This window comes from Sinohyriopsis cumingii, chromosome 12, assembly GCF_028554795.1.
Source record: "Sinohyriopsis cumingii isolate HCF-2022 chromosome 12, ASM2855479v2, whole genome shotgun sequence".
Lineage (NCBI taxonomy): Eukaryota > Metazoa > Mollusca > Bivalvia > Unionida > Unionidae > Sinohyriopsis > Sinohyriopsis cumingii.
The window spans coordinates 55,986,717-56,130,895 of record NC_142972.1 but is presented as its reverse complement, the minus strand read 5'-3'; the positions used below and the strand labels follow the sequence as shown (position 1 = coordinate 56,130,895).

The following is a 144,179-nucleotide window of genomic DNA, read 5'->3' as shown; positions in this document are numbered from 1 at the left end:
CAAACAAATCTCAGCCAAGATTAAAGTCAGAGGTCATGAACTGGAAACAATGAACCAGTTCAAATATCTTGGTTACATAATCACTGAAGAGGGATCAAGAGCATAAAATTTGTCAAGAGCAGCACAAACAATGGCAGCCATGGCAAAGCTACGACCCATCTGGAGAGACAAGAATATATGTCTGAAAACTAAAATCAGACTATTGCGAGCTCTAGTCATCTCAGTCTTTTTGTACTCATATGAGGCATGGACCCTGACAGCAGAATTACAACGAAGAATCCAGTCACTTGAAATGAGATGCTACAGAACCATCTTTAGCATCTCTTACATGGATGACATCACAAATGAAGAAGTGCGTAACACCATCAGGCGCGAAATAGGCCAATATGAGGACCTCCTCACCACCGTCAAAAAGAGAAAGCTGAAAAGGTATGGCCATGACACTAGAGCCAACAGTCTATCCACAACACTCCTGCAGGGCAGCGTCCAGGGTGGCAGAAGAAGAGGTAGACAGACAAAAAAGTGGACTGACAACATCACAGAATGGACCAGGAAACGTTTTGCGGAGACACAGGCATTGGCACATGATCGAGAAAAGTGGAGGGAACTGGTCAGATGTTCAGCAGCACAGTGCCTCAACGACCACACTAGGTCATGAGACTGATGATGATGATGATGATGATGATGATGATGATTGTTTTAATATATATTGTGCATTCTATTTATGTATTATTATATTCATCATCTTTTAGAGACGAATATGTTGTGAAGAGAACATTGAGGGACAGGAACAACACACACACATACACACACACACACACACATAGACATAGCTAATACAGATCCTTATTTTGTTAAATGATACGCTGTATGGAATGCTGTGTTTGTATCTTTGTATACATATTGCCTGATTCCTAGAAGTATTGTCAACGACATAGCTGAGAATACGGTGGCTGGTAGATATCTGTCTAGTTCCCTGTATCCGTTTTGACTCATGCCTTGCATATTTTTTGGATGAGAGTTTCATGCTAATCATTTTGAGAATCTCTTCTATATCTAATGTAACAAATTTGAGAGCGGGTTGCGGTTATGGGCTTCTAGAACGCGTTAACACACACCACGTCACAAAGAATTTTTTTTTCTTCAATGTGTTCTACTGTCGTTGTAATTCCATGTTGAAATTGATTTACATTATGGATTGCTTCACTTCAGCATGCATTTCGTGGTCAGATGGAGTATTGCCTTTGCCTTTCAGTTCGAAAGCTTGATACTACCGTGAGCTGCAATACCTGCTCTGGTGATCTGTTGCAATGATTTCCACATTTATTCCAAATTGATTCATTTACTGGTGTTGGGCGAGTCTGATATTTCTATAATAATACTAATTGGTATCGATGATATGATGTCCGATCAAATAAATAATTTCGAACATGCTCCAATATGACACAATTTCAGTATGAAGCAATGTTCAAAGTATATCCTTCACATCTAAAGAAAAACAACACTTACTTCCCCAATGCCTTCTTATCTTTATACCCCTTTCGCTCAGAGATATGAGCACTTCAGTAAATATATTACATCTTTCAATCTTCTTCATGACTATCTTCTTTTTCTTTGCTTTTAGTAGCAGATAAAGAATTTGATCCTCGATTGTGTCTTGGCTATCTTGGCTTCTTTCTCTCAGGGGCAATCATAAGTGCGGAGCAAAGATTAATGAGTGAAATCAAATAAATCTTATTCTAACATCTTACTTAAAACTCTGTTAAATAACCTAGCAATAATTGTGCTCAAAATATCTTTTAAATGTGTAAGTTTAGGAATGGACCGTATGTTGAGTAATTACAATATGCGAAAACTTGTGAAATATTTGGATATAATCAATTACTTTTTAACAAATTTTCCTATCAATGAAGTAAGGAGATCAATTACTGATTGTGTGTTTACCTTTAGAAAGCAATTCGTTGATTCTTATCACTTGTCCTCGGTTCTGTTTTTATTGCTGAAATAAACAATAATGTGTCACATGACATTTTGTAGAGGAACTATTAGGTTTGCAAAATCCAACAAATACAACGAAATTTAGCCAAGAGCACACAATGATCAAATGTAGTCATCATTTATTTCATCATTAGTTTAGTCTTAATTTCCATTCTCTCTCTCTCTCTCTCTGTCTCTCTCTCTCTCTCTGTCTCTCTCTCTCTCTCTCTCTCTCTCTCTCTCTCTCTCTCTCTCTCTCTCTCTCTATATATATATATATATATATATATATATATATATATATATATATATATATATATACATACATACATACATCTATATATCTATCTATATAAATCTATCTATCGATCTATATCTATATCTATATATCTATCTATCTATCTATCTATATATATATATATATATATATATATATATATATATATATATATATATATATATATATATATATATATATGTATATATATATATATATATATATATATATATATATATATATATATATATATATATATATATATATATATATATATATATATATATATATATATATATATATATATATATATACATATACATATACAAAGATTTCGGAACAGAAATTTGAATATCAACTCCTTTTTAATGAAGATTGCTAAATTATCTTTATCAAAATTGAAGACAAGTCCACATAGCTGATGTTGCCACTGGAGTTATTGTCTGAAGCGTTGAGTGCATTTCTGCATTTTCTTCCTTTAAAATAATCATGTTTATAGGTACAGAATCCAGACTATTTTTTCTTGTCATAGACACACATATTATTATTATTATTATTATTATTATTATTATTATTATTATTATTATGTTGTTGTTGTTGTTGTTGCTGCTGCTGCTGCTGTTTGATGATGAAATATAAGGCAATACTTCGCGATTAAGTGAACAGATTGTATTGTCACGAGTTGCGAAGGAGTAAGTGACAGTAAAATGTTACCACTTCACGTCTGAAATATTTCCTTCTAACTACTAATAACTAATCATATTCTATTTTTTATACAGGTTTAAAGTCACAAGCCTTCGATTTGCATGGATTTGTTTCCCAAATATGTGTTCATATAATTAACACCCGCTGCATTGACAGCAATGGTATTACGTTTTGAATTGTGTACTTGTCAAAGTAATGACTGTGTTTGTATGAAAATTTATATATTCGTTAACACCGTTACTGCATAACATAATTAAAGTACGATTTTAATTAATTTTGAGTTTACTTTGAATGTATTTTGGTTTGTATATTTTTCATGTTTGTATTCACATATAAAATTTGTTGTGTTGGCAAGTTGGCAATCTCGTTCGGTAACAGAAGCTGCAATCGAAGTTTGATAACGTTTGATAGTGGTTAGCAAAAAAAAAAAACTCTAATCAGTGATAGATGTTTTCATCATTTTCAGACATAATTATAATAGCGCTCGAAACAACTAAGAAATTATTTTCTATACTTTATAAATCAAGCATATTTCATAATAAATATTATTTGAATGTATGGCCAACCATACTGTAAAGGTGACAGAATATCGAATACCACAAGCCTTTTGATTTATGGGCAAAAAGTAATTATACAAAGCTTAATATTCGAAACCTACGTTTTATTTATGTGGTTTTTATTTAGAGACATTTCAGCTGGTCTTCTTTCATTGATTACATAGAAGTATACTGAAGGGTCATAACTCTTCACACATCTTAAGATCTGTTTATTCTGATGGAGAGATAACTGGGACAGGAGTAAGAAAGAGAACGGATAGGGGAAGTAAAATTGAAATTTGCTCAATCTGGCAATACAAATCTGAGTAGCATACATATATACTGCCTAAAAAGAAAAGGAAAGAAATTCCCACAGTGAGATAATCAGCGATAAAAATAGCATCGTCAGAATCCCAAAATTATTTGTCTTCCACTGATATATATCTATATCTCAGACAGAGAGATACCTAATGTTTTGTGTTGTAATTTGTTTGATACCTCAATAAAAAATCAATCATAATAATGCTTTTCATACCAGGAAAAGTCTTTGGCAAAATTAGTTTCAAGCTTGTTGCATGTGACGATACAATACATATTCAATAATTAAGTGGTGCACATTTCATCACTAGTTATTGTTTGCAACATACGAAGAGTATAACAATAACCTCAACCATATTTATATTTAGATAAGTATATGTCTCTTATATGCATACAAGCATGCAACGTATGAATGTATATATAGGTATACCTTTACTACATTTTATTCCAGATCAATCGGCAAAATATGGAGATTAACATCGCAATGCCCTTTCAAAATTTATGTACAAAAGAAAACAAAGACGAGCTTCTTATACCCCATTTGAATCTTCTCTTAATCTCCTTACACGGGTAACAAATTCTTGCCGTTTGACACTTTTCATAAATGGACATTTTTGGAAACAACGTGCATGCTCAATCGAAGGCCCAATCTCTCTATCCCAATTTTTCAATTCTCTATCAATGCGAAACAGCGGAAAATATATTGTAAACCTAGTTTAAAAAACAATAGTCAGAAACATTTTGAAGATTGAGTAATACTTTTAATTTATTTCATCTTACCTTTGGACGTTTCGGTTTAAAATTAAATTCCGTTTTGGACAAACTATTTCACAAAGTTATAAATGATGACACGGTTGATTCATGTTTATTTCTGATGAAACCAGTATAAGAATTTCCCACCCCACCCAAACCTCCCAACCCCCCCAAAAACTAAACAACAAAAAAAAATCACTAGTAAAAACGAACAAAACAAAACAAAAATAACAAAACAACCAAACATATTACAAATGCAAACTAGAAATGCCGAAAATTATATTGGCGTCAATTTAACATTAATACCAAGAATAATAATCATTATAATTCATTTCGTAATAAACGTGTTACGCTTAAAGACTTAAGAATCAAGACCGAGATCTTCAGAAATTCAAATAGATTTTTCTCCACTATATACCATGAACCAGTATAATAAAACGATAATGGCTTGATTACAGAGCCCATGTATATTCAGACTGAAATCATTATCCTATATTCAGAAAACTGTCGATGACGATGAGGCAACAATCATCAGACAATTCTACACTTTGTCCCTTCTTGTTCTACTAACGTTCGCAGAGTAGGAAAAAATAATCAAACCTATTATAAAGGCAGATTACTTAGCCTCTTTAGGAAATGAAAAACGTTGATTTCATCAGTTTTACTGGTTGATCTGAAAAGTTCATATGATTTTTTCAAAGCAGCCAGTCTTTTCAGAATACATTTTTAGAAACCTCAATAAAATAATTTTGATGGATTTAAAGAATTTGTAATGTATTATTAACATAAGAACATGGATGTGAGTTATTATGATTGTTGTGGAGGTAAATTATACAAGAAACTTTCCATATGTACTGTTCATACTTTTAGCACGCGTCATGCTCCTAATTGTTTTGGTTTCTTACCAAGTTATTGTTTCAACCCTTGCTAATCTTCAAGCGCAATATAATTTCAGAGGCTCTGAACATGGTTGGTATACGCATGCACGCAAAACTCAATCCGCACACATCAGCATGTTTCTATTCCTTCCGGAAAAGGTATAAAACCTCACTTTTTCCTTCCTTATAATTAGCTGCGGTAGATACAAAATGGCTCAAGCAAAATGTACAGACAGAGACCTCGCAATCCACAAAAACGTACTTTCGAAGGTTTCGACAATACAGCATGCTGAAGGAGTGGTCCTTTTGAAAGGATGCATATACATCATTTCAATTTTCCGACTCCTTTGTCTTACTAAGAATTATATCATCTTCACTCATTTAGACGCTTTTGATATGCACATGCATGTCTCGCCTGCACCTACCCCAACATTGATGAAGCTTTATGCTACGTGCAGCTATTGTGTGTTATAGAAATATTGATGTATAGTTTCCGTTGAGGTTCGATAAGTACAGGTATTTTTTCTATATATAGTCTAGATATAGCGTCCACTTTTTAAGCAGTTTATGCGAAACTCTAATGATTTTACCTGTATTGGCAGTAAATTTCCCTTTCCTAGAGATAACCTTTATTAATAAGATATATTAGCGTTCACTTCGTAAGTATTATTAGCGATTCTACAACACCCTACCTGTATCGGCTGTCACGTAGGCAAAATTGATACTATGTTAGAATTATCGGAACTATACGCAGTGCTCTCCACTTTCACCTTACTTAAAAGTCATCATAACCCCAAGTTACGCGCGCTTCCCGTTTGGTCTAATATTCTATTCAATGGTCAGGTTGAGACAATCCGAAACCAGACTAATGTTTCCACGAATAAAACTGGACAAGAGGTGGGCTTCCCGTTACAAAAATGACATCATCATCACACTGCCCTTGTCTGACATCCAGATGAGGGCAAAGCTCACGAATGGAAACGTATTTGCAACGTCTATCAATGTACCTGGTAAGTGGTATCAGAGAGACCGGTCGATCACGTTCATCACACCCCATCTACTATCCAGGGCCTTTGTAGCTACCAACATTCCTTTCGAACATATCAATCAACAACAATAAATCAATAACTTTATGAAGAAAATTGTCGGTCGAAATGGTTCAGAAGATAACTTCACTGGAGTCCAAACGCTCTGAATCAATTCATCCGTTCCCCATCTTTTAATATGTAATCGTCAAAATTGGTTTTAAATGCTACTCAAGAGGGAGACCGTCGCAATTAGCATTGACGTACAAGTTGTTTATCCATACGTCCCCATCCAGAACGGATCCAGGAAATTCACAAAGTACATTTTCACAACCGTTATTACCAGTTAATGGTACTTCGGTTCAAACTCGACATCAATACTCTGGTATGCACACGTCTGATGGATATATTATTGATGCATGTAAGGACTGCTTTTAGAGCAACAACATCAAACTACCTGAACGAGTTTCCGGGACAAAATCAGATGAATTATGTTGTAGGGCAAAATATCTTATCCTTTGTTACTCTCTTTTAAAGCCTTGGATTAATTTCTGACAAGGACATTTATGGCATCATATTATTATGTATGTCTATATTATGTGTTTTATGTTTACGTCATTCGTATTGATAAAACGTGTTATTTTTGTCAATACGTTACATAGCTTCAGGATAGTGTACTGCATTTTTAATTTAAGAAAACACATTATCTGTCCTTTTGACCAAGGTGTAGAAGTGATTTTATTGACGAATTCGACGGGATTTGAGTTTAGCTCACTGGTTTCTCCATTGGAAATTCTGGTCACCTAATTTCTCATTGGTTGGCTGTTCAATGACTAGACCTTGCTTGCAACTTGGAATATTCTGAAAATGGACGCATGATCCTTATTCTGGTTCTGAATTTGTGACTAAGATATTTATATAGGGCAGTGAGTAACACGATTAACGTTTACTGTCTAAAAATTTGTAGCATAGTCAGTTATTTAAGTTGTGTTAATTATTATTTGAGAGGATTTAGTTATTTCCAAGTGATCATAAACATTAGGACTAAATATCTATTTTAAAAGACTACATTCATTTAAATACATTTTGATTATATCATTGTGATACATCAAGACATTTAGCATATCATGACTATTGAAGGCTATCGGCAGATGAACACAATAGACTGGACTTTATTCGTGACACCACTGGAGCTCATTATTTTTTAATAATCTTTACTTTTATTTAGTTCAGATTTCCTTTTTAATACTGTAAGTTCTTTTCAGTTTTTTTTACCTTGCATTCTAAGGCCATTCCGTTGTTGAATTTTACAAAACCTATTAATTCTCGCTCTTTGCTGTTGTTTAGTTTAAGACCATGGTATCAATACCAATTCAACATTTACTCCATGTCGTCATGGAGATCAAAATACGGGAAACATATTAATTCTCTTCAATAATGGGCATTTAAAACCAGTTATTTCAGGAGGCCATTGGAGTATGATCTGCATTCTATTTGTTGTTAGGCTCTTTCCATAGATTGGATAGTTTGGATGCCTACGGTTACCATCCAAAAGCTCTGCTTCCGAAGGTGATGCGGATGGCACTAGAATCGGGGTTTAACCTAATCAAGGTCAAATATCCTAACGACATTATATAGCTTTTCTTATCTACTCAAACAAGCACGACAGTTAGCAGTTGTTCTCAGTCCAGAGATGATTAACTTGCACGTTAAGATCATATCAAAACACGCAACTAAAATAAAATATTTCCCTTACCAAATCGTGAAGCGATTCGCTCATACGCGACTGTCCTCTACTTTGAAAGCACTAGTGACTACGAGCAGATTAAACGTGATACTTGATTTATCAGTCGACCAAATCAAATTAAATTTTCGACAAGATGCGACAGTGACACTCCTGACTTTTTTCATGTCACACAAGAGACTCCTGCTCATGGAAATTCAACAGTTATGGTCCGAACCCGGTCTACTGTATACACTTGCTTAAGGTCTTAAACAGGCCCCAGTAGAAATTCTCTTGCCTATTCCTACCTCTCACCGATGGCAATGACGACATTGCAGCTCTTGAACTCTCGTCTTAGGAAACTGGGTTATCCGCTCTGCATATAGAGAATCAACTATATACCAAATGAGCTTGCCACTCATTTTGGCTCATGATGTTAGCTCAGGTGCAACAAGCACTGCATTTGAGAGACACTGATCCCGAACTGATATTATACAAACCGTAAAATAGGAGTCAATGACAACGTTCTGCAACTTTTCCATTTGTGATCTTTCGTTCCAAATCGGAGCAGCAAAACTTGGTTATCTCTGTCGGTACTTAGCAATAGTTTACATTTCCGTGAAGTTCTGCAACTTCATAACGACGATGCTTCTATTGGTGAACATCGTATTTACAAAATTAATCAAATTTAAACCAGGAGTCTTTCATGGTAAAATTTGTCCATGAATGGTGACACAAATTAATTGTCATAACCATATCAGATATATCATTAGGATAGGAAACTGGAGCATTTTATCTTCATATGATACATATGGTTTGACCTGGACTCTTTATCTGGTAATTCAGGATTCAATCTTCACAAGACTAAGGCTCAACATTTTAATGTAAGAATATAACAAAAGATTATCGCCTCAGCTTTGACACCGTGTGAAGATTAACATTAAATATTCTAGAGAGAAGAAGAAAACAGTAGCGAATGCTCCAAATAATGTTTGCGATACTGGTAAATGTAAGTTTGACGGTATTGTTGTTTCCATTCTTTAATCACTGATAACGGTGCAATTTATGATTCATTATTGAAAGGTAGAGATATAAGAAATTGGGTTTGCTTTATGTTGGAGAAAGGAAGGCCAATATGTCCTTACTATGGTTGAGCAGAACATTATTAAAACATGCGCGACATGATGTAGTACCTGTATAACAAAATCCAGAAGCTGCTACTTGTTCTGGCCTTTGCCTGACATCACTCGGTCCTCGGGCAAACGAAGACAATCTAATGTGGTAGGCCTGATATTGTCTGACTCACTCCACCGTACAGGATTACTGGAGTTCGAGCGTGCATTGATGCCAGAAATTTATTAATTATAGTATTATTCAAACTTACAGAATCTATTTGATATAAAATCATCGACTTCAAAGACACCATAATATACTTTGTAATATGGAAATTAATGCGAAGTGGGTCAACTATGATTTTAACTTATGACTATGATATAAATATCTATAATACATTTTCAAACCTTTCAAACATATTTGGCACTGAATATAAATTTTCGTTAAGAATAAGTGAAGTCCACTGAATTTGTCATACATATTCAACAAGGATAATTAATTAGAATTATAGATTGTATTGAATCTTCTGTGTCCGAATGAAAGCGTAGATAACGCAACTTGCGATTCTTGTCCTGTTTGTCGAATTTAATCCTAATTGAACTAACGGAATAAAAACCATACGAAGATGTCGAACATTGATAAATATACTGCAATCCAATATCAATTTCATTTAACATTTTTCTACTTCAAATTCTACTTTTTTAACCGACATTCGGGGCTAATGCTAATTTTACAGTTCAAGATGGTATATACTGATAATGACAGGAAGTGTACATCTTAATGTCTGCATCTACGAACGAAAATATAAAGATAATGATTATTCACTTCTGTTCGGTACTTTTAAAAGTACCAAGAATTATAAACGTTTATTAACACCACAAGCTTTTATAACTTAAAGAAACCCAACCTTTGTTTTCCTGTTGCATGAAATGATCCACCAGTTCACGTAACGCATCTTTCAAAACGTAGCTGTGTTAGTTTTAGAGCATTCCTAGCTTCGATGCCAATTCACTTTCGTAAGATTATCATTATGTATATTATTTATATGTCTGGTTATTGTCTTTTATAGGTTAATGCATTTGTATGGGAACATAGGAACGATGTTTTTTGAGTTATACTGTATACTATGCTAAAAAAGGGCAAAATGACTCAACATACATTCATACGTGTCTGTTCATATCTCTCTCTATGTCTCTCTAATGTTATGTATATTTTGTTTGCATTGTTTGTCAGTAATTTAATTTTTTTATTATATACTTTTGTAATGCAGCATTGTATTTTGGACTACTTGGTCCAAAATCAATGTTATTTTCTATTTGACCTACATTACTGATTGTTTAAATTCCAAACAACCAACTAATACATAACTAAAATATTATATATGTGTATGGGTTTAATATTATTGCCATCAATAATAGAAGTAAACAAGTTTAATTAGGTCTCGGTCTAGATTATTGTTTTAGAGGTCACGTAGAGGACTATATACTCTTGTCACTTAAAAAAAATGTATTCATTCGTGCTTTAACATCTAACCGAATCAGCTCTTATTATTGTTGTATCCAGTATTATATTTATGCTGAAATTTGTTTCGTCAAATTATCCGATTCAAGTAAAATTTCTCTGCAAATACCAAGTGCTCATAAAATAGTATTCTTGGACAGTGACATTCACTGGTATTTATACTAAATTCAAACCTGGAATTATATTACTGTGTTTCAAGAAAATTCTGTTGGTACAGCAACACAATACATACTACCACAGGCAAATCAACACCTTCAGTGTTGAACTTAATTTGGAGTGCCAACATTATTTTACAAAAGTGACATACCACTTTTGTGTTAATTGGTTTACAAACAAAGCTCTGTAATTTAAACATCTCAGTGTCGAAGATGGATGATTTTCAAATTCGATATGTTGTTTCTGTAAAACAGAAAGCTTCACATTTCAAAAGAATTTGACTGATGTCCCCGTGTAAAAGAATATTTTTGAATATCATATTTAGAAAGAAGAGACTTTTAACATGGATCGTTTTCTGTCTCCCTAAAAATTGCATGATGAACCATTAATCCGTTAAAAAACTGAAGATATACTGGCCGAACATGATTTCCATGAATCCAAGATGAGGCCACATTTTGCTCTTGATAGTTGCTGAGTTTTGATGAAACGGTCGCTGATAACACGATTTTTAGAACCAACTTTGCTTGATGTTCTTAAGATTATTCTTTCAGTGGGAGCAGACACCAATATTTGTCAAGTTGACCGTATTTTAGAGGCCATTTTGAAGATTGGAGAGGCACTATTTAAATTTAGATTTAAGACATGATAAGAAGACGAAAGCCTACATATACGACTTGTCGTGCAGGATAACGACAACTTGATTTTCAAAATGGCCGTCATTGCGATATTATTAGATGTTATATTGGTCTCATTTTAACTAAATATACATCATCACATTTTAACTAAATATACATCATCACATTTTAACTAAATATACATCATCACATTTTAACTAAATATACATCATCACATTTTCACTAAATATACATCATCACATTTTAACTAAATATACATCATCTCATTTTCACTAAATATACATCATCACATTTTCACTAAATATACATCATTACATTTTAACTAAATATACATCATCACATTTTAACTAAATATACATCATCACATTTTCACTAAATATACATCATCACATTTTCACTAAATATACATCATCACAAAATGTTGGTGACAACACCAGATAGATCTGACCATCATGTCCGTAAGAATAGTACTAATACGAATTCAAAGAAGGAGAAGGTGGAGGTAATATTTTACTGGCAGCTTTATTTTATATATAACTGACTTGGTCTACTTGAGATAAATATGTGTGGAAAGTAACATTGCAATCTTCCAGTAGTGTAAGAGTATCGGTGATCAAAACACTGTCGTAATCGGACGGACGGACGAAGAAATATTGGTCATTATGTGTTTCTTATATATGACCAATATATCTGGAAATATATAGATATATGAACAGAGGATTTGTCTGAATTTACCAGTAGTGTTTTTGTTGTTGTCTATCCAGGTGCGTTTGTAATTTTGAATGATCAAACTGCTACGATTAAAAATAAGTCGGCCATGTGCTAATTGTTTTCGTTATAAGAGGGATAGTTTAGTTCTTCTCCTTCTTCGACTAATATTCGTGTAATATTGCTCCATGAAGTCACTACATGTGATGTTGAGGGTATAATGTCTTCTTGCAATATCCCCAGTATTGGCATAGTCCTTGATAAACGCGACCGACACGCCTCTGTCACAGATTTCACCATTTTCAGTGTCCACATCCAGATCTTTTGCGACAACGCCGTTCAACTTGACAATAATGTCTTAGATGTTCACGTTTTGATGTTTTCAGTTTGATCATCAAAAATTGCAAACGCACCTAGATCGACAATAACAAAAACACTACTGGTAAATTCAGACAAATCCTCTTTGGTGGCAAATCGGATCAGATCCACATCAGCACCATATCGCGGAGCTGAGTGACGTCTGTAAAGTTAATAGACATGGTTGTATTCTAATATCACACATACTTTAATTTCAAATCAATAAGTGTTTGCTGGGTCGGTGAGGACTGCAGAGCAAGCAACGTTTCTAACTCATATGGCCGCATATGGGACCATCCTTCCGTGTTTGTACTGGTATAGTCGAATGAAACAACGATTGGATAAATAATTAACAACTTCGGTAAGTCCATACGGGTCAATATACAATCTATGCTGAAGTGAGTGCCAGGGCCTGTTGATGAATCCAGATTGACGATGCCAGTTTATCGTGTGTGTGGCACCATAGCTGCAAGTACATCTAACATGAAAACACCACGAGGATGTATCATCGATTTTGAAATCGCCAGTAAATTAAGACTGGTCAATGGACGCTTTGCTTCCATCAATAGCTTGATATTCTGCGATCAAGTAATCGAACACCTTTTCCATGACGATATTCGACGACTCGTGTCTGGTAATCGAACGCTTCTCCCTATTTTATGCGTTACCCTAACGGCTTTTATCAAAGCCATACCAGGTACAGTTCCAACAGTCGTTAACAATGCAGCTTTGGCCACCACTGTGTCCATTGCTGTCAACAATACTGGAATGGCTGCATGGAATGGAAATGTTCTACTATATTTTTGTATGTGTGCCACCTCTGACTTGCATAATGTTAATATTACTGAGAGGTTTCTGTATTTAGCCGCATTACATTGAGCGAGCAGTGGGTAGGTCAACCAAACGAGACATTTATAGTTAATTTTTGCAGGAGAAAGTTTCAGTGCCACCGCACTATTGTGTTTCACAGCTTTGTTTATTTTCGCAAGTTGATGTAGAGTAAGACTGACCTTCACTTAGTGATAGGACATTAATATTCAAATATGTAACATATTTAAATGTGATATTCTGCGAATTTTGCACAGGTGGATCGATGACCCTCATTCAACGACCATTACCCTTCAACAATAGTGTCTTTTCAGAAAGTATCACAGCTTAGCATCTGTGTCACCAGCGGAACCAACACGTCCATGAAAATACATGCCAACGACGGACTGCCTAAATACTCCATATGTTCTCATGAAAAGTAATAAACTGGGTACAATGTGCACAAGTCTTGTTGCGAAATTTGTAGGCCTGTGTAGATGATTTGATGCAGATCTAAATACGATAACAGATTATGATATCCACGTTCAAAACGAGAAGTGTCGGCTGCATAGCCAAGCCGAATTTTTTCCGAAAATTCCTGATAAGCGTTTAACCTCAAAGATACATCAATCACTTCTCACGAGTCAAAAACCATCTTACTCTGTGTTTGGTGATTGGCACGATTTGCAATGTGAAATGCCACAACACATGCAAGTCCATGCTTGGGACTATTTGACAAGTAAATGTTCCCGCCACATCAGTTGGTTTGGGAGGGTCCGAGGTATTCATTCAGTCGAAGATACTGTAACTGGAGCTGTCTTTGTTGCTCATGCTACTGTTCACCATATTCGATATCGAAGCGAGAGCAGTTATTTAAATCGATCAACAACACCACTTTCAACGCTTTCCACAACCTGCATGGCCACTTGTTAAGTGATGGGAACATCGACACCGATCCCATTTCTGTAATAGGTCTTTGGTGATATATGTATTAAATGACAGGCCGGTCTATATTGTTCAGTTATATCGTCAACGTTTCACCGCTCAGATCCATCACGTTTTGTTTCTATACACAAATATGACGGCTCTTCATATTAACTTACTTCAATAGAGAGATTGTTTACTTCTATTGAGAGACATTTAAAAAAAGGGATACACACATTCACTTTGCAATAGGGAATTTCCTAAACCAGGACAGAGACTGAAAGCCTAAACATGAGCTTGAATTAAACCATACGGATCAAAGGACACAGCATTTCATCAGTCACAGCGTACGGCTCTAAACTAAGCGTAATGGAGCAGAAGAAATATTCTTCAATCCTGACGCACGCTACTGTACCAAATCTACCTTCCATAAGTACTTCTTCCGCCATGACAGCACCATCTAAACACGATCAAGTTGCCTACAAAAACCATATTCGAGGATTTTTGTTGAGGCGCATCTTTTTATTATTGTATTTTCATTGATGTATTAAGTGTTTTATCATATACATATTTTTTTAATCAATATTTCGTTTCCCTTCTTGGTCACATAGCATTTCGTTCTCTTTAGCAAGCTAAATTTTGTTTACTGCTTTCGCAGTAGTAAAATTGTCTATATTAATGCTCCGTTCTCTTGTTTCACTTATAAATAGAACAACTTATCATCTATTGATTTTTTAGCAAGCTAAATTTTGTTTACTGCTTTCGCAGTAGTAAAATTGTCTATATTAATGCTCTGTTCTCTTGTTTCACTTATAAACTGAACAACTTATCATCTATTGATTAGTACAAAGAAAATGTTATTATGCATTTAATATAACATAATGATTTATATGCTACTTATTAAGTATATAAGAAAACGTTAATGACTGAGTATGGAAACATGTTGGGCCTTTTTTCATGTGGCAAGATTGGGAATCATTTGCCACATGCAATTGTCATTAATAGTTTTCAATATTCAATCAGTAAGATATTTGAGAAAATTGTTTGGTTAGTTCATGCCGAAATTGACAATAATGATCCATATGAATGTCGACTTTCACATCATTGTTCAGTGAGAGTACACGAATTTCTCAAGCTCAAGGAGTAGCAATGAAGGTAAGCTTACTTCTGTGTATTCGACTGCTCAATAGTATATTAAAACGTGCCACAATATATGTGATTCTGCCAAAGCGCTTGATTCATCACTTACATTGAGCTCTAGAGATCACCGACTAAAAACAAATTTATGTGAATGTGTATTTATTAAATATCCCATGTTCAATCTCGCATTTATTTAATTTTATTTTAATATATACTTGGGAGATTTCGTCTAATTCTCAAATGCGGGCTGAATTTTAAATATTTATTTGTATATATTTTAACAAGAAAATTCTACAATATTGCCATAGTGTTCTGTGTTTTTCCTCTGCATGTCTACTTGAAGAGTCGTAAGAAGTTAAAATGTAAACATATAGTTACCTATATGTGCCCGGTGTTTAAAATTCCAACCTTCATTTTAACAAGATGTATTTATCCTAAATTTGCATCACAATCAAAACAGCTGCTCGATACGTCTACCTTTATGCTGCAAATATGTGTCAGCGTTATCCTCCGTTGAACTAAACACATTTGATTTTAAAGTAATTTTAATAGACAAGTTCTAAGTCACCCACTTAAACATAGTATTTCTTTGTGTAGAATTTTAAATTATCAATACAAGTTTCCAGTTTCAAATTACTTGTTCTTTCTCTCTCTCTCTCGGTTGATATCATTTTGCATTCCAACTTCGTCTACGATCTCATTGTTAGGCAGTGTGTTCTTGTCACATAAACAATCTATAATGTCTTGGACTAAATACCATAGAAAGTACACAAACCGCTCTTCGCTACTTTCGGTACTATCCCATCATCCACAGCAGCAAAAGCGACTGTTTTACCCATTATGACAGTATTACGTGGCATACTGGTTAATGAAGAGTGCATTAACTAACACAATGATTCTTCGTATGGTAAACACTATAAAGGGGATAAATAGCAATCTTAGTTGATTAAGTTCCTCTGTGATAATGGTTATATTCTCACTCAGTAGTTTACTGAAACTACGTTGAATAATATACATATCATACATATTAACCATCTTGTTACTCGAGTAGTGACATCAACGCGAATCATAATGGTGGTAACATTTTATACAAGAGCCAACAATGCTGATTATTAGTCTGTTTGCAATCAATTGCTTTTAGACATCCTTGCTTACACTGTCTTCCAGAATGACCATTGTGCATTTAACGCACAGTATATTTCAAGTTTAATACAATAAGCTTCTGGATAGAAAGACAACTGAACCAGAAACAACATATCGTACCCAGGATTGCACAGTGTTATGAATAGTAGACATTTATTCAGTTCGCGGTCTATAGTTTGAATTTTGGTATAATGTTGCTTTGTCTTACCAGACACACGCAAAACATGAATAGGACATTCAACACGTGAAGTGTCCACAGGGTCAGAATCTTGACTCCACCACTAGTCTTGTACTTGATTGCCGCTTATTTAGAACATATTTGGCTGACTTTCATAATAAAGAGTCAGATTTTTGTCTCACTCAGTTCATTGTAAACTGTAACATGAATATCCATTTCATTACAAATACATATTTTTTTACGGCACAAGTGACAACAATATGCATGAATTACAAATTTTCTTGGACCGGTGTCAAAATGATGTAAGTTTTAAGCCTACTATATTGTTATGTATAAATAATTTATGTTTTTTTCTAGTTGATTCTCCTTGATTATATTTTATTTATATTTGTATTTTGGACGTTGTGCAAAATCAAGTTCATGTTGTACCTGACCAGTAATATCTGTTTGGTGGACAAAAGAATACATATCTAATATTTTTCCTATACTTATAAATTAATATTTAAATTTTCACTTTGTATTCTAGGCTCTTGTCTGTTACTTAGGTTAAGACCATAGAGTTGTAACAATATATATCCTTTGATTTTGATATTTGTCATGACGAAGTGCGTATTGAGTTCGAGTCCCACTGTACTGACATGCACAACTAAATGGATAATGCATCGTTTGCTTAGATGCAATATTTGATGTACTTACACGAATGAGTCTGGGTCAGAGAGCAAATGTCTAAATTCCTTCATGAATATTTCAATAAATCTTTGAACCTGGTAGACATTGCATGAGTGCTTTAATATACAATTTGCCTGTATTAATAAAAGGGAAAATCAAGCAAAAGAAGCTGACCATAATCAGCATGTCATGGCAGCCACTGAACTTGCATGTTGAGAATATTATTTAGTACTGATAAAGATAAGTGCTTAGTGAAGCTATATTCCAAAATCTTATGTGGCTCAGAGAAAATGGCACTGAACCAAAACGAAGAAAATCCGTTTATCGTTGAAGGTAAGTTATAACATGGATAACAATGGACGGTAACACAAACAAAAACGTCTACTCGTTGTCTACTTGATTTTAGATCAACACAAGCTTACAAAAGATTGAAAACCAGTGTGGGTGTGCGAAAAATATCAATGTAGTATTCACTAAAGATCCATCAAAAGGAAACGACATTTACTCATTCAGCTACAAATCCGTGTAAAATAGCCCCTCCACAACACAAACAACAACAGTACTGGCACAGAAGACAAATCTCAATTAATATTGTTATTATTATTATTATTATTATTATCATCATCATCACAATAAGATTATGCTGATGTTGATTTATTGAATGCCTGATCGCAATATGGAATGACATTGTTGCGAAAAGAAAACAAACGATGTTTCAAATTTGACCCATAACATGACATCCTTTAGTTTTTGTCGTAGCATTTAGACTGCTTTTCGATTGTACTTCAGTCATCCTGCATTGTAAAAGCATTATCAAGAGTGTCTTATTTAGTACCTTTTTTTGAATAACATTGCTGCGTTTTGGCGTTCTCCGATATGCATTTTCACATTGAACTTGGAGAAAGAATAACAAGCGCGGTATATAGTTGTATCTTACAAACGGTGTGGGAGTGTATCGTGATTAAAATAGTACATTGTATTTATCCGTTGGCTCTATGTTGCTAAAACAAATATTAACAATACAAAATTAAGCGACGATTAAAATATCATTATTTTGGGCGGTAACGGATTGACTATTTCGTCATAATTAAACGCCTATGGTAACTCTCTCTCTCTCTCTGTCTTTCTCTCTCTCTCTCTCTCTCTCTCTCTCTCTCTCTCTGGGCACGCGTTCTTTTATGAGTAGTAGAGGAGATTGGGGGGCTCTAGACCAAACGTAATGACTTTGGACCATCTGAATCATTATTTGATGCATCTGGGTTCTGAATGCATGGTATTTTTGAAAAGGTAAAGCAAATATGGGTTCTGTACCAAATGTATTCTAATGAGAAAACCATGGTCATTCTGGACCACTGTGTGGTGATCGGATCGATGTTGGTTATATACTAATATGTATATTAGACGTTTGTTATCAGTTTAATCAATGGATCAGGCACCTTTGATTGCCTTTGGTTGAGGAAACTTCGTTTCCAGAGGCGTCAGAGCCACCGCCGTTGCAGCAGTAGCCATTGGCATCAGCGTTAATTGAGCTGGATGCAAGCACTAAAGACTCCATCGACGATATTTTGAAACGTTTTGATAAGACTGTGGCGATATCTAATTAAGATCTGGGTTATATTCCGGAGATGATAATTTTGGAGGAAAAAGATGAGGGAGACCAAGATAAAAGTGGAGGAGATGTTACAGCCACCAGAGACCCAGGCAGCGATACAAGCAGCAATATCATATCAGAAATAAGCTCAAGCCTTTTACCTTGACTGCGGCACAAAAAGATCAACTTTGTCATTTGATCGACCTGGTCACAGGAGCTCCAGTTCCAGTTCGCATGAAATCCATCAAGTTTGATTACATTTTCAGGTCTATTTTTTAGTTGATGGGATTACCTGAGCAGGCTGCGAAATGTAAACCCGTTTCGTTCCGAAACGAGTCAGCAGGATACTATAAGATTATTTCGGAGAAACTGGCACTGGCGACAAGGTCTGAGACGTCAGTGGCGTCAACGCCGTCGACGGGATCCACGAGTTAAATTTGTTTGGATAACCAAAACATTTGACAAGATTCTTTTATACTTTTTTGTCGAAATGAAAAATAAGTCACTTTCTGTTTTCATTCTACCTCAGACGCTTCCTTGGGCGTCATTTTGATACTTGATTCTTTGCTTATACTGATAACAAACGTCTAATATACATATTGGTATAGAACCAACATCGATCTGATCACCACACAGTGGTCCAGAACTACCATGGTTTTCTTATTAGAACACATTTGGTACAGAACCCATATTTATTTTACATTATACAAGAAAAAATGGGTCCACAACCCACATGCAACGCCTCATAGTCCAGGGCCCTTATTGGATAATATGAAAGGACCCTCGTAACCGCTTCAGTGGTCAAGTTTTTAGAGCGTCTGCCTCGGATGCGGGGGTTCGAGGGTTAGATCCCAGGCCGAGCTATGACAAAGACTTACGAAAATGGTACTAACAGACGCCTCGCTTGGCGCTCAACATTAAGAGGTTAGTGTTATGACAGGTCGTCCTGATGTCAGGATAATGTGAATGGGCGGGACATCACACTACATGTCTGCGACATGATCACCAAGTGCTAGGCATCAGTATAATCTGCCACAAATCAGACATCATAGCGATATGACTAAAAAATTGTTAAAGCTACGTTAAAAATCCAAATCACACACACACACACTCGTACGTTTGGTCTGGTACCCCCAATCTCATATCCTACTCATTAAAAATATCGCTTGCCCATAGATAAAGAGAGAGAGAGAGAGAGAGAGAGAGTTACTGTATGCGTTTTATTATGATGAAATAATCAACCCGATAATGCCCAAAATAGTGATAATGTACTCTTCTCTTATTTCTTTATTGTTAATGTTTGTGTTGGAAACCTAAAGCCAAACGGATGAATACAATGTACTATTTTAATCACGAATCACTCCCACACTGTTCGTAAGATAAAACTATATATCACGCTTGTAATTCTTTCTCCAGGTTCAATGTGAAAATGCATATGGGAGAACGCCAAAAACACAGAAATGTTATTCAACAAAAGGCAGTAAATAAGACACTCTTGATAATGCTTTTACAATGCAGGGTAACTGAAGTACAGTCGGAAAACAGTGTAAATGCTACGTCCAAAACTAATGATGTCATGGTATGGGTCAAATCAGAAACAAATTACCTTAAATTGGTCGGATGATAAGAGCTTTTTGAGACGCACACATACCAAATGGAAATTGAATTCAAATTGATTTTTAAAAAATAACATTACTGCATTTTTGATCATTCATTGAATTAACTGAAGATTATATACAAGGACACCAGTATTATAAACACATAGAAACAAGCGATATGGTGCATGCAATAATTGTTATGTTCTTCACTGTCAATGACCATCGTTTGTTTACTTTTAGCAACAGTGACATTCCATATTAAAATCAGGCATTCAATAAATCAACATCAGCATAATCTTATTGTGATAATGATAATAATAATAATAATAATAATAATAATACAATTTTCAGTGCTGTTGTTGTTGTGGAGGGGATATTCTATACGGATTCGGTCCTGCCACTTGATCCAAACGATGGATTTCAGGGAGCGCTGGTGGAAATGTTCCAACTGATTGATATAACTTAGACAGTCCACGTTTCACAGCCATGCAAGAGATACGTGAGGATCACCGCATTGTACACCTTCATCTTTTGTGTCAATCGTATGTCCTCGTGCTGCAATGCCTTGGTTCGGAGTCGTCTGAGTGCTTGACTGGCTTTTTTGGATCCTTGCAGTGATCTCTTTGTCCAGGGATCAATCACTGATATTGTACTGCCTAGGTATTTGAAACTGTCCACATTATGTTACTGCGTATCGCCAATGCCGATGCAAGGTTATGAAGGGTCAGTGTGTGGGGTGGGCTGGAAGAGGACCTTTGTCTTTCCTAGGCTAATTGTGAATCCAAATAAATTGGAGGCTTAAGAGAATCTGTCCACCATTGCCTGAAGATGAGTCTCTCCATGGTTCATGAGGACACAATCATCTGCAAAGAGTACTTCATTAATGCGAATTTCTAGCGTCTTGGGTTTTGCAGTTAGGTGACGAAGATCAAACACTGGACATCAGGCGATATCTAATGTAGATACCAAGGTCACGGTCACGGATTTCGTGGAGCAGTACTTGTGTGAAGAAGATGTTGAAGAGTACCGGAGCGAGTACACATCCCTGTTTGGCACCGTTAGATATGGGGAATTTCTCAGAGGGTTCACTGTCTGAGAGAATCTCTCCAGTCATGTCATCGTGAAAGACCCGGAAGAGGTTGGTAAACTGATGTGGACAACCAAACGTCTTGAGTACTACCCTCAGTGCGTATATGTTGACTGTATCGAAAGACTTTGTCAGGTCCACGAAGACGGCATAAATATTAATGTTTATTTCAAGGCACTTCTCTGGACTTCGAAGATAAAGTCCACGGTGCTGAAGTCTGGCCGAAAACCACACTGAGAATTGCGGAGGCTATCTTCTGAATCTGCCGCAATAAGCCTGTTGAGAATGATGCGATCAAATATTTTGCCAGCTATGGAGAGCAAAGATAAGCCTTTGTAGTTACGTGTGCCTTCATTCTTGTAGAGGGTCACAACTGGTTTGTCGCGGAGGTTGTCTGGCATCTTCTTTTCCATCCAGATGCTGATTAGCATATAGTGGAATGTTTCCAGGGTCTGTTTACTGAGAGCCATGTACACCTACGCTGGGAAAGATATCATCCATTCCAGATGCCCTGACAAAGCTCATTTGTTTAATGGCCTTTTCCAACTCCTCTCTCGTTGGCGGAACATCCAGTTTGTAATGCATTGGCTGTTAGGTTATTTTGTCAAAACAATTTGGTTGATATATGGAACAGGTTTAGGAGCTGACTTAAGTGTTCTTTCCATCTGTCCTTAGTACCAGCCTTGTCCTGTCTTAGTGTACTGCCATCTGATCTCACATTGGAAATCACTTTCAATTTCCAATTAGGAAGTATGTATGTATGTATGTATGTATTACCAGATTGAGGCAAATTTCAATATGACTTCCCCATTTCCTTCTCTTTCTAATTCCTGTACCAATTCTATCTCCATCAGAATAATACGTTTTTAAGATAAGTTAAGGGTGTTGACCCTTCAGTAAAATTATATGTAATCAATGAAAGAAGACCATCTAAAATGTCTCTAAATAAAGCCACATAAATAAAAAGCAGGCTTCGAGTATTAACCTTTGTATAATTACTTTCTTCCCATGAATCAAGAGACTTGTGCTATTCAATATTATGTCACCCATACAGTATATTTGACCATACACTCAACGATAAAGCATATTTATTATGAAATAAGCTTGATTTATACAGTATAGAAAATAATTTCGTAGCGGGTTATAGCGCCATCATAATCATGTCTGAAAACGATGAAAACAAATCAAGCACTGATTAATGTTTTTTGCATACCACAGTCAAACGATATCAAACTTCGGTTACAGGACTCACGGTACTTATTCAACTCCAATGGTAAACATATGAAAACACTATCATATTCAAAATTCAATAACTTAACATTTCTGAGTGCTGATAATGACACCTATAATTCTTCATGCACATCTAACCTTGGTGCAAGCTTATATGTGGAGAACACCATATGACCCGCTGCACTTTGTTTACATACATGTCAATATTTTTTTTACATTGGATATAGGATAAGCTCTCAAAAGATATTTTTCCTAAAATTTTAGTTTTCATTATTAACCAATTATGGACCACCAAACCTGTAAACACTCTATTATTTCTAGACTGGTTCACAGTTCTTCCGTATAATTAGTACTGTGTGTCCTATAACCAGATTTAAATTTTTTAGAAAAAGTTGTGTTTTACTCCTTGATATTAGAGCATAATTGTAAGAAAGAATTGGCCATGTTTGTGCATGGATAATAGTGCAATAGCATTTTATGTGATACAAATATGTATAGTTAAATTGCATCCGCATTACATGTTGCTGTGTTGCATTGTACTTATTAGTGGATTATTCTTGTCATTAAAATAATTGTTTTCTGCCTTTGTATCCTCATGTTATCTTTCTATTGCATGCATGCTACACAAAAGAAACACAAGCATGCTGACATCAACAAGTATGAAATCACAGGGTATCAAATAACATGACGCATTGTATTTTCATCTCTCACTTGCTATATGACAAGTTTTAAATGTTTTAGATTTCAAAATTGCATTTCTTTTCTTGCTGACTCTCACAGAAATAAGCTGCAGTGCATCCCTATTCACATCAATCAAACAAAACAAATAAGTGTGCCACATGACAGGTCAAAATGATAAGAGGCCATTGCCCTTTTGTGACTAAAACAAATACACACACCCATGAAGCATCAATAGATGCTGCCATTCCAAACTTATTTTAACTATCATCACATGTGATTCATGACCCCCAAATGTTAATAAAAAGGTATAAAAGCCAAGGAAAAGTTCCAAAAGCTTTATTATACTGAATAATTGAATAACATCGTGCTACTTTTTAGTATAAAACTATAGGGAAGGGTGAGGAAGCAAAGAATAGACAGAGTAGTTTCTTCAAGCCTGGTAATGTTCCCCACAACGGGGGGGGGGGGAATGTGTATCAACCCAAATAACACATCAACATGAGGTATATTACATAAGGACAACAAGAGACAAATTTGAAAAAGCTATCCAAAGTTCCTATAATGCTGACATTGATGTTGGAGACAGAAAGTGTATGCACAAACTGTTATGACTCAAGCTATTAAGTATGCTGGAGGTGGAGAAATGTGTGAAAAACTTTGCTATGTCAAGACAAGTTCACGTCTCTATGCAATGTGCAGACATTGATAAAACTTGTCACTGCATAAACTACTTGTTAAATTTAAGAAATAGACTTGAATTGCATATTGAAGTTGTCTAATACAAAAATATATACCTACATTTACCCAAAGCTCATAAAAAGTTAAGAAAAAGTCTCAAAATCATTACTGTGGCTACTTTCCACTATAAGCAGTGTTAAATTATTTACTTTTTAATATAAAGCTGAAAAAAATGCATACATTCTTAAATAAAAGAGAAACAAAGCAAACATTGCAATCACTCAATTACAGTCAAAGGGGAGGTAATACATCTTGATTTGACAAACCAAATAGCAAGCTCTAATTTACAGCTAAACGATTCCTTACTATTACTTGATAGTAAGAACAGAGCAATGTAGGTTTTATAAATAGCTTTTGTTTCAAATATGAAACCATATTTCTGACATGAAGCTTGTTTTCATTTATTCACAACAACATATATGGTCAACAAAACACATATCGCTTAGTGCACACAGTAAAGAAATGCTGAGATTTGGAATAATGTGTTCTAAAAGCACCAGTTGCAAAACGCTGACTATAAAGGTTTTATATCATGGGACTTGGTACATGAAGAAGAAAGAGATCTGGTTTGGTGGGAGAGAGCAGTATGTTCACCATGCAGTTATACATCAAGAATGTTTCAACTGTATGAAGAAAGGTTGGGGAAGAAAAACTGCCAGTGCAAATAATAAGAAGAAGAAGAAGAAGAAGAGGAAGAAGAAGAAGAAGAAGAAGAAAGTTCTGCATATGTATCTGCCCTGGTGGCGTGAGGGTTCGATACTCCCGTGGACAATGTTCTTTAGTGATGCATCTACTTTGCCACTGGGAACAATATATTTTACTTTCTAACCTCCATATACATATAAGATTTGCGACGAATTACCCCATTACAGTAAAAGGACAAGAAATACAATGACAGTTTCAGCTACAAAACATAGCTCCCAGCCCCTCACCCCTCAACTGGTCCCAGGGGACAATTCCCCACCTTACACCCCCAGTTATCCTCGCGCAGCACTAGTGTATTTGAATTCAGTGAAGAGTCCACGTTTAAGACTGTACAAAACTTCATTGGATAGTGTACTGAATACATCTTAAATGAAATGCTTGGTTTTGAATTTTGTATTTAGAAATCCTTAGAAAACTCACTTGGCTGGCTAATCAATAAAGATACGGGTTAATGAAAAGTGAGCAAACACAGGTGTTAAAGAAACGGTATCAAGACATACTCAGACATCTTTTAATTACGGTTTCTTGCATGTGTGGCTAAAAAAAGGTCTTTTGTCTTCGGAAATCTTGTACACCTATAAACTCTGCATTCAGCTAATACTAGCACCACAACGTTTATCCCAGAGGTTTCAGACAGAAGTCATTTTAAATGTTAACGAAAACATTTTCTTCAGTAAATAGTATGTTATACATCAGCGATGGATCCATGAATATCGATGGTGATGGTGGGGGTGAGGTTCAAAACAATTATTCAAAGGGGCTGTGGAATGGAACCCTTCGTCTGGTCCTTGGAGCGGGGGTGAAGAGCCCGGAATCGCCTGCATTTTCAGCATATTCGGGCTAAAATGTTAATCATCTTACTACAAAGGAAAAAAAAACTATTCTACGAAATGTTTCGGTTGTTTCGCGCCCATCTTTGTAGGGTATCGCGTGGGCTGACAGCCCACTACCCACTCCAGTACCTTGTTTCAAATATCGTGAAAACGTATTTCAACATGGAATGTATACATGATGCACAGACTATAATTGATTTTACTCAGTAATTAAATTGCACAATTTAAGGTGCCTCTAATATTTATCCTTTAATTGTTTTGAATTTATCGTGTTTTGGCATTTCGGTGCGTGATCCAAAGACTCATATGACGTTCGATGGCAGACACAAGACAAAAACAGGGCGAATATAAATGAAACATGTGACAAGATTGAGCCTGTCACAAAATATGAATATATATTGTGTCGTCGGCTGTGAAGACGGATCAATCTCAAAATATGGAAATGACCGTTATCTGATGTAAATCAAATCGACAGGATCAGTTATTACTTTGTGCATTTGTCTAAGGTCATACACCGTTTTACTTTCACCACTGTATTGTTTTGCCCTAAAGTGAAGCATGCATATAAAGGACACGTAATTGAACAGCAACTGTATCCTCTGAATAGGTGATCTCAAGATAAAAGTAAAATTTGCATGCTAAAATGATAATGCTCATAAAATGTTGTCCTATTTGAGCATGTGTCCTCTATATGACGGCGTCCTTTAATTCGTGTCTCAATGCATTTATTACACCACAAGTTGCGTGAAAAATCAATATATCAGAGTATATAACTTTCCATCCACACAAACATATGTGCGGAAGAGATACAAGAAATATCACACCTGAGAAGAATGATAAACAAGGTTCTTAAATACTTGACTGATACCTAAGTTTTATGGCGTTGTTTTGCTAAATTCTGCTAGTGTTTGAATTACTGTTTATATTTCAATAGATCGCGTAACTTTTAAAAGTACATGCAGACTGGGGTATAATGCTCTGGGAAACGTGGGAACAGTGTTCTCTCACTTCTTTATCGCGTTTTCTCACTTCCTTGTTTAGCACTGCATCACTGCAGAATGGATGTTGTTGAGGTTATTTGTCGTGACATCCACATTATCTTCCGTCTCCGACAAGCACAAAAACTCAATATATTCGAAGACTCAAAAACTGAGCCCGAAGCACGTCATTATTTAAAGTTGCATTGTACGTTTGTCCATTTCCATACGTCTGAGAACATAACTGCATTTTCTACTCCGTGTGCGTAAGAAATTCGTGTAGTTTTCCTGAAAAGGGAAGAGAAAGCAGTCTTACAATTTTGTCGTATCTTGCCTTGGCCTTTATTGTTCTACAAAAGGTGTGATGTAACTAACTGAATAAATCTGTCAAATATTCCAAGATCACGAATCTCAATAACACAATAATCACTACTTTGTATCAACTCCACTTAACGCTTTATATTTAAGTTCGCATCGTCGATTTAGGTGATTAGCTTTCGGAAGGTCTGTAAGTAACTTGATATAAACTAATGTTGTGACCTTCAATGCCCTCACACTTATTTAGCAATATCCACTGGCTTTAGGATGTGATATTTTGATTCTCTATGTCATTCCGTTTCTTCGTAACTCAATTGCTTCATAAATGGTTTGGTTATAGGTCACTTGTAATGTTAATTTGTATTGTTTGTAGTCTTTTCTGCATGATTATATATTATTTATAAATGTAAAGAACATAACATAGCAAACATTTATCTTGGTGTACTTGATGTATGCCTAATTCTTTGTTACAATTTTATTATTATAACTTGTCTTGTTGACAACTTGGAATATTCTAGAAATGAATATTTCGCATCATACTGGTGTCCTATTTTATATAATGCTGTTTACTTGACTATTTACTCCTTCTGGTCATACCATCTGAAACATAATCCTTCTTATTGTTGTGTTCATTTTTTTTCTTCGAATTTATTCAAATTATTATTCGTTGGAATAACCAAGTGCACAATAATAATCTTGGACAAGAAAATTAATTTGGAATTACACTGAATCCAGACAAACACATCTTTCATTATATTATTATGATACATCAAAAAACTGTTTGACCATCGCCACACTCCAGACCAGTGACACGGTAGCACATCTGAGACTGCTGGCACATGAACGCATTCAATATGGAATATGTTTGGAATACGACTGACATTCAATTGGAAAATTATTCATTTGGACGGGTGTTAGAATTTCTAGGAGCATTTGTGATCTAATTTACAAAACTGTAAGTTGGTTTTGAATTTCATGGGAAATAATGTATTTGTTGAATTTTACAAATGTGTTGGTTTTAGCTCTTTTCTGTCACTTTGTTTCGGCTGATAGGGTCGTAACACATGCTTTACCAGAGTAGTACTATTGTTGGGAATGGTCAAAATTTGAATGTAAAATATGATATCAAATATTCTTTTATTCATACTAGGATCAAAAACCAAAGTAATAACCTGAACAAATATTTGTATGCAAGTTAAATGATTGACAATCCCTTATTCTACAGCAGAGTAGAAGCAGAAAATGCATGTCATATTTTCATTTGCGCTTAACACACTGTTCAAAAGTAAACTATAATACAGGCATGTGCACTTTCTTCCAGAGCTCGGGCCGGATGACCGATCTTTAAAGTTACAACCTATGACGACAAATAAGCGCATACAATCAGATTGCGATCTGTATCCGCACTTCAGAAAGTAGATTACACATACATGATCTAATACGCATTTGTAACGAAATTTAAATGTCTTTTAAGCTTTTGTCTTACAAATAATTAAACGATATAAAGCATCTTATCTAATCCTTTTGCTATATTCTAAATATAAATGGAATTTTTGTTCGAAAGAGAAGGGATCGAAAAGATAAATCGTCCTAAGATGTGGAGCCGCAGAAAAATCCGATCCGATATCTTGTCTCTCGTCAGATTGTATGTTTCGTCCGAATGAATTAAAAATAATTAATTAATTATTCCCAAGAATGTACGTGCACATTTGTTTTGAGGTGAATCAAATAATACACTATGTTAATACTAGAAGATACATGTTGTTTTTATCTGACTTTCTTTTTGTTTCCTCCGTTTTACTTTTCATCACATCTTTTTGTAATAATATATATTTTGGGAGAATGGCTCATCTAATCTTTTGACAACTTGTAGCCCATCCCTGTATAAATAATTTAGCAAATTAAATATGTTTGAACTAAATTCACATGGCATTGCAATTACAGTCACACACACACACACAAACACACACACACACACATATATATATATATATAAACTGCATACATACAGTAAAAATATGCTACCGTACTACTACTACTACTACTACTGCTACTACTACTACTACTACTAATAATAATAATAATAAGAAGAAGAAGAATTACAATAACTATACAAGAATATAAGATTTGCGGTGCCTTTTAGACTTCTGACTAACAAATGAACATTGACAAATGATGCTTTTTATGGATTACAATCGTGGCAATTAAATTTCTTGCGATTATCAAAACATAGCAATTTGTTACGTCGTTTTGTTTAGGAAGAAACTAATTTTTGTTTGAATTTGTCTCTTACAATCAACAATAATATCATTAAATTTCAACGTCTTGAGATGGTTTTCTTCGGTAAAGGCGCGCACTTTAGACCACTCGATCACACGGGCCTTCTTTCTGTAAAGTAATTTACGTGTAAATGCATTTCGTACTCGATGAAAATTGAATATCTGATTCGTCCTCATTTCTACAGTTCCACGTTAAAATGCATTGACAGGTACAAGATAATATTTTGCTGTACTGCTAGATTGAATAGGTATTATAACAAAATTTATGGCATATTTTTAACAACTAAAAAATTTGTTTCTATTAGAATTCAAACATCTGAAATCAAGATATTCATATTTTAAACTTAATCGCCAGAAACATTTATTTGTGTTCCGTCACTGAGATACGGTTCACACTCCAAAATAATGCTATATAAATATCGGACTTAGAGTTTTTAAAGTTTTAAAATTGTTTGTTGTTCCATTTATAAGTATGCAATGTTTCTTAATACATCGTGGTTACCGGGAAAATCATGAACCATCATTACATGTAAGTTATTGACAGTAATCCTTATATTTTCAGAAAATATTTAGTCCAGTCTGGCCAGTATGAAACAGCATTTCTTTTGTCAAAACAGTTTAAATCATTTTTTCTTAAATCTCTACCTTATCAGACTGGAAATGGAAACCATTATTCATGTTAAATAGGACCACGATTATATGATCAGTGTAGATAGAGCTCAGGTTTCAAGGAAAACAAAAACAGACGAATGGATGGATGGAGGCACAGAAATTTTGGACACACGAATTTACAAGAGATCTGCAAATTATAATTAGAGATTAACTGCTCCCGCTACGTTTATCATCATTTTAAAATCCTTCATTTGTTTGATCAGTTTTGTCCCGGCGTTAAATTAGGAGTTGTATCTCTTTGACTATATGTGCTACCTCAGATCAGCTTAGTCATGTACTTCCGAGTCAAACCTTTCATAATGGAAAAAAGAAATCCGGTGGTTTTAAACCAATATCAAGATGGTTGTCATACCGACCTTATATAAAATCGTATCCTTATAATACGGATTTTTTTTAAAGTTCAGTTGCGGGCATGCGGACGGATACTCAAAGTATGTATTTTTGTGTTTATGAGTGATACATTTGTCAGACTTTGTTATTTTCAACATCCTGAATTATTTATTTGTTTATTTCTCTAATGGATTAAAATATTGCAGACCGAATACGTTTGAGGAAATATACTATATTATCTTTTTGTTTGATTACTATATACTAACATCCCCACTGTTTTCCTGTAAAGACTGATTGTGTTTCCTTACTGTAGACAAAACTAAGCATATTGTATAAGTCTGTGTTGTATTCACCTTGATATCTTTATTCAAATCCGTATATTCACCTTGTAATCTGTATTATAGATTGGACTATTTTCAAAATCTTAAGAAAAATCGTATCTTATTCATAAAAAATTCAAACGTATGGTGGAAAGTAAGGTGAATTGTTTACGTTTGAATAGTAGTACATATATGTGCAGTTTTATCGTTCCATTGGTTATGATTTCTTTCAGTGAAACATGCAGCGGCAAACTTGCCTATATTATATAATTTATTACTGTTTGTTACTGTTTGTTTTTGGATAAGGGTTTTTATGGAAGAATGTTGTCTTGAGAACTACATGGCATTATAAATACATATTTATTGAACAAATATAACTAAATAACATGTCTAGATTAGAGAAAACATTGTTGCATCTGAAGCACAAGACATTATAAAGTACATCGCACTAAAACACAACTATTTCAGTATTTCTCATGTAATGTTTTGTAATGTAAAAACATATATAACATTAATGAGGAAATTGTTTGTGTATAAATGTATGTCTGTTTGTTTTAGGTAAGTGATGTAAGAAAAAAAAACTAAACAAAACAAAGAAAAAGAAATGTAGGGAAACAATGCGAGAAGAAATTGTGCCCAAAATATACATGTAAGTGTTACGGATAATTTTCAATACTTTGCTTTAAGTCTTCCGATTTTGCGACCTTCAACGTTGGGCATTTGTTCATATATGTTCTTAAAATTGTCGCTGGAATAAATTAGATGCACAATCATATACTAATGACAAAAATCAGTACTCGGAAATATGCAGGATAAAACACAAAACTGTTGTAAGCGTTGAAGAGAACTATGCTTATTATATGCATCATTTTGCAACTTAGCATTGCGCACTTCAAAGCGCACGCTGCTTCGAAGCACGATTCAGCTGCAGGTTATTATAAGAGTCAGGTAGGAATATCTTTCAGTTTATCTACCTATATCTCCCCTAAGACATTTTGTTTTCAGTGAGAGAAGAATTTCATCGCTCATTCGCTTTCTTGTTAATCTAATATCTTTATAAAGAAGCAATTGAGTTTATTGCGTTTCAATATATTTTTCATTTTTTGCAAATTGACATGCTCACTTCATGTGCACTTCAAAGCGTCTGCGCGATACACCTCCAAGTCATTAGTCAGTGCCAGATAGGAATATCTATGAGTTTATCTACCTTTACCTTTCCTTGACATTTTGCTTTTATTGAAACAAATATTTCATTGCGTATTTTTTTTTTTTTTTTTGTGGGTTTTCTTTTCTTTTTGTTTTTGTTTTTGTTTGTTTTGGTTTTGTATTTCATTATCCTTGTAAAACAGCCATTTTGTTTATTGCGTTTAAATCATCATCACCTTGTTTCGCAGGCACTGGCCACTTAATCTTTTGAAATATGACACGTTCCAGTCACTTCCCTGCTGGAATACATTTATCATCCTGTGTATCTCAGCGTGGTTGTTATTCAGTTAAACGGATGCTATAATTGGATACAAACCTAGACACACATACACACAGCCATTTAGGCCAATCCCCCCCCCAATCAACAACCCCTATCGTTTGTCGGATCATAAGATTTTAAAGTCAAACTATTCCATGCCAAGAGACTTCTGTGCCATTACTGACATATGTTTAACAGCTATAGACAAGTTAATGTAGTGGACTTTTACTGAGGATAATTATAATTACTTGGTGGGTTTTATTTGTCTACCGTCGAAAAGCATTTGACAAGACACTCTTTCATTCCTCATTAATTTTTAACATTGAAATCACTAGGTACACTTGAAATTTGCTAACTTGGACATAGTTAAAATGTTCAATATCCTGTGTTATTTGTAATGAGATTATGGATCTATGCATGTATATATAAATAATTAATATTTTTACAAAATACGCGTGTAGATAAGTGGATTACTGATGCATTGATGACGAAGTTATTCTTGCTCAAGCGTTTATGGTATGCTCTATTTTTACACTAAATATATCATTTTTGTCTCCAAAAAAAAAAACTGTTTCAATACATTCATTATCATCATAGGTTATCTTAGTCTTTAAAAAAAAAGGAAATTGTCACAACAAATATCCCCGTACTTCATTGTCTATATATGGCCTAAACACACGAATAACAGAGAAAAATGTGCTACGTAACACTTTCATGAAGTCATAGCCTCTGAAGATTATATGATCAAGCATGTACCCAATTTTGACATCAAAGGTGCATCTTATGCCTCAGTTGAAGCAAATCTGCATTGATTAGTTTAATAAACTTTCAGGCGCTAGTGCCGCAGTTAACTAATACAAGTATCTGTCATTTTATCCCCACAACAAATAATCGAGAGCACATAAGATTATTCTAAGGCTTTGCGGCATGGTGGAAAATAAGGTACCTTTTTATGCCAATCATGTTTTAAGCGAAACTGCCTTGCACTAGTTGCGGATACCAAAAGGCGCATGCGTCTGATCCTCAGTTTAAGCTTCATCTAATTTACAAAGTTTTCTCATATGAATTAATAAAATCGTCTTATACAAATTTCGGTATCCATTTTGATCAATTGTCGCTCAAATATCACGAGACAAATGATAATAATGTCCCAAACATATCCCATAAAGTTACATCTCACTTGTTTAGTATGAAAAGAATGTTCCTGACTTAAAACAGATTCTTCTGCAGCAGCCATTCTTCAATCAACGAAATAAATATATAGGGCTGTCAACTGTTTGAGAAATCTAATACTATTTATCTTTTTCAGACTTGAAAAACCTATAAATTGTTTATACAATATTGTAATGCAAGGATATCCGGTTCGATATCCGACAAGTACAGCCTGGGTCAGCTTCATTTATGTGTCCCCGATAAAAGCACTTACGACATGACCTAGCAAAATAATGTGTTAAAAGTGTCGTTAACTCCCTTAGCCACCCAACCCCCAAACCCGACTATCACACCACAAAGGTAATGAAACCAAATGGAAGTGTATATGCACTGACTAAACTGTCAGTAATCGGTGTTGGCAGTACTTGACTTTGACATTACATTAGTGGGTTTCCCAACAAGGAAGTCATGGACCGTGCGCGTGATTGGCTAAATGCCTTAAAGTTTAAATTTAGTAACATAACTTGTTTTATTTATAGATCCCTGTAATTGTTACTATTTTGCGAGAATTCTTTAGATTGCAAGTCATAGTTATTCGTAGCATCTTTAGAGCTCGCTGAAGTGAAGTACTAAGAAATAAGCTGACAAAACAAAGGGAAACAAAATATACCAAATCATGAACCCTCCTTTTCCACTCGATAAATAGTGCTCTAGCTTTTAAAACAAATCCAAAAGTCATTTCAAAAACTCACTTCTCTTTGAAACTCTATCACTGCAATAGACAATATCCGAATAGCAATGTAAAAGCGAGCAAATTAAATCATACAAAGGGAAATATAAAAATGGATGGCTACCAATCATATTTCTTTGTTGGTGTTGTGCAAAATATAAATTACTATTGTTTTCGATGCAATTCAAAATAGTTCTAAACATGCCATAAAACCTAAAAGAGTGAATACCAAAATACCGTCTGACATGGCATAATACTTGCATGGACGAGCTTTCCTTGGTAACCAGGAGAAATCACTGTGCATGGAAGGAAATTTTAGGATAAGACAATTTTCAAGGTCAAGGTCTTATGTGAACATTGCGAGTGTTTAAATCCGAAAGATTTTTTCAATAATTAAAAATAGCGTAGTATGTCTTTATCTGCAAATCACATGTAAACTGCTTGTTTCATTTGATGCATAGTTCTGAAAATGATTCGTGCCTAAGTTTTACTCAGTCATCTTCTTTCGCGCCGTCCTTGATGATCAAAGAAGGCAGAAAAAACATGGGAATATTCAGCATGATATGCACGATACCTTGACCTTGGAAATGGTCTAAACCAGATTAGTTTTAATGTTCGATTCGCAGTGATTTCGTCTGGATTAGTTTTGATCTGTTGTCCTTACAATCGTGCTACCATGGTGGAAGGATGACTAGAATTAATTCAGCTAGGCAAGGTATGATATTAGAAAAATATCGATTTACATAAAATGGTGAAATAAATGACTGCTATTATGATGCGTATGCCGTTAATTATGACAGGACTTACGTTATAAGACATGTTTTGCTTGAATATATTTGCAAGTTTCAGGATAATATCCATAGTATTGTAGTGTTTCTGTTTTTTCATATTTACATAGTAGTACATGATAAAATCGATAATAGGACCAGACGTACTGCATGGACATGTGCATGGGATGCTTTTGTAAGAACTTGAAAAAAAAAAACGGTACTTCTTAAAAGGAAAATGTTAATAATGATATGTTTCGTTAGGAACCATGTTTTTAACGCAAATATTGGAGTTTAAAGAAATATTTAGTTGTATTATCAGTAATGTCAAAGATAGCAATGTGCTCCGTAACATGTTGTCGTCAAATCTGATTTTGACTCGTGATGCCAAATTCAGTGTGAAAATGATAAATACTTTTAGAAATCAATTTGCATCAAAATCCTAATAAAGAATCGCCTTAAATAAAGATGTGGTAACATATCATTTAATCGGAACGGGTATTACCTGCTGCAATGAAAATACGTTGAACTCTAGTAATCGTTTTATACAATATCATCATTCAAGGGTCGCGGGTTCGACACCCGCCAAGTCCAGCATGGGTCGGTTATTTCGGTGTGTTTTTGTGAAAAGCACTTAGCCTTACTTATATGTTGTGGTCTAGCCAATAATGTGTTAAAAGCGCTGTCCAAAAAAGCAACAACAGTAAAGCAACAAACAAACAACATCATTGGTAATGTTTAATTACTGACTTTACGAAAGGATATTTTATTCGGTCTCACCAGTACATTGGCCTCTTGAAACAGGTTTTTGCTCTGATATAGTATTTGTGGGTTCCCCACCTGGGTCATTATTTGACTGTGCGCGTGACTAGCATACATGTGTTGAACTTTCAATTTAGCAACATGTTTTATTTACAGGTCATGTAATGATTACGTTTCTTACGAGAATTCGTCCAAGTTTCAAGTCATAATCTGTTCAATCAACCTTTAGAGCTAGTTGAAAAGAATCAGTACTTGAAAAAGACAATGATGAAACGATACAAATATGACGTAGAATGTGAACGTGTTTATGTATTACTCTGTGTGTGTATGTGCGTGTGTGTGTGTGTGTGCGTTTGTGTGTGTGTGTGTGTGTGAGAGAGAGAGAGAATAATTTTTCTTTATTAAACGTATCCTTCCACATTCGACTGGATCAACATTGTTAGTTCGGTAACTGCACGGTAGGTTTTAGAACATATTCAATGTTTATAACAAAAATGTAACTTTTAAAGTTGCTGTGACCTTACTCTCCTTTGTCTGCTTTGGCTAATAGAATCCCCTCTCACTGTGTTGACTTGGACGTTTCCATTGATCACCTTCGTATACTTCCTGTCATATGTTCGAGTAAGTTTAATAAATGAAATTAAGTCATAATTCAACTTTAATATCAACTATATCAACTCTCTTAATTCTAAAAACTAGCTTGATCTACATATATAATATTATATATTAAATAGTTAGGTTCAAAAATTCCAGTTCAACTTTCCCTCGACTCAAAATCTGCTCTTGGGAAGAACTTTAGAAACTGAACTGTAATCTTGCGAAGAACATTAGAGATCGACAATTTAATTTATTTGGGGGGAAGGGAGGTTAATTATTGTTTTACAACCAGAATATTTTTCAATTTTTTCATAAAATTTAAAGACATTGTTTTTGCTTCTAGCTAATTTGATATATAGAACGAATTATTTTGTAATAGAATCTAAGCCAAAATAGTAATTTTTCAATCTATTTCTGAGTCGCAATTTATTTATTTATTGTTTTTAAAAATCCTAGCAAGAAAACAACAACAGAAAATTAAATATTGGTTCGCTCGCTGATTGAAGATATTCGTTTTATATTTCCAGTTGAGGCAGATCCTCTCATCAGCTTTACAATATGTACAGGAGATTTTTGAGTGGTTGGGACGAGAATTGCCACGACGAAAACGTAGACGTGGTCATGAGAGGCAGTGGGACCAAATTCATCGCCAAGAAAACAATGGATTGTAAGGTAAGATTCATTTTTCGTTAGAAGTGAATAGTGTTTACAGTAGAGTTAAGTGTCATAATAGTTTTGATCTGTGAGGATAGAAGTGATGAATATAAAGAGATCGGATGTATGTTTATCGTACTCATGTTTATATTTCACATTTTACAATGAAATTCCAAATAAGGATTTACTGGCATAAATGTATCCTAGGTAACCGCATAGATTTCAAGTTCAGAAACACGTGGACCGTAAAAGAAAGATAATACATATGCACGAAAACAATTTGAAAATTAGAGTTCACACAAAGCGTTTGATTTGAGATACCGTCCTGTTTTTATGCAGTGCAAAAGGACGTATTGGACAAACTAGAGTGTCCACAGTTCACGTTGGTCAGTTGCCCTATTGTATGAAAGACAAGCATATGAAAATCTTAATCTGAATAGTTTCTAGTATGTACAGCTGCCTTGTATCACAGCAAGTTTTAGTGCATTCTTAATGAACATGGCTGACACTCTGATCGTTTATCTTTACACTAAATTTTTTTGCTTTGGTACCCTTGATATTCTGTCAAAATTTGTCCGCACTTCCTTTGGATTGAAACATATTTTCCTACGGCCTTTTCATGATAACAAAAGATTTCTCCCCAGTAACTGAACTAAGCTGTAACTGAGAACAAATGCCAAATCTATTTTTAGCGTCGTGTAGTGACTGCTCCTACTGCGCCTGTAATAAGGAATTATTTGTAGGCTATATCTATGTGTAACAGCAACTTTTCCAGGGGAATATCCAGTTCTAAATTTAGAAATTATCTCGTGCGTTTATATATGCAGCGGAACTTGCTAAATATTTTACGCTTCTTAGTATCAGTGACATAATGTTATATCAATTCTTTACTTACTTATTACGTCGGATTAACTTACTCCTAATGTCGGATGGAGATCTCATACATTATTCCAGCATTCCGTTGGCACACACACACACACACACACAAACACACACACACACACACACACACACACACACACACACATATATTCATGATTAAATAGAGATAAACAGTTTATCAATATTTTTATTATGTATAACGCACACTTATTAAAGATATAGAAAATAAATAAATACATAAATAAATAAATTTTAAAAAAGTTCTTTATATATTCTTGACAAATGTATAAAAGTTCATCAGAACTCAATTTATATAATAAAGAATTATGGCTTGCATAATGCTTACTATCAAGTATTTTATTAATAATTAATCATATTATATTGATAATTCATTTAAAAATGCACTTTTATTTTTAAAGAATTAGTAAACTTATTTTTATGATATTAGTTTATATTTTACCAATAAAGTTAATCCTTATTTGATATGCTCTTTTCATGTTGTGTTTGATGTAATGCAGTACTCGGCCTGGCATTTACGAATATATTTTATTTAATAGCGTAACTGACTTACATATTTTACAATGGCACATCTTTATTCTAAACTGAATATTGGAACGTCTTTTAAACATAACATCTTGAGCATTTCAAACAGCGATAAATGTCACATACACGTTTTCTTTAAAATCATTTTTTTCCTTCCCACTTTAGGTCAATTGAAAAATGGTGAAATGCATGCACAGTGTGGGCATTGTAACTTTAAAATGGAATGCACGCATACACTTTTTGCTGTAGATCACATCATGTGGCTTCATTTTTTGTTCTCTACCTTTTCTGGAATTTGAAAAGATCATACGTCAGAAACTGCACCCTGGACTTCAGAGCTATTATGAGCGTTTTGCCTTTTCTGCCCGAATTAATTGTGAGTGGGTATTCGGCCTCAAGGGATAATTATATAGGCGTCAAGAGGTTAACAAATGCGGACAACCGGGCCTTGCACGGGAAATTCTATGTTACAATGGCCTTAATTGGGGATACGTGATAACATTAATAGAGTTAATTCTCTGTGAATCATTCTGGGTACGTACGGGAAATTGTATGCCCCAATTGTCAGTAAGTCTGTGATTTGTGATTTGTGATTTTGATTTTTAACGTAGCTTTAACAATGTTTCAGTCATATCGCTACGATGTCTGCAATGTGGCAGTTTATAGTGATGTCTAGCACTGGGGCATCATGCCGCAGACATGTAGCATGATGTCCCACCCAGTCACATTATCCTGACACCAGGCCGACCAGTCCTAACACTAACCTCTTAATGCTGAACGCCAAGCGAGGCAGCTGTTAGTACCATTTTTAAAGTCTCTGGTATGACTCGGCCGGGGATCGAACCCACGACCTCCCGCATCCAAGGCGGACGCTCTAACCACTAGGCCACCGGAGCGGTCGTCAGTAGGTTTAATATGGGGATAATAGTATAGCCTCAGAATGTGTAGCCTGAAAAGGGAAATTAACAATACATCGTAGATTTGAAGCTATAGTGACACGACATGTAAACGAATGGCTCAAACGATTTTATGGCCTCAAACAAGAATGTTAATGTTAATAGGTTCAGATACAATCGAAACAGACCATATATGCAATCCAGAAGTCGCTTTCCAGCACCCACAGTTTGATTACTATCCAGTCCCTGCATACTAACCACACACTCTACAATCCAGGACCCTCTTTTTGATTTATATCAAAATACACCTCCTGCACTCCACACTCCTGTACCCTCATAAAACCAAAATATACAATCACACAGGTAAGCACGGGTAGAAGTATTTATAGACACGCTACTATACCTTCGAACAAATATACTATACAGCTATACAGCTGTACAGTCAAGCATATCAGAGGGGTGAGGAGTTTTAAGCTTTAGTTCAAGACACAGACATACTTAGACAGGGTCCTGTGTGATACAGTGGTCCAAAATTCCCGCCTTTACTGATCACTGCCATCTCACCTCAATCCGCCAGGGTTCGTGTCTCGGGCTCTGCCAGTGTCGGTATGTGGGAAAGTTTGCCACGAGCGTCCCGTGAGTCGGTGGAACTTGCCGAGGTTTACCCCGAGTTCTTAATCCTCCAGTGATACTGGCTGCCATGCATAGCTGAAAAATAGCGCTAAGTCCAAAATGACAAGAACAACAACAAATACATATACATTTTGGCATTAATTCAAGATTAATAATATTGTATCTTAAGACTTCACGTCCAATCCTTTAGCACAGAGTTCTGCTACCACTGATGCACACTAAATTTCTGAGCTAATTTAATAATAACCATAATGTTTGACAAAACCAATTTTGTAATAACCTTTATCCAGAAACTACTACCACCACCACTACTACTACCACCATCACAACCACTACTACTACCACTAGTACTACTACTACTACTATTAATAATAATAATGATAATGTTTGTAATTCCTATAAGAAACGTCTATCAGTTGAAGTTCTGTCACTTTTACAAGTTTATGATGGCTAGAATTTCACAATTTACATGGCTAAACCAGTGGATCTTTGGCCTGCGCTACAGAAAAGATAATAGGAAAATGTCAAGGATTAATGATTAACGTTTTACTGTATTGATATGTAATGCAAACAGGATGCTTAATTATCAAAATAATGGACGTTTGTTCACTGTATGACAATACTACAGCAAAAGTCATACAGGTGATGTACGTTCGTTTACTCATCCTAAATTAAATATAAATTGATGTTTTAAAATGTAATAGTAATGTTGTTGAAGGAAGGTCTATTCAATCCTGAGTATATAATGCTCTGCAACTTAACTATCATAAAGAAACTTACAAACTAGTAGTATCGATTGCTATGGACCGTTACAGTGGTGGTAAGGTACTAAACTGGGTCAAGAAAATAGCATATCAAGTCTAATCGTCCCAAACTGGGTTGGTAAAATTTGTTTATCAACATGCGTAACTTTCGTTGTGACAACTCATCAAGCGACATTCAGCCCGGATTATCATATCATACTTTGAGTTTGATCTCGTCCAAAAACGTCAACGTACTTTAACATTGCTTTTGGCTTATGTGCTGCTCGGGGTGTGGATATAATGACATTCCAGAGGAATATGGATGCGTGAGGGTCCAAATAAAGTTAATATTCGCCATTTAAAGATATGTAACATAAAATTCTAAACAATGACACCTATTACTGAAATAGCCGGTTGTGAACGCTTACATGACCTGTATGACTTTTACTATTATTAAGTTCCTTATATATTTCTTTCAGTTTTCCATATTAGTGACGAAATCCAGCTTATTGGATATAATTTAAAATGTTCCTCGACTATGTTACTAATGTAATGCACTAACTTGGACATAATCAAGAATCCGTTAACAGTTGCATCTGAACTGGGCATGGAGTGCGAGTGATCTTTCCGAAATCGATCCAATGACACTTGTTTGATTTGCAATCTTACTATAAAACCCAAAGGCGGAGCTACCAAAATATTTTTTTAGGCTATAACGCCGCTGCTACTTTCTGTTGAAACTATATAACATTAGTCACTGCATATCAAATCGGAAAGAAAAGATCAGGGTACAAATATTAATGCTTTTCTCATGGACTACAGTTTAACGCAGTAACAGCTGATTTATACATTTAAGTGTAGTTATGCCATTAACGATCGAGTCTTGTAATTGTCTTTTATACACAGTTGTTTTGTCCTGTTTCAATATGCATTAAATTCTACTAGCCAACCAGGCAACTAAGTTACCTGCACACATACTTACCTACACGTCTATTCACCTACACAGAGCAAAGGGAACTGTATCTTAGACAACAGACTAAAGAAAAAAGAAGGAAAACCAATCTCAGATTGACATAATTAATTTATGACAACACGTTTATCTGACAGTTTGCTTCAAAACCAGTATGCAGATGGTAAATATCGTCGTCCATCATGATTTTATCAGCAATATAAGTCAATATATCATAAAATGACTCTGACAAATTTCTCGCGTTTTTATTGGTCAAAAGGAGACAAGCATGAGTGTACCCAGCCAGTAGGATATAAGCCCGACCTATTGTTTATAAAAAATGTATTCCAGTATAACGTTTAACTCAAAATTCTAGTTGAAGTTGTTGGTTTCTCTTCTTTCTCATACTCCTCACATTAGGCTACAGTGGGTTACCTTCCCGTCCTTGGATAAAAACACCGCTACAGTGTGCAAATCAAGTTGTAAAATAGAGACCGAAGAAAACCTTAGCTAATTTTATGACAATTTAATTTTGATTGTATTATCACATTTGTGTCTTTGGTACTGTAAGGGAGATGTTGAATAATTTCCGGGAGAAAAAAATCAGCTCCTATATTAGTGCTGTATTAATAAATTTATTATATTTCCCAGTCCTAAAATATATTGATTTCCGATATCATGAAAATCATAACATTATCTATAAATTACGATTTAGTTTCAATTTATTTACTTGTTACGTTTTACTTTGCATACTGCATCTTGTGTATTTGTTCTGTTTTCAGAATATTTCGACAAAATCCAATGAGAGAATCATCAGACATGCCCGCTCTAAACGCACAGTGGATAAGAAAGCAAAAAGAAGAAAAGGTCTTAAAAGTCAGAATCCTGATGGGAATGCCTACATTTTCATAAAAATTAATTTAGAAACAAACCCTGCTTCTGCTAACCATCAGTGCAAAGTTTAATGAACTCTTACTTTACAAAACACATCAAGGTATGGTTTTGTATTTGCAACAATATCCGCACTTTCAATACGTATATCAAACATTAGTCTTTAACGGATTTGATTAATAATGTATTTGAGGCTTGAGTTTAGAAAAGAGAATGTGGAAATAACTCTCCGAAACACAAAGTAAAACAAAGAAAATAAAAGCATGCACCAATGGTCCCATTTGTAATCGGAAAAATGCAGGCATGGTTTGGATTATCGATTTGTGATCTCTAAAGATAAGATCAAAAGAAATATATGTTTAAATGAATGGAATATGTGTGGCCAGTTCTGGGTTCAAGTTGGCGTTTAACGCAAACTTATGGAGTGCATGGATCTATCCGAAAAGGGAGTCGAGGAGACGAATTTACTTCTTGAAAGTGCAGAGCAAGGATGTACATTCCTTCTTGGAAACCTGAGACAGTAAAGAAAGGATACATTCTTAACATCTACAATATTGTATTTCTTTTAAGTGCATGTATAGATATTTAGTAATATGTGGGTAAATTATTTTGAAATATCAACTGAAATATGAGCGTGTCTGTGATAAAAGCAAATCTTTGGTTCTTTGCCAAGCAAATGTGTTTTCGTGCCAGAGACCATATTGGGAAATATGTATTTGAATAGAGTTATCTTTCACCTGTATATGCATGTATGTCTCAACGTTTCTCACCGGAATTACGTTAGATTCAATGGAGTTGTTCAATATTGGTTTATCATAGATTTTAATGGCCAAGCATAATATCCAAATTATATGACAATGTGTGGAATATATTTGAATCAATTGTGTCATCTAATTGGTGCATTATATTCCTGAAATTATTCATCTATTTTCCAGTGGCTTTAAACAATATTTACAGAATATGTGTAATATATCCGGTATTATCACATGTAAGTGTGAATTCTATTGCGGAGCATTCAGTCTGATTTTATCGAAGATGAAACAAAATCAGCCATATTGGATACAGTGATATAAGAATAACTTTTGTTTTAACACCAAAATCATTCACGGATGTGAGAAGTATATATCCAATTTCATTCAGAATACAATAATTCTTGCAAAGGTTTCAGGGATTTGATGGGGTGTTTCATTTCTGGATTATATTGTCCGTTTTGCAGAAAATGCCTCTCGTTTCACCAGGTAAGATATACCGTATGCTTTAGAACAGTGGTTCCCAAAGTAGGCGGTACCGCCCCCCCCCCCCCGGGGGGGCACCGAGGTGGATGCTAATGTTTAGTAATGCTTTTAGGGGTAAGATGGGGCGCTCATGATAACCAAGGGGGCGGTGGACCGAAAAAAATTGGGAACCACTGCTTTAGTACATACGAGTAAATAGGTACGTAACAAACTGTAGTTAGATTGGTAGGCAGGTACTTAAATAAGTACCTATACGTTTCCTTTGAAAGACAATGCGGGGAAAAGTGTAAGAGAATGTATTCGGCCATAAAATATATTTTTTATAACAGCATATGCATTTCAACAGTCTCTTGAATAGGCACTATATCACAGTTTCTTGTTTTGTCTAGCTTAATGTGCCAGTCGCATATTCACACATTTCAGAGTGACTCTAATTTTAATTAAACTGGAATATAGCTCGGAGAGCTTAATTACGGAAACTGAAAAGTATTCACCTGATTGTAAACCTCCTAGTTACAGGTTACAATTGTCTGTAATAAGAGACTTTCCATTATCTTCCGTTTTCTTTTTATCATCTGATAAGAATCGTAGTTGATGTCAACATCTATCAATTAAACCTCTGTCATTCGAATAATAAAGGATGATATCAGTTGAAATACATGCTTATTATTGGTCTCAAGATTTCATTGTTTTCATATTCATAAAATTCATAAATCCTAAGAATTCAAACATCGCTCATATGAATACCGCGCACCACCACAGGTCACAGGTCTGTTCAGACTATACAAAACAATACTTTTTGAAAGTGAAACATGCTGACGTTTATCTAAAATATATCTTGGATGAATTCATTTTGCATGCAGATGAATTAGATGGAAGATGGAGCAACAAGCTTGATGCGGATAAATAGCTAATTAATCAATGTAATTTCTTTTTGAAAATGTTCCTGTATATATAGGAATATGTTGTATTGAAAATTGTTCTACTGATATAAATGTGAACAGCATGAATATCGAGTACATGTATCAGCGTTTATTTGATAAACATTAAAATTAGCTCTTAGATTAAATAACATTTTCTTTAAAAACAGAAAAGAACTCATTGCACACATGAACTGTGCAAATTAGTTCCATGTTATCATTATGATTCACGATGACGAACGAACAAGTGTCACCAGCAAACGCTAAGCATTCCAGTAGCGAGTACATTTGTGGGTGGACGAGGTTGGAGGGCGTGCGTTAGGCCGGAACCTGACTTATTGCAAGTTCTGAATCTAAACAACATTCCTTTTCATTTTGGTTCGTTTATTAAGTAAGCAAACCAATTAGTCTCGTCATTAGCGAGCTGCATTTAAAGTTAGCAGCACAATAGATCAATGCATGGAAATGATTACCTTTGGATTACTTCACCAAAAGGATAAGTTTTTCGGAATATGTAAATAACTCGAGCATACTAAACTTAAATCTATTTCCGATAACGTGGTATTAATAGTTTTCTACGTTTTACAGTGTATAAGATCCAAAGGAAAGCTTTTAAGTTTGATTTATAAACATTTTATTTTTCACACTCGCCCGTCTCTTTGCATATGTGTACTTTACGTTAAGCCTAGTTCTCTGCATTACTTAAAGAAATAATCAGAAGGCAATTCAGATTATCTTGGAATATGTTTGCGCCAGGGTACCGGGAAAATATCACAATTTTAAAAACAGATTATAATTAACCTGGCAAAATACCTTTAATGAATATTGATCTGCATTTTACTTTTTTCCATGGTGTTGAGTACTCTACCGGGATAGGGAGTTTGAAGAATGTATAAATGATGAACCGGAGAAAGTAGATGACTAGAAATCGGAGACTAAGAGAATAAAGATGACAGAATAATTATGATGCACATTAGAATTTGAAAAAGTACTTAAACTATACCTATCAAAGCTATTTTATGATAGCTTTAACTCTGCGTGCCTCTTACCATTTTAGTTTGAAAAGAGGAGGAACCCTAGAGTATCTGTCAAGTTGATAAAATTCATGGTAATCATAATAGTTACACAGAGTTGATATAAAGCCTGAAAATATTCATATTGTAATGTTTTCAATGACTGTACAAACATGAAAGACGAAGTATTTATTTTTCAATTGTTTAGATGTTGAAAGTGATTGTGATAAAATCAAAAGAAAGGTTATCTTTCTTTTCTTGTTATGTTGAAACAACCATTTATTTCACCCCAAATGTATGCGATCAAAAACTCTATGACTATTTCATATTATATAAAACCATATCATATCCTTACATTAAAACACTTGTACAGAAAGCTAGAAATTACTAACGTTAGAAATGTATCGTACGTAGTTCTTTTAATGAGGCAATGAATATATGTCTATCTGCCTACCTACCTACCTATCTATCTATCTATCTATCTATCTATCTATCTATCTATCTATCTATATATATATATATATATATATATATATATATATATATATATATATAATATGATACTCGTATAGTCTTGCAGTCATTAATATTTTACTGAATGTTTGAAAACTATTGTTTAATATTGATTGTGTTATATATTCTTCGAAATAAGGTCATTAAGTTTTATAACCGTTTATCATATAAGATTAATCTTACTATTTAGGTAGAATCAAAAACATCACCGTGACTATATACATCTAATATGTACCTTTTACTGCTTGATTGCTTACTTTAAATGAATTCCTATTTCTTTAGTTCTTAAAACCAAATTCATGGCTGTATGGGTTTCAATACATCATTTTATATCTGGTTTTTAATTATATCTTTGACATAAATAAGACCAAATAAAACAATATGTGATGTTCTGGTTACCTGACCCACACTGGTTTTAACGGCGAAGACTGCATCTAAAGAAAAATAAAATCACTAAAATTTTGAAGGAACAAATATTGCATGAGGAAAACATTGAGAAAAGTATGTATTTTGATCGAAGTTAAATATAGGATGCAAATTATGCTTATTCTATATTCTGTGCTTCATTTAAATCCGTCCGGACAAAAACCAAAACAATAAAAATGTGTATACTGACATACATACCTTAAATATTGTTTCAATGTAAATATAACTATACATATTGTTGTATTTGGCCTAAGATGGAACTTTGCCAATTGGATTTTCATATTCATATATATATATATATATATATATATATATATATATATATATATATATATATATATATATATATATATATATATATATATACACGACCGTATTGGGTAAGCATCCTTGTTTAGTTAAGATAAATACATGTACTCGCTTGTCAATTTTTTCCACTGTTTTGATAGGCGTTACTTCCGTAGCTCCCTCTTATCTAGTTAGTACTTGTAACAACTGCTGTTTATGTACCAAGTTGTTATTATTTACCGTTGACAATACAATGAAAAAACAAAACATGTTTAGGCAAATGTAAATCTATACTAGATGAGACGTATAGAGCCTAACTATTGATTGTCATAACCGAATTACTTTAGTCACTTGAGTGCGATTTATATAATTCTTGAAATAGATCATTATTTAAGTATGTATCTGACAGACGTTTAGTCTTTCTCCATAATACAATCTAGTTTACTCAAGCGATTTTAGATTATGCAATGCTTAAATCAATGGAATCGCTTTCAGGAAGATTTGCGACATTTCCTATGATTTTTATGCACTTAGCTTCTTCACCTAAAGACCCTAATTTCGAGTTGCAATGAAATCAGAAGAACGTTATCTAGGAATACAATATTTCATCAATATGTACGGTTCCATCTAGAACCTAGATACCTAGATCACCCATAAGCTGGTAAGGTTGGTGTTGGCATTCATTGTCAGTTTATAACCTTCTGTGGGATAATGCAAATATTTCATGCAATATTGATCTAGTATGTGTTTACTGGTTTAATAGTGTAATTAATACCATTTTGCCGTACTCTGCCCCATAACTGAATTACCAATTTAGACATCAAGTACCTAAAAGTATTAAGGTGACACGATAAATGGCCTTTGACAGAAGTAGTAAATTGTTTATTATAGAAAAGCATTTATCACTTTAGATTCAATTCAATACAGTATCGCTTAGCATGGAACTGTTCCTTTATTGTGAACAAACGCATCAAATGAATTCCTTGTCTTTATAAATATTACACACGCGGCAAGACATTTTGTAGCCGAAGTTTGCAAAACAAACATTCCGATGAGACTAATTTCTTAGAAGACAAAATTAACCGAAATCAAAGAGTACAAAGTTAACGCATGCAGTCTGAAAAGTAAGCAAAAGTGACGATCTTAATGATGTTTCATTCAATAGGGGCCTCCATTAAGGGAAGATATTTTGTACTGCAGTAAGTGGTGTTAATCAACCATCGAAAAGGAATATGTTTGTTCTTGGAATTCACAATCGAATTGTAGCTTCTTCCATCATATTCTGTATAGTCATATGGGAAAAGGAGATACATAGAATGACATTCTGTTTGTAAACAGTTTCGTATGCTTATTGTTGCTTACTGTTTACAAACAATTTGACCTTCTCGGTTAGATAGATACCTTTTTCCTCAAGGTTTTTATACTGTTACACTATTTCAATGATCTCAACTACTAAACGAAGTTGTTGCTTCATTTAAGCATCCATCCACTCTTACTTCACTCGATAAAAAATTTCCAGACAAATCCCCGTCTTTAATACAATCCAAGTCTTGTTTCTGAGGCTCAATGATAATAGGTTAATTGGGTAAATTTATATGTCTGCGTAATATGTAATATTCGGTGGAATAATGTAACGTTTTTATAATATAGATACATGGATTTTCAATCAGGCAAAACTGCTCATTGTTTTCGTACAAGGTTCCAAGGGCAAGGTTTCTTTTAAAAGATCTACTATTTTAATTGCTTGCTGAAAGCTATTTCATACACTTCCATTAAATTGCATAGAGGCATTATTGATTCAATTTTTTATCAGATCATATATCAGAATCTTTTGAACAATAGGCCTATCCATTAATATTTTTGAATAATCATGCTCCGAGGTTATGTTCAAGGTTATTTTATTTGTCAATTTAGTACGCAGCCTAGAGATTTAAAACCAGAGAACCTTTCAGATAATGTGTCGTAATTAGTTTGCTGAAAAATGCATCACACTTTCAGTCCTCGTGAAACAACACAACTAGTATTCAAAATGTTAATGACGGACTCTCCGTCTCATTTACCATGATGTATAGTGTCGATATGGAGCTATCAACCAATCACTGAAATCCAAGAAGTTACAAATTAGCCGTTATGGGAATGCCACCACTGACTAACCAATCGGGAGACAAAGTTTTACTAATTATCGGCCTATGATATTGGCTTTACAATTTAGGGCTACTAGCAGCAAAATTATTTAGACGCTTTTTGTTTTTGCATTATTCAGTTACATTTGTCTCGTACCACGCCAAATCTGTGATCATTTATGTTGCTATGGATTTGGTGTTCTAAAGAACAGGAATACCAGTTGTTTAGTGCTGAGGCTATTGGATGAAAATGCATTGCCCAAAACCACATAGCGGTGTCGTTGTGGTAACCATTTATATTTTTAAACCTTGTTTTTCTCTTGGTTTGCTGATATTTAGTACATCTCGTATCATGTGAATCAACTGTTCAACCTGTGCTCAAAGTATTTATTTTCTGTGAATGTGTGTGTGTGTGTGTGTGTGTGTGTGTGTGTGTGTTTGGAAATTGTATCTGAACGTTATCCTGTTAACATCCTACATATTACTTGTATTCCTTCTCTTGGTACCAGAAAGCACAAATATTTGTGATATCTTTGATAGTAACAACTTATTTTTCAGGATACGGATGTTTTATCCGCCTGAAACTATTCATCATTTCATGTAATAAATGGGCGGAAAAATACATATAAAATTAGTTTTCTAGATGTATTATTTCGATTAAATTCGATTATAATCGGAAGTGTCTCAAGCCAGATATTGCGAAATCGTAATTTGACGACAAACGTTTGAGACATTTTATTAAACTAGGCTTTGTCATATGAACAATGAGATTGAGAGTCGGATCTCACAATATCAAGGACTCCATCCGATATAACAGGTAGAAAAGAAAGAATACCATGTCTTATGCATATCATTTTATATTTCACCTATATATGTTATACAGTCGCTAGATCTATAAACGTAACGACAATGAAAGTATTTGCACAAATGTGTTTCGTTTCTTCTTTGACAACTTTGAGTGCGTGATAGCGTAACATTTTGGATTACGTGGAAAGACATAATAAGAGTACATACTAAAATAAGTTAAATAAAAAACTTCCGTGTGACTCATATTGGTATGTATACCACTTACCACATGAAAGGAATTTCTTTGGAAACACGAACTTCTATTTTATGTGTTTAGTCATCTTATGGCAACGTGTACCATACCCCTTATTATAGATCTTGCTTTATTTTCTGACGCACTTCTGCTTCAGCTATCCCGCACGTTATATATTTTTTCTTCTATACCTACAGGAATCTATTTGGCAGGTTAGTGTAATTTTATTTTAGTGGATACCATTGTGCATTGCAATGAAATGAATTTGTCTATGAATATTTACATGTGTTTCTTAATCGGTATGAAATACGTTTTTTTTTTATATATTAAATATAAATCCTGCCTAATTTCAATATATGTCTGATTATCTGCTGATCTAAATGTGTTGTCAGGCTACACCTATGTACTAATAAGAAATTATATAATTTATGTAAGATATATGTAATCGACGCTATGTTTTTCGCATGATTAAAAAATGATGCGGTAGTAGCGTCAGGTCTTTAATTTTCTCCATATTTCCGTCCCTAATTTATAAATGCCATGGACCCACAACGATCTCAGTCGTTAAACCTTTAGTTAGAAAAATAAGTAAATTACCTTGTGATACAAGCGCTCCCCATCTATCCATAACAAGTGTTAACATTTCTCGGAAACTTGACATCCTAGAAGTTCGGATACAAGTCTGAGTGTAACCTTAAAAGTGCATGAATTATTTTGCACGATATAAATCGGATTTTGGCTGAAAAGGTAAACCTAAATTGTTGTGTTTACAAAATCAATGAAAATTCTAATGGAGACTGGACAATTGGAGACAATAAGCAAACATTCTGTTTCTCAGGTGATTGTTATCATCTTTGACTTTTGAAAATATTTAAATTAAAAAATTCGTTCATGTTTTCAGTTATGATCAAGAATTCCTAACTCACATCTCGTGGAAATAATTAAGAAATGCGATTCAGTGTCAACAATGTCTTTCGTTATTTTTTATAATCATATTGATTTATAACATTTCATCGAATAGAAAGAAAATGTATTTGTTTTTGATTGTTTTGGGAATACTATATAGGGATGCGTTATTCCAATAATAATTTAAAATACATCTTTAACGATTGATTAGTAGTGTAACAGGACGAAGCCTTGTTGGGTTGGATTTAGCGAAATCACTAAGTGCAAGTTCGTGAATGAGATGTTTATTTATAAGGCAATTGAACGATGAACTAATTTGAAACCATACTCGTGCGCATAAAGCCCAACAATGGCTTTAACTGAATGGGGAATACCTAGTTCAACAACTGATGTAAAGAAATCATATCGTTCCAGAATGGATCTAATCAAGACATGTAACTACAACGAATAATCAAATAAGCGTCAAGGTATGAAACAAATACGAGTTATATTTAATCTATCACCACGGATAATCACTATAGCATTTACACATAAATATGAACTGTGCGTGATAAAGAATAAAAAAAGGTATCAAAGTATGGGACTTAGGTACTACTATGAACAATTTATTATTCTTTACAAATGGTGATCAATGTAAAGAATTTTGTACAAAAAGTAAGATCGACGTGTTTAGCTAATATTCACTCGTATAGTGATAGTGAATATTGAGTCAAGAAATGGAACACGTGTACGCCATGGCCTACACCTATCACGACATACTTCCGGCTCCACAGCTCTCGTCGCATTGTCAAGGAGCTGCCGCGCATAACCCGCCGCTAACAGTCTGCCAAAGCGTCCCTCAAAAGCCTCCTTAAGTCCCAAAGATTTGTTATAATACTGCAAGAAAACCAATTCCTTTCTTTGAGCCAACTTCTCCATCGACGGCAGCATACTGGCTGCACGAAACCACACAGCTCAACGACTCCTCATCAAAAGAACATCTTAAGGTATGACAGACGAGTAGTACACGAGACAAGGTTAAATGTGATTACAATACATTAAGTTACGTTACCTTCGTTACACTTTAATTCATTTCACCAGAACTATTGTACAGAGATTATTTTTATGATAATAACAACAATATTACATGAATCCGTGTCCTATAAGAATTATGTCATTGAATTATACGAACACGAACATTACGCATCATTTAATGTATACAATGCAGTCTTGCATTTAGTTGTTCAGTTATGAAAATTGCTACCTTGAAAAATAGTACAGTTATATATATATATATATATATATATATATATATATATATATATATATATATATATATATATATATATATATATAACATAGGTCTGACAGGAAAATTGGATAGCTTTCTGACAAAAGTCGTCATATTGTTATAAAAAAGGACAGCTCTACAAGTGCCCTGCTTGTGGTTGAAACTCCACAGCCACAGAGCTTGAGGTAATCGGGTTTCTCACTGCACTTTGCCCGTGCATCATTGCGTTAACAGAACTCGATAAGTTGAAATAGCTAGAGACGAAAATAAACCAACATCGGGTAAGGCTGTACTTCGCAACTACATCGAGTATATTTTCATTGATACATATTGCATTGACATTACGTACATGCTCGTCCATGACAGTATTACAATTAAATGGTCAGATAAAGACTACACGACGATAGAGTTCAAATCAACCCATATATGTTTACAAAAGAAATAGTAATTACGCTATAGATTTATTTATCATGCAAACACACGTTCCACGGGAGAAAAACAAATATGGTGTTAACTTAATATAGGTTACAACTGATACATATGTCAATCTATATTGAGACAGAAATGTTTTGCGTTGATATGAAGGAAAGAAAGAACTTTCATGACATTAGTGACTACCAATGAACATCATATTTAGTAACCCACAGTGTTTTACAAAGATTTTGGATTTTAAAAATGCTCTGAATGGTGATCTAATTAAGGTCAAAACTTTATTTACTCAAGACTGACCAAGAAGAAGGAAAGTTACGAAGGAATCATAAAATGCGTGATTAAAATGACGTAGAAATTCGAGGTGTAAAATGGCCGTTTCATCCATCCCAGGGAAATTAACCGGAAATGAAATTACGCAGATTAAAACCCCGCTATATGATGAATATTTAGTGAACGAAAAGCTCTTACTCAATTAAAGGTCATTTTGTCTGCTTTGTTTCAACTTATCAACAGACGTATTATACATCATTTTGAACGAAATTAGTTCTAGTGAAGACCGTTTCTATTGGGTGTATGTCACTGCTGCAGAACACTATCAAAAGGGTTATTTTATTTCTGATTACAGTTAAAATTTTGCAGAAAACCCATACAGTTGTTTCAAAATGCCTGATGCTAAACAAACGTATGGTTAGATTAGTTTTTATTCTTTCCAAATAATTGTAATAGCCACAGTAATCAATTATATACAAAATATTTGCACGTTGGTAAATGTTAAGCAGTAACTCCAGATACTTATTTAGTTTATTTTCTGGATCTATCATCATCGTGTTTTCATCCCCGAGGAAACAGTTTGTGGGGTAAAAGTCTTGTTTATCGGAAAGGTTGGGCAGATAATAATGTAAACGAGCAAAGCTTCTGCATTCAGTCTATATCACATTTAATGCACACATAGTCACTCACATTTTGTCACTCGTTAAACTGTAATGTGTGATGTTTTTGTACAACTAAGCTTTGCCGTTCACGTAATTAATGATTGCTATTGTCGCTCAGCGACTTGTCCGTGTAATTATGTCTTTCTGTTAGCGAAAACGTAACAGAAGCAATACCAGGAATTATTGGTAGTCTGATAAATTGTTTAATAATATTTAAGAGTACTAGTCATTGTTTTCGTATTCATCATGACATGTCACTAACTTGGCATTAGTAGGTCATTTACATTGTTGCTCCAAGTGTAAACAATGCAACGAGCATAATAGAGCGAAGCTTGTCAAAGTTGGCACATTTATAAACAATTCATACTAACCTAAAAGCAGCTAATGCAACCTTTAGCATGATTAGTACAAATTATTAGCTGTTAATTTCCTCTGCGATGCTTTTCAGCATTTCTGTCGCAGATCGTTTTTTTTTTAGAAATATTTGTTGTATTCAAATATACTACCCATCTGTATAACATTATCACACGTCAATCGAAATATACTGTCCCCACAAACAGCATCACCCCAAAATGTCACTTTTGAATATGTTACATAGTTCTTGATCAATGACATACTGTTTTCATCCTTGTCGTAAACTTGATTTAAATTATATGTTCCATTTATCTATCTGATATTGATCGATACTGTGGAGATACTTTGTGTAATAAATTTTCTATTTTGAGCAAGTCCACATAAAATACAAACCATTTATGATCTAAAGCTTTCATTTAGCCTAGTAACATATTTAAATATTGATATCCTGCAACACGAAAGTCCAGCCAATTACTTGCCTGATTTAGTTTTCTCATTAACCATCTGCACACATATTTATACTTCCAGTACCACCAACTTAATTCAGAATTTATTTTGCCCAGATTGAAGTTACTTTTATCAATATCAGATATTTATCTGTGCTTTTCAAAAGTGGATATCATCACATGTGAATGTGTATTGTTTCCCTTAAGATATCTATAATAGAGAATTTGTGTAATGTTAAAATAGTATTGCACATTATCTTAAATTGTTGCAAATGTATGCTAGCCAGATTTACGGAAGAAAATATAAAACATTTAGACAAATTTAACACTGTCATCCCTCTCCTGGACAAATTTAATATGAGTTTGATATCCATCAAAGCATAGAATGTGTATCTCTGTTTGTTTGTCAGAAGTTTGCTGGTCTTTCAAAATTGATTTTATGTATATCATATGGCAAATAACAGTACTTCCAAGTGCACTGGATTCCGCAAGGGATCATGCGTGTCTGGGATTGATCAAAATAAATGCAACAAATTGATAACGAACAGTGCAAAACTAGTTTCTAAGTAGCCTGAGCTGTGTCAACTCTAATGAGCCTTCTTCAAAAGTCAAATACAAAACAGAGAGGAGACAATCAAATCAAACAGAATAATCGTTGAGATTACAAAACTTTACATGATTACTTCCACATTAATAAAAGCTTGAAATTCGTTGTGTCATCTTGATGCTGATGCTGAGAAATATTTGTTATTGACCTATAAATTGATGAGTCGTATATTGTATGCAAACATTTATGTAGCCGCAGATTATGTCCCGGATTATTTCATTGTTATATTAGTAATTATAGGTTACTGGGTGGCTAATAAGCAAATTTAGAAAAGTATTTAAAGAAAATGTGCTGGTTGCATGAAGACGATTTTATGTGTGCGTGGCTGTCTCTTTCAAGTCGTTTTGGTTTAAAATAGAAGTAGAAATAATCAGGCCGTCCTTTGTACGGTTTTACTGGATAATGTTTAAATATGTGATACCTATAAAAAAAATTGACAGAAACTATTAGGAGCAAAATGTTTAAGATAAACTGTTATTTTTATTGGTGCAGTCAGCAATATTTATTATTGTTTTCTTTACTTTTGTACTTATGTTAGTAATTATTATCAATTAGCTTGATTATACCAACTTCCGTGTCCCTAATAACCATACGTTGCACGGAAGACCTAGCTCATGGGGTGGTAAATGCGTATTGTACCTCAGTATTAGAAACCTTAGCATCAATGCAAAATAGAATATTTTGGATAACCTTACTAGACATGGGAAAATAGTGTGAAGTATGCATTGTTTTGTTTTATTCTGCGCGTTTCAAACTCTGCACTCCTGGGATGATAAAATGTATTCATATTTCAATGTACACTTACAAAAACAATTCCGTGCCACGTCGTCATGCATTCCTTAAAGTAATTGAACTTCACGGGATCGGCAACATCTCAGGGAAATAATGAATAACATCCTCTTGTAATTTTAATACATATATTATTTTTCGGTCTATATTTTCGGGGCAAAACAATGCAGTTTTAACACACCGACATAGTTTCAACGTTGATGACCCACTGTAAAGTTGATATTAGCGATTCAAATGTCACACTTAAATGATAATAAGAAATGAATCAGTGTTACCCACCTATCTTTCAGAATTAAAGGGTCATTTAGTCAAGTTAGAGGGAGCATAAACAGGAGAGGAGAATGTCTTTGATATAATGGTTAAGTCAAATGCATCATATGACGCAAATATTCTGCTGGGTTTACACCATATGTGTCTTCATTGCTTGGTCGTGGTCCAGCAGTCCTGTACAATGTATCTGAATATAATATATTGTTACATATCTTCCTACGACTGGTATAACAGTTATTCTTTGTACTTAAATATTTACTTCATGAAGACATCGTATCAAACATATTTTTGATAGCTAGAGTGTACGATGGCCAAAGATCACCGAATCATTTCTTTCCTTTCGGAATACCAATTTCCCTAAATCATTGGTACTTTGCCTTTATCAACCAAATGGAAAAGTTAAATGCCTTGTCGTGGGTGTATTTTCGCATTCATGGGGTTGAAACACTCTCTTTAGCTATGAAGATTGTTGGAGTTTGGAGTTGACAATAATGCTTCCCCTTAGGAACTCTCATGCTTTCACCGAGTATTAAAAGGGCATCAGTATTACTGGTTTCTTTTCGTTCTGCAGATCTCAGTTTGATTGGCAAACTAGTACGATTAATTGATCATGCATATAGAAGTACCAGCTTGACCTCATCCAGATATTCATCCCAATCTAAGTCCTTAAGAAATTAAATGTGACGGAAAGATTTAGTTACCACAATACTCGTGTTTCGTGGTATATACTTATTATAAGGCACGAAACTGAAATGCTTTCTACCTTGAACTACCTTGTCCACTGTAAATATTTGTTACCTACCTTATCTTTCTATTTACTATCATTGTGTAAACTCGAATAATTATTAAAGTCATTGACAGTGAATGGAAGTGCCAGAAGAAATTTATATGTTCAACTGGATGTGTGTGTGTGTGATTTAGATTTTTAACGTAGCTTTAACAAGTTTTCAGTCATATCGCTACGATGTCTGCAGTGTGGCAGTTTATTGTGTTTTCTAGCACTGGGGTATCATGCCGCAGACATGTAGCATGATGTCCCACCCAGTCACATTATCCTGAGACCGACCAGTCCTAACACTAACCTTATGATTCTGAGCGCCAAGCGAGCCATCTGTGTGTGTGTGTGTGCGTGTGTCTGTGTGTGTCTGTGTTCTGTTTTAATTGCCATTTATCACTGAATTTATTTGACGTACCACTGTGTAAGCTTATCAAGGTCTCAAACAGCAGTATGTTAATGGTTCTATTTTGACATTATGTTTGTTGATTAAACTTTGACCTCTTCCAATTATCTCAATTGTTGCGACTAACCCCACCAATCCACACACTCAGACCCCATTGCTGCTGTAATTAGCACCACCAGTACAATAATGAAAGTTAGGAACCCACATTTTGTATTAGACTAAAGTTCCTACGATAGCACGTTATTTACTTACCTGTATGGATACTTTTTGTTAGGTTAGCTAATGAAATTTATTTTGACAACCGACGTTTTCTCACGAATTCTCATATAATTCCTAACTCTAAAATCTCTTATTGGCATTCATGCAGTACAATAAATTAACTTTGATAATGGATTGATGTTATAATGGTAAACAACGGCATGAATACAGATAAAGTTACACACAGTTTTAAATCTTTAAACAAATGCAGGCAGTCATATATCACAATATACACAATTATATGATTTTTGGAAGGTTGATATGGCATGAAACTTATGCATGAAAGTTGTCCCTTGCGTACATAGTTTGCCGGTCTTGTCATCGAAAGGATGAAGGATTGAATCCTACAGTCGGAATAGGCTGGACTGGCTACCTAGTGTGTCCTTTAGGCAAGGCACTTTACACAATTTCCCTTGCCACTAAATAACCTAGTTTTTGTCTCTGTAACGTAGAAAACTAAGCTATATCCAACCAAGTGTCTTAATAGCATATTATGCTCGAAAACATATGTATTGTAAGACAATCGATGCGTAAGCTGTATACTTTGTTTCTCTTTGGTAAGTGAAGAAATTTTGGATATATGTGTATGGTCGCTGTGTCTCATTGCGGTAACATATTTAAATCATCAGCGCTCTTCTCTCATGCAATGTGTCAAAAATTTTCGAGCCTTTTGTGCATTGCATCTAGCACTATTAGACATCACAAAAGTCCTAAAAATTCGAAATCGCATATAATCATATTCTTTACAGTCTGGCTTTGAGTAGATGCTAATGATCACAAGAATTTGTTGGTACAAATTAGAGTAATTGTACAGGAATTTCCTTCTACTGCTACGGTAAAGCTATATTTTTCTGGTTTATGTCTAAATTCACCAGGTGTTGTTCAAGTTGCTTTCTGTGCATGTAATGCTACGTAATTATTTCGTATTCATGTTGTAATGGTAATGAGAAGTACTATTTTCAACAATAAGGCATCGTGTGCCTTTTCCAATATATGCATAATAGCATGTTTCTAACTTAGTTTTGCAACATATCCTAAGCCTGTTTAAACTGTTGTCTTCTGAACCAGGAACCGAGTAGTTCATTTAGCTGAACGTTTGACTGCTAATCCAAGTTTCGTATGTTTGAAACCCGGCCAATGCTGCCTTCTTGTATCCATGGGAAAGGCTCTTAAATCACATTTCCTCGGTAGTTAATTAGATCACCAAATATCTAGCTCGCTTGGATAGGCATATCTATAAACTCGTTTTCTTCCACACTCTTATGAGTTAGTCTACATCAGGTGCTACTCAACCTAGTTTGATTAATTTATGTCATGCAAGATTGTTTTATATAGCAAAATGAATCGCTTTAGTTGATGACTCCCGGATTTGTTTAAATTTATGCATTATGATATTTAAAAAACTTACATTTAAGAGAATACTATTTGTAAAGTAGCATATTTTTCCTTACGGATAAATTGATATAAACAGTTTTATTATTTGTTTGTTGCATATAATGTATTATTTATATTATTTATAATATATTTTGACTTGATAAAATATTGAACATTATACTACAAATTTAATTTTTTTCTTTTAAAATTTATGTCCGTAGATAATTAGTGAATAAAAAATGTGTTATGTTTTTTTAAACTATGTTAATTAATTAGTTAAATTTGAATTATGTCCCCATGTACAATTATTTAAGGATAATTCAATATCATTCTAATTTCTAAGAACAAAAATTTAAAATAATGAAAAAGTGATAAAACTAACATCATAAAAATATTGTAATAATATATTTTAAATGGAGATATCATTTCTTTCATATAATACTTACTTATTTACATTACCGTACAAATTATGCAGATAACTTTAATTATATAAGTTGAGTTACAGTGGAATAAATATGATCCTAGTTAGAAACAAGAACAATTGAGCACAAGAAAATGTATATACTTAATAAAGAATTTACTAAAGAAAGAACATGCGAAATTTTGTATTCAGAATTTATTTAATTTAGACCTTTTGGATATATTGTATTAAGACGGTGAATCGAATATGTTCCTTATAACAGACGCTCCATCTCAGAATCAGCTATATCAGTATGCTGAAATAAAACGTTTTGCAAAGTATGGGACTGTCATTAAAGTGTGCGACGACATAAGATGAAAATGATTGATCTATATAAAACAAATTATGTCTGTCTCTATATTGGTGCATGCGTTTATATATTCATTGACCGGTTTGTCCAATATATTGTATGCCACAATTTTTGCAGTTGATCAAATAAATAACATTTGATGTTGCACAGTTAGTATCGTAACGCATCATAAAAGTTTCCTTGGTAATGCTTATTGCTGCTACTGGAAGAAGTATTTTCATTAATCAAAGAACATCTAGGTCTATTACACTGAGTGGATGAGCTCTTTCTAAATGATGGTTTTTTTTTCTTTTCTAGTTTAGAAATAATTAGGAAATCTTTAAGATTCTTTATCTATTTATCGGCAAGTGTGGGTTTTCTTTTGTGTAGCGATTTAACACTTACATGAAACGATAATTGTAATAGATCCCAATATGTATTGATAATTTTACCTATATTAGGTAAATTTGGATTATATTCAGTCACAACAGGAATGATATCTGTATTTCGTTCTTTGATTGTACATTGTAGTGTATTTCGTTCTTTGATTGTACATTGTAGTGAGTCAAGTTGTGTAAGGGAAGTTATTTTTGTAAAGCGGTATTAATGATGTCATTTGAATAATTTATATTTAAAAAAACGTTGACTTAAATCTGTCAAATATGATCTAAAACCAATGTAATCAGAAATAATTCTTCTATATATTTTGGATTGACTATAGGGTATTCCGTATTTGCATGGTTTCGTATGACACTAAGAATATTCAACATATTGATGAATATTCGTGTTTTTAAAACGAACCATAGAATTGTACCTATTGGTGTTATTTATTTTAATATTCATTAACATTTGTCTTTGAAATATATATGTTGTAATTATTAGATTTTCTTTTATGTATAGAACAACATCATGAAGTCGATGAGGAATAAATGGATAAGGTATTACATAAAATTAGGAAAATATGTTGTTTTTTTGTATTAGGAAACTCGACATTTGGTACATGGTGTTGAAGTATCAACGAATCCTTTATCGTATGGAAAATCAAGTTATTATATATAAAATTCATTGCCCAATTTTTATAAGTTATAGTAATTTTCTGAAAATAATGTATTCTAATGTTAAAATATAGTTTCAGATATTAACCACCAGTTGGACAGATTTTATGTTACCAAAACAAGCTAACAACACGCATTTACAGTTATTACGCATTATTGCCACAAATTAAAATATGCAGTAAACATAATATAAAGATAATGGCTACACCTTCATACAGAAAGCATTACAGACCATACAGGTTTGATGATTATCACCCTACCTTTCAACTTAATCTTTGAATTTATATAGAAAATGTGAACTCCGTAGCCTTTAATAATCAAAACACAATCAATCGTCTTAGCGTTTTCTGCATTTAGTATATATAGAGTGTAATATGAGCGTTCAAATGCGTCCGAGAGGTGTTAATAGACCAAAGGTTTCAGAATAAGAGTAAATAGTCATAGCATTTTCTTAGCCAAATACGTACAAATGTAATGCTCCAAAAAGCAACGATTCCATTGGAAGAACAGTTTTAGTTCTAGCAAAAGAAATTGAGCTAATAAATATTAATGCTGGCATAACTGTTTACCTCTAAAAGTAAAAGTCACCAGATCATTCAGAAAAGAATCGCCAATAACAATGAAATCATTTTCCTATGAAAGCTAATTTTTCTTCTGTGTTTAAATGAAGAAGGATGAATACAATCTTTGCACATTTTCGTTTGGTTAGTGCACGTATCAATAAACCTGTTTACTGAGTACCCATTATTTTCATGAAAAGAGATATAACGCAATCTCTGCAGATATCGCTAACTTTAAAATGTCTTTAAAAGAATGTAAACAATATTTGAAAACATCAACGAATAAAATAAATTAAACCATCATTTTCTAAAGAAGCTCATTATTTTCTGATCGGAAAAAATTTGCTTCTAGTGCAAAGATTGGGTTTTGATTAGAATATATTGGTGGTCTTGTATTGTATTGTCTTGTTGTACAGTTGTTAGTAATTGACTTACATAAAACATTAACAAATGAAATCAGAACTAAGATAGAAACATAGAAAAACAAAGAACTTGAAAACTGATCTTTTCAGATTGAATAATAATACAAGTACAACAGTCCCTCAAAAAGCTTAGTGCCGGGTATAATACTCATATATATATATATATATATATATATATATATATATATATATATATATATATATATATATATATATATATATATATATATATAACAGTAAATATTCAGACGAACACGTCTATTTCTGAAAGACATAAATATGCAACGTCTTCACAGACATGAACTCTCAATCTATTATTGACTTCATTGAATAATTTCCGATTGGATTTTTGTTTATTTATTTTGTGGGGTTTTGTGAAGACGAACCCTGGAAGACTAAAGGAAGAACTAACGACATCAGGGCAGCTATTGGAAAGCTTTGTCACTTACCCAGTATGGACGAGATGAGACTCACACTCAAAGGGACAAGGGTGAGATGCGTAAGTGATCTGCCGCACCGTTGATTAACCGGTTAGCCGAGACATTTCGAATGAAAAAATGGTTTGATGCATTCGCAACTTCTCAATCAATAAATGTTTCATATATAACCGAAGTGGTCCGAATCACTGCCATAGGTATACATTCGTGTTATGATCTGTGAGACTGACATTGAAGCTGCAAATGAGCAGTCCTCTTTCAGTATCATTTAGTTGCTCAGTGAATTAATGTTTTGTTGTTGTTATGGGTTTAACGCCATTTTTCAGCACCTGATATGGAATACATTTGATCATATTATTCACTTATGCGAATCATGTAAATTGTTGACATTACACGCAAGAAGAAACAGAAACAATCCAAGACACCTTAAGAGTTGTAAATACACCTTCAAACTTCTAACACTTATTGCGCCGCCTGACTTTGAACATGGAAGCATGTTTATTTTTATATCAAGACTGCACAGCTGTCTAAATGATTCCTTGTATAATTTGTTATATCCACATGTATACAAGTTGACTACTACGACACATGATAACCTAATTCATGTTTGCTTTCTCTGTACCTAATTGAACTGAATCGTGCTGATGGATTTATGAAAATGAATATCAATGTTAAGGTCACAGTAATCTCGCTAATAATCGAGAAAAACAGACCCAAGCCTTTCCATTATTTATACTAACGAAATTTTGAGATACCCGCATAGTAGTTTTCATCAGATATTGTAAACAAGAGAATCCAAAGCGATAGACTGTTTTGCTCAGTCTAAATATGTGCTCTCCTTCCAGCATTATAGTCCTCATTGCGTGTTCATGTCATCAATGCAACCTCTGTGCTCCCTTGATAAAAAAGCCAAACGGTAAATTATTTCTTGAATTCATTTCACAGGCAAGGTCAAATCTGAGTAAACCGTCTTCGAATATCGAAATTAAAAATATATTAGTGTATAAAAAGAAAAATGTGCCCAGCGAAAAAAATTTAAAAAGTATTAGAAACTCTGCCCTCGTCCTCCTTTTACGCAGACTTGCAATATATATATATATATATATATATATATATATATATATATATATATATATATATATATATATATATATGTATATATATATATCGATAATGTCAGCGCTTTTTATTTATTTCTCTTGAAATAAATGTGTATGCTCATTTAATTTTGGACATGGAAAACTGGATAGATACTCATTTTTAAAGTTATAAAGGCCAATCAATGGCTGTCATCTGTAATCCTAACGTACAGATCGGGTTGAGTTTCAAATCCTTCGATGAAACAGCATCGGTTCGGCTATTGTAAAACCAACGTGAAGACATATGTTTACTTTGCAGGCTTTTTTCGATATCACTGAATTTGTTGTGAAATCAGAATATACAATTATCTTTATCAGATTTTATACCCTTTAATGTGAATAATTTACATGTCTGAATTTGCCCCATACATCTATGAGCACAGCTATTTAATAATGTCTATAATCTTCTCTTAAGATGATTGGGCAATCAGATCGATTAATCATTAACAATAAATGTCTCATGACAATTACGAGGACGACAATGCTAACATCTCTATAAAATCCATGTTTCTTTCTGCTTTATGAATGCCTTCGAACTGTTAACTAGCATAGATTTTCTAGCGGTATGTGTGGAGCTTTCTGGTAACAATATGCGGCAGAATGGTTAGATTAGCATAAATGTGTAATCGTTTTAACAATGTGATCATAACTGCACTTCACGAAGTATGCTTAGAGTGAGTTGACTGAACTATATTTGTCTTAATACTGGTCAGGGCATTAGAGTGATTTAATTCCTTCTGAACACGCCATTTCTACTTATCTCGTACTCAAGCTCAGGATACCTACAAAATGACTTTAAGAGAAATTTAAATCATTTTCTTTTAAGTTGCAGACTTTCTTATGTCTGTTAAGTTTTAAAACAATGATACAATTGTTGTTCTCATTCAGTTTAAAACTGAGTAATGTACGTGTGTCATTGCATGCATATGAGCAATCCTATATCAAGAGTCTAATTTTAAAACCACGTCTTTATCAAAACACGCCCCTAGGTTAATCTAGGTGAACCAACTCAATGACAACCACACATATTCTGGTACCAAATGGAATGAGAGTGTACTGCATACAAGTGAGTAATACAGCATTTTCGTAATTAATATTTTGTCAAACAATTAGCACGTTTTATTCTTCATCCAGAGATTGTATTGATAGGAGATAATCTCAAAGACTTTACGGGCTTAGATTAATATACATGTTTTGAAAACAACCGACCTGAATGATATCGGTTATAACTTTCTAATGGCATCGTTTTAAACATTTTAAGTTATATTGTGCTCACTGCAGTCCTAATTCAAGAACACGTCTTCAGTCACATTTGATAATCTCACAGCTATTCAGTCACAGTCGTTCGGTAAGAAGTACAGGTAACAAAGGAGGTCGATCTGCTCCCAGTTGCTAGAACCTTTCGTATTTGAATAGGAAACTTATGATATGACTGCTACCTCCTTGTGTAATCAGGAACTGCTCGTATTGTGACATTGGTTTGGACAATTAACATCAGATTGAACATGGTTTTGTTTATCTTCATAGTATGTATGTCCATAATAAATTTGCAACAATTTAAGTTACAAAATAACAATATACCGTTCGTTTCTCTGTAAAATGCAATATTACTTTTGTAAGAAAAATGCAATCGACATTAATGTTATTTATCAAATAGTGTTCTCAAAGAGGTAGCATGAAATAAAATAATCAGAAGGCAAAGAAGTGACAAAGATCATGTAAAACGGCATGAAACAAAGTTGCAAGAAATATATTAATTTCAGCTCATTCAGGACGCATTCAATAGTCAAAGTTTATCTCCTTCATACATGTATAAGGTAGTACAGCAAACAACGCAAATGTCATTAATGCATAAGACATAGCACGTAACAGTCCGTAATAGATAAAATATCCCTTGACCGCTCCGGTGGCCTAGTGGTTAGAGCGTCCGCCTCGGATGCGGAAGGTCGTGGGTTCAATCCCCTGCCGAGTCATATTAAAGACTTACAAAAATGATACTAACAGCTGCCTCGCTTGGCTTTCAGCATTAAGAAGTTATTATTAGGAGTGGTCGGCCCGGTTTCAGGATAATGTAACTGGGTGGGACATCATGCTACATGTCTGTGGCATGATGCCCCAGTGCTATATATCACTATAAACTGCCACATTGCAGACATCGTAGCGATATGACTGAGAAATTGTTAAAGCTACGGTAAAAATCAAAATCACGTCACATCACATTGCTTATAAAATCCTCGTAGTTCCAATACCTGGTTTCGAGATATTAACTGAATTTTTGAATGTCTCAATGTGACACACTTACTTGATAATATTAAGCATCTTTGATAGATTATGAATGGAAGAGTATTTATTTATGTACTGAGGAGTGTTGATGTATTTATTTATTTATTTATTTATTTATTTATTTATTTATTTATTATTATTATTATTATTATTATTGAGGTTCTGTGAAGCGTCCTGCAGAACATGAAATTCTGAATCTTCGTTTCGGGTCTGTACCAAAATTGCAACAGTGAATTGACAATATCGAAGTGTAAAGACTAACTCTCCATTCCAAATAGCGCAGTAAAATTGCTAACCTTCTTATGAATTCTGGCAGACCATAATTATATGTTTTGTGAAGGTACTAATCTATGATTTCTGCATAAATATTATCTTTATCTTGAAACTTGGGACCATTAACGTTATATCTGCTCCATATTGCTGCAATAAGTATAACACGATACATTTAACAGTATGATACACAAACATGAGCTTATTTAATAATGAGATTTAAAGCACAGTGTAATATGTCATAAGTTTTAGGGCTTTGCTATCATAATCAAATGTATTGCTTCCAAAAGAATGTTAGATACATATTCTAAATCTGTGACACCTTCTTAGCAACATTCTGTTGCTCTCTAGCCATGTCCTATCTTCCGCACGTAGCAATGGTCATAATGGAGGTTTATGTTTATTTTTCCGTTCTAGGATTGGTTGTCAACGAAACCATTTACTTTAACAAGAAATTGCAACACTTAGCAAAATGATCACAATTTATCAAATAAATCTACCTTTTAGCCTGGATATTTGTATGTTTGAAGCTTGAAAGTCTTTGAATATATCCTTACGTTGTTTTGTATTATTGCATTCAAGTTGTAACTGCTCCGTGCATTCAGTTTTAGCCGAGATTAAAATATTTCATCCTAAGTGCGATAAACTACAATCTTATTATTTTTAAAGATCAGAATATTGACGTGTGGTAGATACAACATCTAGCACAAAAAGTTGTCATTATGCAGATTTATCACACTTATCATCGATTCATCATGGACATGATACATAAATATTGATATAGCACTTTTATTGATATGATGACGTTAGTTGCAAAATCTAAAATCGATACAATAAACACAAATCTGTATACATGAGCGCTCGTACAAAACAAATATACAATCGTGACCGGAACCGACCAATCAGTGACCTTGTAGATACACAACACAGCAGCCACATCACCAAATGAACAGTGACATGTTCAAGGACACTTAAGATCCACTAATATTGTTACTCGTTAGTGCAATTTATTATACTGCAAATTAATTAATGTACACTTGGTTTGTATATCCTAAGAACATTATCATGATTACATTGAAGTCGGCGGCGGCCCTTCGGCTAGGCACAACAGCCCCTCTGAAACAGGTTTTCAACACTAGTTTTATAGTCTAGCGGTTTTACGATCATATCAAACGGCTCAAATTAAGCTACTCCCATATAATTCCATATGTCGGCTCATACCAGTCAGATACGTAACCTCATTTTGAACTAGCCATACGGTTAAAACTATTTTGTAATTTATTTGATCATGTTCTGAGACTCAACCCCAATGTGTAAATATTGACCTGGTTCCATTATTCTGCTGGTCTCACGTTTTCTTGGGAATATTTAATTCTAAATGCTCACACTTTAGTTTTCGTTACAAGTTACTGATCCAGTGTTTTCTCTGTTAGACCGCTATATACACTTTTTATTGGGTGGGGTAACACTGAAATATTTTACTGCGTGGCATGGAACTGCTTGCTTAATAAAAAATTTAAAAGGAGTATTTGTTAAACACTACAAAGAATTAAACTGACGTTCGGAAGGCTGTTAATTGTACTTTTCAGTTCTATCAAACGACTAGTAACTTTTCCTACTTCAAGGTGCATTTGGTTACATGACTCTGCTTAAGTTAATGTTCCGAAAGAAATCAACTACTATTATTCCTATCATTATGTATAAACACACACACGCACAAATACACACACATATACAAACACACACACACGTATATATATATATATATATATATATATATATATATATATATATATATATATATATATATATATATATATATATATATAAGCCATTATAAACTAAATACCCTTGGGCTCTTTCCATAAACCTAACTTATGCGTAAATTTTCCTCATCATAATTTGTTTATGCGTTTTGTGTAAAATAAGCCAATATGCTGTTTATCTGCAGATTTTCAAACCAATAATTGTAAGTACTAACATCCTTTCAATACTTCTGTTCATTTGATGTAATTGGAATGAGTTGTCTCTGTCAATCTGTATCACAAACACGCCATTTATGCTAATAGTGTATGATGTTAACCAATCTGCTTGTTTAAAATGGATTTGCATACATAGTTTTTTTTGTCTTCATTGCACAGTATACATGAAGCTCTGTATAAAAGAGTAGGTTGTGTTTGAACAGAATTTACCTTTTTAAAAACACGTCTGTTCAATTAATTGACAAAGATAGTTTAGTCGACTCAAACTGCTTCGGGTTATGTTAACATCGCCTTGTCAAATAGATTATCCAGTTCTGCCAATGTAAAGAAATTTTCTATACCAGTACTGTAGCAGATAACCTTCATAAATGAGAATAGGAAGGCTATGCTTGTTAAGAAATTTGCGAAATTCAAATACGACGGAGACAGAGTTTATAATGACAATTAGAACGACATAATTATGCAACTCACTAGATTTGCATGCATTAATATTTTTGAGATACGTCTTTCTAATATGTTATTCTCTAGTTTCAGTACAAACTATTAACATCGGAAATTATAGTGAAACTTGTGTCTTCTGAGGGGCATATGGTTCACATTTTTGTTCAAATGCATCACAATTTTGGCACCTTTCCAGTTCAACTGTAAATATGTGATTCATTGAACAGAACGTCGTTAAAATCATTCTAATCGTTTGTGGCATGCATGTAAAAATTCAGTTGAGTTCGGTCCTGTCAGGAATGTTCTGTGGGATATGTATTGTTATGATGTAACTGTTTAAACGTAAAGAAAAGGATACAAGTTACCAATTTAGTCACAATTTATTGTTATATATATATATATATATATATATATATATATATATATATATATATATATATATATATATATATATATATATATATATATGAATACATATTGTGTGCTCATTATCCTGTATCAGATAATTTTACCCAATGTTTTCGTTAATCAACTCTGTGTGTTTTGTATTGTGATGAATTGATCTGAATACTAAAAGTTTCAGTTTTATTTTCTCATCTAATAACAAATCCCTAAGACACAAGTTGTTGAATTCTCAATCTGATTTTTTTTTCTCGAAAGTTGGCAACTTGATATTCTTAAGACTATGACATGATCGGATATGTTGGATGATTCAGTAACTGTACTTAGTAAGGCCGCAACATTCACACCTGTAAATGGGCGGTTTTTTATTGTCTGCGAACAGTCACGAAATCAGTAGCCATGCCAACAGTCATGTACGTGTGAGATCCTGCTTTAGCCGAAGCGAATATTTAGGCAGAATGTTCGGCTGTATTTATCATCTTTGTTATCATGTACAAATCTTAGGCAGTAAGAAACAATGCCACACAAAATTAAATTAGCTTACCTTCTTCATCAGCTATATTAAGCATGGTCTTTCTGACAAACTGAATCAAGATAAAATGGCTTTTACTGGTTATATACACCAAGCAATGTCAATGATACGGTTACAACAAACATGTAAATCGAACTATGAAGGTTAAATACACAGGCTGTAAAGCTATATAATTTCTCAATCAAGTATACAAAATCAGATTGCTGAGAGACTCACATAGGATTTTGTTAATTAAGGATTTTAAGCTTGAGAATATGAATCGTTGAACTGTTTTGTTTATTCTCTATGGGTGCCGTAAAATATTTAGCATTGTTACTGAGTCCATATTAGACCTTCAAATTATCAATGCAACTTAACTGTAGCATTGAAATAAAAAGAGAAGTTGAACAGTAATTCAATGCTTTTTGCAATATTTGTACGGATACGGTAATAATACTTGCTCCTGTTTGCTGAGTTCGTAAGTTTTTAATTATTTCTATATGCAAAAGCTAGTATATTTCTGCAGGTCGAAAGAAAAGATCGAGTTATATCTTTGAAAGGAAATATGGTTGTTGAATCTTCGTCTTGTATATATTGGCAAATGAAATATCATAGACTGTCGCCTCGTCTTTTATTATGTACATTAATAATATATATATATATGTGTGTGTGTGTGTGTGTGTGTGTGTGTGTGTTATATGTGTGTTTGTGTGTGGACACTTCGAAGCTTCATGCTATATTTAGCATAAAGAACATATTAATATGTTCGCGAAACTTTCGAAGGTTTATGCATCCAGTTTCTGGTGGAATTCGCATGCATAGTTATTTGTTCCACACGGATATTGCGGCAGCTTTCACTGAGTCGAATCGTTTTCGTGGGGCTTTGTTTGTTTCATTTCTTTTTCTTATCTCACTTTCAGTTAACTGTGAATGATGAGTTACTGCATGGAAACCTTGAAATATTTTTTTTTTCAAAGTTGAGAGATCACCCAATGGCTTCCATGTAAAGAGTTGTCAGCCCTAAGCCAAACGTGCAGCTAACAGCAAAGGTTTAGTTTCTAATCACTTGTGTTAAATGGCATCATTTCGGTTTAGAATGACTAAAGCGTCTAGAAACTTGTAAACGTTGCGCCCTTAGTAATTTCAACATCTCTACATTTTTAATGAAATACGAGTTTGAAAAAGACTCAATGTTTATACTTTCCTATACATATAAATAATATCCCTGCATCGCAAAATACCAAGTCCTTAGTAATATATATTCGCCTTTCTCTTGATATAGGATCATTAAGGATTGAAACTAAATAATACTTAACTATTCATTTTTTTCCCAGCGCGGGCGACATATCCGTCGTCTTTATCAATTTCCCATCTATCGCTGTTTTGAATGACCGAAAAAGGTTAATAAGCACGGAATTTCTGTTCTGATGGCGATAGTATAACATGAAGCAGCACTCCCAGTTTGAGTGGATAAAATTATTTTATCATAGCACTGTTTAACATGAAGATGTATGACAAATGTGGTACATTACCAATTCACGTGATCGACTCATTTATGCGTCATTATATAGAATACACGTTGGAAATATTGTCAGTCATTATTTATTCTAAACTGAAAAAGTTATTATATGCATGTTTTCATATCGAGTTCAAACAACACTGAATAATGAGGTAAATGATGACAAAATATTTAAATAACGTTGATCGTACAATGATTTTACAAGGTAACTGCACTATTAAAATGCACTTTTACAAACAATTCTTGCAGCATAAATGCAAACTATTGGATAATATATGTTTAACATGGATAAATCGAATGATTAAATATTAAAACCCATTGCAAAATATAAGAGATAAAAATGGGGAGTAAAGATGATGAAATTAGGCGGCTTTTATAGTGTAGCAGATATTAATCTATGCAAAACCTATTCACGAAACGTATATTTGAATCTGGAAAGGCTATAAGAAAAGATTCATGGTACACTGACATAAAGGGAAATTTGATTATACGTGTTTAGCTGAAATAGTAATTTGACTAGTGCAAACATTAATTGCTACAGCTATGCTAAGCATTCAATATATAATATAATAAACCACCCTTTATTAAGTGTCTTCCAACTCGACAATTGCAACTAAAACTTCGGTAAAACAAATTGAAAAATGAATGTATTTATTATGCGATAAAAAGAGTATAGTGTTATTTAAAACAACTCGAACTTGTAATGATTCGTCTTAGTTATATCCTCGTTCACCGACAAATAATGTTTCAACCAATTTTGTACAGCGCCCTCAAAGTTAAAACCTACTGCGTGATATATGTTCTAATTTGATATTGATCACCTAAAATATATATCACATATTTAATTGACTCCAGATATTACTTGTTCTTTTAGTTCGTTGCTAGATATGGTTAAAATAAACCGATTATCTTTAGAACTGTGGCATGATAAAAACGTATATCATACATATAATACAATATAACCTTTGTGTCACTCTCCAATTAATGATTGCTTTTCTTTGGGAAATAATACTTTTGTGTGGCTTGATACAGTGAACATTGTTGAGGCTATGGTAGCCGCATCACAGAGCGGTCGGATTCAAAAGACGACAAAGCATAACAACGTGAAACTAAATACTTTAATGATTATAAGTTTACCATTATAATTTTGCTTGATTAATTGTGTTTATTATTGCTTTCCAACATGAATTATGTTGCCTAGGGTACTTTGATAACCTACTTTGTACCCAAACTTTGATAGACGCTTTGTTTTGGTTTGCAATCAACACTCAAACTTGGCTTCAACAAAACCTGCTTTTTCAGCTGACTGAAAAAAAATAATTTACATTTGGGAGATTAGAATTTGCCCTAAAGTATGATAATATAGGTTAAAACATTAAACAAATAAACTTTGCGGTGCTTTAAAGAAGTCATGCTATTTTTTTAACAAATAGCTTTTGGTTTTTGAAATATGTTTGCTCCTTAATAAAATGTGCCGATAAGTAAAGTAATTTAACTGTGTGTATGTGTGTGTGCGCGCGTGTGCGTGTGCGTGTGTATGTGTGTGTCAAGAGTACAAGAATATATATTTAGATTAGTAGAAAAGGAAGGGCCAGGAATTACAGTATATGTATACTGCTTTTCGGAAAATCCACGTTCCCATGGTGTACCTTAATCTTTTACACAACGTGTGAGTCACGGACAGACATCGTGGTCGTCTGGGATTGGACCGATTAAGCTTCACTTCCCCAGCTAGAACTCACAGCAATATAATTATGTAATTTTGGAACATACCTAATGGCTCGTCTGCAGTACATTCTGCAGGTTGCTCTATTTAGTTTGTACAGATCTGACCCGAACAATTTAAAACAAGAACTAGATCGAGACGATCCTACCCTCAAGATATGTCATTATCCGGAATGGGCTATTAACAACGTCTCTTATTCCACTGATTGGTATAATGTTTGGCTTTAAACCGGTGTACGTTGAGAAAAAAATTCATTCCTTACTAGTGTAACAAGATAACCGGGTGGGATTTCGAATTTACAACCGAACACTTGATGGTGATGCAAATGCAATCTTTAATGATGAATGAGAAAAGAATTCTGATTAATACCTGCGTATATAAATATTGGATCAATTAATATAATCCGCACGAACTAAATAATGAAACTACAAATAAATGACTTTACACAGTATAAGCACAAGGGGTGAATGATTCACAGTGATTTCACAACGAAAGAAGGGTGTCTTTTACTAAAATAGTAAAAAAAACTGGTATATTACTCATATAGTAAAAACATATGCACTCAAATAGTGACCATGATGAAAACAAAGGGACATGTGTACAAAATATATTTACAGTCCCCAAAACACACTGGGTATTACGAACCCCAAAGATTAGCCCACGGCTCAAAGTTTGCATGTATGAAGTTACACACTCCGTCACCACACAATTGGCTAGTCACACTGGTCAATCAGGCAGTCAATATTCTAGGTTGGTCAATCAAGCGATCAGCGCCCACCATCTCGGTCAGCAACGCCTGATCACCTGTTACTCGACCAGCAACTCTTTGCTCAGCTATACGGCTGATATGGTTCAGCTTGACAGCTGCTACGGTCAATTCCTATGGTTAGCTCTGCAGCTTGTAATACGATGACTCCGATCACTCCAATAAATATGATCACCCTGATCACTCTGGTCAATTAGACCACTCTGGTCAGTCCGACCATTCTTGTCAGCAGAAAATACATCTAACACCGTGTACTATGCATGACACGGGCATATACCAAACAACTTAATGACGTTTTATAGGGTAAACTATATAGATTACATTATCGGCACAGTAATTATAAAACAATACAGAAGTGAACCCTAAGATAAGAATCCTATGGTACAAAACGTTTCTTAAAATTGCAACTTTATATTGCTAATATAAATCTCTTGCTAAGTAACAAACAAGAATATAAAATATTTGCATAATACTACGTAAGCCGAAGCTGCATAGAAAATATGCAAAATAAAACAATAGTTATAACAAGAAATTAATAAATAACTCACATACCTCTGCAGCTGTTGATGTGCAAGTCCTTAAAGTAGACCGCTCACTGACAAGACGTTCCGGAATGTAAAGATTTTGTCTTACGGTGAGGCATTTATATACAGACGATGCCGCAATACATGGCTGTGCGCTGGCAGTATTCGGTTCTTCCCATCGAAAGCACTTCGCACGCGCGGTATAGGATGAACCGAACTCACCATTTCGAAATCTTTGTACAATATACATAAATTACCCTCTGGTCTCGTTGTACACAAAAACGAAACCCGAGTACATGTATTTAATAAATAAAAGGATTTATACAATTCTGTGACACCTGGTGGTGGAAGAGGTAGATTGTAAATCCCTTTTAATTCCTAGTCTTCAACGTTCCCTATTAACTCTAAGGTCGTCGTGAATGTTATTGCAGTAAAGCTCACTCATTTGATTTTCCGTCTATTTAATTTTTTAAGCATTAAGTTCGTACATGTTAATTATGACCTGATTCGACAAACGATCATACGAAAATAAGAAAAGCACACTACTAGCAGGTTAACAAAGCAATTTATTACATAAATTCTTGCTAAATACAACATTACCGCACAGGAATTACCCTTTTTATTTTTTGTTTTGAATAAAGGACGGAAACAATTTTATTTCATAATAGTGTCAGTTGACGAATTTCAAATTGAACATAAATGTAACACCTTAAACATGTAATACTCTCTAATTATCAATGTCTGTTTCCAGGTTTGCGACGTAGGCCTTTAATGGTGACGTCAATCAAACGTTACAGTGCACAATCTTTCCATCTCTTTCTATATCTCTCTCTCGCTCTTTGTGTCTGTCGCACTCTTTCTCTCTCTCTCTCTCTCTCTCTCTCTCTCTCTCTCTCTCTGTAGTGTGGGTTAACAGATGGCTTTATAATTTGTAATAGACGAATTTATCTGAATACTCATCATCACCTTGTGTATTTTCTCTTTGCCTTACTGGGGAGGAGATATGATTGGATTTAGCTTTAAAATTACACTTGATGCGATTCGTAGGAACAAATATATTAATAAGTTTATATTTAAATCAGGAGCATGGCATATTGTTTCGGTTAGATACGTACATTTTATTCAGACTGCGAGGCACGTGATGCCGCATTCCATAACCAACAGCTAAATAAATATACTTAAGGACTGCTGTTTTGATCATATGACGAGCATGCAAGGAATATTTCCAAATCGACAGTGCGACGTTATCAAATTTTTGTACCACTTAAATATTTTCGATAGGGGATGAACTTGTATTATTTGTAGTTCATTCAGATTTTAATTATTTGATACATTACATTCTTTCAGTCCACATGACAAATACTGCAAACATCATCCGAATATCATAAGAATATTTTTTTATCAGTTGAGTTAAAAATGTATTGTATTTTCACCAAATAATTATTTTTAAGAAGTTGTCTTGAATACAGACAAAACATTTTTGCCGCCAAAGAACCTGGATCCAAATGTGTATTATTTATGCAGGGTTCCGCAATTATGCAAGCAATGCGAAATTAACAAAATTATGCTCATAAACTCACAAATGACACTGAATGTTTGGAAAGCTAAACTAATCTCCGGGCAACATGAACAAATTTTGGATTAGTAAAACTAAGATCAATAATAAAGGAAGGTAAAAAGGTTTGGACAAGATATTATGTGATTAAGTGACAATAAGAACTTTTCCCAATGTTATAGCAGTTAATTTATGTATACATTCATTCAATCATCTTCTTTCGCAATTCAGCAGAAATGCCTAATAGTATGCAAATGCAATTGTGAAACAGGTATCTGCGATAGATACGATTGTATTTCATTTACAATTGAAATAACCCCCAATTAGGTACGTCGGTTTGGTTTGTCTAAGTGGAATTTCTTTTTCTATTTCATATTTTTCCACCCACCTGCCTTGCTATACCCCATTGATTAACTTGTACGTATTATTGACAAACTGAACACATCATATATACCAATAATGCCAAGTAGATCGCCCGAAATGTCAAAGCCACGTATATCTCTAATGGCAATGATTGCTATTAAAAATTGTCTTCTTTTCTTCAAGGTTTTGTATTGATACCCCCTGGTAAAACTTAGTTAACTGCATGTACTCCTAGCTGAATAGGTTTTGGCCTTCGATTTTGTAAATCTCTATTATTTCCTGCTTATCTTGAACAGATACATATATATTCTAAGGTAGTCGCGAATAGTGTCACTATATTCACTTTTAATTGTGTAGAAATGATCATTCATTTGTGTTTCAATTCATTATAGTTCTGGTGCTTTAAGTTCGTACATGTTATTTATGACCAAATTCTACAAGAAATAAAAACCTATAAAAAAGGCACTAATATGCGAAAATTTAACAACAGAACCACATTGCTATTCTCAATCATTTTCATACATTCAAAATTCGTTTTTACTTAATGAACCTAAAACGTCTGCATTCAGAAACATCGGTGCCAAAATCAACATCAAGGTTCAACACCTTCCTGACTAGCGATGGTTAACAGACTTCAAGGTAAAAAAACTGGCTTCTGGGTTGGTGAAGGATGACAGGTTCATCAAAAAGTGACTAAGACAGTTACCTTTCTTCATAAAAATATCTTAGTTTATTCCATGAAGAGTCACCAATAGAGAGCATGCCTCCATAATATATAGTTGAATATGGCGCATTAAATTGTTATCATACTCTCAAATAATCAGCCATATTCTAAGCATGATAAAGATTTTTGTATACAAAAATGTTTAGGCGTTCATGAAAGCCGTTAGGACTTTTATCTAAATTTTTGTTTAACGGCTAGACACTAATTGGAAAAATAAACAATAAATATATTAGAGCCGGATCAGGTCAAATGTTGTGGGGGGGATCAAAAATTTCTCAACGCTCAGACCTTCCTCAAAAGAGCACCAAAGTAAAAGTCTATGTGTTTATTTACTCAAAGTATGCATAATACCCAATAAACGTGCGCAAGAATAAAACGATTGTCAAAATTCAAGTGAAAAGTGCCAGGACGTGTGTGTGCGTGTGTGTGTGTGTGTTTCTTTTTAGCATTGACCGGGGCCGGAAACTCTGGAACCTGACCCCCCAGCTCGAACCGGTCCTGATATTTAGTTTTTCATATAGCGTTAGAGACCAGTTTTACGCAATTTGAGAACTTAATTTCAAATGCGTTTCTCATATAAAATTTTTTTCTCCAACTAATATCTGTTTAATTTTAAGGTATGTGGTTGTGTGATACTTTCTTTCATTAGTTAATTACATCTTGTCACATCGAAGTGGGGCATTGTTCAGTAGCTTTTGCATGAGCGAACTGTCCTGTTTGACTGCTGTTGACTGGATGAAGGAAGCTTCATTAATAGACATAGCAGCTGATTTCAGAGAAACACCCCTTTATGCCAGAGTCCGGTTTTACAAGTAGATTTCATGGAAGAATGAGGACAGAAATAACTGGTTATTCTTCATTTAAATCACTTTGTTCATTAAAAAAGGATACTGATAGGGTGAAACAGACGATGCGGTGTACACAGTTCCGTGCCTTTAAATTTAATGCAGTACTCTTTCAAAGTCAATGCTATGTTCGACGCATAGGGGTAAAAGTGCAGAAAAAAAACTTTTCTTAGTCCTGCTCGTGTAACTCTTTTATTTTAATGGGCGATGTCATGTTATTCTTGTATAATAATTTTTGAAAAGAATTATGATGTACATAATGTTCCAATGTTCTTGATCGTTCATGTCGGATATAAGTTGTATAACGTTATTTATAATTTGTTATCGAATTTTATATGTATTACCGCATTCAGTAATGTCTTCGAAGTGGGTACTGGAAATAGTATGGAAATAAAAGGAAAATATGACAAATTATTAATCATCACACAAAACGCATTTATGAAATAGCATTTATTGAGAATGAACATCGACGTTACCGCTAGATGCAGAGTAGTATGTAAATGTAAATTATTGCTAGTCAAGTTCCTGTGATGTACACAACATTATGGACATGGTACGAACGTATCTTTTAAATGTTGAACCTCTCTTTTTCTACGTTACGAACCTTCGTCTTCATGTATCTCTAACTAGGCCACTGATAAATTTAACACGATGTGTTGTAACTGTAGCGTTCGTACAGATAAAGCTGTTAAATTGATATCTGCAATGGTCCGGTTTACACTGTAAGGATTTCTTTCATCTGTTTTTGGTTTTTAGTGAGTCAGCTTGCTGAGAGAATACAATACAGTCAGTGAGGGGTGCCATAAAACCCACTACAGCTGCAGTAATATCCGTGACGGACGTCACTAGATTCAATGCATTTTCACTAAAATGGGAGGGAAATCCAACAGACTGAGTGGATTTTCACTGCTCATAGTAGGCACTAAGTTAGCTACCCTTCAGTCCACGTCCACCAGATTGAGTGGGCGATCCGTACACGACTATGCCTGTGCTGTAGAACGCAAATATAAGAATAACCACACACACACACACACACACACACACACACATATATATATATATATATATATATATATATATATATATATATATATATATATATATATATATATATATATATACGGATAAATAAATTGATAAATAAAGTTAATGGAAATACAGTTGAGAGAAGGATAGAGATATAGGGATAGAGCAGGGTACAGTTATTGAAGTAAAATGTCTTAAGCTGAACAATGAAACTATTTTCCTGTCATAAAGGTTCATTAGATTTTGTTGTAGAAAATTCGTAAAATTGCCTTTTTAACCTACACATGCTGGCGTATTCATCGTTTCATCGACATCACAATGACTAGACCTTTTAATGATTTACATATATTCACAACTAAAGTATCTGAGAACATGTATTTATATCCATTTACTTAATGGTTAGCACCTAATCACCTTGAAATCGGTGACTTGTATCAAATTAATCGTTGAGCTTAGCGAAAGTTTTTGAAAACTGATATTTTGATCTGCTTCATTATTTGCAAACAATCAGTATGTACAGGTTTCCTATAATTGCTATGTAAACAATAGGTGATAAAAATAGATTGGGGTGTGTGTGTTAGATGTTTGCTCCATTCTTCGCGCCTACAAAGACGTCCAGACGTCTAATTGTAAGAAAGGTGGGGGCGTTCGTCATACACCTGTCAAAGACAACTGACAAGTAATATTAGTAAACATGTATACTTAGCCCCCTTGTAGTTATCAATAGACAACAAACCAATCTTTGACTAGTCGATAATTTAAAACCATCATGCCCGACACATATCGGAGCTGAAGATTGTCCGTGGCTAGGTTAGGACATAAATGTCGACAATTCCCTTATGCATACAACTATTATAATTAAATTGTAACTGATAAGTTTAAAACTATATATTTATTGTCTATCTGGAGAAGAAAAAAACGTGCTTCAAATAATAAATTGTAATAGTATCATGTCTGCATGAAAAAATACGAGACCGACCAAGCCACTGAAAATGACTTTGGCAGTTTATTGTGAAATAATGAATCCATCGTTGTAACAATCTGCTCGCAGTTCTGTTGTAGTAGAATGCGGTGAATAATGCACTACGAACGGAGTAACTCCATCTCTTTTTGTCTTTCTTTCTCGCAAGTGAATTTTAAAAGCTGAGAGTCTTCCATCCTCGATTTCTCTGTTATTTTCAAACGCGATTATGTGTGTGATATTAAGAACTTTTAGTATAATATTTAGTAAATAGTGTTACGATTTGTCGAAGAGTGCAACAAGTGTGGGTGACACTGAATATCCAATAAAAAGAAGCCATATAATTTCAATCAGTGACAAGCTGCATGCATTATCTGAAATATTATTTAAATTAATATAGTATTTGAAACCTTATTTATTGTTTTGAAATAAATTTAACCATTATTTATTGGCATGACCTAACTGCTCGAATAAATGTTAACATTGTTGGCATATTTTAAGACATCTTGATCGTAATGGCGATAGAAGAAGAAGAAGAGGAACAATACATTATACAATGCATAAGGAGGGCAGGAATATTTCCAAAATGGAAATGAAAGACATTTCAGTGTAGAGGTTGCAACAATTGTATTATATGTATCGGTTCTTCACATACTAAAACATTTAATTGTTTAAATATTAAATATATAATAAATTTTACTACTATTGCTGGACAACTGTATATATTTGTTGTTAATATTTTTATCTTTACACGTTGATTTGTTCAGTCGACGAAGAGTTGTCTCATTATTCTTTCTTTCTTTCTATGTTTATTTAGTAAGTACTTTTATACAAATGTTGCGATAGAACACTAGGATCAGCTAGAGCCTAATATTAATATCTATTTAGCTCTGGACTGAGATGATTGGAGTTAGATCTCATGAACTGATATATATATATATATATATATATATATATATATATATATATATATATATATATATATATATATATATATCTTGTACGTACAAAGTTTATATTAACGCTTATTCATTGAGTCAGGTCTATCTGTTTAAACCAAATTCGCTATGAGGCTTTTGAGCATTCCAATGGGATATTGCTTTGTTATGATCACCATCTCAGTATTGATATTTGACACATCTGACCCCTACTTGATGCAATATTTCCGTCAGTTCGCTTGGTCGTGGACGATACATTATAACTCTTTGAATAATGAGTGACACCTACAGTGAGACTAGATATCGAACCATATACAGACAACTGTTTAAAGAAAGCTTCACCTGCAAAAAGGGTTTGAGACAGTGTGCTCCTCTTTTCATGCAGAATGGGGACTTCGAGAAATTAGATTTTTGTTAAATGTTAAACTAAATTGAGTCATCGAGTCTGATAAATATTTATCAAACCATCCTCAGAAAAATAGGAGTAAATAGAATAACAAATCATACACTTATCATATTACTTTAATTTTTATTTTACGCATCGTTCACTGACTATTTATGATAGTTAAACATAGGTGAACATCAGGTCAACAACCTTCTCGTACCCGGTGTCCTCTCAGCCTGAAAGTCTCCCGAATTCCCACACATTCAAACTGTACAAAATTGTTTAATTATTGTTTGAGTATGGACGACTCTACTCCGTAGTAGCTCTTAATGAGAGTGAAACAGCTGCTAAATGACCGAACACTTGTAAAACTGCACCACCAGTAATGTAAATATTGTTTTTTATATATAGGTATTCGATTTATAGATATTAAAATATAAAATCAAACCACAAAACTAAATACATTTAGAGCCAGGGAAAATAATGAATTATTGCAGGTACACGTAGAGGCCCTGACGCCAATTCGTTTTCATACGCCATACCAGTCGTTATTTATCCAGACTCGGAACAGAACACGAATGCCATTTTGTATTTATTACTTACCGCCTCTTTCACTCTTTCACGCTTTCTAAGTATTTCTAGCCTTCGTCGATGAAATTCAAAAATAAATTAGGTTTTAAAAAGTTTGATTTGTGTGTCTAATAATATCGACTCGAAGACGTCAATGAAAACACATAACAGTACTAATGTGGGACTGTGATACAGATTAAATATCTTTATCGAAAGGCAGATCAATCATGCAATAAAGCTAGAAAATATGCTCATAAAAGTTGTATTTTAGGAACACATTTTCTATAGATGTGTTCGCTAAGGGATGTCTCACTGGCTGCTTAACGGGAGATTTTGTACATGATGATGATGACAATTGCGAATATAAATATATGTTAGCTTATAATAGGTTTTATCTCTTTCCGAAAAGAATGACATTTGCAAATTGCTCATTATAAGTATATAACCATGATATTCCTAAAAACATGAAAAACAATAGATTTAAAATTCGACAACAAATATTTCATATCAATCTATACAACAGTTTCTTTATTTTAGTAACTGGCGGAACCCAGTTACAACAAACCTTAAGGGACCTAGTAAAATATGTTGAAAATCAAACATAAATCATCACCTGGTTGAGTCCGTAAATCCATTAACATCGTTCTCTTATTTTTCATAATTTTAAAGATCAAAATGAAAGTACACGGTCCCACCACTTCAAAACACACAGAACACAAACAACCCAGAAAATGTAACAATCCGTCTTCCAAAAAAACACAAAATAAACAAAGCAACACCACGACTGTAAAAAGAATAAATTGAAACTATTAGGATTTTGGATCAAAGTAAAATCAAGCACAGATTTTACGTTTTAAGGCAACCACTGTTAAAGCTCTTTTAGATAGTGTATTTCGAATATTTTATGTTGTTTCCGTGTTACCCTTTTTAAATTTGTTAAATTGTAATAGGGTATACTGAAAATTTAAACAATTCCCTGAAATATGCTAAACGTGTGACCATTTGAATCTGTGTATGATATATAGTGGCAGTCAGCACAGTCAGCAACCTTAGGCATGAGCTTCATCTACTCTTATCACTCGCCTGTGACAGTATTTGTCGGCGGTCTGTAGGTACCAGCACATGGAAGAGTGTGATTTTCATACGGCGATACGCTAACTGTAAACATGCACAGTAAACATAAACTGATACACGCTCGGGTTTTTTTTTTTCAACTTTAATTAGCAAAAACACCTCAGAAATATTACGGTAGCCAACACTGTATATACATGGACCTTGTATACCAAATTATATGTACATCAAACACCATCACATCGTTCGTTATGGGCACCTCGACTGAGATGACTTATCCTTCGACAAGGCGTTCCGATATTTCTTTTCTCAAGTATAAATTTACTAAAGAACATACTGTAACAGAACGTATGCAAGTAATTTTATAAAGGTATCATTATGTTTTTCTCATGCATCACTCCATCGAAGTATAAACGAGATATATTTTTGTTTAATAAAGGCCATGAGGTGTTTTGGTCGCTGTACCTATATGACTCATTGGGTTTTTAATTGGGCTTACGATACAATTTTAGGCAGAGTACATGAGAGGTCCGAGATATGATGGAGAGCATGTGCTATATTAGGCTGTGCTAACTCACGAGTTAATGTTACACAAGTTCTCTTCTGTTACAGGTACATCACTGAACGATAACGGAGAGCGCGTGCTATGCATTTCGTTCAGCCAACCCACAGGCTAATGGTAGGTAGACTCTGTTGTTACATGCATGAGCCCTATTGATCGTGTTTCTCTTTGTTTGCATGAAGAGCACTGTGTTTAGAATTATGTTTAATTTACATGCTAAAGACATCTGCTTAACGGTACGTATACCACTGGATTATTCCATCTTTTCATGACTCTGCTACATACTTTTGAATGTATTTTTCCTTCCTTTTCACGAGAAAAGCTGCACTCTCATGTTATGCAATTGTCTTAATTATTAAGCCTTTCGAGGAAATATATCTTTACGGTGAAATCTGAAGATTCAATTTTTACTCACAAAATTGCTTAATTTTAAATTTTTATTTGGAATATGTCGAAAAGTGTTCACGGCGAACGAAAGGTAATGATCAAAGGTATCTTAATGGCTAATGTCCATGACAGATTAGAGATGCGTTATGTTCAAAAGGTCGGGTGAGGACGCTCTATTTAATTGCTGATTGAATGTTTTCTCAGGATAAAAAAGAATTGTGTTATCTGATGCAGTTTAAGCAATTATCAATCTTTGGTGGTAGACGATTGCATTGAAATCAAATTAACCTGGCTACTTCTAAAAGACAAAAAGGCTTAGAGGAAACTTTAGAGACCACAACTGCCATCCGAAAACCCCCAAACAGTTATTTTTCAATATTTATGTATCTCACGCACATCAGTACTGATACAAAGTGTACTTAGAGTACATTGTATTTTAAAATTAAAGATATGTATTATATACTTAAGTGTGATATATATAGGCCTATTGGCGAAATTATTTTCAATTTTTTTTCATTCCTAAATTTTCACATGTGAAATGTATCCTTATATTTTCACACGAAAAGTATATGAAATCTGAGGATTCAATTTGTTTTTACAAAGCTGTTTACTTTCAGAATTTCTTCGCAAATGCTGAAATGCTTTCAATTCGAAAGACAAGTAGTCGGTGCCCATGGTAGGTCCCTAATGGGTGAATTCTAGAAGTTTGGGAGTGGATGGCCTACTTACTTGCTGACTGAATGTTTCCTCGAAATAAAGAAACAAATAAATCCTGATTAAACATTTGTCATTTGGTAGGTGATTTAAGTGAAATCTGATAAATGCGACTGCATGTCAAAGACGAAAACCTCAATGCATATAATTATTTAACAGCTTTTAAAATATAATATTCCTCCAACTGATTAACGAAATACATTTGAGTAAACTGTTTTTGTTTGATATGTAGTACATAATATTGCACAGTTTATGAAATATTAATTATTGATATAGTGTATACTATATACTTTAATACTAAATATGGCTAACGAATGTAATGTGGTGTATTTTGATTTGAAATCAAGCACTAAAAACATCCGCAGTGAAATAATCTCAAATCTTGTTCATCTTTGCGATAACAATATTCTTATTGTAGACAAATGGCTTGATGGGGTCACAGTGATTCCATGTCAGACTAATATTTTCGAGGCAATAACAAAATTAGTTAGAAAAAGCGATGAAAAACACGCTTTCATAAAATCTACAAACAAGGACACCGTGTTCATTTCTCACAAAAATATGTTATACATTCTTGATGAAGAAATATTTGCTGCTTACAAAAAAGACCTAGAAATGAATCTGTATCGTGTCTTTGTGTTTGAATCTAAAAACAATAACTTTAGATTTAAAGAAGTTAAAGCACTAAAAAAAAATAAGCAACATCTTCATACTACAATACGTGACAAAAAATGTCACGTTTTAAAACCAAGAGTTGCGGAGCAATTAGTTAATTTAGGCTTACAAGACTATGAAGTTAAATTGGCCATGTTCCGTCGAGGGCATCAAGAACAACTGTCGCTGCAAGACTGCATTCTTCGGCTCGTGCAACCGGATGGTTCCAGTGTAGAAACTGATTCCGTTAATATGAGTATTAGTAGTTCTAGTACAAATCTTCGACATAACTCATCTGAGCAATCATTACATGAAGATGAAACAAACTACCGGAATTCTGACGCAGTCGAGAGGCCATTGGTCACCGGATTTTCATCATCACCTCCCTCAAATATCGAAGAAGATAATTTTCAGCATCGTAAAGAGATTACGTTCACCAGAGTAGTCAATACCTCACAGCCACGTCATCCTGTATATGGGTGTCGCGACAGACGTTTGAGATCATACGACACCTGGAGCCAGTTTCAGCAGTTTGATACCTTCTCCTTGGCCGATGCAGGTTTTTTCAATATAGGTAAATTAGTCGTCCTAAAAAATTGTTTGTTAAGCATGCTTCCTACCCATATATGAAATTACTCGTAATACTACATGTTGCTCTTCTGTGTTAAATCTTAAGATTACGTCGTCATTGCAGTATTTTTAAGTATACGACTTTGAGCTTAAGTTCAATATGAGCTGTTAGACAAGACATGTCCCCTGAATTCCTTTATATTGTATTTGTTTCAATTTATATTATTTGCCCATGCTTGGACTATTGGTCTCTTAAATACTAAATTATGAGGTATTCTAAAAGTACTCTATGGTCGCTAAAACTTAAAGTGCACTAGAGTGAACATGCTCATTGAATGCAACACGGATGAATTATACAAGTTAAGAAATATTATACCTGTGAAACTCGTATACGAAAACATAGTTAAAGCGATAGGAAAAGCATATGAGTCTATGTGTAACTAATCTATAAATGGATTACATTGGTACATAAAATATATGCCATGTTTCCATGACCTACACTATCACGAAGAAAGTCGAAAGGCAGTGAAAGCCTGTAATTGATTCAACATTACCTGGAATTTTATTGAATCTTCTCAAAGTCATTGTGCTTTTTGCACTGTAAAACATGAAATTTAATTTTCTTCCAGGAGAACCAAATGCAACAAAAGTTAGATGTTTCTTCTGTGGCATTGAACTAATCGGTCTAACATGCAATGATAATCCTCGAATTGAGCACATTAAAACGTCTCCTAATTGCGGATACCTTAAGCAGAAACAAGGTGAACAGGAACTAGCCGTCAACCAGGTACTGAAGTTTAATTCAACGGGTCCTAAGGTGATGAGGTTTTTTTTTGTTGTTATTTTCCCTTGTCTGGTTGCTTTGTGCGCCGTGCGTTGTCCGATTACATTGTTTCTTCAACTTATCCAACAATACTGGACCGATTTCAACCGAACTAAGCAGACATCATACCAATATAGATAGTTTAATATTATGATTACAAACCATATCTATTTGCCATCAGATATGTAAGTCATTTCTAAATAAAGAACGTATGTAAGTGTCGTCTTATCTAAAATGGGGTCAACTTTGAAAACGTTCGACATCAAGGTTTCTCATTTTCACACAAACGATGCCTATCTGCTATCATATGTTGCCTCCATGACTAAAATTTTTTGCTAAATATGAAGTAGAGCATTTATGTACCAAGAGCTTACATTTTCTTACAAGTGATATTGGTTGCCAACAAATATTGTTACCACACACAATACTGCAATACCCTTAAAAGACATATTCTCAGTCATGGCTCCTTAAAAATTGACAGAAAAGTCCTAGCCAAAAGGCATTTAAACTTTATCGAAATGATGATTATCCCAGCAACTAATATGGTTGTCATTGTTAAAATCTGAAAAATCGTCAAACCCCTTCGTTTCAGCAATTACCTCACAGGATAAACCAGAATATAACAGAGAGCGTCCTAATATCAAGGCTTTATTAAACATAAAATGCTGATCCTCTATTCAATATGGTCGTCATTATTAGAAATAGGAAAACCTTATAAGTATGCAAAATATGTTGATATAATTCATTTGTCCGAAGGTATTAGGTCATGGAAGCCTTTCAAATTTGCTGAACTGTTTCTGCTGTTTCATTCAAAATCGTTTAATGACTTCTTTCAAAACTACGTAAATAAAATCAGGCCAAACTTGATAGAAACGTTTGCAATGAAGTCTTTAAATGGGACAAATGATGCATCTCTGCAGTCGAATAACCCTGGTATTATTAACTACTAAACATCATTTATAAGACTTTCTCTCACAACCTATCAACATATATTGAGCAAAACATAAAGAAAAACATCTTGATTTAACGAACAATTAATCCTATAACAATGTCTCTATCCCCTTCAAAAACGGATGAAGATGGTAGAAATGGGAAAGGCTTCAATTGTATTTCACTAAATAGTTGACAGAAGTTGAAGACATTTTGAGAGTTAACATTCTACTAATCCAGATGTAGTGGCCAGTCACTCTTGGATTTACCTTAGAATGTAAATAGAAGACATAAATAATATCATGCAAACGTTGGCATCATGTTTGATATGTGGGTGTGGGGGGAGGTGTGGGTGTTGCTGTGTATTTGGGCCATCGCGTCCTTCCTCCGTGTTTCTCGACAATTGCTGTTTAATTCTTCATCTCTAAAACTGTAATTAGCATATATTCGGGAACAAAGTCCTTTAGGTTTCGCTTGAAAAGACGGTATATATCCAGTCCTATGGGATATAGTCTCTTTAATAGTACTAAAAATAGTTTTGCGTTACTAACAGTAAGGCACATTCAGTATTACCTTTCTTGCTCTTTGACCATGAAAGGCCGTCATGCTAATATAGGAGAAAACTTTCTAATTATAATAGAAGATCATAGGCCAGACTGATTATCTCCCTTGATATATTTTGGCAGCTTCAAATAATATAGCATCATCTCATTAGAAATTCGTCAAGGGCCATTACTTAAATAAGTTTCTGTAAATATTAATGAACTTTTTCTTTCAACCTGACATAGAGAGATAAAGAGAAGAAACGACAGCTACAGTTGTAATAAAGGTTACGTGTATATATACCGCTCCGGTGCCCTAGTAGTTAGAGCGTCCGCCTCGGATGCGTGAGGTCGTGGGTTCGATCCCCGGCCGAGTCATACCAAAGACTTACAAAAACGGTACTAACAGCTGCCTCGCTTGGCGCTCAGCATTAAGAGGTTAGTGTTAGGACTGGTCGGCCCGGTGTCAGGATAATGTGACTGGGTGGGACATCATGCTACATGTCTGCGGCATGATGCCCCAGTGCTAGACATCACTATAAACTGCCACATTGCAGACATCGTAGCGATATGACTGAAATTTTTTTAAAGCTACGTTAAAAATCCAAATTACATCACATCGTTACGTGTATATAGAGGATTGTTATTATTTCCTTATTAGCAGATAAATGCAACCGTAATATCGGTATCTCGCTTGCCATGTTCATCCGTTTGATCATGTCTAACGTAGTATTATAATCTATGCCAATCCACCAGTCAAACAATATTTTACACGAATTCTCCAAAATCGCTCAGGAGTATCGGACCATATTTTACAGCTTTTAATATCATTTGACAACATCTAGCCAACAGCACACTCGCAATAAGGATTTGTATAAATGGTAATGATCTATCGTGCAATTTGGTTGTTGTTCCTACAAAGCATGTTTATTTTGAGTAACTTCTTTCCAAAATCTTCTAACACTTTAGTAAATATTTCATTGAACTTTCTGGCTGAAAGGCTGTTTCATTTTGAGCAGATACTTTCCTTTTTCTTTTAAAGTTTGGCATCTGATATAATTCATCGGGACTGCTAATCTCTTACACTCGAATATTATATTATTGGTTCTTTAGAAACAAACGTGCTGCATGGACATGAAGAACCGAAAACATTGTTAGGGTGTTTGTCGAAACGAAGTAGATGCATTTATAAGTTAATTTTCTTTCCTTAGTATAAGGCATTTAAAGAAACGTATTATCATAAGCGTGTAATATGAACGTGTCCTAACAATATTCTTCGTGTTGTTATTATTATCATGCAATATGTTTGTGCTGATTCAGCTCCAACTATATTAAGATACAATTTTTACCCATTTCTTCTGCGCATTTTGTTTTGTAGTAGTAGTTGTATTTCTTTCATTTAAAATATGACCACATTTTATAACGAATATGATACAAATTCAACTGTCTTTTCGCACAATATTTACCGTTCATGGTTTTGACACCATATCAAACATTTATACATGTTTTGTTCTTTTTAATTTTACCTACCTTGGGGCAAATTTATTTATGCTTCGTATCGTTACATTTTTATTTTTTACATATTTACTAACATCTGCTCTCTTTAGGAACGAATAGGCAATAGACGCCAGAGCTCACAGCAGCAAACTAGTGGTATGTAGAATGATACCCTTTGTACTTTTGTCGTGACATATTTCTTACCGTTTTCAAAGGAACCGTTCCTTCTACGGTCATGAAAATTTGCATGCACCCTTAGTTGAGGAACACTGCTGCTATTGAAACTAACTAACGCTGCTGCACTGATAACACTCCGGTAATCTTATTTATTTTATCTTTCTTCTATGATCACTGTCAGAAATTTTGTCACGAAAAATAAGTATAACAAAATGTAAATTTAGATGATCCTATTTGTAATATCATTAGTAAATTCAAGTAGTTATCCGAAACCTCATCAATATTACGCTTAAAACATATAAACATACAGCTGCAATTTTGCCATCATAAACTATTTTGCAAGAATCTAAATTCACATCCTCATGAGAATAAGATAAACAACAAAGCTTGATAACTGTTTCTGCCATTACAACTAACCACCAACAATTCATAACTACAATAGTACCCCTAATAATTACATACCAACGAGCCCAGCAACACTAAATTTCTTATTACGTAAAGGAATTCTTAGAAAAAGAGATGACTCATATTAGAAGATGTCAATGAATCTGTTTGGAAGGAAATGATTAAATCAATGCTATCATTAAGTTACATGGCACTAGTATATTACATACGCGTCCATTAAGAGGAAAACTGAATCAATAATTCACTGAACTTTCAGTCTTAATTCGTCGTTTTTTATTATCAAAATACATCAATATCAGTAGATTTTCAAAATTTCAAATTCAATTTTGCACAGGAAATATCTAATTGACATATCCTAAAGTAAGTTAAAACGAACAAGATTAAGAAACAAAACATTTGACACGAATAATTATTACCGATAACTGAAGTAGAATTAGCTAATGCAAATGTAAATGTAACAAAGTAAAGAAGAATATATTACAAGCTCTGATGATTTACTAGGAAATTACGTGTGAAGAAAAACTTCCACACAAGAATAAAAATAATAATGTTACCATAGGTAAAGTGTGTGAAAAATATCTGACTTAATATGACATGATGGTAGATATGAACAGCCTACCTTCGCTTTATACACGTATGCAAATAAAGCATACAGGTTTAGAAGATCCTTGAGTGAGTTTGTATTTCTCACTTGTATTGTTACAGTGTCATGTTTTATTACAGAGCAAAATTACCATGCACTTTTATGGAATATTTTTTTAAATAACTCGTGGACGACTAAACCCATGAATCTGAATGATTTTCATACATGGGGAAAACGATACAAATGTACCTTATAAATATATTCTTTTAAATTATTATTAAAATCAAATGTCGGGCCATTTACACCCCTCAAGCAAAATATCAAATCATAATGTGGTAAAGAGAAAAACCAATTCGTCGATAATAAACAAAATGATGTCGTGAATTATACAGAACATGTATAGTGGTCTTAAACAGACGATTCACTTAATATTATATGTGCTTGGCTTGACTATTTTTCGCCATATAAATTACGTATATTGTAAAATAAAAACGTTATTTTAGAATCAATCAACACTGTATTTATGAAGTCCGGCTGTACATATCTGCAACTATTTTACCAAGCTTAAGAATGGAACGACAAATTGGATTTGATGAATTTCAAATATAGTTACCTGGTTAATTGATATAATCAGTACAATACAGTTATATGCCTATGACTGTGATCAAAATAAGCGATTATTATTATTATTATTAAGACGGATCATAGACAAAGTGTCCTTTCAAAGTGTATGTAAGCCATGTTTAGAAAGTGGGTTCCTTATTCCAAAGATCCCATGGCTTCTATAACAACCCAACTTTTTTTAATCAAACTTAAATCTTTGATCTCATGTGATAAATTAAAAATCAACTACCAAGCTTAAAACGTTTACATGGCGATTAAACATTTCCAAATTTAAATTTAAGATTATATTTAATTATTTCCTAAAATGTATAAATTGCACTGAACAAATATTTTTTTTCAAGTTTAATTTACATTTCTGAGAACAAAATGTTAAATGTCTTGAAATTTCAATAAAATATAATGACGAATGATTGATAGTTAAACAAATTTGAATTGATGTAGAATTATAAGGGATATAATTTCGAAACCTGGCATCGGATTTATGGTGATTTATGGAGATAAACAGTGACAAAATAATGCTATCATGCAAGATTATGACAGAAATTAAAAATGGTTATGAGCCGTTAGTTTCGATATCTTCAGAACATTCATGGTCTGAAAGAGTAAAATCAGTTAGGTGATTTTAACTTAATTTGTTCCGTAGCAGGTGATATGGATGGATAGTGCAACTTTCAAACTACAGACAGTGAGAACATCAAAATATCACAATCATTCAGATAAAGAGCATTTGCTCTCGTAGAAATATTATATACAAAATATAGACGACAGTGTTGACTGAATATTTTACAAAGATTTATCACCTTCTCTAAATAAAAACATTGCCCCTCTCACCTTTTACAAATTGAATAGCAGGTGATTATTGTGTGATTGGAAACCTTCTGAAACATTATATCTAAATATGACTAAAACTAGATTAATACGATGAAACTGAAACCGCAGATCATGATGTATACCAAAAGTTTTTTTCTACACGCAAAGCAAACAGCAAAATAGAAAAGAAGTAGTAAAATGTAAACAAAGCGTACGTGTGTATTCGAAACTGAGTCAGCGTCGAAAAAAGGAAATACAGACGATCAAACACCATAACATCCATATATATGTAAGGTAAATAAATTATTCGAATTGATCATTTAATGAAATTTCACTACTGCTGAGCTGATTATTGATATATGATAACCCAAACCTTATCTTTTAACTAATTTCAAATGAAGTTTATGAAAATGCTAGTACTCATTCATTTTTATTTTCATGCTGCGATTCCAGCATTTCGACATAGTTTATTCAAATATAAATTATATTGCTGTAATACAACACCCTGATAATTAAATATGCTGCTATTGAACCTTGCCTTTTCTGCTGATTGATAGGTATATCTCTTTGCTATTTTGTAAACATGATTTAACAGGAGACAACTAATTTCGTTAGGCGTTGGTTTAGCACAATTGTAGTTTAAACTATAAGAGATACACTCTACGAAGTAACACATCCAAAAACCGGACACATTTGGATCCCAAAACTTTGTCCATTTTAAAACGTGGCCAGCTTTAAAAGGTTAAATGACTATTGGAATGGGACCAAAGTATGTGGAACCGAATTTAAAGGAGCCGATTATATACAGATTTCAATGTACGAGATAAACTTTCTAAATAATAACAATACAGTTCTGGAATATCAGTTTTCTCCATACATGTTTATAACATAATAATAATTATTTCATTTCCAGTTCTGAGAGATAACTGTTTAAAGGATTCGTATATTTCATAATAACGAAATTAAAAGTACGCTTTGTGCGAATGATACCACAATTATATTGAATGATAAGGAACGAACTTCTTAAAGACTTATAATGAAGTTTGAAGAAAATGAAATAAATATCAGATTTTAGATTTTAGATTGAATAACCTGACATAAAATGTTTTAAAAATGATCCTTTCAAAAACTGATGTGTACATATATGTGATGTCAGGAATACTATTTCAATTGAATTCGTAATCGGCGAAAGTACTCCAGTTTGTATTTGTACTTATTTACGATGAATCAGATCTGATTTCCCCCAAAGTTAAATCATTTGTATTACTGCCTCGGCAGATGAAAAAGATGGGACTCACAACTCTTAAGAAATATTACAGTAATTCAAATACCAATACAATTGATTAGTTGACAAAAACTATTTTAACTACCGTTGGAATTCTACTTCTTATAAAATCAGTCTCAATATAATTGTCTCATAAGTAACTTGGAAGTTAAAACTATTGCTCATACGAAGTACAAACTATTTAATTCTTTTTCGAAGCAAAACAATAAACTAAAAGCATAAACATGTTTTACTCTTTCAATGTATATTTGATATTCAGTTTTAAACTTTCATTAAAATATATTAGTGCATATTTTTATTTAACTATAAAATTAATGTGTCATCCATTTGTTATCTATGTGATATGTATGAAGTAAAATAAACCTACTTGCTTTTGTCACGTCAATTTGAAAGGGGAATGAATTCTGGGTCAAATTCAACACTGTTAACGAAGTGGATAGCTACATTTAAGTTCTTCGAAAATTATGTCTCTATTTTTTAGACCTATAATGCAAATTATGAAGTATATACTTACATGCACAATCCATTGTATACGTACATATCAGAAAATAAAAACTTTTTCAAGAGTTGATGATTTTGTTTGCTTCCTAAATTACAGGCAGGAGGTTGAAAGACAGATTTTTTTTTCTCAAGAGAAATAGTATCCTTTCTAAAGGGAAAGATTTAAAGTATTGAGACAATCTATATGATTACAAATTATTTCCAAAAAACATGATTTATCCTAGTTGCAATAAAAACTTCTTGATTTGATCAGATGGCATCGTTTTGTTTTTCCTTTTTCCACAGCAAATAACATGTCTTTTCTTTCTTCTTTATTTATTTCATTTCTGTTTCCGTCTTGCATGTTTCAATTATCCCATGTGACCAATTTGTATTCTCATTTGCACAATAAACTCATTTTTACATTGCTGAATTCTGATTAATTGTCACATTTGATCTACATTTGTAAAGACAATGAACCTGAGGCTTACCATCCCTCAGTACTGTCTGTGTATTCGTCTGAGGATATAAAAAATCATAATGAGCTGAGAATTTTTTGTTGACGTTCTTCTGAAATTGCGAAATATATGGATTAATAAAATGGGGTAATCTGTAGGTAAAACTCCTGTGTAAAGAAAATGGAGGTCAAAAGTAGTATTCAAGGATTTAGTACACAAATAAACATTTATCAGACTTTAATTCACCTAATACGAATTAAACATAAAAGATTAGATGTAACGACCATTCCATCAGGCACTCAAATCAATAGACAAATTGGCAGAGAAGAATCCTAATGTTGATTTTACAAGTAATCAATATTAGTTGTATCATCTTTTATATGTATTGACTTTTAAATAACGATACTAAGAAATATATGTAGCTGAACGTTAAACATAACATTCCACTTACAATTATAATAGCGTAGCCTAAAGCCCTATATATCGGAACTTCATTAAATACAAAAGCCACTGTTGTAGAAAGGGACTCACTTTGTTCAAAACCTATATAAGTCTTTACAATAAATAATGTCAAAAACATTCACAGTTAAAGACAGGAAACTCCGGCAGCTAAAATGATATTTATAACATAAAAGAAAATAAACCGAATTGAACAAATACTTCTCAAACTTATGTCCATAATCCACACACCGCTTTACACATGCAATAGTGACCGTACATATATGAATTAACATCAATATAATTAATAATATAATATTTCCTCATAACCCAACAATTAGCAAAGAGTTTATGAAGAACTCCAATATAAATGTACCCTTTATTCTTTAGTAATTGTGTAAAAAATTTAATTAATAAATGCTACGATCAGCATATTGACTAACACGAACTCTATTTTCAAAAACAGTAGAAATTGGAACAATAAATACTTATCTTAAAATTAATCTAAACTTACATGAAAATATTCATCAACAGTGGCAGGGAACGAAGCATTTGAGGATAACTAGTACGAAGAACTTATAATATTGCCGTATTCCACACATACACAGTTTAATTGAAAAAGTAGCAAAACTGTACCAAAATTAGGCGGAGGCGGAATGACTAGTATCAAGGACGTGTTTCAAATTTATTACATAAGCTGGTGAATCATGTATTACAACAATAATACAATATATGTGTCTGCTGAAATTAAAATACAAGATGCGTTACAGTTTGTTTTCTTCATTTTATAATAAAAGAGAGAGAGAAACATTTTACATTCAAAGTAAAACATACAATATAAAAAAGAGAAGAATCGTCACAGAATTGGTAAAGTTATAAGATACAATCATTCATGAAAGTCAATATGTGTGCTAATTATAATGCAATCAGAAATTGAACCACATCAAATAACTTAATGGAATAGGTAGTCGTTTTAGTTACTTTCTTTGATCTTTTATTTGCAGAAAGATACAATATGTGAAGCTTTGATCACTACCTGTTTATGAAATAAGTATCACTATATGTATGCATATCGGCTCCTTTGGACAAGAATGGCTTTGGAAATATATATAAATGTCAACCTTAAAATCCATACTAAAAGTCGGAATCAGGACTGCGATATTTAAAATAAGTTCTAAAAGGTTTCTTTATAGATAGAAAAAGTTGTAATAATAGTTAAAGTAATTTCGAATATGTTGCTCTATAGATAGAACGATTTGTTATAAGATTTAAAGTAATTTCGAAAATGTTGCTCTATATATAGAAAGTTTGTTTTAAAAGTGAGAAAGTAAAAAATGTTCGGAATGTCATTTCTGAATTGTGTAGTTTGTCAAAGTTTTATACATCTTGTTATGTTGATGTGCATTTAATTCAGATGATTAATCCATACATTTTATTCGTGACATTTATACCTTTTATTCGCCAGTGCCAATTAAGAGACTCAAACGTCCTGTTATTGCATTTGTATTGATTGTCAGCCACTAACTTCGATTGTTACGAAAATGCTACCTGTGTTTGTTGAATGTTAGCTTATGTTTGACTGTAAGGCTTTGCGATGCGGTTTTAATACCAATATCTGAGTTAAATTTAGGTTCTACAAATATTCCAACTGTCATATGCGGAAATATATGGCATTATAGCAATTTAATTCCTACAAAAGGTACTGCACAGTAGATCGTTGTTATAACCGCCATTATTTATACCTGAATGATAAATCAGTTTCTTTTTCAATATTTTTAACAAAAATAAAATTGAAAACTATTGTTACATTCAATTGATGTTAACAGTTAATATTTTGAAAGGTTAAATAGATTTAATATCAGAGAGCTTAAATTTCCGTTATTGAAAACATATATATATATATATATATATATATATATATATATATATATATATATATATATATATATATATATATATATATATATAATTTTGTTATATGTACCATAATTGAAAATTATTATATTTCTTGATTTCCTATGATTAGATAATGCTGCAAACCAGCCTAGCGCGTGCTTCAGTAATTCGGGACCATGGAGTGCATCGGACCATATCCGAAGCCCGCAGTATCAGGCATACAGTATCCGATTAGCTTCGTTTGCCCGCTGGCCGAGTGATATCAGGCAAAGACCGGAACAAGTGGCAGATGCTGGCTTTTATTATACAGGTAGTGCATATGTTTTATGTACACATTATTGGCTACATCAATACGAGGAAATCGGATCTAAGTGCCGTTACCAATTACAAAGAGGCAGCTGACACTGGATGGTCTGGGAGGCTATGGAGCCGGCGACTCGTCGAGTACGACGTCGACACACTACGAACTTAGTTATTGTTGCTCCTGGTATTACAGATTATTCAGAGCGTTAATACATCTTTGCTGCCTATTGCTCCACAGCATCCCAATTCATTTTGTTTGTTCTGGCGAACGATATTTGAATAAAATGCCACTTGTTCCTTTTGCATAAGCCAGGCACATATTTGTCAAAAATGAAGAGAGTGAGATCGATGATGGTGTGAATGGCTGGTTATCTGGAAAGGTTTCTGTCGAATTAGATGATTATCAGTAGACTCTCTACATCATTAGTGTTTTCCTGAGTTTCCAATTCAGAAGTTCTTATCTATATCGCATGTATGTTCAAATTGTGACGTACATCAGCTGTCATATATTTGTCTTGTTACAGCCGTGACACACGGTAAAGCTTAGTTCATAAATCTTTAGGTCTCTGCGAAGTTGTACCTTATTTTCTGCGCTACATATACAACACGAAAACATAAACGTTCTCTCAGAAATGTGTAATTGTCATTTCGAAATATAGTATGTTTTAATCCGTGAATCAGGGTTAATAAACTTAGTTACTTTACTAATTAAAACTCAGGCCATAACGTTTCCAGGGTTAGTTGTCCTCACTATGAAATGCAGCACTATGAATCAATGCAATAAAGACGAACTGGTATACAATTATTAACTTTGTGCTCAGGAAGGAAGTAAAGATCTCTATATCAATATCTGTAAACCATTATTTGCTGTGTGTACGACTCGTTATTTGACCTCCTGTCAAGGACATTTTTTCGAGGAGATTACGTTTAATAATTTAACATTAGCACGGTCTATAATTTTTCTTAAATACAATGTTTTCCCTCAGGTTACAAATTTAAAACAATTACTTCAAGCATATATCAAGAGAGATAACTTAAACTGTACAACTTTCAAAGATTAGTGGATAAACGACACTTTGGCTAGTATAGCCTTGTTTTGAAATTGTATATGAGTTGGTAGCTCCATTGCTAAATTGACAGTCTGACTACTACTTCATATCCGGGGAATTTAAACGCTTTTTTACATTTTGTGTCACATCATAAAATGAAGGCAGCCCATATAACTTTATTTTAAAACTTGCTGGGTCACTTGATGTTCTTGTTTTATTCTCTTACTGTGCTCCTGCATTTCTCGCTAAGATAGTTAAATCATACGGATCCATGACGAATTATTAGTCAATTCATAAGTGTGCAAGACTTATTATTATTTGCATTCATAAGGGTATATTGTACATGATTGAATATTATTTGAATTCAAAAGGTAAATATTTGAAGCAGACATGACATCACCAAAAAGAGAAGAAAACGATCGAAAGTGGACGTAATCATGCCAAAATGATTTAAAAATGAAGCAAGAAACTGAAAGAACTGTAACTAAAATTGAACTCACACGGCCATAAACGAATCATTATTACAGAATACATGAAGTTGCTGCGTTGTAGTCCTTTCTTTGTTGTGTCCTTTGGGCTAGATCAGACATGCTCAACTTCCTCCACGGAGCGGGTCAGATAAACTATTTTTATAGACAAAAACAAAATGTTTAACACCTCAAGCAAAACACGTTAAGCCTGTTTAAACCAACCAAACTGAAATGTTCCCTTGTATATGCATTTGTGCTGACTGAACTTCATCCACCTTTTCTGTTCGTAGGACTATATTGATATAACATCAGGTACATGTTGTGCTTTTTACATGAACCTAGGTTTACAAGATGTGGTCCGTTGTTTCGCCTGTGATGGTGGGTTAAAAAACTGGGATCCTGATGATGAGCCCTGGATTGAGCATGCGCGCTGGTTTGCACAATGTCCTTTTGTTAGACGTGTAAAAGGTCAAGATTTCATCGACCTTGTGCGACGAATGACGGAAGAATCAGACGAGGTACTTTTCTCAGATTAAAGAAAGTAGAATATTTTCTTATTACATTTATATCTCGTACTCGAAACATTGCATTACATTTATTTAAGAGAGAGACTTTCACAATGATCTGTCTGTATTTATATAAAGTTATGAGTAGTTTACGCTTTTGAGTGTTGTGTCCGATTTATTAGGGCGATTATCAATTTTATTTTACTCAACGTATCCCAATCTAATTCTTTGAATTACTGTTCCCATAAAAAGTTGTGTATTGATCTTTTTAATTATACAGTCTCCTTTAAAGAAAGGTATGATTCGTAATACTTACGTATATTAGAAGGTGTTTGTTTAGAAATAATTAAAATAAACTATTATATTTATCTATATACCAGTATTGCATTATCTTGATGATAATTACGACATTCCAATTAACTCAAAATTGCAACGATACAGGTCTTGAGTATACTCTTTCCTATATATGTTTGTGCAAACCCGTAGTTAGTTGAAGGTCACTTTAAGATCAGAATGTTTGATCCCACAGGCGTGTAATCAAGTGTTATTTCTGATTCACTTGGAAACTGTGCCATTCCAACCCCTGAATAAAGCGAATGCGTGTAAATAATGGATATTGAACGACTAATTCCAACTTCAGCATGTCATTTTATATTTTTGCTTCTGGTTGATTCACCTAGTTGCACCCACAACCCCTACAATCTAGTGCTTTGTGAAGACTTTACGTGTTCTGTTAATAAGTTCTTAATTGGTCGTTAAGAAGAAAACAAACTTTCTTAATTGGTCGTTAAGAAGAAAACAGAATACATTTGCATGTGTGGGTCTTAAAAGCTGTACACAAGCTATCAAAATATTTCTCACAATTCTTCTCACGCTATGGCCATGATTAGTGAATTTTTCATGCAAATTGTAATGGAGTAAGTGCAACAATTCTCCTTATGCGTGTATATGTCTATGCCAATCAAGGTATGTCCATCCAATTCGCTACAGACCTACGTCTGACGAAGTGGACCGACGAGCCTTTGCTTTTAAACATGTACTGTAGTAAATTTTAGATTACTACTTCACCTGTGGTTTATCCCAGACAGAACTCATGCTCGAGCTGAAAAGGCAATCCAGTGGGCTTCATTAATGGACGCTGCACTAGGTCTAACGTTGATTCGGTTCAATACGCAGAATGGCGTCATTTATGCTAAAATATTCAGAAAACATATTAAGGATAGGATAATATTTAAAGAAAACTGCTGCACATATACTGACTATATCATCAAATAGGATCAGTGTTACTGATAGTGTGCATTGGAAGGACTCTTTATTAAAATATTCTCAATGATGGAGACTTTATTTTGTATAGGGCCCTAGGTGGCCACGTGCCTTAAGTCGCTCACCTTTGTAGATCATTCCCATATTTCACCTCTATCCGCATGAGTTTTAGTCTTAGCTCAACCAACGTATGTGAGAATGCTTGCCAATAGCCGAAGTTGGTCGGTGGTTCATCCCATGGTCTTTCCAAGTTCCTCCTTCACCAAACATACTAGCCACCTTGTATAGCCAATAATGCACATAAACATAGTATTACACCGGACAAAACCAAACAAAATTCATGTTACTTATATTATTATTGCACACGCCTTTTCATGAATCTAAGATAAACACATATAATACGATTTCATAGATCATGAAAACATGGGAAATCAGCTAAAGCATTTAAAAAATAGTACTCAGTATGAGATACAATACAGCTTATATGAAATAATGACATATTACATAATATAAATGCACATGGACACTTTAAACAAAATTTGCATTATCTATCTTTAATGTGAACATAACATACTTGAAGGAAGAGGATGCGGTAGTTCACTCAACCTTCCAACCGAGCAATCCAATGGCTGATGCACCCGCTTTGAAGAATGAAATCAATTTACATATAGATCAAGGTATAAGTGAAAGGAAGTTTGCAAAGAATAATGATGTATCAATAGATGTCACGAAATATTTATTTCCAATTTACATTGATTTATAGTAGGCAGTCGTTTTTGTGGAATTAGTAGTATTGGTAATAGTAGAAGCAGAAACAGCAGTACAATGTAGTTGTAGATGCAGAAACAGTAATGGTGGTAGCAGTAATAGTAGACGCAGCAACTTACAAAACAGTTTATTGAGTGAACCAAATAGTTGATTTCTTATTTCGGATATGACTAGTGTTTAAAGTATTCAAAGGAAGGTTTATGGAAGAGAACTAATAATCAAATAGTTCTCCGATTATTGTTTTCTAGGTGCACATTTAAACCAATACTTACGTCAGATAAAGACCGCATGTGACCATTCAAGATATATTCATATAAGAATATTTGTAACATAATTTAGTATTTCCATTCTAGAATGAAACGTTTTAATAATTTTTACATGCTATTTGCCCTTTCAAAGAGCACATTTTTATTCAGAAGTTACATTACAAGACGATGTTTCACATTTTAATAACATTGTATGTAGTATCCAAATATTATCTTTATATCCACTATCCATTCAACATTGCCAAGATATTCAATAAATATATGATATTCTTGACGTTCGCAACTGTTGAAATATTTGCAGTAAATGAATCAAGTGTGCTTGAAAATGTCGCTGCAATAAGTGTGATAGAAACGGGCTACTCTCGTGTCGCTGTTGCTAAAGCGATCAATGAGCTGCTTACCAAAGGTAGATTTTTATATTTGGAAGAATATATTTACGTCTTGGGTAACATTGTTCCGCTTTTTCTCTTGACATCATGAGCCTACTCACTGAAACCGATAAATGATAAGTTAATATATATATATATATATATATATATATATATATATATATATATATATATATATATATATATATATATATATATATATATATTTTATATTATATTTTATATTATTATATTATATTTTATATATTATATTTTAGTAATATAGCGTCGGTGTCAAGTCGAGGAAGTGTTGTCCTATTCTTATTCCATCTTTTGTCTTTATTACAATAGAAACCTGAAACATTACTCAGTGCTTGGTTATAGGAATGTTTGTCATCTCTCTACTTTAACACTGATGTATGAATTTTGTTCTTGCAAAAATATGATATTGGTGTTCTTTCAAACATCAAGTGTAACATTACTTTGTACTAACTACCCTCATATACGCTATTCAATTGAAGCAGTTTTATTTCACATAGGAATAGACCGATTTATAAACTTCTATTTATAAATGTCGAATTGATCAACTGTGTAATTGTGTATGACCCTGTATTACAGCGAGGCTTTACCAGATAACATGAAGAGAAGACTGATCGTATAATATCTGAAGTCTTAAACAGAAGATGCTCATACAAGATAAACCATTACGCTGGAGACAAGAAAGTATACATACTGCAAAGATTGTACAATACATTTCTCTGAACCCCTATCCGTCCCTTCAATGCAAAAAAATATGTCCGGCCATCTAATATGGACGCTTTCGCGCACCATTCATCGGAGTTGGTTCCTGATGAAAACCTGCAAACGGCATTTGTGGTTCAATATGAATAGTATAGTTCATGGAATACCTTAGTATTATTTACACTCCAGATTTACCGGCAATGAGTTTGTTTCCCACATGCTTCATTTAATCATCTTTGCATCTTGATTTTGATATACATGCATATAAACATAAGACGGCAAGCAGAATACCGATGTATTGGTAGTATTTACGGTGTTTAGTTACATTTAACATATACTATGTAAGTTGATATAGTGTACATTTCTAGTTTCATAATATGAAGCAGGAAGACTTGTTCATCTTGTTTAACAGAGTTTTAACTATCAACACTCGTTCTTAAAATTGGTCGATATTGATTGGTTTGGCATGGAATCGAGTTTACTTTTGTGATTTTGTATATAGATTTTAAAAAGACGTTAAACGATAACAACCATCATTATCATTGACAACAACAACAACATAATCATCATCATCATCATCATCATCATCATCATCATCAAGCAGCTCGGCAACAATGATGATTTCAGTGTGACATTTAATGAAATATTTGAAAGGGTCTAGTGAACTAGATATTGGTAAGTATATATATATATATATATATATATATATATATATATATATATATATATATATATATATATATATATATATATATATATATTGCTTGCATAATATATACTAATTATCGTGTACGCATCCAGCACGAAACATGGTATGGTTATTAAAATGCCTTAATTATAAAGTGAGCAAGGCCGCTATACACATTGCAATGTACAATCAAAGGAATATGGTATTATTCTTATGCGATATTGGTATTATTAATAAAATATATGTAAATGGAAGAAGTGTGTGATTGTAGTGTTAAGAAATTATTTACTAATTGAGGTAATCATTAAATGCTATTGATATAGATGAATTATTAAAAACAAATTCAAGTTTGTAAATGTAAAGCAAATTATTGGAGGGGGAGTTGATAGTGATATTTGACCGACTTAGTAACTGTGTTATTCCAGGCCAAGCTGAGTACACGGCTGATGATATAATGAACATCATCTTTCAAATGGAAGACAGTGGCCAACTCAGTCATCTAGCTGAGGATGAAATTTCTCGACCTGTACCTGGCAATCCAATAAATGGTGAGGTTTCTTATTTACATTAAAATAATTTAAACAAATTTATATTCCGTTAAGTTGCATTCAATACTGAAATAGTCAATAAAAGTCGATAGCTTTAATATGCACTTTTTAATTTCTGTATTAAGTACAGTAGACAACGAACTGAGTTGATAAGAAAATTACTTTCAGTGTCATATGCAAATATTAGCTTAAATCAATGTCTTAAGGAAAGGGCGATGCAAAATAAAAATATAGAATTTTACATCCTGGAGGCGAATATTTAACCGCTACCCGATGGTTTCAATAACTTTCTCAAGTTGTGATTTATGTCATTGTGCCTCTCTCTCTCTCTCTCTGTCTCTGTCTCTCTCTGTCTCTCTCTCGCTCTCTGTCTCTCTCTCTCTCTCTCCAATCAGTTTTCATAATTATGTTTTCTTATTGAATATGTTGCATTACTTGTATCATGTATAGAGAGGACAAATTAATTTTGTTAGAACTTGAGCCTAATCCCTTTGTGACATCAATATATGTTTAAACAAACGACAAATAAGTGTTTATAAAATGACATCTGAAAAGACGACGACTGGAGAAGTTGAGCCTTTATATTATTGACGATGGCTCAGCTACAGAGACAAAAAAAAAACAACTTTTTGTTAAATTTTCTAAAAGGCTCGTTTTTGTTTAACTAGTGGCACTTCTTCTCATTGGGATTTAAACCAATTGAATATGAGATAAGGAAAGACATATACTGCAGATCATTCTATAGTTTTCAAGAACGCATTTGCTTTTTGTTGGGTTAAAAATGTGTTATTTTTGGCGGGGTCGTTTTGTCTGAAATATACATGTACATAATTTCTCAACTCAACACCACATTTTCTCGCTTGTTCAGTAAGTGTTTTTAATGTTTACTGGCCATCTCTGATAAATATCTTACCTGGTTGATTGCATCCCACTCGATTTTTCCCTGCATATTATATTAATAGTGTGGCTATAACATTGCAAGCTTAAGTATCTGGACATCAGATCATTATCAATAGGCCCGCTGATGTCAGCGCTATGCTTTTCACAGTATCAGCTATAGTGTAAGCTTAATTATTCTACTCTTTAGTTACACTTTTAAATTGCAACTTGTATAACTATTAAGAAACCCAGAACAAATTCATCTTTTGTAAAGTACGAGCCATCTAATTAGGGGTGGGTGCTGTTATTTTATTTTGAGCTAAAATATTTTCTTTCTTTTACCTCAAGGTAAATAATATATTTTCCTAATAATACCATGGATATAATATGGTGTTATTTTGCTATAAATGGAGCAAGATTTTTTCCAGTCATTGACAAAAAAAAAGTGTCAGGCTCCTGCCCCAGGAACACTGACTTCTTCGACCCAACTATAAATGCCGTATATCATGATACTTATCGCAGTACGTTGAGAAATATCTAGGTCTGTTACGGTGCACACATTTTAGTTGAGAGTGCGTGTGTATGTGTGTGTTCAGTGTATGTATTTCTGTGTGCATGTGTTAATTTGCTGACAGATCTAGTGCTTTAGTTTATCTGATAACTTTTGCACGAAACGATTTAAAATTGTATATTCATGGCGCATGAAGCACATATAAAGTTTAAGACATGTATCGCTTTGGTTTTTCTTTTATTAAATACCTAACTTTTATTATGTAAACCATTTGTGGATTTAAGAGAACTAATTTTATTTGAATAGGCTTTACAAATATAATACAGATTCCTTCCTTGAATTTCCTTCAAAGCGGCTCTTTAAACTGTATTATGTGTGAATCATTGTTCTCTATTATAATGGAGAAATTTAATTTCAAAATCTACGCTTAAAACACTTGATTTCTCACAAATTGATGCCAGATATCTTTTGATATTTATGTAGATCGTGATGTTGTTTCCTCAGCGTGCCGTTTACTAAAGGGATATACATAAACAAGACATTACAATGCCATTGAGATCCCATGTGGATACATTATCCACCATAAATTGAGGAACTCTCTAGTTTTCTCTAATGAATATGAACATCTTCGATTCTGCATTTTTTGTCGTGTACTGTATAACTGTTTCGCACTTAAATCTTATTAACAGTGTCTAATTTATTTCACTTATTGAATATAGGCACGATTAAACTTCAGAGCCGGATAAATGAAGTGGTTTTCCAGTTTGAATAGAAATCTGCGTTTTGATTTTTGTTGTTATTTATTTATTTGCATATATTATGACATCTTGATTAAAAAATAATTTCAACAAACCATACTGTCATCGAATCGTAAAAAGCCAGATGCTAAATGCAGTAGTTTGTTATTAAATCTTCGTTTATCTTATGTTCTCGATTTTAATATTTGAGTAACTGTGCGTATTTTAATTTTGTGGTTCTCTGGAATGTTACGTTTCTTTGTTGTATGTTTATCACAACGATGCAATAATTTCTAAAATAACATCTTGCTGACCATGCGAAGGATTGTTTCACTCTGGCAATAGGTAAATGAGTGGTGATGTATTCGTTTTCCTTAAGTGCTCCAAATCACGACTACTAAAAAGTATCAAACATTATGTTGCTTTTACAATGATGTGTTACATGAACGTTTCAAATAATTTCAGATCCATTGTCATCAGAAAATGGTGGAGAAACTAATACTGGTAAGTGAGTAATTTCTGTGCAGGTGACTTTACATAAACGTACATCTATGACACTGATGCTAAAGAAAGAGCAATGATTATTGTATTCCTTATGTTGCGCTGAACAGCAAAAAAATCGTATTCCGCACCCACGGTGTAAATATCCGTGAATTCAATTCTGTTTTTTTGTTTTCTCAGAGAAAGAGTGTCACTTAAATTAGATTTGTATTTGAGAGATCGTGTTTTGTTTCTCATATATTTCAAAGTAGACTTGCACATGTTTTCTGAAAAAAATGTTTAAATTTATTTTCTGGATGTGGTGTAAGTAAAATTAATACGGAAAATAAATCTTATTGGCCTACTCACCATGTGTGAATGAAGTAATTTTAAAAACGAAATTGTATAACATCTTAAAATATTGTTGTAAATGTTCAGTAAGATCGCCGTTCCTATGTGGAATATAAATGATTTATACACATATATCCTTTCATTGTCATAATCATCCATGAAATCTTCCGCGTCATATAAATGGGTGCAAATTTGACTCAAGTCAGTAAAAACGCATGAAAATATAATATGTATGCCGCTAAAATAATCTTCCTCTGTATCACTGAAATCCTTTTCCAGTAATCGAGACAAGTGTGGTACAGGCTGGTATGGAGCGATGCAGTTCTTTCTGATTAAATAACATGCCCTGGCAATGTTATATATATATTGTGCAGTAGTTACTAAACTTATTGATCAGAATGTACCGTTCGTCCTGCTAAGATTTGCAATGTTATATATATATATATATATATATATATATATATATATATATATATATATATATATATATATATACCATTACATATATTTACTATTATAACATATTTTCACAGGTTCGGTTCTGGCCCTTCAGCAAGAAAACGAAAGGTTACGGCGCAGCATGCGATGCGTCAATTGCAGAAATGAGAAGAGAGATATTTTACTCCTACCCTGTACGCATATATGTCTATGCTCGATATGTTCAAAAACAGCAAACATATGTCCTCTCTGTTTCAAAAGGACTAGAGAAAAAATTAAAACCTACGTGATATAGATATTATTGCAGAACTGGACCCTTCGTAGTGCCGGGGGAAGATGAATACGCCCCGTGACGATCTCCTTCGAGTCGAGAGAGGCAGCTGAAGGAGATTTTAGGCGCATTGGTTTAGCGATTAGTGCGCCGGACTTGTGATCAAAAGGTAGTCGTTTTGAATCCTACCCTCAGATTTGTGTGGATCGACCACGGTGGTGCGTCCTAGGACAAGGCACCTTACTAATATTCTTTCCGCGCTTTAGAACATTACTGTGTTGCTGTGCCGATAAACATAACCAAGCGTTCCTTCAAAAAACATTAACCAGATCCAGGTTATATTGAGATATTAAAATGCTGAACGGCATAAATGATAGATGAGATAAGAGAATGAACTCCATTAATTTTAGATGCAGATGACCGTCGGAGTAAACGTCTGAGCAATAATAAACATGATCTCTATGGTAGCAATTTACAGACAATGACTTAGTCAGTCCCCAATACAGATAATTAACCGTTTGACCTGATTGAGAACTAATGGTCAACGGAGCAGTTGTGTATATTGTAAATGACTTTAGTGACAAGACATGATGTTAATTGATTATGTTATCAGTGTTCACTCCCTTGCTTCTCAAACGCGAGAAGAGACATATGTTGAGAAGGGGGAAACATTCAATCAGCAAGTAAGTGGCCAGGACTTGTCCCATCACAGGAACCAGTAGTCAATAACAATTTGGTTATGTAGTGTTAAATGAGAGGTACTCTAGTGATATAACGAAAAAAGACGTAATCCAGTTTTAAAAAATACAGTTTAAGCTGACAAATATGTTTCGAGCAACCCAAAAGGGACATGCAGTGTTGGAGTAGCGATTGTTCCCACCTTTGGAAAAACGAACTATTGAGTTTACGCACATTTTTTACAATGGCGATTTCTGACAATTTAACTGCATGTGTTAAATGTGCTTCATTATATCAGCGAATTCATGAACTTATAAGAATGATCTCGGATAAGCTAGTCTTATGAAGTATTTACCGTGCATATATATGTTCTTTGCATTAATTGTGGATCTACAGATTCGTGATAATAATTGTGAGACTGGTATTTATGTGTATCTAAGGACCAGAATGTTCTTGTGTTCACAAATTATATTACAATAGAACACTAACAAAGGGTACGAAGCCAAAGTTCTATCAAACTTGAATAGGCTTCATCTTACAATAGATTTAACTGCTAGTCTTCGTTATTAATTGTGTTGTTTTCTTTTAATTTTTCACATCTTGATGCATATAATGTAAAATCGCATTGCATCTGTGATAATAATGATTACTACTTATGTTTAATTGAACATGTGTGAGTGTGTAAAATATTCTTGTCAAATAATTTACAGAGTCTATTTTCTCCACTTGATTAATTGTATCATATCGTCAGATGCTTAACATCAAATGAATATAAAACTCATTATAACATACAACAATACTCAGATTCAATAATGAAAGTATTCTTTGTTGTTATTAGTAGTAGTAGTGGCAGAAAAAATAATAATAATATTATAATAATAAGGAATAATAATAAGGAAAATAATAATAATAATAATAATAATACTAATAACAATATTATTATTATTATTATTATTATTATTATTATTATTATTATTATTATCAAAATTATAATTTGTACTACTACTACTACTACTACTACTACTACTACGAGGGAATATTAGAATAGAATAAAAGAAATTAAATGTAATACAGATGTATAATATTCTGTTTCTTTACGGTTTCATTTATATACCAATAATTTTCTAACATCGTACATTAAATCTCTTTGTAAAATCGCAACACTAAAGTTGCACTACAAATAATTTAATGCTCTTCTAATGAATCGGTTGTCAATGTAAGCTAGAAATCAATATTACGTATACACTACTGTCATGATTTCATGGAAAACTTTGCTTATATTGTGATATGATAATATTTATATTGATAATATTTATATTCTATTGTCATTTATGTAATATATATATATATATATATATATATATATATATATATATATATATATATATATATATATATATAGAGAGAGAGAGAGAGAGAGAGAGAGAGAGAGAGAGAGAGAGAGAGTTTGATAGACATACATACATACATACACACATACAAACATGCATACATACATCTCTGATCTATTTCATGTGATAATCTCATTATATTTATTTTTATAACCATCTCTTTGTTCATTTCAGATACAATTAAAAACAGTATATTCAGTAAATGTTTCTGAAATTAGTTTCTCTTTCATTCCAATTTTCTTTCTGATAAGTTTGTTTTATATCTATCTTGCTCAGTATGAGTGAACTATTGATCTAGTCTGGGAAATCTAGTTTCTAAACAATTTGTCGAGTTTCACAATCATAACATTTCGCTAGGCCAATTTACATCTCACGCTAAATTTTAGTTCGACAAAAGCAACATAATTCTTAGGATGGTGGTACACCATACACAAAAGGATTAGCAACATTTTGTTGAATTGTGAAATATTCACATTGTAATTGGTTGATAATTCAAATCTTTGATTTTATAAGGCACGGGATATACGTATAATTGATTTTTGCTAGAAAAATCGATCCTTAAAAAAATTAACAAATCCTAAAAATATCCAAAGTCTACAAGATTCGTATAATCGAAAATGATATTCAAAGGTCGCTACATTATCCAAATATAAAACTTCTTTCCTATTTAAATAGAACAATTGAGAAATATGTACAAATGTACAGTATAACACATTCAATTCAAGTGAATACTTATCACATGAACCAAATGGAAGCTGTTTTCTAGACAGGATAAATATTTGTCATCTAAACATACTTTCTTCTATATCCTAAACTTTCAGTCTACCCTCACTTCCAGCTCAAACATGTTCGTTATATTGAACACATTCCTTCTAAATTACATAGCAAAGGCAAGTCAGCTTTACATTATCTAAAGCATAACCAATCCGCTAGAGCAAGCACATTGGGTTGTAGTTCATTGGACAGGAGAGAGTCAGGCCAGGGAATCGGAAAAGTGTAGGGACACGGTCATTCGTCGACCAAAAGATCGGCGCTACAAGGCTCGTCCAGGAAACGCAGAGCTCTTGTGGTTATACGCGTTTTGGCTGAGGATAACACTTCTTTTATCATTTCGCACTGTCATTTCTCTATGTCGATCTAGATCGGATTACGACACAACTCTGCGACCAAGTCGGCGACCAGAGGAAGACCAGTCGGCCACTCTACGACCCAGTCGGCGACTCTGCGACCAACTCATAAGGAATTCAAAATAAACCTAAAGTAGCTATTTAGTCCGATAAGGATCATTGAGCACTTTGTAATTCCAATGCATATTTAAATAAATAGCTACTTTCAAATCAAAACGGAACACAACTAAAAGAAACATTCTACTTCAGATATTACGATCGAAGTAACTAATTCTGATGTATAAGAAAGTAATACAAATCATGAGGAGGACCATTGCAATGTATGGACCTATGTATGTATGTATGTATGTATGTATGTATGTATGTATGTATGTATGTATGTATGTATGTATCTATGTATGTATCTATGTATGTATGTGTGTGTATGTGTGTGTGTGTGAGTGTGTGTATGTATGTATGTATGTATGTACGTATGTGTGTACAGTTTCCATTATTAATAGTATTAACTATAACAACATCTACTATAACATTATTAATAAGAATAAATTAATAATAATAATAATAATAATAATAATAATAGCTTAACAAGAATGATGTTTCCATTTTACTAACAGTGGAGTATTCATAAGGATCATACGGATCTTATAAGTTCCCAAAATGTATCTTAGTGTGAATGGATCTTAATCTGTATGATATGGAGGACATATCTGATGCACATCCAGCACTTATGGTGCATGGATAGACACTAATATTAAAGCAAAAGTTGAGTACGGCTAAATACCCAGTATAATATACTGTCAAATCGACACATCGTTCGTGTTGAATTATAACGATTATTAGAAGATTAAGAATGTGATCGTACATCGTCAAGAAAATTTATAACATGTGTGAACTAATTACAATTGAATGGTTCGACGGTGAAAGATAGTACTTGAGTTGCATTTTGTATCTCAACGTTGCCAATGTTTTAGTTTTGTTCTGTTATATAAAAACACTACATCTGGACCATTTCATCTTTGCATCGGTTTCCTTTTTTCAATCTGATCTACGAATGGGCTATAACATATTTCATTGACACAATTATTACAAGCCATTTATTGGTCGGCGATGTCACAAACACGGGACGAGAAAATGATAATCAAATATGGTGATGTATTTAAACAGAATCAGCTGAGCTGGGCAGTATGAATAATTTCAGGGCAACCACGAATATCCGAGGCATAAAACGGGGCTCTACTGGTTTTGTGGCACTTCTAACATTGACACTTCCTACGACTGGAGATCGGTCAAAGGAATTAATAAACCAATCCTTCAGGACAATTGTTCAAAACGGAAATATATGCGATTTATCCAAATTTGAAAAGAACAAAATACACAATAAAGGCTCATAAGGAGATACAAGGTTTTTGTTGTCGTTAGCGAGACGTTAAATTGTCCTAACTGTAGGACAATGACTTTGCAAAGAGAGCTTTGTACGTTTGAATGCTACATTCTCTGAGGCACTCACTTCCTTCTTTTTTGGTTACAATCTTTGAAATGTTTTGATATAAACCATTCATCAATGTAAGTAGATGTAACATTAGTAGTTAATGGGGATACCCTAGGGATAATGGGGACTTAATGTTAAAACAGGGGGTTTGTACCCTGGGGACAAAGGGGAATTTATCATTGTCGGACTGTCTAGAGCAATGGGAATTTAACATAGATAATGTATAGCGACAATGTATCCGGACTGTCTAGGGACAAGGGCAATTAAAAGGGGGTGATATCACGGTACTGGACACTGGGGAAACAATGACAACAATGTTGCAAGTGGCTGATCTAAATCGGGCTGATCAGTGAATAAGAGTGTTGCAAGTGGCGGACCTGAATATGCGTCACTCTAGGTAGGAACAAACACAACAGAGACATAGACATTGAGATATGGTTAGAGACATAGACATAGACAAACAGATTTATCTACATAAATCTATTACAAAACAACTCTACAATCGACTAAAAAATGATTTCTGCACTAGAGAACAGATATCGTTTCGAGACATACGAGTGGCCCTGAAAAGGGGGTTTGGATCTTTTTAAACACCATTCTGATAACATAGATCTTATTCTCTTCCACAAACTTCGTCTGACATCTGGACCGTAGATTAGCATTCGCTTCAGATAGCCTTGACTCTCCACATAGAATCTTTGTTTCCAAAGGGCCGTATCGGTGATCTTGGTGATAGCCCATGATGATTTGACACACATGTAATAGTCCGGGTTGAACAGCATCGACGATATGAGGGAAGACGAGTCCACGTTAGTCCACATCTTGTGACGAGAACATTTGAAAGGAATGAGGTGAACCGCAAGAATTTATAGTGGAAGAGCGGCTCGAAACGGATTGAGTTCTTTCACCACTCCTAACACGCGTTACAAAGTTCGGTCACAGCCTGGAGTCTGTCTTCCAATGCGAAGAGAGCTACCTGTGACGTCACATTCCCTATATAGGTGCCCTAACGTCTGTGTGAAAATGACGGAAACAACGAAGACGATGAATTGGGGTACTCCGGCTGTGGAGACTAGGAGTGATGGCATATCAGCGGCTACCAGAGCAAACAAAGTCCTACATCTATAAGAGAATGATTTTAATTGGGATTTAGTGGATTTTCTCTCTACTTCACAAGATTTTGTTCCTGTACCAGCACCTTCGCCGCCTTCTCTTTCCTTACCGTACATAGAGCATTTTAAACAAAGAAATGGAGAAGTTTTTGAAACAGCATAAAAAAAGCAGAACAAGCCTTCCTCATTCAACAGCAACAGCAAGAAGAAGAAAAGGCTAGAAGAAAATGACATGACGAAAGGAAACAGAGAAGAAACATGATCTAGGAGGGAATGAGGACGGTGAAATCAAACAGTCACGGTACACTTAGACATTTTGGCAGAGTTAAGGAGTCTGAAACAAATGTATCAAACTTCGTTAATAGGACCCAAGAGAAAAAGACCTTCAAGGGCCAAACAGTTTAACCCCGTCAACACTCCTGCTACGCCTGAGATACCAACACTAGTGATTTCTACCAAATCATCGACAGTATCAGGTCAAGATGTAGGACTTGGTCGTGGCAATGGGAAAATACAGTTAAAGCGCTTTACCTCCTTTTCCTGAGTTTGTGAAATAAACAAACACCCAACGGTCCTTTTCAGGGCCACCCACCTCTCTCGAAAAGAGGCTACTCAACGTTTGCCAAATTCAAATAAAACGGAAAGCCCTTTTTCCCCATTAATTATGTGTGTGAGTGCGTGAGTGTAGGTCCTTATTATTATAAAAATCAAAACCAAGAGACACTTCAGTTTTTCTTTCTGGTATATTCTCTTGTACAAATTACAATCACATTTCACGACACATTACTTTAAAAGGTTCATTAACTTCTTGTCCTTTCACTATCTCCTTTTTGATTTGTTTTTATTTTCACTGTCACATGTTTTTCTTTCTCCTCCTTTTCGCATTCACTTGATTCTCATCTTCTTTTCTTCTCTTTCTTCGCGAGTATGGGTTCTTCTTCCTTGTCGTAGATTTCTTCTTCACGTTCGGAAGCTCTCTCCTCCTGCTCATGTTGTTTCTTGGTTTGGTTCTCTATTACCTTTGGACAGTCTGAAGACCAATGTCCTTTCTCTTGAAAATGATGACAGCTGTCTTGACCTTTGTCTCTCTTAATGCCTGTCTTTCTTTGACGTTGTGGAAATTCTGAACACCAATGCAATTTCTTCTGATATATATATATATATATATATATATATATATATATATATATATATATATATATATATATATATATATATATATATATATATATATATATATATATATATATATATATATATATATATATATATATATATATATATATATAGCAAGTATCTTGACGTTTATCTCGAAAGGAGGGGGAGTAGTCCGTCGACTTCTCTAAAGAAAACCTTCTTATGACACCTCACAAAGCTTTGATCAGAGTTGGCTCTTCCATCTATCTGTGGTAGGATTGAGAGTGAAATGAATATTTTGCGGGAGGACACTGACCCTTATTTAGGGAAGACACTGACCTTACATTTATATATAAGGTACCATGGCGATTAAATTGTAGTCATTTGACATCTTGCAATCAAGATGAAACGATCGCACCATTTCGTGGAGAAAGGAGACGAAAATAATAGGCAGAAAAGTGACATATCACCTCGCACAGTAGCTGAAATCTTGGCTCAAGTCCACGCCAGCGATTTTGAAGATGACACTTGTGAGCCAGAATCCAGACCCAGAAAGTCTGCGTCTACCCAAAGTCCACCACCAGTAACACCTGAAAACTACTACACATTTGAGAGACGGATAAACGCTCCTCTAGAAAATTTAGAACCACGACCTACACGGTGACATTTAAAGATTTTAAGTCAGACGGACCGCTTGAAACAACAGAGGCGTTCATCACCGACTTTGTTAACCACATTGAAACGGCAATGTCGCGCCAACAAAGACAATCGCTTGGCACTTTCCATTTATCAGGACAATCTGAAGTCACCCGTTTGGATCGAGTTTAGTAGGCCATCAGACTTGACACCTTCCAAAGTCATCGACAAGATTGAACACGTTCAACAGTCCAACGACAAGTTTCACATCACCGATGGAAAGGTGACACTGTACATGGCCCACGTTTCTCTTTCCAAAGGGAGCGGACGCAAAACCGTGTTATTGGTGGACGTCCATCATAGAACCAAAACGAGCATCGTCCGAATTAACAACCCTCAGGAAAAGTTGTGTTTAGCCCGTGCTATCGTGGTGAAACGAATGTATGCCGATAAGAACCTGGGACAACGTTCGAAAATCGAACCGAGCCCAACAACGAAGAGAAGCAGAACTCCTGTTACAGCAAGCTGACCTATCTAAAGACACACCCTGTGGCATTCCTGAAATGCAAAAACTGCAAGATGTCGTAGCTCCACGCTATACATTGCAAATGCACCCTCAAGAAGTACGTGGAAAACTGTTGGTTCGAGGTAACGATTACAAAGACGGAAAATACATTCACGATGAACATTTCCATTACCAGTATTTCCGGATTCTGGGATACGGTTTTTATTGTGAGAAATGTGGATATGGGTATAACAATCGAGAGCAACACAGTGTGGATCGAAGTGTCCAGAATGTTTGTCTTTTAAACCCTGTCCTGACAAAGGACATGAACGAGTGCATTGCCCAGCTTTTCAGCGAGCATTTGTCAGCCCAACTTGTTATCAGCAATATCTGGAGGCGCAAGGTTCAGAGCAGAAAAGTACTTGCCAACTCAGAAATGGTGTTCTACTTGTTGACAAGTCATATGTACCAATAGTACCAAGGCGCACGGATGTTCAGGAAAGAAACCATGTCACATTTATCACCAAATCGTGGACTTGAAACACGAATGCTGCATTAAAAATACTAACCCCAACAGCAGGAGGAGGAAGATGACCACAAGTAAAGGAATTTCATTTGTTTCGATTTCAAATGCATGCAAGAAACTGGTATTCACATTCCTAATTTCAGCGCGGCTCATCGAGTGGGCTAGAAGTGCATCCCAGAACCTGTCTTTAGCCATTGCCCTCACTGTAGTAAGATTCTTGGAGGTCGTGAAAAAATCTTTCGTGGACTTAACACGCTGACCGATTTTGCCCATTGGATCTTAAACCCCATCGACAAGACGTGCAGTAAAGAGGACATCGAACGTTACGGAGATTGCCATCGCTATCCCACGGTGATGGCTCACAATCTCTCGGGTTACGATGGAGAATTTCTTCTGAAATACTATACGGAACAAAGCGCCGAGCGCCCTAAAGTCACTTTGAACGGAACCAAAATCATTTCCAAGTAAGTGGGACAATGACAGTTTAAAGAGTTACTTGGACTTGCCTTTGAGCCGAAAACTTGAAATGTTTGGAATGACAGAAATGGCCAAAAGGTATTTGCCACACTTTTGCAATACCGAATCAAATCAACACACCGTTCTACATTTTGCCTGATGATCACTACTATGGCCCGTCAACATGCATACCTAACGACGAGAAGCTTTTGAGGCTAAGAACCAAACTTATGCCTCAGAACCCTTCGACTTTCAGGAAGAAATGTTAAAGAACTGACGTTCTGACGTATACATTTAACATCGTCGCTGTGGAAAATTTAGAGGAATTGTTCATGGAACACGGCGAGTTTGATCCTTAGAAAAAAGCCTGCACCATCGCCAAAGCGCATTCCTTAGTGTACAGCAAAACGATTCATGCCTGAGAACACCCTGGCTGTCAAACGCTCTCGGACGACGAAGTTTGGGACTTAGAAAACATGATGCCAAAGCCTGAACAATATAAAATATGAGGATGATTAAAGTTGCACAAGACCTCATAGTAGTGGTCGTTAGAGAAGAAATTAAAAAGGAGCAAGAAGAGTAGACAGTGAAGTATAGACTTGAGAAGCAACAGCAGCAGCAGCACCAACAACATCAGAAGGAACCAGAGACAGGTTTTGTCGACTGTAGAGTGGACACTAAGGAGTTCTCCTTCTCCTTCCGCAGAAGCAGGATGTATCCCGTCTGAAAGCCAGCATCGGGACGGTGACGCAATCGTAGGCGATAAGAGATTGCCAAAACTCTTAACAAACACAACAGCCCTTTTCAGGGCTACTCCAAATCGCTAGAAAAGACATACTACTCTATTGCCAAATGTATCTGTACTTGTGTGTTGATCTGTTAGGATAGAAGTGTGTCTATAATCATTTGTTTTCCATGACTTTGTAAGAGAGTGTGTGTTTGTTTTAGGGTTATATGAATATGGTTTAGCAGAGTGTGATTGTATGAAAAAGTGAACGTAAGTGTTTCCTTTAGGTCCGCGCGGTCCATGTTTTGGTTGTGGGGTGGGTATTGTTAGTTTTTGTGTGAATGGGATGTTTTCCTTCACGGTCGTGCTTCAGGTATATAAAGAAGAGTGTTCGTCACTCCCACCAAGGAATACTATCTGGACCTAGCTATATTAACCCAAGTAGATTTTAAAAAATAGATTTTTAAAAAACATTCTAGGACAAATAATAAGGATTATATTTTTACAGACTGATGATAAAACTAAACAAATACCAAGCATAAATTAAAACGTTTACACTATAAGTAACTCGACTAGACCAATAATCAGGAAGGAATATGCGGGGGGGGGGGGAAGAAATTAACAACCTGTACTCTACTACTCCTATCATACCACTCTTCTACAACATCCTATCCTAACAGCTAAAAACATATACCATCTCTACCTAGGTGACAGCTACAACAAACCTAGACATAACCATCGAATCCCAAAATAGAACGTATAAGGTGGTCGCAAGACAAGTCCATCAGGGACACCCAAAATAGGACCCCAAATTAATACGCATAAGGTAGTCGAAAAAACCCAACGACTATCAGGCCTGGCGGCACAATGCTGCAAAGTAACAACCACATAGAATAATACCCTAAAAATTATATAAGGTAGTCAAATACCCAATGACTATCAGGTCCAGCAGCACAAGGTTGCAACCCACATGGATGCAACCAAAATCGAACCTAGGAAAGAAGGATCCCAACTTAAAACAAAAAGATGGACAAAACACAAACTCCATCCAGGGCCCGCAGCACAAGGCTGCAAAACAAATACCAAAATAGATTCCACTGCTGTCACCTAGAAACTAACCTTGACCTCATAACCTCGATAGGCTCTCTCTCAAAAAAAAACACAGGACAAAGTTTATTATAGCAATTTCAAAGACGGAATTTAGCATAAAAAATATCCTGGATTAGAAGAGCACTACTGACATGCGGCAAGACACCACCTCCCGAGCCTAACAACTTTCACCCTTTTCCATGGACAGACACCAAACCCCATACGTGCAGTGCACGCATCATATATTAGCTGAAAAAGCGAACTTAAATGGGGTCCAATCCCACTAGTCACAGCAAAATGCAATGAAAACTGAGTGTTGGCTGGGTCCAATCCTACTCAACTTAGGCCTTACAATCAATAAGTGTTCTGTGAACACATTAAAGCCTGGAGGAAGTGGCACCATTCTTTACCCCAGGAGTAATCAAAAAGGTGCCTGTGGCATCATAAATCAGTGGTACATGCTCAATGCGAGCGCACACCACTTTAATCCAACTCAGCAACAACAACAAACACTCTCGCTACCTATTCTCAGCGTGACAAAGTAGAAGTAAATGAGCAGAATCACCAACTAACTGGAACTCCAAATGCACCTAGAGTATGCATGTCGCCTTCTGGATGAGCTGGCCATGGAGGCGATAGACGAAAGTGCAAGTATTGAAGAAGAGGAGGAGAAGAAGAAAAAGAAAGAAGAAGAGGAAAAGAGAAGCCTAATTTTTCCTCACCTCATTATAAGGCAAAGTTGTGAGGTGTAAACTCCATCACCACCACAGCGTCAACCACTGCCACAACCAGTATCGAGAGCCGCTGTCCCCCAGATAGAAAGCTGGGCCGATGATTTGAAGAGGCAGCGGAAAGAATGGGAGCCTTAGCGCCAACAGGAGGTAAGGAGGACACAGGATCAACGGGCGTGGAATAGACGAAAGAGATACGTCTTCAGTATCCCACAAACTTAGGAATGGGATAGTGAAGCCAATCAAGCTGCCTCTGTGCTCCCAGCCACACGCCTAAACTGGGAGCAATATACTAGTTGCCGTTGTGTGTGTGGTGCCAGACCTAAGAGTGTAGGCATTAACCAGGTGCACTTGGAGTTCGAAAAAGAGCCGTTCCCAAAGCTAACCAGATCTCTAGAAAAGAGATATTGATCAGGGTGCCAAAAAATATTAGTGTGTGTTGGTAGTGTGTGTGTGTGTGTGTGTGTGTGTCTTTTTTCCATAACAAAACTCTTGTCCCTACCCTGATGAGTGTTTGTTTTTTTTGTGAAAGTGGAGTACTGTGACTATAAACACTGACTCACTTTGCTGGTGGGATTGTAGATGATGGTGTGTTTTTTCAACAAAAACGTTCCTTCTCCACTATGTGATGATATGAATATTGTTGATTTTGTTCGTATTAGTGTGCTGGTTTGTATAAAAAGAATGAAAAGAATAGCTTCTTTCAGTAGACACTTTTATTTCTTGTAGTTTATAGGTATGTGATATGCCTTGTTGGCGAAAGGGGATGTTTTCCTTCACATCCATGGTTGAGGTATATAAAGTGTAGCGTTTGTCACTCGCGCCATTCAACATTGAATTATCCAAGATGGCTACCAAAATCTTAGAGAAAATGCAGACGTCACAAGAAGTAGTGGATGGTGTAGGAATGGTGGAAGAGATGTTAGTCAGGTTGGAGTATGATTCGTATAGCCACCACAGATTCAAGATTGAAATTATTGATTTGATGAAGGCCAAGGAAAGATCAAGATACATGATCAAAGCAGAAAAAATGAACAGATGAGAAGATATAATGAACAATTAATGAAAGATGAGGAGAATGAAAAGAGGAAACAATGGATTGAGAAGGAGGAGGAAAAGGAGGACAAAGATGATAAAAAGAAGAAGACGAAAAATGTTCTGCAAAAAATGAGGTGTTTTTGGAAACGACGGGAAGAGAGAAAAGAGAAGAAAGTTCAACGGTCCTTTTCAGGGCCGCTCATATGTTCCCAAAAGATATATATTCTCTCTTACCTAATTTTTTTTAGTTCAATGTATGTTTGTTTGTGTGACATATTTATGTAGATAAATCTATGTTCGTGTGATAGATCTATGTCTCTATACAAGTCTCTATGACTATATATATATATATATATATATATATATGTCTATATTGTGTTTGTTCCTACCTAGAGTAAGGCATATTCAGGTCCGCCACTTGCAACACTGTTCCTCACTGATCAGCCCGATTTGAGGTCAGCCACTTGCAACATTGTTACCAATGTTTCCCCAGTGTCCAGTACTGTGACGTCACCGTTCTCCTATTCTCCTTGTCCCTATACAGTCCCAATACATTATGGCTATACATTCTCTATGTTAAATTCCCATTGTCCCTAGACAGTCCCACGCAGATAAATTCCCCTTTGTCCACAGGGTACAAGCCCCTGTTTTAACATTAAGTCCCCCATTGTCATTAGGGTATCCCCATTAAGTACTCACATACTTTGTATTCTATATTGATGTTAGAGACCTAATTCGTCTTCTAACATTAAAATATGAGAAATGATCAGCATACAAAACCCACGGAAATCGCCAATGTAAGAATGAAATGGTATAATGTACATCTTTGAAGTCTATATAACAATACAATACAGTATAATATTCTACATTGGAAACCATGACAATACAGTGACAAATGGACTAGCATCTAATTATTATGCATGCACAGCAAGTGTAAAGTACTCACGTCGAGTACATTTAAAGGTCAAGATAATATAATTACAATAATATAACTGCAAATAAGTGCTATTCTCTCTATACCTCGGTTACACAATATTTAGCCGCTTTTTGTGAATGTCAGTGAGCAGAATGTAGCCTGAATAACATGTAGACGATAATATTTTGCCGTTATGCCTTTGCTGATCAACACTGAAACTGCCATAGAAAGTAGGTGTAACGTAGGAGATTCAAACCTAAAGATGAATGTAAGGACAATACACAGCAAGCATAAAGAAAAATAAAAGGGAAGAATGTTAAGGAAAGCTACAAGATTTTCCCTCCAATAGTTTAGGTTCACGTGTCAGCGTCGGCCTTACACAGTCAGCACTGTGAAACAGCTGTGTTTCTATAGGTTTAGTAAAGGAATTGAATTAGTACTATGAGTGGTTCTACATTTGCGTTTACAGTTTGGCTATCTATGCAGTTGTCTGGATCCATTGACGATAAGAAGCATCTTCATTACCGTCTGTCTACCTATAAAATATTTTTACTTTCAGATAGGTCACATTTATTTGGGTGTGTTTATCTAGATTAGATGGGCATTTTTATATTGTGGCTAATATCCATTCAATCAAATATTTTAAGTGTATAAAATTTACCATTTATTGGCTAAGTAGTATCGCTTATATCGTGTTTCGTTCTTATGTTTTGAAACATCATGCTTTCCCTCTGATCACATCAGTTTCTTTACAACATTATTTATGCTTGTCACCCCTGTAATTTTGGTGCCCTCAATTTCATCCATGGAATGTTTTGGGACTCACACTTTGCATTTACACTGGATTGTACCTTCGTTACATTAGCTTAAAATTATATTTGGTCTAGCGGAATTCTGTAAACTTTCCGACAGGTAAATTCGTATTATCGAGTTAACGCAAGTACGTATAGTTGGTCACAATGTCGTTTTGCTCATTTATTGCATATTATGAGAACGAGGATAAAGTATTTCAGTCCTAAAATGTAGAGATACAAATGGGGATAACTTGCGAGGTAACTCTTATTTACTTTAGTCTCTTTTAGACATACATACATACATACATACATACATACATACATACATACATACATACACACAAACACACACACACACATACATACATACATACATACATACATACATACATACATACATACAAAGTAAAGCAATGGCTTTATATAGTATAGGGTCTTCAACACTATACTAGCAGACAGACACGAATGCATAGTTGTTTTGATGGACTTGTAAATACAGTGACTTATGAGCATATTTTGAGGACGAAAAGTAGGAACAAATATGTGTTTTAGAACATTGAATATTAACTTAAATGCTGTTCAGGCTGCGCGTGGATGACCATTTACCACCTCTAGCTCTATGAGGCCTTATCTTACTCTTCTGTCATTATGATGATGTCATTGTGAGTACTATCATCCTGAGAAGATGCGTAATGTTGCTCTTGTTCATAACTTGCAACAACATGACAACACTTTTAAACTAAAGTTACGATAAAAGGTCTGCGACTTCCAGGAACTCTTCGCTAATTTTGCCTATATCAAATTTTGATTTACTCGATGATGCTAAGAAATCAAATATAACAAACTTCCGAGGTGTTTTATACGTGATCAGTTACCTAAACAACCAAACAATATTGAAACAGGAATTATTAATCTTGATAACGGTTCTTGTCCAAGAACTTACTGGGTTGCATACGCAATTGATCCATATGGAAATTGTTTTTTTATTCGTATGGGTTGGCAACACTAATTGAATTGTTAAAATATACAAACACAATACAAAATATTCCAGTCTGGTATTCAACATTACCAACACAAAGAATGACAGATCTACCGATATGTGGCCGTGAAGTAATTGCTGTACTCGACGCTATATCAAAATCCTCTGTTGCACCTCATAACGTTGTGCACGATTATACAAGTAACAGCGTCGTTTTAAACAGATCTTAATATATAATGGTTGATATTTACGGAAGATCTTCCCTTAGTGGTACCACTAAGGGCAAGAATAAAAGATGATATTGATTTATCAAATTACGCAACTAAAGATGACCTCGCTGATATTATGAACCTCTCTGGAGTTGAACGAGATACAGTTGTTATTTTTCAGGATAAATACGGTGTTTTAAAGACGGGTAATATTAAGTGGAATGATATAGTTCGTATAGTTCTTGGTGCTACTACGGATAACATTCCGGTATTTACTAACGGCGGTAAAATCAGAGACTCAAATATATCAATTGGAGCTATCAGAGATGAAATTGCAAAAAGTGTTGCTAATCGTTTGCTGACCATCGGTGATACAATGACAATATAATAGCTATAATAGTGTAGATACTAAATTATCCACACTACGAACTGATTATGACGTTCACGTAAGTATGTTTTTAAATACTCGTAGAAATTTTCAAAAAGTCAATAAAATCGCAGATGATTTCTTTGGCACACCTTTGACTGTTGACGTGAAACTCGTTAATATTAAGACAAAACCCTGCGATATTAAGATAGCTATGTCAGACATTGAAACGACTAGAAAGAAAAAAAAAACTAGAAGATGTTATAAGTGGAATTCCTGATATCGTTAAACAAATTGAACTGACTAAAATTCCCCACAAGCAGATTATGAACCTGGTATATTCAATAGCGTGTGACCAAGCATCATGGTCACCAGTCATTAAATCCATTAAACATGGCGCCGTGGTTACCGGAATATAAAGGCTATCAGCACTTGGTGTTGTAACATTTATAATATCTACCACGATTTCACGGCGTTACCAACTGACTGGATCTCTTGGATCTATGTTAGTGATGTTAGATCAAAACGAAAAGGTAATATTTACTGTGGAACCCGAAGGAAAAAACTCGGCTTGATTTATTACTGGTGCCTTGAATTAGTAGCAATAGTCGTACCTCCATATTATCAGCAAGTCTTAGTGATGGAAAACTATCAGATTGTGAGTTCACGGATATGATCAAAATTTAAAAAGAAGCAATAAATGTGAGTGATTTAGAAAATCGGGATTTAAATAATAATGTCAACTTCGAACGAGCTATTTCAGCAAATCGTAACGAACACAACTTCCTCAAAAACTACAATGATATCGGTAACCTCAACTAATCCGGAATTTAGTGTATCACTTTCCAACTGCAATTCCAGCGAACCAAATAGCGCTTGCACTATTACTAGTATATTATAGTTGTCCGAATATCAGATCAAAATCATTTAGTGGTAGGCCCCGAGTGCCCAGTGGTCTAAAGCGCTTTCCGTTACGGATCACTGCCATCTCACCTCTGTCTGCGTGGGTTCGAGTATCGGATTCGGCCAATGTGGGTATGTGAGAAAGATTGCTGGTCGCTTTTAGTGGGTCGGTGGTTCTTTCCGGGGGGTTTTACGGGTTCATTTCTCCACTATTAATACTAGCCGCCATGTGTAGCCTATCGTGTGCTGAAAAATGTCGTTAAACCCTACAACAACAACATCATTTGGTGTATTACAGGCGAATATATCGCTTGTACTTGCAAATAAAAATAAACCAGATGGAACCCACAACTGGTTAGTTGTTTCTATTTCTACAGGAAGCTATTAGATTGAATAAATCAATGATGAATTTCAGCGCAGAATAAAATCTATAAGCGGAAGAGAAGCAAAAATAGCTATAACAGTTCACAAACCAATATTATCGGCTGAAGTTGTAGATATTTATCATTGATCAGTTAGATCTGTTTTAGCTTGGCTTGAAATTCCACCAGAGTATCATGGAACACTAAAACCAAATTTAAATGAGAATTGTTTTATAACAACTCGAGAATATCGAGATGGATATCCGTGGCGTCATTATAAAGATCATCGTATTAAACTTTCTATGTTAGAATATTTCCTAAACCACGGTTTTCAATAATAGATTTTGATAACACTTACGATTATATTCTTTATTTAAGAGATTTCAGATCATTGGCTGATTAAATTAAACCTAAACCTAATAACTACATTCCAGACATTAGTGCAATTATTTAAAAGGTATATCCTGGAGTATCCTAATAACCACCTAGAGAAGAAAAGTATTGAAACGATACAACATTTAAATCAAATTGCATCAGATCTTGATTTTACTAATCGAGTTATTATCGAAATAATAAATGCTAGTAATTATGATATAGGAAGTAGAAAAATAACAAGTATCAGGCAGCTATATATTAATCACTATAAAATAGCTGAAGCAAATTTCTTAAAATTTGTACTACCAGGATCTAAAAAGAAGACTTAAAGATATTATCAACGAAAACTTTCCCAAAATTCGCGAGTCATGGAGAAAAATAGCCCCGCCAGCATCTCTTGTAAGACGTAAAAATAATCCTTACGGTGAAGACCGTTATATTTCACCAGGAATTGTAAATGTAACTTCAACAATCGCGGTAAATCTTGTATGTGATGTAATTGATGGCAGCTACCAAATAGATCTTGAAAAATTAAATCAAACTCAGCATGGATATATTCTTTATACTTTTACTCCGCAAGTACCTCCTGGATATTTAATCGTACAAGAATCAATCAATCCGGTTTATCTACATTGTCATAATCCGTTATTATCAATAATACATTTCAAACTTACTAAACAGAGAGGACACTTAATTGACTTGCTTGGATAATTTTTAAATATAAATTCATACGTAAGATCTTAAAGAGATAATTTTATAGAGTAATTTGCAATTAATTATTTAATCAAGAGCTATATTATATAATGTACCACCATGGGAGATTTTTCTTACACGACAAGGAGGAGGTACTTGAAAACGCCATCAGAACAATAATGACACAGTCTGCAGTCAACACAGAACAATTTAGGGCTGATATAATTATCGACGAATACGGTAATGATGACCTTTTATTGACGCAGGAACAATTACATCAACTGCGGCGAGAGCATACTTCTAGGATTACGTGTGAAAGAGATCAGATTCTGAATTATGCACATTCCTGCATTTAATTTGATCAAATTAACAAATATTGTCTAATTCTGAATATAAATTCTGATTTCATTAAATTGATGGGTATATACTAAAAGATAATAAAAACATTATAACATAATATTTTTATACTGATTCTCGCTAATCACTAGTCACTACAGGGAGCCCAGTTGCCATAACTTTCATTTTAGTCACTACTCCCAAAAGTGACGTCTTTACTACAATCACTTTCATAAGTGACAAAGTTTTCATTTTCACGATCTGATTTCTGTCTTTCATATCTGTTATACTGTACATGTAACCGCGTGTTTTTCTGTCTTGATTTTGTTTGTAAGTTAGAAACCATAAATTTTCCTTCTGCTCATTTGAACTATTATACAATTACGCTACTTCTCTGATATTAATTATGACATAGATGGTTACTTAATTCCGATGACAAAAATTAATTACGATTTACGGAGATAGATATATTACATAGTTGTCTTCCTTCTTGAGATCAATAACGTAGCAACAAGCGAGGTAACCTGCCGGAGAGAGAGCTTTAAGCTTGACAGAGTTATCTAACTTCAAAAGTAGAAGTTACAGATAAAATAATTGTTGTATCATAATTATTTTGATGACATAAAACATTAAATAAATAGTTACAAATGTTCACTCTTCTTTCCCCGCCATTTGTGCCAAGACCGTTCCCTTGGCTGAGGTTTCGCTAGATAGTAGATAGGGACAGTGGGAATCTCGTTAATCCATTCATGCACGTCACTAATTAGATGACGAGGCATTTGGCTATTAGCGGGGGAGACCTTGCGTCTCTTTTCCGGTTTACGTCCGGTAACGTCGTGTCTCTGTTCACTATCCTATCCGTCTCCGGGACGTATTGGCAACGGCCTGCGGCAGGGCGGCTTGGCACTAAGCCCATCCCGCCTTTGGCCAGAATTGTTAGTAGTACTTCCGGACATAAGATTTTACAGTGCGTCGATTCCAAACCCAACTGAAGACCATTTGGATCGTGTCGGCAGTGAATTACACCTTCCGCAGAGGCTCATCACTGGTGTCAATCACAGAAGCCCTGTCCACGGGTCAAACATGCGACCCATATATCGTGTGATCTCGCCTGGCGCCACCCATGGGATCGTTACACCCTTGATCCTGAATACGTCGCCAGTGTTCACGGTGTACGTGTTTTTTCCGCTAGGGTTTATCGAGAATGCACATGATTTCTTGGCATTCACCATGAGGCCAATGTCTCTGCTGAATCCCTCGATCATGTTTAAGTTCTTCTGCAACACTTTTGGACCTCCGTTCAGGAGCACCGAATCGTCAGCGTAGGCTATCGATCCTATACAGATGCCTCCTGTATAGCAGAATCCTATTTTAATTACTTTCGAAAAGATATTTCAACAGGCTTTAACCACATTGCAAACATATGGTATCAATCATTTCGGACGTAAATAATTGTTACCTAATCACCGACAGACAAGGAAGTTGTTTGAGGTTTGCAAATAAATCTTTAGCCTCATTTGTTTTCAACAGCCATTTGATCAAGTTTCACTAAATGTCACAGCCTTCAGCCCTGCATTTAGTCACTTGACATTTATACACACAAAGGTGACGCCATTAAAAAAGAACTGGCATAAAGGGACCTCAGAAAGCTATTATATATTATGGCTCTACTTAATACATATTGGCCTTAAAAATGTCAAAATTCCTTATTTAAATTATATCATTTTGCTGTCAGGTATGCCAGCTCTTGCAGAAGGCAGAAGCACCTTTAAATCAATCCTTCTCAAACACTGTGCAATAATATCGGACTAAACTTGAGGCATACAAATGGCTTAAGTGAGATCTCGTAGCCACACTACTTTTATATAATTTAGCAAACAAAATACGTTAAAACCAGGAAAGATTCTATTTTCTACGTCTATCAGATTCGTACAAATTACAGCACACTGCAATAAAAAAGAGAAACCTTTAAACAACATATTTTGAGAAGCTATTTGGCAATTCTTGTCACCCCTTGATTGTCAGCATCCCACTAGGTTTGACAGGTGGGTCATCACAAATTGTTGCTGTTTAGGATTGTTGTTATGACGTCTAACGTCGTCACATACACAAAATCGCAAGTTGTCAACGTTATTTGTTTCTTACTGTTTCCTCTTGTATTCCCGAGATGTAAAGTGAAAACTATGTATTGATATATTGTCTATGCAGGATATAAAGGTCCCTACCTATTTCATTATTCATTTTTAAAAAAAAAATCATTTGTCAGGCATCTTCCATTTTAGTCGACATAGGTCGTCTTGCTGGCACTCTTATTAACTTTTAATCTCATTGGTCGACTGGGACAAAATAAATCTGAAAAATGTGGAACTTTGTGTGTGTGTGTGTGTGTGTGTGTGTGTGATTTAGATTTTTAACGTAGCGTTCAAACTTTTTCAGTCATATCGCTACGATGTCTGCAGTGTGGCAGTTTATAGTGTTGTCTAACACTGTGGCATCATGCAGCAGACATGTAGCATGATGTCCCACCCAGTCACATTATCCTGACACAAGGCCGACCAGTCCTAACGCTAACCTCTTAATGCTGAGCGCCAAGCGAGGCACATGTTAGTACCATTTTTGTAAGTCTTTGGTATTACCCGGTCGGGGATAGAACCCACGACCTCCCACATCTGAGGCGGACGCTCTAACCACTATGTCAATGGAGCGGTTTGGAACTTTGTCCCTATTTGTTAAAATTTTAAACTGTCAAGAAAGATGCAATGTTTATTTTTCTTATATGCGGTGCATAAATCCGTATATTGTATATTAGAAATACAGAGTTGAGGTTTTGGCGATGTAGCGACGTCAATCATCAGATCAGACATCTTAAACGTTAAAGTTTTTTCATGAGCCACGTTTTAAACTTAGTTGGATGCTATGAATCAAATTCTGCTAAATGGTATTTTGCAAAGAAAAGTTTATATATCAAACTGTTAATTTTTTTACAGCCAATTTGTCGGACTACTTCCTAGTAACTGAGATTACCTGGCCTATTGCTCTTCAATTTGGCTAATAGGCGATAATTAGTCATGCGATTACTTTCCCGCCACTTTGGACTCTTGTTTTACTATTATAGCATGCTTTTAATGCACGTGTCAGTGTACAAAGTGACAAATTTCTGCTTTCAAAAATGACACAATTAAACAATGAACAGTGCATTTAATTACTAGTTAAGTTTTACTGTTCTGTTTTACAGTAAACCATACAGATACATAATTACAAATTACGTCAACTTGATAATTATTTTAGTTTTTCTAGATGAATATTTGCTATATTTATTCATGGGATCGAATTTATTCTCTTACTGTGGTATAGAAACTTGATTAGTCTTTTTTAAATGGTAATTGAATACTCAGATTACTGTATGACTGCAAAAAATAATTGGATATGGTTAAGTATCCATTAAAACACACGCCATTTTTCATTGGGTTCTGATACCATTCAATGGACCAGTATTGGATTGACATTCAACTTCCATTGATTTTTGGTTTACTCCTCATCACTTTAACATATATGTTTTAAAATAAGAAACAGTCTGATGACAATTATTTTCTCAAAGAGAAGGAGGAAACACTTGATGTTCATTCAAAATTACGAATTGCTTAGACCTGATCTGCCATTTCAGATTGTAACATAAGTTTGACTTGTCCTTTACAGATCCTGTGCAAAGTCTCATCCAAGAGAATGAACGACTTCGGCAAAGTATGCAATGTGTTGAGTGTAGAGTGGCCAAAAGAGGTATTTTGTTGTTACCATGCACGCACCTCTGCCTGTGTTCGAATTGCTCCAACAAAGCATTTATCTGTCCTCTTTGTTATAAGAAGATCAGAGAAAAAATTAAAACATACGTAATTTGAAATACATCATTGACTTCATCAGGGCCCCGGGCCTCCGAATGGTTTAAAGCTCCCTCCTTCACCGAGGTATGCCATCTCACCTCTGTCTGCGTGGTTAGAGTTCAGGCTCGGCCAATGTGGTGCGCGATTGAACTTGTCAGTAGCTCCCTGTGGGTCGGTCGTTCGTATGGGCTTTTTTTTTCTGGGTTCTTCTTCCACTAGTTATACTGACCGCCATGTATAGTCAGTCTATTATGCTATAAAAAGTGGCGTTACGCCAACAACAACTGCAGTATAATTCGTCAATAATTTAATTGCTAAGTCGGTGCATTACCTAGATGAAGTTGAGTGCTTACAAATTCGGTCTTGCATTACCTTGATTGCGTGTACGAAATCAAATAGCATGTGATTGGTTAGTTAGAGTTTAACCGGAGATCAACGCATCGTAATGAAGCAATTGCGGTAAAGTATATTGCCCAGAGATACACCAGTGTGGTCAATCAGGGTTCAGATGCAGGGTCAACTAATTATGCCACGAGACGAGGCAATATAAATAAATAAATGGAGACCGAAGTGTTAGAAACAAAGATATTTTGTATTTTTCCCCACTAAATATCGTGAAGAAAAAATTAAAATCAAGAGACATAAAAATTTTGGATATGCACACGCATAATTGAATATTATCTGTGATCAGTTCCTTCATTTTCTATTTTATTTAAATTTTGTGGCAGTCTTTACTAACTTAGAAGACAAACTCTTTATAAAAAACAGCTATATTTATGGTCTCTATTAAAACCATTTTATTTTTCATTGTATCTACTCTATCCATCCAAATGCAGGTTGTTTCATTCTGATTCACAATCTGATTAAAATCCTGATCCCCAACATTACGGACATTTAACTGGCACTGAAATAACTTCCTATTCTGGTGACCTGTATAACTTCTGGTCCACTTATATTTGGTAGCCTATTAAACAATAATCTCCTTGGTGTGTTTTTAACAGTCTTCGTTTGTGACGATAGAATGACGTTTTTAACTTTCAGAAAAATGAAAGTTGTAATGTGATTGATAATCTCAAAATTAAAGAAAGTATGACTTCGCATCTGAGTTGATATGTATATCACAATGTAAATTAGAGTTACATCCCCAATTTCCCATACGACAACCCTTAATCACGTTGCAACAAGTGTTTTAATTGCATTATGATATGTAATTATATACTACATTTTCATTTGCACAGTCGTTTGGCCAGTACATTTATATTATGTCAAACAGGCCGTAGGTAAAAAATGTTTCAAAACCTGTAAATGTATAAATAAAAATTTAAAATCGGTATGAATCCTCTGTTTGTAAGTATAAATACAAGTTATTGCATACAGGTATTGGACATCAATCAATCAATCTATGGCTTCATAGATATACACGCATGTCAAATCGGAAAGTTCCAAAAGATAATCCTATTTCTATTGTTAAATGTCTTGGCCATCAGTTCCACGTTGATGCTGTTCGATCACAGGCTTTGGTGACCTTTCATATGAAAAGCATCCGATTATCAAATAAGTGCTGCCCCTCAGTTATATACACATGCTTACTTTGTAACATACTAAAGATAAAAGGTCAGAAGAAACGTGAGTGCAAGGCGTGGAACAGTTTCGAAATAGTGATGATACAGGTTTGGATAAAACAAAACTAGCGAACTCTACATGAATGCGACTGAAACGGGTTTACGGGCTATACACTTAGTGATACCTTGAAGTGACTTGAATTGTGTGCATATTACAAGATGGTGTATACCCAAGAAAAAGAGAAATTCCTATACGAATCTCAAATTTGCTACGGTCTGATGGACGACCTCAACGAAACATTACTAATCGTGCAGGAGCAGTGCACTACATTTACACCATGTAGTGGACCGTAGTGCAGCAATTTCAGCAATATAGACAATAGGGTTGTGCAGATTTACCAGGTGTGAATAGATGTACTGCAATTCAGTTATAGAGTTATGTCAGTGTCTCTTGTTTATGGTAGTATCGATGAAAAAACCGCACTACAATTCAGTGACAAAGTTATGATAGTGTTTATGGTTTATGATAGTATCTATGAAAATAACGCACTACAATTCAGTGATAGAGTTACGATAGTGTCTATGGTTTATGGTAGTATCAATGAAAATAACGCACTACAATTCAGTGATAAAGTTATGACAGTGTCTATGGTTTATGGTAGTATCTATGAAAATAACGCACTACAATTTAGTTTAAAGTTATGATAGTGTATATTGTTCATGGTAGTATCTATGAAAATAACGCACTACAATTCAGTGATAAAGTTATGAAAGTGTTTATGGTTTATGGTAGTATGTATGAAAATAACGCACTACAATTCGGTGATAGGATTATGACAGAACTATATGGATGGATAGTATGATGAGCAACTAATACTGCTCAATTTACATTTAGCATGGCGTTGCATATTATAGAAATAATGACAGTGTTGACTAGTGTACACGTGGGCACTCTATCGTCCTATGTTTCCTATGTCCTAATATTTAATCGTAAAATACATACAAAAGGATGCGACTTAAAGTGCGTCTGTAAAGTTGCCGAATTAGTTGTACAGTAGTAGTAGTAGTAGTATTAGTAGTAGTACTAGTATTAGTGGCAGTTGTAGTAGTAGTAATAGTGAAAAAGACAATTGAGTCTCAGATGTTCATAAGTGTATTCTATGGTAAATGTTCATCTTACCCGATTCAAAGATTTGCAAAAATTAACCATCACCATTTCCTTACTAGGAGTACTACATTTAATTGTTACACCTTAGTAGTGAAGGGGGATACTCTACGGACAATGGGAATTAGCATTACAGAACCCCTTGGGACAATCTACGGACAATGGAAATTTAACATGGCGAAAAATCGTGGGACAATCTACGGACAAGGGGAATTTAACATGGGAATAAATCGTGGGACAATCTACGGACAAGGGGAATTTAACATGGGAATAAATCGTGGGACAATCTACGGACAAGGGGAATTTAACATGGGATTTTTTTAAAAAAAATTTTTTTAAAACAAAAGGGGTAGGCAATTCAAAGACTATCTCTTTTCGAGAAATATGGCTGGCCCTGAAAAGGGCCTTTGGGTTTTATGTTAATGTATTCATTAACATAAATGGCACCGCATTGGTCTTCTTCTTGTCCTTAGGCTGCGTCTTACTGTTGGTCCGTACATCAGCACTCTTTTCAGGCATCCTTGTCTTTCGACGTAGATCCTACGTATCCACAGGCTGGTGTTTGTCCTGTGGACAACGGTCCACTTCGATCGGACATACATGAGCAAGTCTGTCCGAAACATCATGGAAGACACAAGGGTGGATGACTCAACTGTAGTCCACATCTTGAAGCGACGAGAACAGGTGAATCAATGCAGTGAACGGCGCTTATTTATAGGCGGAGGAAGGATTGAAACGGATTGAGTTCATTTACCAATCCGAACACGCGTTACAGAATTCAGTCAGCTCGCATCCAATCCGAAGAGAGCAGTCTGTGACGTCACGTAGTCAATATAGATTCGCTAGCGCTTGTGTGCAGTCAATCTATGCGACAGTGATTCAACATGACGGAAACTCAGAAAACGATCCAGTGGGGTGCACCAGCAGGGGAGACTGCCCAAGGGAACCCGGACTTACTTTCAGAAGAGGTGAATTGGGATTTTGTGGATTTTCTCTCCTCGCAAGAATTTGTTCCGGAACCTTCGTTACTTTCTTCATTACCGCAAGTGGATAATTTTAGACAGAGACAGAAAGAAGAATTGGAGAAATTTATACAACGACAAAAGGAAGCGGAACAGGCTTTTCTCCTACAGCAACAGCAACAAGAAGAAGAGGTAAGAAAAAAACAACAGCAACAACAGCAAGAAGAAGTAGCAGCAAAGAAACAAGAGGGTGAAAATCAAACGGTCACGGTACTGTTGGACATTTTAGCGGAGTTAAGAAGTCTGAAACAAATGTATCAGACTTCTTTATCACGACCGAAGAGAATACGACCTTCCCGAGCCAAACATGTCAACCCTGTGACTAAGCCTACCGTACCACCCTTAGTGATTTCAACCCAATCATTATCATCATCAACATTACGCAGTCCAGAAGTAGGCCTTGGCCGTGGCAAAGGCTTAAGGCAGTTAAAATTGATTGCTTAAACTCACCCCTACACCTTAATTAAAAAAGGCCCTTTTCAGGGCCACCCACATTTCTCGAAAAGAAATACAATTTCAATTTGCCAATAACTCAAAAAAACTCACCCATGTTACCTTTTTAGTACGTGTCTGTGTATGAGTGCGTGAGTGTAGCTTCTTATTTTAAAATCACAACTCAAAGACACTTACCTTATATCATTCATTTATTCTTTTCTCCATTTTTTACAATCCAATTCACAATTTATAACACAACACTTTAATAAAAAAGTTCATTAATTTCTTCTTTTCTCCTTGTTTAGTCTCTCTGTTTTTTTAATTTCTTCACCGTCACACTCTTTTCCTCTTCTTCCTCCTCGCTTTCTTCCCTTCTTCTTTTTTTCTCCTGTTTCTTTTTCTTCACCTGTCTTCTTTCTTCCTCAGAAGAATCCCTCTCTTCCTCTGAAGAATCCCTCTCTTCTTCTGAAGAATTCCTCTTTTCTTCTGACTCCTCTTGTTTCTTTTTTGGGCAATCTGGAGACCAATGTCCTTTTTCTTTACAATAATAACAGGTATCTTGACTTTTGTCTTTTTTATCCCCTGTTTTTTTTCTTTTTTGACGGTCTGGACACTCTGAAGACCAATGCCCTTTCTTCTGACAGATATAGCAAGTATCTTGACTTTTATCTCTAAAGGAAGGAGAATAGTCCGTAGGCTGGTCTGAAGAGAATTTTCTAATGACCCCTCGCAAAGCTCTGACGAAACGTTCCATCTGGTCAGTCTCTTCCATCGTTGTGCTCGGCTTGAGAGTGAAATGAATAGTGAAAGGACAAGACACACACCCTTTTATATACGCTGGTCTGCTATGACTATAAAGTAGTTTATGGTGTTTGAACTTGAGTCATTTGACTTTTTGCTTTCAAGATGAAACGATCCCATTCATTCGAGAAGAAAGAAGAAGAAAGTAAGAGGCAGAAACGTGATCTATCGCCTCGTACCAGGGCTGAAATCTTGGCACAAATTCATGCCAGTGATTTTGAAGAGGACATGAGTGAACCAGAATCCGAACCCTCTAAACCAAGTTCATCACCCTTAGTTAACCCTGAAAATTACTATTCCATTCGAGAGACGGAAAAGCGCTCCTCTAGAAAATTTAGAACTACGGCTTACAAATACACGGTGAAGTTTAAAGATTTCAAGGCTGAAGTGCCGTTAGAGAAAGCAGAAGTGTTCATCACCGAGGTGTGGGATTCTTTGCTCACTGCACTCAAGCGACAATGTCAACCCAAAGAAGACGATCGCTTGAGACTTTCCATACAACACGACGGTTTGAAATCCCCTGTTTGGATCGAGTTTAGCACCCCTGCAGAATTAACTGCTTCCAAAGTCATGGACAAGATTCAACACGTACAACAATCTAATGATCAGTTTGACATCACCGATGGTAAAGCCACACTGGACATGACCCACGTCTCTCCTCCTCAAGGGACAGGGCGCAAAAAGATGTTATTGGTGGACGACCTTCGCAACACCAAAACAAGTCTCGTCCGAATTAAGAACCCTCATGACCAGATGTGTTTAGCCCGTGCCATCGTGGTGGGACGAACCTATGCCAACAAGAACGACACGGTAGAATGGAAAAGAACCTGGGACACTATTCAACGTTCCGACCGAGCCAAACAACGAAACGAAGCAGAACTCCTGTTACGACAAGCCGGACTGTCCAAAGACACACCCTGTGGCATTCCTGAGATGCAAAAATTGCAAGATGCCCTAGCTCCACGATACACCTTGAAAGTGTACCCTCAAGAAGTGCGCGGGTCTCTGTTGTTTCGAGGGCAAGATTTTAAGGACGGAAAATACATTCACGTTTATCATCACGATGACCATTTTGATACCATTACCAGTATCACCGGATTCCTGGGATACGGTTATTACTGTGAGAAATGTGACCATGGTTATAATAATCGAGAGCAACACAAGCATTGTGGATCGAAATGCTCAGGATGTTTGGCCTCTTCACCCTGTCTGAGCGAAGAACCAGTGCCTTGTTCCACTTGTCTGCGTACGTTTGTCAGCCCTACCTGTTACCAACAACATCTGAAAACGCAAGGTTCACAGAAGAAATGTGCTTGTCAACTCCTGAGATTGTGCCCTACGTGTGAACAAGTCATACGTATCAATAATACCAAGGCACACGTATGTTCAGGAAAGAAAAAATGTCACATTTGTCACCACATCGTGGACTTGGAACACCAATGTTACGTGCAAAAATACCAGCCCCCACCAGAGAAAGAGGACGGTCACAAGAAGAAAGGCAATTTCATCTTTTTCGATTTCGAATGCATGCAAGAAACCGGCATTCACATTCCTAATTTCTGCGTGGCTCATCGAGCGTGCGAGAAGTGCATTCAAGAACCTATCTTCAGTCATTGCCCTCACTGCAGCAAGATTCCCGGAGGGCGTGAAAAAATCTTTCGGGGACCCAACACGCTAGCCGATTTTGCCCAATGGGTCTTAGACCCCGTCGACAAGACGTGGAGCCAAGAGGACATCGAACGTTACGGAGATTGTCATCGTCATGCCACGGTGATGGCTCACAATTTCTCCGGATACGATGGACAGTTTCTTTTGAGGTACTATACAGAACAAGGCACCGAGCGTCCTAAAGTGACTTTGAACGGAGCCAAAATCATTTTCATGCAAGTGGGACAAGTGCAGTTTAAAGATTCGATGAGTTACTTGGCCATGCCTTTGAGTCGAATGCCTAAAACGTTTGGAATGACAGAAATGGCTAAAGGGTACTTTCCACACTTTTTCAATACGGAAGCCAATCAACACGCCGTTCTACCCCATTTGCCTGAGGCTCACTATTACGACCCCGACAACATGCGTACCGAACAACGAGAAGCTTTTTACGCTTGGTACCAGGCTCACGCCTCGGACCCTTTCGACTTTCAGGAAGAAATGCTAAAGTATTGTCGTTCCGACGTGGACATTTTACGGCGTTGCTGTGGAAAATTTCGAGAACTGTTCATGGAACACGGAGGGGTGGATCCTTTGAAAGAAGCTTGCACCATTGCCAAAGCGTGTTCCTTAGTGTATCGACAACGATTCATGCCTGAAAACACCGTGGCTGTCATCAGTCCTCAAACGACCCACTTTGTCAAACGTCAATACTCGGTCAAAGCCCTACGCTGGTTACATTACTTGTGCGACAAGGAAGACAAATGGATTCAGCATGCCCGCAACGGAGGGGGCGAAAAGACCATCGGAACGTATTCGGTCGATGGCTGGGACTTAGAAAACCCCAAGATCGTGTACGAATTTAACGGTTGCTTATTTCACGGATGTCCCGTCTGTTACCCTGATCGTAGCACTAAAAATCAGTTTTTACAACGAACCATGGAAGACTTGTACCAGGACACTTGTCAGCGACGCCTAAAGTTAGAACAGCAAGGATACCAAGTGGTGGAAATGTGGGAACACGAATACGATCACCGTTTGAAAACCGATCCCGAGTTTAAACGCCTCGTGGAAAGTTACCAGTTCGTGGACCCGCTGAACCCGAGGGATAGTTTGTACGGAGGAAGGACCAATGCCACCTGTTTGCTGTACCAAGTCGACGAAGAGAACGGAGAAGAAATCAAATACTTGGACGTGTGTTCGCTGTATCCCTACGTGTGCAAATATTGTCGCTTTCCTGTAGGGCACCCGCAATTGTTAACGGAACACATCGACCTGAAAAACATTCGACAATACGAAGGCTTGATCAAGTGCAAAGTTTTGCCTCCCACGAACCTCTACCATCCCGTCTTACCTCACCATTGTCAAGGCAAATTGATGTTTCCCTTGTGCCGTACTTGTGCCGAAACGTGCAACCAAGACCAAGCTTGTCAGCACAGCCAGGAAGAACGGGCCTTGACGGGAACCTGGGTCAGCGTAGAATTGTTCAAAGCTATGGACATGGGATACCAACTGTTAGAAGTGTACGAAATTTGCCACTTTCCCAAGACACAACAATACCGCAAGGGTGACCCCACGCAGAAAGGCATTTTCGCCGACTACGTGGATGCCTTTTTGAAACTGAAGCAAGAAGCCAGCGGCTATCCTTCCTGGTGTCACACTCCCGAAGACCAAATACAATTCAAAGAGAAATACTACGAACAAGAAGGCATCACTTTAGACCACATCGAGAAAAACGAAGGCAGGCGATCGTTTGCCAAAGTGATGTTAAATTGCTTGTGGGGCAAAATGGCACAACGACCGTGTTTACCCAAGACGGAATATTTGACAGAACCTTCCCGCTACTTCCAGATGATTCACGACAAAACCAAATACATGAAACACGTGGACGTCGTTCGAGAGAATTTGATCTTGGTCAATTACGAAGAAGATCTGGACTTTGTGCAAGACGACCCTTTTGGAAATGTCATCATTGCGGCTTACGTGACAGCCCATGCTCGCTTAAAATTGTACGAAGCTTTAGAACTGTTAGAAGAACGCGTCCTGTACTTTGACACGGACAGTTGCATTTACATCCATCACCCGATTCAACATCACCCTAACATCGAAGGAGACCGTTTAGGAGCCTGGACAGACGAACATCCCGACGACAAGATTCTAAGTTTCGTCAGTGGCGGTCCCAAAAATTACGGCTACGAATACCGGGACAAACAAGGAGAAGTGCACACGACGTGCAAAGTGAAAGGACTGACTCTGAATTATCGTACCAGTCGAGTGGTCAACTTTGGGGTATTGAAAGAAGCCTTGCAATCGGGAGAGGATGGAAACTTTAAAGTGACCACTCACCAACCGAACAAGATTGTACGTTTACCCACTCACCACATCGTCAGTCGACCTTTGGAAAAAGTTTATCAAATCGTGTACCAGAAGCGAGTTCGACTTCCCAATCATTTCACCTTACCGTATGGACACGTTGGTATAAAACATTGGTTGTAAGAGGATAGTTACCCCACCAGAAAGATGACTTCGCCACAGCAAGAATCGAGTGAGAAACCCGATGAGAACTCCAAGTTCAAACCCTACCATTTTCCAGTCTTCTTACCTGACTATTGTGATTGTGCCCGTCGATTGGACACGTTTCAGAAATGGCCTACGGATAGGGAAGGATTACCTTCTTCGCATGTTTTAGCTAGAACAGGATTTGTCTACTTGGGACCTGAGTCAGGATTGGGATACGAGGTGCAGTGTTTCGCTTGCGGACTGAAGTTACGAATGGATCTATGTATCTATAAAGATTCAGCTATTCTGGAACATACTCGATGGTCTCCGCACTGCCCTTACCTTTCTATGGCCTTTCCACCCATCACACTACGGTACAATGTTGACGGTACCTTAGAGACGGTACCTTCCGAAACAAGACATAAAAAACGTAAAAAAGGAAAGATGTACAAGCTGGAGACTGCATTGCGACTAGTATAAAAAGGGGGCTATGGTCAAGATCGATAGTTCATTGTGACTACCAAGACCGAGCGAACAAGATGAATACTTTGAAAGAGACATCGTTCCAGTTTGGGGATTGTAAAAAAGCTGTATCTTTCTCTAGTGTGACTAATACTGGATGGATAAGACCCAGGCATTGCGACGGAAAATGTCCGGAAGGAAACTGCGATTGTCCATGTGGTTACCATTGTAATTGCGTAACGGAGTTTGCAGACGAGTGCGATTGTGAGCCTTGCGATGGGACCGATGCTGTACGTTGTGACCTGAGCGATGCCGTAAAGCATCATGGGAACTTTAGTGCCCCTACCCCTATCATGGAAAGTGATGCTGTGCGTGTCAAACCTGTGGGGTGCGAAAGCGATGCTGCTCGTCCTCTTGGACATTTTACTGGGTTTCGTTTTAAAGGGGAATGTTCACCTTCACGTCTACCCCCCTACGGATGTCATCCAGCCCTGAGCAAACTCCTGTTCATGTCACCCAACCCTCATCGAAACGAACCTGTGAAAGACGAATATTCGTTTCCTGTGCGTTTGTCGGAATACTGCGACTTTGAAAATCGTCTTCAATCGTTCAAAGGAAAATGGCCAAAGTATCTGGGAGGACCGACCCCCGAAGAATTAGCCAGAGCCGGATTTTTCTACTTGGGCGAAGGAGATAAAGTCAAGTGCTTCAGTTGCGGTGTGTCACTTCACCACTGGGAACCGCAAGATTCGGCCTACGTTGAACATGCTCGATGGTCACCGAATTGTCATTACTTACCTTTAGTGGGACCGAGACATTGAAGTAACTTCTTACCATAATCATCTGTTCATGGATACTTTACAAGAGAACATTCGTGCTTTGCCTGTGGAGTTGAGAGAACGCATTTACCGAGAGCTGGTCAAAATACAAGTGAAACGTAAAGAACAATTGCATCCGATACGTCACCGGTGTTTGAACCACTGGTACCTGAAGGCTATACAAGGACTGATTCAATTGAAAGTGTTCCATTGGACAGACATTGATCAACGACCTTCTGGTTATAAAAAGGAATGGTTTGGTATGGACGATTGTAGTTACTACATTGTAAACGTACTGCATCGAATTCCAGAGGAAGAGTTAACGAATTACAAACTTTTTGAACACAATGTCAACTTGGTGAAAGAGGAAACTTCTGAACGAATTGTAATGTGTAGATTAGTGACTCAACGATTTAAATTCGACACTGAAGTGAAACTATGTTTGTGCAAAGAGTACATTTCTTGTGTCAGACCAAAGAGGATTTAGTATGACCTATTCATGGATACTTTGCTAGAGAACATTCGTGCTTTGCCTGTGGAGTTGAGAGAACGCATTTACCGAGAACTGATCAAAATACAAGTGAAACGCAAACTCAAAGTGATTCATCCGTTTTTAAATTATGCTCTGTTCCAAAGTACAAGAAGACTGATTATGAGTGGATATTACATTAGGCACAAAGTTAAACGAGGCTATTGGCTACCACCCAGCGATTCCAAAAACAGTGTATATACTTATGGATACTTTACAAGAGTACATTTTGGGCTTGCCTGAGGAGTTGAGAGAAAGGATTTATCGAGAGCTGGTGAAAATACAAGTGAAATGTAAAGAACAATTGCTTCCGTTACGTCACCAGATCTTTAACCACTGGTACCTGAATGGTATAAGAGGACTGATTCGTCAGAAATTTTTTCACTGGTCAGACCTTGTTGAATACTTTCAGTATATGAATGATGATGGGCTAGACGTTCGTAATTTTGGTTACTTGGAGATTCACTTACTGCAACGTATTGAGGAAGACGAGTTAAAGGATTACCAACATTTGTTACATGGAATCTGCTTAGAAAAAGACGAAACATCTAGACAAACTCTGACGTTTCAGTTACAGTGTGTAACATTTAAATTCCCTACTGGAGAACGAACGTGTTTGGTTAGAAATTACCTTTATTGCTTCCGAAACAAAGACACTATAAAATCAAGTTGCCATGCCACGGATTATGTCACATATCATTCAACAGATTCCGTGGAAGGAACTCAATGACCATATTCAAACCGTGGATCATTACCGTCGATTATTACAAGAATTGTATCCGTTCAATTTGGGACGACAAGTGGTGTGTGTCTTAGTGACTTGTTTTCTGGGATTTCGTTTACCAGCCGATTCTTTGTGGACTCTTTACGATCAGTACTTACCACCTCCATGGCCTTAAATGGTCACGAAAAACTCCTTTTGCTCAAAGCCTTGCGGTTTCATCTGGATACTTCTCGACCTCAACAGGAAAAAAAGATTCGTCAACTTTTAGCGACCCAAGACGTGTATGACGATGTGTGTGTAGCTTGTGACTTACACCCTCATTGGACAGATGTTCGTGATTGGAAAAAGGGGGGTTTTGAGGCTTGGACCCAAGAAGTGGCCCAGTATGCACAAGAGTTGTTCAAGGAAAAAAGTTACTTTTCAACCCGTGTTAGTGACGGTGCCAGAAGAACCCGTCACCGAGAACAACCACTCGCTTCAGGACAGGACTGTCATGGACATGCCTGAAAGGTCATTCCGGGAGGACACTTGTGTGACAATACCTCATGTAGAGACTGTAAGAACATTACACACTGTCCCTAGGACATCTTGGTTAACCAAAACATGTTGTACAGACACTTGTTTATATTCCACTTTGATCGCTTTGCTGTGTTTTATATTCCTGTACATCACTATTTGGGTTGTATGTATTTTTGTCTTTCGTGTTCATATTTGAAAAAAACATTCAATAAACGTGTTCTGAAAAAGTATATAAACTCTTGTCTTGTTTGTTTTTTCGTGTCACAAGTGACATTTCTCATACCATGGCTACCTCTGCTGTCTCTGCTCCCTCTTCCTCTACTGTCAAAGTCATCGACGAACACTTAGATCGTGCCAGTTGGGAGGCTTTGTATCTTCGCCATCCCTTTAACATGCTCATTGCTGGACCTAGCGGTTCAGGCAAAACCGAATTCGTCAAACGTTTGATCGAACATAAACATCATTTGATCGATCGGCCCCCTCAACGGATCGTGTGGTGTTACAAAGAGTGGCAATCGGCGTACAACCTCTTGCGAGAAAGTCAAGGCGATTCCATCGTGTTTGTGGAAGGCATTCCTAAAGAAGACGATGGCATCGTCTCTGACTCCCGTCTAACCCATTTGGTCATTTTCGACGACATGTTAGGAGAAGACGAAGAAGAAATTAAATTGTGGTTCACGCGCAAAGGGCATCACCGTAATGCCAGTGTCGTTTACATCACCCAAAATTTGTTTCAACAAAGTAAAGCCCATCGCACCATCAGTCTCAATGCGCATTACGTGGTCTTGTTTAAAAGCCCTCGAGATAAATCGCAAGTGCAAGTCTTAGCCAAACAGTTAGGAACGCCTTGGCTGACTCAGGCGTACGACGATGCCACTCAAACTCCACACGCCTATTTACTCGTCGATTTGAAACCTACGACCCCCGAGGATTTGCGATTTCGTACCCACTTGTTTCACCACTGGTGCCAAGACGGAGGGCCTGTCCTGTACACGTCTCCGTCCTCGACTTCATTTCACTCCCCATGAAAAAAATCTATAAAAACCTCAGACCCTTTTTCGTCTGTCTCACACAGTGTGAACATGACGTCCCTTCAGTCTCATCTTCCCGTCAAATTGATTCGTGCCTTGTATGGCATCAGTCGAGAAAAAGATCCACAAACACGAGCCCGTGTCTTAGAAGCTAGTCTCAAAGAAGTCTTACGATGGTTCACGGTGACGGCACGTCAATTACTCCAAGGAATCATTCAGATTCCTCATCAAACCCAACGCTTTTTCGATCGAAACAAAGTCGCTTTGGTCCAACTGGCCGATCCCCGCATCGACACTCAAACCAAAAAACAAATCATTTTGAAACCTGGAGGGAGCGGTACTCTAGGAGGGGTCATCATTCGCTCACTCTTAAGATGGGATCCTAATGCCCCCAAAGTTATCCCCAAGACAAAAGTCCAACGAAGCCCCAAGAAGAAAAAGAAAAAGACCAAGTCCCCAAGAAGAACTTCTCCAGTGGCGGGACCCTCCTCTTACCAGACACCACCACCATCACCCCGGAAAAAGAAAAGAAGCCCCAAGAAAAAGAAACAGAGAAAAAGTCCTCAGAAAAAGAAAAGTCCACAGAAGAAAACTAGTCGCAAGAGAGGCACTTCGGCCAGGACGCAACCTTACACTCGCAAGCCACGACCTGCCACAACGTCTCCGGCAGCCTCACGTTTGTCCACTTCTCCGTTGATGTCACCAGGAACTGAAGAGTACTTGGAGACGTTGATTACACCAAGAACTTCTCCGTTGATGACCCCCAAAAGAACTTCCCCAGTGGCAGGACCTTCCCATTTAGCGGCAGTGGCTGCTGCTCACAAAGTACCTTCTCCCAAAATCAAAGTTCAAGAAAGATCGGGCATGTTACAAAGTTTACTGGATTTGTCCAAGCAAGAACTGGCTCGATTTAGTCCGTTACGTACCCCTGCACGACGTGTCATGCCTGTCCTCAAACTGATAAAACGTAAAGACAATCAGTGGCGACGCGTTCCAGTATAAAAAAGGCCTGTGACCGAGTAGGGTATCAGTGTTTTTAGGTGCTCCTAAAGACTCAAAGATGTCACCCTCCAGAAAACCCCAAGGAAAGAAAAGAAAAGGACTACCACCACGTTTAGCCAAACATGGGGACCTGTTATCTGTCCTGTCCAAAGCTTCTCCACCCCTACGAAAAAAACTCATTCAAACGGCCTCCAAAGAGGTCATCGATACCGTGTGCGAATGTTGTTTGAACGTTTTGAAAGGCACGATCCCATTGTCCAAACACCAGAAACAATGCTTAGGCAAACATCGTCACGTTCTTCGGAAAATGGTTCAAAAGAAAATTCCCATTCGTCAAAAAAAGAAGATGTTGGTCCAACGTGGAGGCATTTTACCTCTCTTGTTAGGCCCCATACTGAAAGGAGTCTTGGGAACCATGTTGGGAGGACTGATGGGAGCAAGATAAAAAGGCCTTCGGAAGTCCCAAGATCTCAGAATTCACCCCTGACAACCCCATGGAAGGACGAAAACTAGCTTTAGTGCCTTACAAACGATGGATGGAATACCATCGGTGGCAAGAACAACGCACCCCGCATTTACCTCCCAATCCCAATTTGAGCGAAATGTCCCAGTTGCAACACGAATTGCAATCCTTGCTGGATCGCCAAGATTTGTCCGAAACAGAAAAATCGCAAAAGTACGGTCAACTCTTGCAAAGACTGCAACTCTTTCACCAGAAAGCTTTAGACGAAACAGCTTTACCCACTCTGAAAGATTTTAAGACCTTGATGAAAAGTCCAGCACCATCACCAGTACCAGTACCAGTACCAGTACCACCAGTACCCGTGACCAAGACAGAAAAAGGAAAAGAAGAAGAAGAAGAAGGGTTTCA

General features: G+C 35.2%; 1 protein-coding gene across 5 annotated transcripts; it reads left to right on the top strand.

Moving 5' to 3' along the window:
* Positions 1-34,702: 34,702 nt before the first annotated feature.
* LOC149786503 (baculoviral IAP repeat-containing protein 7-like) lies at positions 34,703-108,857 on the top strand. 5 transcript variants are annotated; one of them, XM_089976980.1, is made up of 14 exons: positions 34,703-34,964; positions 36,903-37,047; positions 42,458-43,804; positions 82,779-82,845; positions 83,733-85,057; positions 85,683-85,840; positions 88,956-89,001; positions 96,132-96,311; positions 98,166-98,341; positions 100,173-100,269; positions 100,928-101,032; positions 102,849-102,971; positions 105,564-105,602; positions 106,463-108,857. In XM_089976980.1, the coding sequence occupies exons 5-14, from the start codon at positions 84,133-84,135 to the stop codon at positions 106,660-106,662; spliced, it is 2,049 nt and encodes a 682-aa protein (XP_089833106.1). In that variant the 5' UTR covers positions 34,703-34,964; positions 36,903-37,047; positions 42,458-43,804; positions 82,779-82,845; positions 83,733-84,132; the 3' UTR covers positions 106,663-108,857. The 5 variants fall into 5 exon arrangements, with proteins under 5 accessions (XP_089833106.1, XP_089833105.1, XP_089833109.1 ...); XM_089976979.1 differs by lacking the exons at positions 34,703-34,964; positions 36,903-37,047; positions 42,458-43,804 and adding an exon at positions 64,293-64,370; XM_089976981.1 differs by lacking the exons at positions 34,703-34,964; positions 36,903-37,047; positions 42,458-43,804 and adding an exon at positions 76,216-76,285.
* The last annotated feature ends 35,322 nt before the right edge of the window (positions 108,858-144,179 follow it).

Bases quoted from the DNA above. Each gene is read 5' to 3' on its own strand.
- LOC149786503 (XM_089976980.1), top strand. From the start codon at position 84,133: ATGGCTAACGAATGTAATGTGGTGTATTTTGATTTGAAATCAAGCACT. The intron at 96,312-98,165 runs GTAGTGCATATG...ACATGAACCTAG, and splicing joins TGCTGGCTTTTATTATACAG to GTTTACAAGATGTGGTCCGT. The intron at 102,972-105,563 runs GTGAGGTTTCTT...AAATAATTTCAG, and splicing joins ACCTGGCAATCCAATAAATG to ATCCATTGTCATCAGAAAAT.